The sequence below is a fragment of the Gossypium raimondii genome, chromosome 12, assembly GCF_025698545.1.
Source record: "Gossypium raimondii isolate GPD5lz chromosome 12, ASM2569854v1, whole genome shotgun sequence".
Classification (NCBI taxonomy): domain Eukaryota; kingdom Viridiplantae; phylum Streptophyta; class Magnoliopsida; order Malvales; family Malvaceae; genus Gossypium; species Gossypium raimondii.
In genome coordinates this window covers 35,360,365-35,504,543 of record NC_068576.1, presented here as the reverse complement: position 1 = coordinate 35,504,543, position 144,179 = coordinate 35,360,365, and the positions used below count along the sequence as shown (strand labels likewise).

Below are 144,179 nucleotides of genomic sequence, written 5' to 3'. Positions count from 1 at the left end.
ATGCCTCTTACCCTATTCCGGCTTTGAATACGGGTAAGGGGTGTTACAATGTGACATCGCCAGATTCGGCCATAACGTTTAGGCCGAGTTTGGGGTGTTACAAAGCAAGCAATAATAAATAGAGCACATATTCGGGTGACCACTAAGGTTCGGTATGGTTCTATCTAGGGTACGTTCTTAGGGCTCATTATATGCGGTTCGATTCTAAAGTAAGGGTACCTGAACCAACAGATTCCTCGATCCCCACCCATTATAGGCTCATACGGACCGAGTTCTGTTCAGGGGAATACATTTCCCTATGGCTATACGGAGATGAAGATCTCACGAAGACATAGGTACGGATGTATCTCGAAAGCGATCCACTATCCTATACGGAGGTGATGACCTCACGAAGGGATAGTTTCTTACTCCCACTTAAGAAGGGAAAAATTAAGCAGTTATGCAATGCAATATGTGGCAAACACACAAAAAGAAACTTTCGAACCAATAAATCAGATATACTAGATTGCTATAAAATCCGAGATATCAAAACATGAAGGATGAAATGCAATAAAGGGATCGTAAATTTAAACCAAATTTTCTATTTTCAACAAAAAGACCAAAAGTAATCAATTCGCGGCTTGACTCTCTTATTTTTTCCCCAGTGGAGTCGCCCAGTTGTCGAAACCAAATTCTTTGGAATCATCTTTTTATTTTAAAATGAAAATGGGAGTCGCCACCAATCTTTTTTATGAGGAGTGATTAGATCACCTCGTAATTTGATCACTTTAATAAAATGTTTGAATTATTAAAACAATGATTTTTTTTGGTCTACGAAATTCAGGAAATGAGTTCGGGAGTCAGTTAGGCACGAGGAAGGATTAGCACACTCGTTATGCCCAAAATTGGTAGCTAATTGATTACTTGATGTTTTAACGTCGAAAATTAAAAATTTGAAGAGAATTTGAAATAGATCCCTTTTTTCTACATAATGTTATTAAGATATGATTTAACTAAATTAAATTAAATGGAAAATGCCTTATTTCAAGTTAATCAAGAAGAAAGACCATGCCCCGTGAGTTAGGACACGATGCCTTCGATTCTCGAAAACCAAAATAATCGCCATTTAATCGCTATCTAAATCTTGCTTTTCGTTGTTTTAAATAGGATATTCGGTTATTTCGGTTGTAAAAGATGTCATACTCTGTAAGTTAGGAGCATAACGTCTCAAATTCCAAAAATAATGAATATTGCCTCGGTTTTGAGTATTTTCTATATGTTTGATAAAAAGACGATATTTCTTAAAATGATATATGAAAAAAAAGAAAAAAAAGAAAAATATCATATTAGTAAGTGGCAATGATATAATTATCATAATAAAACACCAAATCAATGGCAATAATCATATTATAATTACTAATTCTAATACTAATTAAATAATAAAGGAAATAATAATAATAATAAATGAACCAAATAAAGCATGTATACAATCCAATTCTTAAGTATGTATAAAAAGAAGTAATACATAAATATAAATAGATAATGTAACACCCCTTACCCGTATCCAACACCAGAATAGGGTACGAGGCATTACCAGAACACATACACTTGTAAACGTATTTAACCGAGTTATAAAATTACATCTAAATTAAAACTTTCAAAATTAATAACATGCTTTTATAATTCTTCACAATATATCCTCAAAATATTATAATCATAATAAATAGGGCCTACGAGTCCCGATACATACTCATGCAATTCAATGCATCATTTCCACTTCATTCAATTCACAATTTCTCATGCTCACAATTTAAATCATATCACTAGCAATTTTCATTTAATTCACGTACAATTCAATGTCAATAAGTTCAACACTAATACGTAATTACCATTTAACTCAACGTTTATCGATTATACCATTCATTAACACATTTATGAAATTCTCAATTTTGCAATGAAAATATCACTTTAGCTTAAATAACAACATCCTGGTATAAATACACTACCACTTATCCATTTACTTTAATTCTTTTGGGCCCATTTGTCACTTACCATCCTTAATCAAATTAGGGAACGGTTATGGAAAATTGAGTACTTCACTTCCACTTTGTCATAGTATAACTATGGTCTTGCGTATGATCATTTATCACTTGTCACTTGTCACTTGTCCCTGATCAGATAAGTGTAGCTAAGCTACCACTTATCACTTGCCATTTGTCACTGATTAGAAGTACTCAAATCCGACGTTCCACTCAATTTGATCATTTACTTAGTTTTTCGTATTGTTATTTTATTCTCAATCCATCAACAAATATATATATCATCATATACTATATAATTCATGAAATTAACATTTAATCATTAAATTTCAACCATATGAACTTACTATTTCATTACCTTTCCACACTCGTTTCCTATGCACATCACACAAGATATAAACATATCATTCAACCATAGTCGCAAGCTAGTGTATTTAAACATAACTCTTTTTGGAACTAACCACATGATAAACCATTTCACTAGAGATTACATAATTTAAACCTTACCACCCTTTTCATGATCACAAGCATATTTCCAATTAGTGAAGAGAAATAAGTGAAAGTGATGGGAAATATTATAGAGAAAGGGAATAAGGGAGTTATACACCTAGTAATCAACATTTTGCACTAAAACAGTTTTGGATATTTCCAATTAGGCACTTACCATTTAGTGCATAACTTATAAATTTAATGTGGCATAATCCAACCACTACTTGGCCAAAGTCTAAGCGTGTACACCAAATATGTTAGCCAAATACACATATAGCATAAACATTATAAGCATGGATGAGCACAACATTTATTCATGTATCACACTTACCAACATATGTTAATTCATAAACCATTCATGACATTACTTCATGCCGAATCATATACTGAATATACCATACACACATACTATGAAACTTTATTTTCACACATGAGCTTAGACCATGACCAATAACGCACAAATATAAGCATAACTTCTATTTCATCGTTTATCATTTATAATCAAGCATATGACCAATTATGCACAAACCATTCATATATTTCCCAATTTTCCTCCTCCTCCTCTCCATTCCACATCCTTAATGTGTATAACACACTTAAACAACATTAACTATAATTTCACTATTCACTCACATGTATATTCAAAGCTGTTTATCAGAGTCACAGTCACTAAATTATTTTTATCTGGAGATACAGAGCTCAAAATTAAGATCCGTTAATTTTCCCTGAACCTAGACTCACATATATTCTTACCATAAAATTTTCAAAATATTTGGTTCAGCCAAATAGTACATTTTAGTCTTTAAAGTTTCCTCTTTTTTGCTGTCTGACAGTTCTGACCACTCTTCACTAAAAATGAATTATCTAATTATAAAGAATTTGGATGATGTTTTAGTTTGTTTAAATTTAAAATAGACTCATTAAGGATTCTAATCATATAAATTATAACTCATAATTATTTTTCTTAAATTTTTTATGATTTTCCAAAGTCACAACAGGGGAACCCGAAATCATTCTGACATTGTCTCACAAAATTTATTATATCTCATAATTTACAATTCCATTACTTACACCATTTCTTCTTTGAGAAACTAGAATAATTAATATTTAATTTCATATTTTATTCACTCTCTAATTCAATTTCCACAATTTTTGGTGATTTTTCAAAGTTAACCTACTTCTGTTGTCCAAAACTGTTTTAGTGCAAAATGTTGATTACTAGGTGTATAACTCCCTTATTCCCTTTCTCTATAATATTTCCCATCACTTTCACTTATTTCTCTTCACTAATATATCAAGAAAATAAGATCTTATATAAGAAAACTCTACTATAACATTATTTCCATGCTTTTTCAATAATATCAAACTTAAAAATATATTGAAATCTTGATGTTCTTACCTTGTGCTATTGATTTCAATCTTTAACTTGATTTTCTCTCTCCTCCAGCTTCTATTTCTTGAATCTAACTTGATATTCTAGCTCCCCATTGTCTTCTTGTTATTCTTCTCTCTTGGAAGCTATAGAAATTCTTTTGATTTTTAGGTGAAAATGGTAAATTTTTGGTGGAAGGACCAAATTGTAAAGAAAGCAAAACTTTCTTTCTTCTCCTCTCTTCTCACGTTAGTTGCATGGAAATATGGTGCAATGGATGATTCTTCATCTTCCTTTTCTTACATATACTAAATAAAATACTAATAAAATAATAAAATATCATATAAAAATCAAATTAAAATATTAATAAACTAATATTTATTTATTTATTTAATATAAAATATCTCCAACATCATCATTATCTTCTAGATTTCTCTCTTCTAATTGACCATTTTCCCTTTATAATCTTTAAAATTTCATCCTTGAGTCATCACTTAATTTGGTAAAATTATGATTTAGTCCCTTGAAATTCTTTAGCTTTTCAATTTGGTCCTAATTCATCCATTTTCCTTAGTTTCTAGATTATTCCACCCTTAAAATATTTATACTATTGGTCCTTCAACTTTTCATATTTACACTTTAACCCCTCAAATTTTGAGTATTTACTCTTGGGTAACAAAACAGTTCTCACTTTTGCAATTTAATCCTTTCTTGAATTAATATGTCATAATATACTTCTTAATGTTGTCATAACTCAAAATTCTTCTTTTGTCACTTTATTTCCTTACTATATCAAAGATAATATCTTCTGTAAAAATTTTTGGGGTATTACAGATAATAATAAAAATAAAAAATAAAATAAAACAAATAAATAAATGCTCGATGAAAAGAAAATAAAAATAATAATAAACCAATTTTAAATAAAAAATGAAGGCATAATAAATAAGCAAATAAATAAATAAAAGAATTAAAATAAATAAAGGACTTAATCGTAACTTAAATTAAATTAAAAGGATAAATCGAGAAAAATAAATAAATAAAAGACTAAAATGAAAAGCATGAAAACAAATAAGGACCAAATGAGAAATTATCCCTATCCTTAGGACACGCGTCTGTTCTCCAAGGGATCAGCAAACCGAGGACCTAATTGAAAGTGGGGAAAAATTGAATGGCAAAATTTTTAAAAAGAATAAATAGTGAAATTAGGACTAAATTAAAACAACTCAAAAGGCGGAAGGACTAAAGGTGCAATTAGGCCATTTTGCGAAAACACACGGACCCTCTACACAAACTGGTCGGGTCGTCGAGCTCCGCTTCGAAATGATGTCGTTTTGGGGCATCTGAAGCCAGGCCAAAACGACGTCGTATTGATGGCCTATGTAAGTGAAAAAAATTTAAAAAAATCATTTAAGATAGTTAAAAAAAACATTTTTTCTCTTTTTTTTTTCTCATGGCTCCGGTGAGTCACCGCCGCGACAGTCACTGGCGACGGCTCTGCCGTCCATTGTGGCCGAAAAAAAAAGAAACCTCCTTTTTGGCTATTTCGGTTCCCTAAGCCCAAATCTAAGGTCGATTTTTTTAGAAATTGACCAAAAAAATTGCCAAAAAGGCAAAGAACCCTTCGACTCTGACAGTAGAAACGACCACCAGGTGAGTTTTCTTTTTTCTTTTTCTTTTATTTATATATATAATAATAGATTCAAAGAAAAATAAAAGAAAAATAAAAAAGGATCACCTTTGAATTTTTTCGGTCGCTTTGTTTTTTTTTTTATTTCGATTCTTATTTCAGAAGCAAAAAAACAGACCTTAGGATCGATTTTTCTAAGCTTTTTATAGCTGATTCCATACTATTATTTTTCTATTTTTCTACTGTTCTTGCCACTATTTCTTTTGCTTGTTTGTTCTTCTTTCTCTTATTTGCAGGTAGTGGTTGGCGGTGGTAGAGGAGTTGGTGCGGTGTTGACATGGGAAGGAGTGGCGGCGGCTAGGTAGGGTGCGGTGCAAAAGGCTAGGGTTAGGGTTTCTATACACTGAACAGTTTAGGTGTTTGGGCCATTTGGGCCATTAGAGTTTTTTAATTTTTGGGCTTTGTAATTTAGGTAATAGGTTTTAAATTTGGGCTTGTAATTTGAGACTGATGTTTTTTAAATGGACTGTTTTTTTTTATTTTGTTTGGTTTGGTTTGTTGGGGTCCGGACAGAATTGGGCCCTTACAGATATGCTCTCATACATCTAAGCATATATTTAGTTTCGGCTTGCTAACATAAAATATAAGTGAATATAAAGTAACTCCTTAAAAATAGCTATTACATAAATGACAATCAAAATAAAATCACTCAAAGGTATGCTCTCCAAAATTAGCAATACTATCTCGATCATATCTCCACATTTCAAGGACTTAATCAATTACACATCCAATCCAATATTCAAATGACAATGATTGGTTTTCATAGATGAACCAAAATATTTTGAATAAAACAACACATTGACAAATCTAAAGATTTTCTTCATTAAATTGTGAAACTAAAAAAGACAAGTTTTTTAACCACATTAGTGGCAATCTGCAGTTGCCATTGTCGAATGCCACTCAGAAACTTTGAGTCAACTTGCCTCAACATTTTTCATAATTTTTTTACTCATATTTCTAATTTCAGGTTTAAATTTATATGGACTATTCTTTATTTTATATCTAACTATTACAATACATGTGTACTAAATAAATTTTTTATATTATTACATTAATAACCAAACGTGGCATTTGAGCTTAACATACAAGGAAATAGGTATGTTAGCAAAAGCTGACGTGACCCATACTCAACATGTATACTTTTATCTTATCGATTTTGAATGTAATAATCACATGAACATTGTTAATATTACCCAAGATGGAGTTTAATGTTTCTTAAATAAGATTTTCGGTTCAAAGATGAAGCTAGAGGGTAGGTAGGGACTCTGCCCCAAAATAAAATAAAAAAATTCTTTTAGTCTCTTTAGTATTTACAAATTTGCAAAGTTTAAAGTTAATTTAATGATAAAATTATATTTCAGCCCCTATTAAATTTTAAAATTTAATTATGCTCTCTCTAAAGATTAAAAAATATAGTTTAATCCTTGAAGTTTGTAAAAGTTTATATTAGTATAATGATTAAATTACATTTTAGCTTTCTAAAAGATTTATAATTCAAATTCAGCCCTCCAAAAAAAAAAAAGATTCTAGCTTCGTCCTTGAAAAAAAACAATGTTGGATTTAGAATTTTAATTTGACTCAACTCTAGATTTAGTCGGAGCCAAATGTAACCACCGAATACTAAAGGATTAAAGAAAAAAAACCATGATCAGAGAAATGTTTCATTGCAAACTTGATTTATTACAAGAAGATCACTTCACTTATGATTGGTTTTTGCACTAACTAGAATTGTTACAATGCCATTTGACAAGGCCTTAGGCCCTAATTAGCCCCCCCTTTTTTTTTCAGCTATGTTCAAACCACACTATAACCTTTCTTGTGTTATATAAAAAGGCTTCATTTGGATAATCAATGGAAAAACTCTTACATCCCATTATCCATGTTTTTTTAAAGCAACTATACAAACTTTAATTAACTTAAAAACCTTTTTTTAATTATGATAACTTGATCCACTAAAAGTTGGAGGAACCACAACAGATGAAGAAACTTTAAACCTCTTGCTCCTCGAACCATGATTATCATCATCATAATCACCACTAATTAATCTCGAACTAATAGTATTATGATGATGATCTGGACTATCAACCCACCCCATCATTTCATCACTAAATCCATGATGATCACGAAAGCTAACTTCACCAATATCCGACCCATCCGAATCCAACCCATGTTGTCGAAACCCGATCCACTCATTACTACAATCCGAAACACTAGAACTATCCCAAGACAACCGTGGTTGTGGTGGCGGCGGCGGCGGCGGTTCGTTTCCTATACGTGGTACAACTATACTCGGTTGTACCACTTTGTGTATATTCTGGTCCTGGTTATTGTGGTACTGGTTGTTTCTAAAATGGAATATGCTAGCGAAAGTAAAATGATCACTCACCCTACTTTTCGTCGACTTGTTCTCACCATTCCTAGCCATGATGCTTTGTAAGTTCTTGCTCAACTTAGCTTTCAACGACGAAAACGCGCTTAGTCCGTTTTGTCGTCCGTTACAACCGGAAATAACCGGTTGTGTCGACGAATTGTTAACCGATGCAAAGTTGGTTCGAGCATTTTCACCACGGAGAGCACGAGCTGCTTCGTCGTAAGCTCGAGCAGCTTCTTCAGGAGTGTCGTAAGTGCCTAGCCATAATCTAACACGTTGAGATGAGTCTTTTATCTCCGCCACCCATCGTCCCGATGGCCTTTGCCTTACACCAACGAACCTTCGAGTTGGTTTGGTTAGTGGTTGAGCCATGGTGGTGGTGGTGTTGTTGGTGTTGGTGATGACAGTGGTTGTTTTGGTTGTTGATTCTGGTCCTGCCATGAACACGCACAAAAAGACCTTGAAACTAATTTTACAATTGTTTAAGAAATTTGGAACCCTTATGATTCAATCAAAGTCTACTTAAATAACTGCATGATATATATATATATATATATATATATATATATATATATAATGTGTATATATAAAAAGTGGCAACAAAATAGTGATGTAAGGGTAAAGTATATACCCATCTCCATTATTAGGTTTCTTTTGTTTTGCTATTGGATTTTTTAATCTCCCAATTGTGTTTGCCAATTACATATTTGGTACTTTTACTATACTAAATTTGAGGATTTAGTTTTTTTTTTTAGTCTGACATAATTTAATCATTCAGTTACTATAATGTTATGAGTTAGTTTAAATTGTTAATAATGTTAACTTTTCTCGTTAAGGTGTTGATGTAGAATTTTTAGAAAAAGAAAGAGAAAAACATAGTTAAGGGTTTGTTTAGAGTTGCTTTTGGCGTCAACAAATGCTTTTGGCATTGTTATAAGAACTAGGGCAGGAACAAATGGGAGTACCAATTGGTAATAAGAGGTTAGACCGATTGACTCGCGAATCGGTTGAATCGTGCGATTTGATTGATTGAACCGATTCTCTTTTTTTTTAAATATCTTTTTTTATTTTTTTAATTAATTATTCTATTAAACCAGCCACATTGGTTGGACTAAAAACAGGTGGTTTGACCAGTTCAACCACCAGTCTGATACCAAAAGCAATGCTAAAATAAAGGTTTTTTTGTGCATTTGGAATCAAACTAGGAAGCTGATTAATAGGTATTTTTCAAAAACACTTTTTGACCATACTTTTTAAGTACATTTTTTTGACAACAATAATACTAGATTAACTAAAAAATAAGCGAATTAAGAAAGAATTTGTGTATTCAAATCTTCAATTAATATTTTTAAAAAAATACCATTTTAGCGAGAATGGCCAACCAAAATAAACTAAGTAACAACATTATAAAAAAATCATACGAAATTAAAGTGTATGATTTAAACCCTAAATTGTAGCATCATAAGAAGGACCAAAACCATAATTCAACCAAATTATTTTTCAATACCTCCAAGGATCGAATTACTATAAAAAAATTCCCAAGTTTTAACGTTTTATAATTTATAAATAATGTAAAAATCAAACTAATATAAGCCGTAAATGAAGTGAAGTATAAAATGGTTTAAGAATAGAAAATTACATAGGGAATATGACAAGAAAATCGGGCGGTCCATTAATTTAAAAAAAAATATTCGTGGGGAAAGCTAAGTTTAATTAACAGTGACGTGGAGGTTAACTATTGGCATTTAGCACTTGGTAATAGAATGATTAGTGGGGCTAATGCCTGAGCTCCGTACCGTGTCCTTTGTGTTGGTTGTATTTATTTTTCCTAACCCCATTTTACATTTGCTTCTTCCTTAATTAATTTTATTAACCCCTTCTTCTTTAATTTCTTCAATTATATGACCCTTGGATTATTACTATAGTCATCCAAACCCGAGTTTGAGTTATCGATTAAATTTTTACTCAATTGGTATGAGTATTGTTTTTAATGCAAAAAGATGTGAATGTCAATGTGTTGAAGCGTATTATCTTCTTATTTATATGTTAAAGAGGGATTATGAATTGTTTTAAGCATTGTATTCAAATATATGATATTTAAATGTTTTTTTTTTAAATCCATAAATATCTAAGATTCCATTAAACTCAATTCCTCCAAGGAAGGAAGGAAGAGGATGTGTCTTTTAGCAGGTGGATTTTTGGCCATCATGACACATGTGGAATGACACGTGGCGTGTTCCACGTGTGCCTCCATGTCACTTTCTGCCAATGGGCTTTCGGGGTTTCTTTGATTTCAAAAATTAACTTTTCGATGAGACGTTGACAATTATTTTCGTTCAAAAATCCCTTTTCCATTAATAATGTTTTAATTATTTTGTTTTATTTTTAAAAAAAAATAAAGAGTAAGAGAAAAAGTTATTCAAAGATGGGATTTAAAATTGGTCTCATTTGAGATTTCTATGTTTGTTTAATATAACTTAATTCCTATACTTTTACAATGCAATAGTGAATTGGTGTTGATAACATTATGAACTATTTCCATTAATAATGGTAGGGGTAATGCATAGCATTATACACCACTAGTCACTAATCCGAAGTTCAGGTAAGATCCGGATTGTCTACTCATGACGCGACTTAGGCCCACCAGATGGATATGCATGAGGCGTACAGTGAGAGAACAACCAGGAAAGCTCGCGATATCAGCTCGCATGAGTTGAGGGGACCGGCTCACATATACCCAAGAGTTCGCACGCAGGGGACTGTGAGATCTAGCATGCGAGCTAGAACGGTACACGTGCTCAATATGTCTAAGGTTTGTTCAGAATGTCAGTCCTATGAATAGTGGGGTCAAGTCATTAATAATAGAATCAAATCATGAATAGTGATAACATGTATAAATACTCGAATGTTTCTTTCAATGATACACACAGAAAATTACTCAACACATAGGCTACTTCAAATCTCACGAGGATCATATTGAAACTACATGGATCAAAATTTAATCATACGTGTACTTACTGTATGGAGAGTTTGGATCTAACATGTTAAAAAAAAATCTTCTTAAATTTTATTGACACTGTATTTTTAACACATTATCCAAACTGTTCGTGTGTATATAAAAATATGTTTGCAGTTTAATCCATGTGTTTTAAACATATTCCACTTAGATCTAAACTGACATTTAACATCTCAATTGACAACTAAATTGACAAAATTATATGATTAATACAATTTTGATATTTTGAGAATTCAATTAAAATATTTCAAAATTTAAAGACCAATTTAGAATATAAATAATAATTTGACAAAGTTTAAAAATTAAATTAACGATTAAATCTCAAATTTTAACATAATAAATGAATCAAAATCATTTTTTAATTACCAATTTTTTAGCATAATTTCAATAACCCATGGAATCCAAAGTTAAAAATATTATAAAACATGTTGACATGATAATTAATTAATTAAAATTTTTTGTCTGTTTTTCACCGTTGGTTAGCAAAAACTTTGAACACCTTCCCGATGAAATCAATACAAGAATTCGTCCTCTATTAATAAAAAGAATAACAGAAAATATAGTTCTAATTCGGTTTTAGGTTGATTTGATAAAAATTAATTTTAATATTATTATATTGAGTTTTTACGATTTTATTAATCGGATAAAATTAATATTAATTATAAATTTGTTTAATTTTGTATTTAATTGTAAAATATAGTGTGATGATTGTATTGTTTGTTTGAGCTTTAGTGTTAATTTTATGAAAGTTAGTAAATTATATATTTTATCAAATCAACCCTAAAACCTGAATTAAATATTAAAATTTAACATCATTACTTTCTATATAACTTTTACTAAATAGGTCTATCATATTAGAAATAAAGCACAATGCCTTTCTAAAGTAAAAGCAAAAAGCAAAACCTTAAACTCTTTGCCCCCTTTGGTTTGGTATATTTGTTTGTTTTTATAAAATTTAGTTAATAAACGAGAAATTTCTATTTTGACCCTTTAAATTTTTAATTTCAACCTTCCACTATAAAATTCCTGCTTTCTAGTCGTCCCAGGCAAATATACCTGATTGACATATTCAATTTCTTCTCCCACTTGTTAATTAAATACAAGTTGACCAAATGCAAGTTTAAAAATGTATATAGTTTGTATATCTAAATGGGCCGAATAAAAATACTCAAATTCGGATTGGATTTAAACTTGAAGTTCACCCAAATATAAAATAATTAAAAATTTTAAAACTTCAATTAATTTGATTCAAAACCAATGAAATTGGCCCAATTGAGTTATCTACATTTTTCTCACAAGATTTATCAACTCGTTCAACATTTGGATTGAAGGAATGGAAATTTATACAAAAAAAGTTTACAAAATAAAAAATCCCACCAGCCACCCTTTGTGTAATGCCTTGATAAATTTATTCCTGTATTTGTGAATTTTGGCACAAATGTGCATATGCTTTTGTGGCTAAGTGTTTTTGGTGTGTGTATGAGGTATTGGGTTCAAGTCCCACTTTTAGCAAATTTTGTTATTTTTGATCTAAGCCTTACCCTTGTTGAGTGGACTTTTATAAAACTGTCTGTTAATGCATATTAAAATGAGTTTACTGGTTTGAGTGGTAAGGGGGTTAGTGTGTTGGAGGTCTTATGTTTGAATCACTGCATTAGCATGAGTGTTAATTTTTGCTCAGTTGACTGATAGGGTTTCGGTTGAGGTAAAAGTTTGATGAGGTTATGAGTTAGTGGGTTAGTGGGAGAAAATTAAGGGATCTGTGGAAGTCTTTTATTTTTTTATTTTTATTTCTTTTTGTTAAAATTTTCTCTCTCCTAAAAGAAAATCTAATGTCAGTTATTTCTCCTTTTCTCTATATCTTGTTCTTTTCTCCTTTTGTTATATCCTCCTATTCTGTTAAACTGCTGTCAAATCCTTGCGTGTTGGGAATTCCGTCTTCCTTCCTTCTTTTGGTATGTGAGATTTTGGGTATTCTGTAACTTTTGATTTCTAAAATGCTAGTTAATGCTTACCTTTTGTTTTGGCGAAAAGGTGAGTAGTTAAGGGACTGATTTCTGCATATTTGTGGTGTAGGACACGGTGGTGAGTGGTGAAGTTTCGTTCGGATAGCCTAAATTGCACTAAGGTTTGTTCGTGTCATCGGTAAGTCATGTGCGTTATTTCGGGTTATGTATCAATTTCGTGATTGACTGCTAATTGGGCATTTGGACGCTATATTTTAGGTTTCGAAGGCTTCAGGAGTGGTTTCGCACCAAAATCATACTAGGTGTGTACCCAAAACGCAGAAAATCGAGCTTCGGCGAAAGCTGAAAAACCACACTGTCGACGCCACACAGGCGTGTGCTTGGGTATGTGGTTGGCCATGTGAGAGACACGACCGTGTGGTCGACGAAGGCATGGCTGTACGCAAGACACGGCCGTGTGTTGGTGTGAGTGTGGCCGTGTGGTTTTGGGTCAAGCCGTGTGGGCCCACACGGGCATGTGGGCCCATAATTCTAAAATTCTCCCTAAGGTCGCACGGGTCATTTCGATCGACTGTGGGCCTACCATAGGGTCGGTAAGGGCTAATCAAACCCTAAAATTTAGTGATCTAATAATCTGATATTCTGCTCTGAGTAGGACTCTGTATGCATATTTGATTATTCTGTTAAGTATGTATATATGACATCTGTATATAAGCATGTTCTACATGATATTACTGTATCTGTTATTTCTGTATTTGTGACTGGGGTGGGCATTGTATATGTGGAGGAAGTGATCTGTATGACGACATTTCGCCTCTTTCTGGCAGCTTGACTGCAATTTATCTGTAACGTGTCGCATCGACACTATATGGTGTGTAGGGATGGTGTTTGGTGTGATGGGATGGTCGGGGATGGTGTGTAGAGGATAGGGGTAGGATTTTGCATATCTGATTCTATTATCTGTATCTGAAATGGACATGAGCTTGAATCTGTCTAATTGTATATAAGATTTATGTATGTATTGCATGCTTAATTTTGTTGGGTTACATACTGAGTTTACGAAAATTCACATCTGTTTGTCTGTTTTGTTCAGGTAATCCACAGACTTAGGCGGATCGGTGCGACGGAGCCTCACAGTGACCACGAGTTCGTACTGCTTAAGATTATGATATTTATCCATTTAATTTATGGTTTAATTCTGGGAGTTTTGTAATGATTGGACTCTCCGGACTGGTTGGTTTAATTTTGGGTTTTGGATTTTCGTTTAGCATTTTATTTGCAACGAATATTTTGAAACGTAGTTTTTACTAAATCAAGGTTTTCCAAAAATAATGTTTTCCTAGACTTTCGCTGTAATTTACCCTTTGGCAAATAAATTGATTAAATAACACTTTCGATAATAGTTATTAACGAGCATGAGTTATAAACTGGAATGATTTATCGTAACGACTCAGTTTTCAAAACCCCTTTATCATGACAGCTCTAGATTTGGCCATAACGTCTAGGTTGAGTTTGGGGTGTTACAATTTGTTGCGTACAAAGAAGAATCTAATGCAAAAAACCTTTGTTCTTTCAATAAAATTTCACGTATTCATGTCTGAATTTGTAGAAGATGATGAACATTGAGGACTTTGTAATGTAATCATTGTCCTAAATGTTGCAGCTCTCATTTGTTTTGTTTCACCAATGTCCTGCAACGGTAAACGACAGACAGGACAAGTGGATTGTTTTCTTAGCCATAGGTCAATGCAAGAGAGATGAAAGTTGTGGCCACATTTAGGCATGATTCTCAGCACTTGTTTCTCTTGGTAGTCGCCTAAACATATGGAGCATCTGTATAAACAAAACCAAATGCAGACAATCTTAATGGAATGTAATAAAATGAATGTTCCATTGTTGAAATGTAATGGAATGTAAAGGGTGGTTGTACTTACTGTGTATCTTCAATGTAAGTAAATGTCTCACTGTTGAACCTTAAGGCGGGAATTGCAGCTACTACAACTGGTTCAAGCCCTCTAGTCTGTTCTTCTACCTGAGAAAAAAAGAAAGTGAAAAACCCGAAGCCCAATCAGGTCTAGCGGCTATTTGTAGAAACCTTTTTCCCCTACCCATTAGAGGTGGCGATGTCTTAAGACGGTTCAACCGTACGATAGTTGGAGATGGGTAGAAAGTGGTTAGAGGAACGGTGGTGGTTCGATTATGCTGGAAAGTTGGGTATTTTTGGATTACCTAAGGTCTTTACTTGTCTCGAGGTATCATGTGACGTTATACAGTTGGGGCATTTGTAGGTAGGTGACCTATCCTAATTAGTCTAGATAGAGTAACACATAGATAGGAGGATCAATGAGTCGGATCTGCTTGATATGATGGCCTCCTAAAGAAGTTAAAATTTTGATTTAATCATTTTGAAAACTATTAAATTATAAATAATACGAAGATGAAAATACATTTTAACTCTTTTGTTAACATAATATAAAGAAAACTTAGGACTAATTCACTCTATATATATTGTTTTCTACATGAATTGGTTGTATGGCAACATCAAAAGCAATCAAGTGAACATTTGCATGGCACAAATTGACAAATTTGTTCTTTTTCAGACAAGAACAGAAAAAAGTTTCAGTTGAGAGAATGAAATGTACCTGTTGAAGATCAATCTCGGACTGTGTGTGAAACATTTGTCTAGATTGAGACCCTCGAATCCTCCCACAAATTATTCTTGAACAAATAAACACAATAAAAATAACACTGGTTGCAAAAGCAATAGCAGTTGTGATCAAGTTCATGCCTGAACTCATCATCTTTTTAACTGTCCTGTTTCTAAAGAAAAAAAGAGAAAACAGCTCCGGAAAACCAACCAATATACAGTGACAAATTCAAGACCAAACAAAAACCAGATTAACATACAAATAAAGAAAGACAGAAACTAACAACAAAGACCCAAATTAGGATCTTACCAGAAAAAGACATGTTTGAAGGCAAACTGGGGAAAAAGTCAGTTTTTGGCACCAAAATTCCAAGAGAATTGATTATAATAAAAAAGAAAAGTGGATATATATATATATATATATAACATTTATTCAGATTACTTTATAAGATTGTTTGTTTCAATTTCAAGGTATATAATCTCATGGTCTGCTGCTTTATTATCAATAGAATTTGTCTAGAAAATTTGGGTTATTCTTCTTTGTTCTAAAAAATTAATATATCATTTCTTACTTTACTTTAGTTTCAATATTCAATGTTTACTTTGATATCAAGACCAAACTACCATACTCTATCATATGAACTAATAAATATTTAATGCATGGGTGATAATTAAAAAACATATATAGCTACTTGATTGGAGAAAAAATTCAAGTATCAAATTAAACATTTCAAGTGTTTAAGTGAGATAAAAGAAAATATCAAATTGAAAAAAGCTTAGGTGCTGAAGTGTAACAGGTACAAAATTGAATTATACATCATTTGGTTCTTGATTTTCGCTTCAATGTTCGATTTGATACTTGTGTGTTCCAATTTGTTATCAGAGCTGGTTTTAATGACCAATTTGATATCTAGACCAAGCCACATCATCTGGCTCAATGAATATTTGACACATGTTCTCTAGTAAAAAATACATAGTTACTTAATTGTAATAAAAAATAACTTAAGTACCAAATTGAACATTAAAATTAAACTTAAATAATCAAATTAAAAAAAAAGTTCAAACCTAATCTAAATACTAAATCGAATATTAAACCAAATTCAGATATCAAATAATATATTAATTTTTCCATTTGTGAATGTTGCTTTGCTTACTAATGATAGTTTTCACTTTCTATATATTATTACAAATGCTTACCTTGCTCAACACGCCTCATTTTTCTTACAATATTCATTAATTTCCACCATACATCTCACTTTGCAATTATTTTAAATCTGTTTTTGCTTAAATCAAAGTATTAATCATTTGATTACTACATGCATGTTGTCATTAAATATATATATATATATATATATGATTAATAGTTGACTTTCCCTTTGCACCAAATTCTCTATGAACAAATTGAAAATTGATGGGTCTACCATAAACCATGATCTTCCATTGCTGAAAAGGTACTTTAACCATTAAGATTGTCTTGAACCAGACCATTGATATAACCATGTTGTTCTGCAACTGACGTTGTTTGTGTTGTGTCTGTAAAAAGATGAAACCCATTTCGTGGACTGAATTCAGACAAGGCATGATGCGATGCTGCTTGTGATTCAGTGGAGCTTATGGTGTTTAGAATTGCTTCTTGTTGGCGTTTCAATGAGAGACGATGTTTCTGCAAAATGAATATTAAAATAAATCTTATTGCCGATTAGATTGGTTGGGGTAAGAATTTAAAGAAAGGGATTAAACTATCGTGAATTCACTAATCAATTCGACTAGCCCAAATCCAAACTAATTTAATAAAAATATATAAAAAATGTCAGCCCTAAACTAACCAACCAACCACCCCAAATTCAACTTAAATCCGAAACAGGGAATTATATTTAAGGTTATTAAACTATTAGTAAATTTATGTTTTGATTACTAAACTTCAAAAAAATGGTCACTGAACTATTAAGAGTTTTCATTTAAGCTCCTAGCTATTAAAATCGTTGTCGTATGACTTTTTTGTTTACACCATATTGATTCTCGAATCATTACTAAGAGCTCACTTGTTGGACTTTTTTTAAATATAAAAAAATCAACATTCCAATGACTTAGATAAAAACTTTTAAATGGTTTAACGACTTAAATGAAAACTTTCGAATAGTTTAGTGACCGTTTTGCATCTTTTCAAATAATTTAGTGATCTAAGACGTAGTTTACCCAAAAAATAAAAAGTATTTTTTTTGACATTGGATTGGTCAAATCGATAGTCAAAACAATTAAATCGAGTAAACTAAAATCTAGTAACTTGACTAGTTTAACTACCGACTTAATTTTGAAGCATGTTATTGCTTGTAGCAATATAATTGAATGGAATTAAATGGACCAATTAAAGTAATTAAATTTAATAATACAAAGAAGGATTTACATTGTATTGATAAGAACAAATTACCTGCAAATGGCTTGAAACATTTTCTTTCCTCAATCCAGGGACATTCATAAGCTGAAGTATTTTCTTTGGATAAGCTAACAAAAAACAAAGAAGATGATAATTATAGAGACCAGCTGTCATCATAATCAATAGTTCAATATAGAAGTGTTAAAGCATTTGGAGTCAATGAATCATTCAATGGCTCGGAATTTGTCCTAAAGTCAGAGTCGGGTTTTCTATCCCACGAAAAGCTTAAATGTTTGACATAGCGGGTTCAACAACGTGAGAATGTCTCATTTAATTAAGTTGTGCGTGGTGCACAACTATCTACCAAGGGATAACAGCATCCACACTTGGTAAATTTTGAACTCTTGCCCTTTAGTGGTAGCATATGTGCCCTTGATTGCTTATTTAAGGGTTAAGGTGCTTATGGGCCAGTCGGGTTTAAGTATGAACTTAACACACTTTAAGCTTGTTCAAGTCTAGTCTAACTCAAAATATGAGCCTAAAATTTTACCTAAGCCCAACCATATTTGTAAATGGCCAATCTAAGCCTATTTTAGGTCGACCTATATTTTTTCTTTGAATTTTCTAAAAGTATTTATATTACTTTTACCTATGTGCACCACACACGACCCGATCTAATGAGACACTTTTGCCCTATTGAATTTATTGCCTTAGGTACTCGGGCTCGCAAAGTTGAGAGACAAAACCTCAACTTGACTTTGAGAAAATTCTAATTCATTGAGGGCATGTCAACTACAAATATACAACACTTTGAAACCATTTTCGAAAAGATTAGACCCCTAACAAGTGTAAAAATCAAATTTATAGAATTCTAGTCTAGAAACATACCTTCACTACCAAGCATGTCAATAGCTTGAAGGAACCTATTGTGTAGCTCATTAGTCCAAATTAGCTTTGGCTTCTTTAGAGTTGAAGAACCTTGATCCCAATTATCTCCCTCCTTATCATTCTCCACTTCGAGTGGTCGTTTCCTTTTCTCGTCCCGAAGATTCCGCCTCCCATCAACGACAACACCCAACGCACTCTCCATTGATGATACCTCCTTGATACAACTTTTAGCTTCAATAATCGGTACATTAATTTCCCGTCCCTTAATTAATGTAAATTGCCATAGGTTCTTAATGTCATCCATGGTGATTGGTTTCTCAAGGTGCAACGCTGCACCTTTGAAGAGGCTACCTAGCACGGCGTTCCGATCATAATCTGTCGACATGACTGCATAATAGATGCCATAAAAAAGTTCATATAGATTAATAAAAGGGTTAATATTTGATACATTGATAGAGTATATTTTTTTATTCCACAATCAACTTTAAAAAATTTCCATGTGTCTCTTCTTTTAAATACTTATTTTTTTTAATATTTTACTATACACACTTGTCAATCTTTTAACTTTACTTATAGAGTCTAAAAATTTCATTGACAGTGTATCAAATATTAATTCTTAATAAAAACAAGTAATTAAAACGCAAGTACTTACCAATAATAGGAAGGCTAGATATGTTCCTTATGGTCTCAAGTAGCTCATATTTATCCATATCATGGAGGCAAGCTTCCGTTAGGACAAGGTCAATTTTGTGTTGTTGATCACGTATGATGCAAAGTGCATCGGTTGCTCGTTTAGTTGTCACCACTGTAAAGGGACAACAAGGTTTTAGTACATAAGTGATTAATAAGTTGCATAGGGATGCCAAAGGGTCGGTTTTTTGCAATGTCTTTAGGACAATATTGTTGGTTGAATCGGTTAGGCTATCGGTTTACCGATTTGATCAAATTAATGGGTCCAATTGACCCAATTAAAAAACATTAAAAATTTATATAAAAAAAAAACTTTGTTCAACTAAATCGTATTGGTTTGAGGTACAACTGGTCAAATATCATTTTCCAAATAGATACCTCAACCGGTTCTTGGTCTAATCTGTTTGATTAAACATCATTGTTTTTTTTATTACCTCAACCCTAACTCGAATTTTTATCTAAGAATGTGTTTTAGTTAAATTTTAAAACACATTCTTAGATAAAAAATAATCTTGTTAATTTATTAAAAATAATTATATAGTTTTAAATAAATGTTAAATTATTTTGTTAGTACATGTACTTTAGCAAAAATTGAGATTTAGTCCTTGTACTTAAAAAGTTAAAAAAGTTGTACTACTTTTTATTTAAAAATCTCGATCCAATCAATAAAATCATAATTATTTTTTTCAAAATTTATCAACTTAGAAATTTGATGAGGCTATCCTTATATGACATGGAATATGATTGATAGAAAATAAACTTGTTAATAGGAACTACATCATGATGATGATGATTGGACTAGGATTTTAAATTGAAAAAGTAGGATTGAATTTTAACTTCTAAAGTACATGAACAAAATCTCAAATTCTATATTCAAGGACTAAAAGCACATTTTAACCTTAAATAGAACACATAATAAAATCTAATAATAGATTTTAATTATAAATAATTGAAATATATAAAAAAATAGTTAAAATGTTAAAAAGGGTATTTTAGTAAATTTATCCAGTAAGACAATGCATGTTTGATCTAAACCCGACCCAAACTAAAAAAAATTTTAGTTGAAAATCCATCGGCACTGTCCCCAAACCTTTTTTTTTGAAGTTCATATTAGGTTGGGACGAAACTCAGTGTATTCAGACTAATTTACCATCCTTAGGGGCAAATTTAAGGGCTAGGTAGCCGCCTTGGCCCCCTAAAAGGAAAATTGTAAATTCAGTCTTCTCATAAATAATGAACTCACAAAATAGTGAATGGTAAAACTGCACTTTAGCCCTAAAAATGAAAAAAAAATTGGTCCCTTAAATGATAAAATTATATTTTGACCACTAAATTAAATTTCAGCCACTCCTAAGAAACATTTCTAGATTTCCCCTCTTAAACTAGCGTGTCAAAACTTCTACCTAATTCAGGATCAAAGAAGAGATGTATGCTTGATCTAAACCCGATTCGACCTGAACTAAAAACTTTTGAACAAAATCCCACTCACCCAATCTCATCCCGAAACTCAATTTCAAAAGAAGAAAAAAAATCTCCCAATATAGTTAGGTAAGGTCAAAACTCGACGGATTCGTATTATTTTGCCATCCCTAACCTAATATATCAAATAATTTGAGGTGAGAGAGTGATGATAGAAAGCACCTTTATAGCCAAAGCTTCTAAGCATCTTTGATAGGATAATGACACATGTTGAATCACCATCTACAAGCAAAACAGTAACACCTGCATATACATTATTCATGTTAGATTCAACTGAGATAGCCATTTTTTAAGTTGAAGCACTCACATGTACTAGCTTGAGATGCTTATATATTACAAAATTTAAGTTTTTAGGGTTGTTTTTGGACATGTGATTTATAAACTTGCCATATATAGTGTATAATCAGTTTCCATATTAAGAGATTGAAAAAAATTATATCAAATGAAGAATTACTTTGACTCATTTTTTATTTTTAATTAAACTTAATTTGACTCATTAATGTGTTAAGAATATTTACATAAAAGTTCTTTTGACTAAGTTAAAAAGGAAAATTATACTCATTTCGGATTTTGAAATTTAATTTTTTGATTTTAATTTTAGGAATTTAGTATTGTAGTTATTTGAATAAAATCCCAATTGATAGGTTATTAAATCTGGGTTTTGAACATTAAAATGCAACATATTAAAATTTAATGGAAATATATTAATTTTGAACTTTAATTTTCAAATCAGATAAATAGGTGGACAAAATTCATGAAAAATAAAAAGTAGAACTTTAATTTATAGGGATCGAGAGCATAATTAAACTATTTATATTTTATATTTCAATTGTACCCAATAAGTGGTTAGAGGAAGTAATTTTGGACTTCTTTCTCGTGTATTTAGATTAATTTAGAATTTTAAAGTTATCGTTATTGGGAGAACTTTACCTAAATACTACCCTAGTCCAAACAAAATTAATCTCATATTGTAAAACAGAGGAACATATATGTGATTATAAAAAGAATTAGTTATCAAAATAATCTTAAATTGTTATTGAAATTTGAATAGTTTTGAATGAAAACTTTCGAATAGTTTGTTATTTTTAAAATTAAATGACCAAAATATAAATTTACTAATAGTTTAGTGACATTCGGTATAATTTACTCATAATAATACTGCATTGTTTTTTGTAAAAACATTAAATAATTATCAAGAAAAATTAGTTAATAACTAAGATTGATTAACAATTATTAGAAATTTGAATCTTTGGTAGGGATCACTCCTCCAAATATAAACCCCAATTGAAATCATATTCATCTTAATTTGGTCATAAGTAATACTAACATGTTCAATCCAAAATCAAATTGGCCTAAATCTAGATTGACTAATACTTGAAATGAACCGAATAAGTAACCAAAATGACTCAAACCTAAAACTCTAAACTCTAAAATCCTAAACCCTCAATCTATAAATAAACAACGTTTAAAAAGATCCAAACCTAAAATTATCATAATCCAAAGCGACATGAACTTGAAATATATCCAAACCTAAATGATCCAATCCTGAAACTAACATAACATAATCAAGCAAAAGTTTTAAAATTCAAATTAATCCAATCTAAAACCAATCATACCCATATATCATACTTTCACTTTATCTGTAATAACTAAATGTGCTATTAATTTGGACCTACTAATAACATTATAATTGTTGAGAAATCAAATTAAAGTAAATTGATTAAATTCCAAAATTTAGCTTAACTTTTAGCCTAACAATTGATTTTATAAGAGTAGAGAGATCAAATAATGTCAAATTAAAATACATGAGCTAAATTTCGAATTTAAGCATAATAGAAGGACTAAAATAATGATTGAACCCAAAAATAGAAAATTTAAAATTTCTGTTCCGACTCCTCCGAGAATGGGAATCTTGTAGTTTGATCTCTCGAGAAATTATAAATTTTTACATTAAAATAATAAAAAATTACATTTTAATTTTCTCAAAAATGTATAATTCAAAACCCAACTTAGAATGATTTTGGAGGAATGATCCTTAAACACACAATAAATTGACTGCCCATTGATGATGATTTTATCGGTAACTTGACATAATTTGAGAAAAGAGAGACAGCATGGAAAAATGGATGTCTTTGGAAGAAGATGAAGAAAGGGTTAGGATAGCAAAAGCATTAATCAATCGATTTTTCACCGGTTCCCCACCATCAATTGATTCAAATCCGATTTGATTTTGACAAGAAGAAGGGTTGGAGCTCTCCTATAATTCTGACACATTTTTCAGCTATTAATTTAGCTTGTGGAAGGTGGAAGTCACAAAGTCAGTGGTGCAGGGAGTTATTGATCCTGTCAAACTTAACTGGTTAAGTCATTGTGCCGTCGGATGGATTGAGGAGGATTTCTCTATCCTTAATTCCTTGTGGGAGGAACTTCTCTCTGAAGGGATCTCTGGTGTCGATGTTTTCAAACTCTCTGGTAGGACAGTGATTTTATCATTTAATGACATTGATACATTTCAATCTCTGAAGAAATGGTTCCTTAAGATCGAACAATGGAGTGAAGAGGTGAGTTGCGTTAGTCGTAGAGCCTGGCTCAATTGCTATGGCATTCCACCTCATGCTTGGAGTAGAGGGACCTCTGGGGTAAGCTTGTTCGATTTGATTACAAAACTGAAAATGGTGATTCACTTATAAGAGGTAGAATTCAGATCATTACGGACCAGGAGCATAGAATAGATGATATAATCGAACTCAATGTAGGAGGTAAAAGCTTTGAGATGCGAGTGGTTGAGATTGACTCCTATACTTGGTCTGTTGATAAGTGTTGCTGTAGTAACGGCAGTCAAGAAGAATCTTCATCAGAATCAATTGGGAAAATGCTATCTGAATCAGCAACCAAGGTGCAGACGGATCATAAGCTTGTTACAGAGGTAGTGGAATCGCATTTGGGGAGGAGGAGGGTGAGAAGGAAGATGGACAAAGGTGATGAAGCCTCAGGTGTTCTTGCTGTCGTAAATGACGAGGAGGCTCGATTGACCAATCCAGATGTGGTTCTTGGTGATACAAATACTCTAGAGGAGACAACTTGTGATCAAAGATTAAAGGGTAATCAGACATTGTCGGCTTTGGACTGTGTAATAATTACACAGATGATGATTTTATCGTTAATCTTATTTACTTAACCAGCTCACCGATTTGATTGGAAGAGCGAAATTGAGATCAGGTATTGATGATAAACTGATTTGGGAGACTGATCCGAAAGCAATTTTTTCAGCTAAGAAAGTTGCCTACTTGATCGGGAGGGATTGGATTTTTCAAATCCAAAAGTCCAGTGCTTTCTTTGGTTATTGATCAATATGGAGGAGGATGTTGATCACATTTTGCTTCATTGTTTCTTTGCTTGAGAAGTTTGGGGTTGTATTTTAAAATGGTTGGATCTTCTTAGGGTCATGCCTTCTTCCTGTGAGGAGTTTCTGTTAATGTGGGAAGGTTGTCAAATGAGTGGCGATGGGATTAAATGCTAGAGAGTTATTGGGGCAGCTTCACTTTGGCTTGCTCGCAACGAAACTGCTTTTAAAGGTAAAGCTTTGCCTGTTGATGAGATTGTTCTTCTGTGCAAATTGAGGTCTATGCATTGGACCAAAGTTCTTCCTAACATTGATGTACAGAGGAACAATGGTGAGGGCAGGTTCTATTTATGCTGGTGTATGTCATAGGTTGCGCATGGGAGCCCGCAACCATAGCACAATTGTGCGATTCATCATGGTTAAGGGAGGTCATTTGGTCCAATCAGACTAACCCGTTACTTGGAGATATTGAAGACCCATCTACAAAGCATGACAAATATGGAACATAATCTTTGAAGATATACAATCTCAGAGATAACTTGTAATTTTAGAATATATGATTTTGCAATCTTAGAGATTTGATTTATAAATAGCTTTTAATCCTAACTATTGATATACTTTAATCTGTATCGTCGATTTTGGGGTACTCAATTATAAATAGAGGTCTCTCTCCCTCATTGTATTTCATTCATTGAGTAATAGAATTCTTGATAGCATTCACTCAAACATTCTCTCTTGTGTTCTCGCTTTTCTGTGGCTTTGTTCATATTTTGAGTTATTTAAACTGTAGATGCCCAATTTAGCCTGGGGCAAAACATAAACCAAAAATAATAAAAATGAAAATTTACAAACCCAATTACAAAGTCCAAAATACAACAGTCCATTTACAGAAAACATCAAGCCCAAATGGCCCAAAAATAAAAAAACCTAATGGCCCAATGGCCCAAAAGCCTAAACTACTTTAGAAAAAACCTAGCTCAAGCATGCCGCCTCCACTTAAATCAGCGGATTTATCTCCGAGGTCGACACTTCAGATGCCGCCGTCAGTGGTCCAACCGCCACCTACAAAAAAGAAAACACAAAAAACGCAACACACAAAGAACAACAAACACTAACAAAACAGTGGAAGGGAACAGTAAAAAGCAACAGTTCAAGTGTATAATCGGCTATAAAAGCTATTGTAATGGCAAGTAATTTTTTTATGAAGAAAATGTACGCAAAGCAATAAAAAAAACACAGAATATAAATTTCAAAGGTGATTTTCAGCTTTTTTATTTTTAAAAAAAATAATAAAGAAAAAGATAGTATTCGTTTTTACTTGGGACGCTTCGTCTCCCTTCGTCGTCGGAGGTTTTCTCCGGCACCAAAAACCCAAAACCCATTAGGGTTTAGTTTGGGTTCAACGGAACGGTCGTGCGTAATAGTTATATAAGAGAACCGAATTTTTTTTTGAATTTTTTGCTAATAGAAGGCTTTACCTTCGAGATCAGGGCCAAAATGGGTTAAAAAAGGTATTTCTCGGCCACCAAAGGCGGCGGCCACCGTCTTCGATGACCTGTGGCCGCGGTGGCCCATGATGGCACCGATGGCTAGACATGGGAAGGCAAAGAAAAAAAAGAGGGTTTCAAAATGTTTTTTCTATGCGGTTTCTGAAATGAATTTTTGAGTTTTTTTTGCATATATAGGGAAATTAAACGGTGTCGTTTGGGGCAAGCCTCAGACGCCTAAAAAATGGCGTCGTTTTAACGCTCAACCCGATTGCTCGACCCGAGTACCTCAGATTCGATTGTTTTAGGGACTAGGGTATAATTGCAACCCTAGCCCTTTCGCTTTTTAGGCGGTTTTCAATACAATCCAGTTCTTTTTTATTTTACCACTTAATTTTAATTAATTTTCGATTTGGTCCTCAGACCGTAGACCCTTCAGGGAATGACGCATGCCTTGAGTTGGGAATAATTTCCCATTTGATCCCAGTTATTTTCGCGCGTTCAGTTTTTGGTCCTTTATTTCATTTTTTACAATTTAGGCCTCCTAATTTCCATTTAAATTTCGATTTACTCCTTTTTATATTTATTCATTTATTTTGTTATAATTTAGGCTCTCAATTTCATTTTAATTTCGATTTAATCATTTATTCATTTAATTTCAACCTTTTATAGATTTTTATATGTATATTATTCTATTATTTATTTATTTATTTTTTATGCATTCATTCATTCATTTATTTCTTTACTCTTTTGTATTTAAAATTTATATTTTCTTTATTCCTTTATTTGCACATTTTATTACTATTATTATTATTGTTGTTGTTATTTATTTTTCCTTATTTTTTATGTTAGTATTATAATAGCAAATATAACATCATTATCATCATTATTATGAATTGATTTTTATATTATATTTATATTATTGTCATTTACTAGCACGATATTTTATTTTTCATATATCATCATTCCATTTTATACTTCTATTTAATTTTATTATTGCTACAACCATGTCACGAACCATGTTCAAATACATTTACTCGTTTCTATACTATGCCCGAATAAGTTAAACGCATGTCACTTTAAATGTTACGTCCATTTTTACTCTATGCATAAAAAAAAGGAGATTTTAAAAATCAAGGCAATGTTCTGTATTTGGAGATTTGAGAAGTTGCGCCCTAACTTACGGGGTTCGACTTCCTCTTTGAACCTAGATAACTGAACATCCCCCATTCTTTAAAAAAAAAACTAAAACATGAAAGATTTAAAATAGAGATTAAATAATGAGCAAGCTTATTTTCTATGGTTTGAGATGTCATGTCCTAACTTACGAGACGCAATCTATTCGTTACCTCAAGGGAAATGACCCTTTTACATATTTGTTGATTCGCTTAAGTGATTTTAATTAAAAAAATATCATTATGCCAGGATTGTGTTTTAAGTTCTCTTTAAATTTTCAATTCTCGACACTAAGACATTAAGTAATCAACTAGGTACCAATTTTGGGCGTCACGAGTGTGCTAATCCTTCCTCGTGCGTAACCGACTCCCGAATCCATTTCTTGAATTTTGTAGACCAAAAATCATTGCTTTAGTAAATCAAACTTTTTATTAAAACGATCAAATTACGAGATGATCTGATCATTCCTCATAAAAAGGATTGGTGGCGACTCCCATTTTCGTTTTTCAAAATAAAAAGTCGATTTCAAAAAGGGTTTCGACAGCTTGGCGACTCCGCTAGGGATAATGATAAGAGAGTCAAGCCGCGAGTTGATTACTTTTGGTCATTTTGTCGAAAATTGATAATTTGGTTTAAATTTACGATCCCTTTATTGCATTTCATCCTTCATGTTTTGCCTTTGATATCTCGGGTTATATAGCAATCTAGCATATCTGTTTTATTGGTCTGAGAGTTTCTTTTTGTATGTTTTCCGCACATTGCATTGCATAATTGTTCAATTTTGCCCTTCTTAAGTGGGAGTGAGAAATTATTCCTTCGTGAGGTCTTCACCTCTGTATAGGATAGTGGATTGCTTTCGGGATACATCTGTACCTATGTCTTTGAGATCTTCATCTCCGTATAGCCATAGGTAAATGTATTCCCCTAAATCGAACTCGGTCTGTATGAGCCTATGATGGGTGAGAATCGAGGAATTTATTGGTTAAATTACCCTTACTTTAGAACCAAACCGCATATAATAAGCCCTAAGAACCTACCCTAGATAGAACCATAGCAAACCTCTAGTGGTCACCCGAATAGGTGTTCTATTTATTATTTCTTGCTTTGAATTCTAGCTTTGTATGAAACATACTGACTTGTTTCATTTTGTTTTGGTTGTGATTGCATTGCATTTTCATTATAGAAAAGGGTGTTGATTCACGTTCAGTGCTAAATGGAGAGCTTGTCATGGAAAAGGGATTTCTTGATAAAGTGAAAGACAATGCGACTGTCCGGATATGGTCCGAGAAGACACAATAAGAAAAGGGCGACAGCTTGACAGAGGGATATATGTCTGAATTATAGGATTTCACTCGCATCAGTGTGACTCATAATAATCTCCAAGAGTTGAAAGAGGTATGAGACCAATGGGATGACGAAACCAAGCAGTTATTCTACTGTAACTATGGTGATTTGCCTTATTTACTCGATGTCAAAGTGGATAAGTACTTATTCTGAGCTCTAGCCCAGTATTGGAATCCCGCCTATAGTTGCTTTACTTTTGGGAAGGTAGATTCGGTGCCCACCGTAGAAGAGTACACAACTTTGCTCCGTTGCTCGAAGATCCAAGCTGACAAAGCGTATTCAAGAGTCGCTAAGTCTCTACTTTCTTAAAGAGGCTAATGAGCATAATGGGGATGAGTGAGCAATGGGTCGCAACTTGGATTAAACAAAAGGGAGATAGTAAATGTATCCCTTGAAAAATTTTGAGGGATTTGATCTTGGCACATCCGGATACAAAAAAAAGGGTCGATGTCTTCGCTTTGAGTATTTACGGGTCGATTATTTTCCCTAAATCACTAGGACACATAGATGAGAAAGTTTCAAATTTATTTGATCGGTTTGACAAAAGGGTCATGCCCATCCCGACAATTTTGGTCAAAACTTTCAATTCTTTGAGTGCATGCCGGTGAGCGGGTGAAGGAAGATTTATCGGGTGTGCACAACTGTTGCTAGCCTAGTTTCACAGCCACTTTTAGAAGGTAGAAAAGGTCTCTTATTGAGTATTCTCTGAGAACTACTCTCCGCTGAAAGAGTTCGTGGCTACCCCAAGGCGAGACAACATTTTAGAAGAAAAATAGATGGCAATTCTCTAGGGTCTTCAAGACGAAAACATTGAATGGAGGGGCCCTTGGATGATCCCTGAAGAAATTTTGTATCGATGTGGAGACTTTGACTGAGTTTCTCTACTTGGGATATGGGGAGCTATTGGATATGCCCATTTACTTGTATAGAGGTAGTCTAGGTCGAGGCAGTTTATACTGGTAACGCAAGGGTTGGCTCAGTGTGAGTTTGCGTACAAAGGTGATAATTACAAGAAGAAGGTTCATGAAATATTGAACGCTTGGAATCAAACATACAAAATGAAAAGATTTGTCGCAAATCTCATGACGACCCCCAAATATGATTGGTGGTGAAGTAAAAGAGTAAATGACAATGTCCCTGTGTCAAGTCAAGAAAACACTTAGCCAATAGAAGAACACCTACAAGTGATCTTGTTTGAGCTAGAGATCGTAAAGTAAGATTTTAAATGAGGAGTTCAGAGCTGGGGAAAAGATAAAACAGTTGGAAGTGGAAAAGATGCAACTAGGATTAGACGTTGACGTCTACAAGTTAAAAGTCGAGAAAATGAGAAAAGGAAAGAACAATGCTGAGGAAGAATTGGACAGTCTAACACCAGATTATAAGAAGTTGCATTTGTTGATGAGGACTGTTGGGTTGGGTAAAACATCGTAACAATGGCAGCAAGAAATCAAAGAAGAAAATATTAGAGCTGATCAGTGGGAAAAGAAATTCCAAGATGCTGGGGTTCGAGAAAATGCTCTAGAAAGGGATTTGTTAGAAAGCCAAAATGAAAAGGTTGGATTGAGAGCTCGAGTAGCAGAATAAGAAAGGTCACTGCATCAGTATTGTAGTTGCAAATCCACAATTGAGTTGAAAGCAAGCCTAAATAAGATTGAAGAGTTTAAGGGAAAGATAGAAGAGCTTGAGACCGCACTACAAAATTGTGAACTTTGATTTGAGCTTTTTGAAACGAACAATGAACACTAGAAAGAGCAACTCCAACACTCTCAAGGTCAAATTAGGGATAGAGATCACATCATGGGCAAAGTTGTGACTTAAGTACATGAAGTAGCTGACCATTTGCAAAACCTAGTAGTTCAAGTCGAAATACTAAGATTAAAATACGAATCAGAATCAGATTGGGGTTGAGAATTAGCTTGGCTTTTTAGGAAAGTTAAGGCTTTGAGTATTAGGGTAAGGTCGTATATGTAAAATATTCGTTTTATGTAAAGAGATTTGCTTTCTAGTAAATTTATTCCAATAGAATTGAATCAGAATTAATGCCTCTTTTTGCATTCATTTCATTCATCAGCATTACATTTCATCATATGCATTAAATTTCATAAGAAGACCTTAATTAATCAAAATTATGGTAGTTACCCTGGAAACCAACAAGAATCTGCCAGCTGAATATCGTTACAGTACCTGCGGTAAAAAGTAAAGCAATGGATCAGAGATTAGAGAGATTAGAACAAATTAAAAAAGACATACAAGATCAATTGTAAGCGCAGTTGTAGGAACAATTAGCTAAAGTACAGCAAGGCATGAGGGATCAAATACAAGAATCCCAACGAAGCATGATAAGTTAGTTGACTCAGCTACTGGCCGGAGGGATCGAAAAAGGGAAAAATATTGTAGTTAACTCAGGGGATGATAGTGAAGACCCTACATACCCCAGGCTTTACCTCGGTAAATATCTAGGCCCAACCAGATACATATCCACGAAGGGTACCTGTCACCATAAGACCTCAACAATATCAAGTTAGTACCCCAGCACCAGTGAACTACCCAATAAGTTCAGTTCCAATCTTGGGGATAATTCGGCCAACCCAGTTGTTCCCGATTTGGATAACATGGCTGAAATGTATAGAGTAAGAGTAGAATTGTCGAAATAGCTGAAACATTAGTGCAAGTGGTTGGAGGAGAAATTCAGAGCTGTGGAGAATGCTAACTACCTTTGCGGGGTTGATGCTAAGGAGTTGAGCTTAGTCCCAGATCTAGTACTCTCACCAAAATTCAAAACTTCAAAATTTTAAAAAAATAATGGAACTAGTTGTCCTGAAGCCCTAGGATAGTCTAATTGGGTCAGCTACCAAGTGGTACAACTATTTAAGCGACGCCAAAGTCAACTCATGGAAAGACTTGGCACAAACTTTCATGAAACAATATAGCCAAGTGATTAACATGACGCCCGATAGAATTACACTGCAAAATATGGAGAATAAGTAAAGTGAAAGCTTTAGGCAATACGCTTGGAGATGGAGAGAGGTGGCAACACAAGTCCAACCACCTCTTTTGGAGAAGGAGACAACAATGCTTTTCATAAACACGTTGAAAGCCCCGTTCATTAACCATATGTTGGGAAGTGCTACCAAGAGCTTCTCAGATATAGTAATGTCCGGAGAAATAATTGATAAGGAGTGAGAAAATAGATGCGGGGGAAAACGCCAAAAGATCAGCCCCGAGAAAGAAGGAAAATGAAGTGAACACTGTGAGTGTGTATAATAAGAGCTATTCAAAATCGGTCACTGTGGGCCAACCAAGGATCGTGATAACTAGCCATCAAGGACCTTCGAGGCAAGAATCTAACTCAAGGCCAAACGCGAAAAAAACTCCAGTTCACACCCATCCCAATGACATATAGGGAGTTATATCAGAATTTGTTTGATGCACATGTGGTATTTACTTAAAACCCATGCAACCTCTGTTCTCAAAATGGTATGATACGAATGCTTAATACGATTATCACGTAGAAATAACGGGACACTCAATTGATAATTGCACTACATTTAAAAAATTGATTGAAAGGTTTATCAAGATAGGGATCGTAAGGTTCGATGATCCATCGGGGCCTAATGTAGCAGGAAATTTGTTACCCAGTCATTCAGATTAAGGGGTAAACGTGATAATTGAGAGTGGAGGAAAGATGACCAAAACTGATGTGACAGAAGTAAAAACCCCACTAAAATGGGTTTGGCAAAAGATGATAGACGTAGGATTAATCTTTCAAGATTCAGAGGAGGTGCCTAAAGGGATGAGGAGCTACTGTGAGTTCCACGCTGAAGAAGGTCATGAGATCAATGAGTACACTGAATTTAAAACTTTGGTGTAAATTTTGATGGATAATAAGGAGTTGGAATTCTTTGAGGATGTCAAAAGTTCGAAAGGAGAAGACATCTGCGCCTCAGAAGAAGGATCAATGAAGAAGGTTTACAAGGTCAATCACCCGGTGGTGATTATTTCACGGTAGAGAAATAATGAAGCAGAAACACAAGCTGCGCTAAGATTCATAATTCAAAAACCCGTGGCTTTTCCCTACAAGGACAGCAAAAGGGTTCTATAGAATTATAATTGCAACGTGATGATCCCAAGAGAAGAGAACTCGGTTAGCACTTCAGAAGAGGGCCAGGTTGTCAGTTTCTACACGTGTAGTGGGAGGCGTTATGACCTTGCAAATATAAGAACCGAACCCATTAAAGGAAAAACCTTGGCAGTTGAACACAAGAAATAAAAGATGGCTAGATTTGAATCATCTGTTAATGAGACGGTAATTGAGAATGAGGCTAAGGAATTCTAGAAATTCTTGAAACATAGCGAGTATAGTGTTGTAGAACAGTTACACAAACAACTAGCTTGCATATCAATATTAGCCTTACTCTTGAGTTCAGAGACATATTGTAGCGCATTGATGAATGTGTTAAATGAAACTTATGTCGTTGACGATATCTCTGTGAACAAGCTAGATCGTCTAGTTAACAATCTGAGTACCGATAATTTCATCTTTTTCAATAATGATGAAATACCTCTAGGGGGCATGGGATCCACAAAGGCCCTACATATCATTACTTGCTGCAAATGATATACATTGCCAATGGTGTTAATCGATAATGGATTTACGCTGAACGTCTTGTCTCTATCCACACTAAATAGATTGGCAGTGGATAACTCTCACATGAAAACGTACTAAAATATAGTGAGAGCATTCGATGGTACGAAAATGAGGGTGATGAGAAGGATTGAAGTGCCTCTCTTAATTGGTCTGAAAATATATGAGGTGGACTTTTCAGTGATGGATATAAAGCCCTCTTATAATTGCTTGTTGGGTAGATCTTGGATACACTAAAAACTAAAGTTGGTAACGGAGGGTCGACTGGTGACGATAAACACTGAAGAGGACATCATTGCATCCGTAACTAGTGACACACCATACATAGGAGCAGATGAAGATGCAATATAAAGTTCCTTTTGATTGTTGGAATTTGTGAATGCAACCTTTATTATTGAAGGGAACAAGATCCTAGTGCCCAAAATATCTAAAACTACGGGAATGGGCCTGTAGTTGATGGTTGGGAAAGAAGCCTTACATGGGAAAGGACTCAGAAAATACATACAAGGAAGGGTCGAGGCACCGACATTGATGGACAAACAAGACCGCTTTGGGTTAGGATACAAGCTAGATGCAAGGCAAAAGAAGAAAGAGCTGGAGAAGAAAGAAGAAAGAAGAAGAGCACGACTAAATTGAGGAGAGGTCAAATGAGAATTGATGACCTTTCCCCATATATCTAAAACATTCGTGTCAGAAGAAATCATTTATCCTGAACGAAAGATGTCAAGAAAAGAAACTGCAGAAGAAATGTTGGAAAATCTAAGCATGGGAAAACTTATCAGACATTTGTCCTTATATCCCCAGAAGTGTTCTGAACAATTGGACTACAGAAAAGATCCCTGTAATTTTTAGAACTAATTCAGAGTAATGTTCAAAACACACTTATTGCTCTAAGCCTGGGAGCAATAAGAATCTTTTTGTGAAAAAGGCATATGTCCATTATTTTTATTTCAATAAAATGCATATTTGTGTCTCATTTTGGCAAATATTCTTTTATTTTTTTCATTTCATTCATACTCATACCACACAGATAATTATTCTTAGATTTATTTTTTCTTTGGGTCTTCCTTTATTCATACAACAGGTCTCCAGATATCAATGACACGAGTGACGCTGTTGCTGACTCAGAGTCTCCTTTTAAGCAGCATATGTGTCAAGAGGAACCTCAGGACTTTGAAGATGATCAAGATTGTAACCTCTGTCTTGATTTGTTAAGGATGGTAGAACAAGATGAGAAACAAATCCTACTATACAAAGAGTCAGTAGAAATTTTTAGTTTGAGAGACACACAAGAAAAGAAAGAGGTGAAGATTAGAGCTTGCATCACTGCAGGGACAAAGCGAGACCTCATTAAGTTACTTCAAGAATTCAAAGATGTCTTCGCATGGTCGTATCAAGACATGCCTGGTCTAAGTATTGATATCGTGGTATACCAACTTCCCATAAGGGAAGGATGCAAGCCAATTCAATAGAAACTCTGAAAGATGAGGCCTGACGTCCTACTGGAAATAAAAGAAGAAGTCAAGAAAAAATTTGACGTTGGTTTCCTACAAGTGGTTAAATACTCGGAGTAGTTAGCTAATATAGTCCTCGTCCCTAAGAAAGATGGGAAAGTATGAATGTGTGTAGACTACAGGGATTTAAACAAAGCTAGCCCGAAGGATAATTTTTCGTTGCCTCACATTGACACCTTAGTGGACAACACGATAGGTTATTCATTATTCTCCTTCATGGATGGCTTCTCTGGTTACAACCAGATAAAGATGCATCTTGAAGACATAGAAAAAACCATATTCGTAACCATGTGAGGGACATTTTTCTATAAGGTGATACCATTCAGACTGAAAAATGTGAGAACGACGTATCAAAGAGCCATGGTTACTTTTTTTCATGATATGATGCACAAAGAAATCGAGGTTTATGTCGATGATATGATTGCAAAATCCCGAACAGAAAAAGAGCATATACAAGTCCTGAGGAAACTATTTTTGAGGTTTAGGAAATTCCAGCTAAAACTCAATCCAGCAAAATGTACCTTCGGGGCTATGTCGGGGAAATTGTTAGGATTTGTAGTCATTGAAAAGGGGATTGAGATCGACCCAGATAAAGCCAGTGCTATACAGGAGTTCCCTCCACCACGCACTAAAAAAGAGGTCTGGAGTTTTTTAGGGAGATTGAATTACATCGCCAGGTTCATTTCACAACTAACTAAGAAATGTGACCCCATATTCCATCTCCTTAAGAAACATAATCCAATTGTATAGGATGAGGAATTCCAGAAAACTTTCGATAAGGTCAAACATTACTTGTCCAATGCCCCAGTTGATGTGATCCGCCTCGGTTAAATGAGTCGAGTCGTCTTAGTTGCTTGATCGTCAACGAGAAAGTATCGTTCCAAACTTGTAAAAGGCATGTATTCAGATAAATAATAGGATAATAGGTGTAATTAGGGTCGAATTAGGTTAATGATGATTTGAGTAGGTTGGGCTAACAAAGAAATAAAGATAGATAATTTTGATAAGTAGGTGGAAATGGAATTCGAACTCAAGCGTCAAGAATGAACCAACACTATAGAGAGTGTGACCTGGGACTTATATTGCTTAAGGTGGTTTGGTGAAAGAAAGAAAAGGACCTTGACCCGTTAGCTAAAAAAGTAGGAACTAAAGGTATCAAAAGAGAATCAGATTGACGCCACTGACAAGCAGATAAGTCAAGTGAGACTCGAAAGAAATTTGGAGAGGAAGAAACCTAACAAATAACTCAAAGTTCATTCAGTTTGATAAATTTTTAACCAAAAGTTTACAAGTTGAATTTAGCTAAGTATTTATAGCTATGACATAGGCTAGCCGAATAGACAAATTACATAGCTTAATGACTAAGTATTTGGCTTTAAATGAGCTGAAACGTTCTGGAATGAATCCATAAGCCTTCATTGTTCATGTTCAGCCCTTGGGAACACCACAAGTCAGCTTAATGAGGAAGGAATTCAGCTGGATGAATTTCGAAGCATTGGGAGCTAATTGGGCATATCTAGGTTCGGCCATGAGCTTATATAAGCTCAATTAATTTTCCATGTTTAGCCGAATGTGAAAGGCATTAATGGGGCAGCTTTTATAGTCATTAGAAGTGTGAACAACTAGTTGAAGAGCCATTTGAATGTGAATGCTTAGAACTAAATGGACTTCATGTGTGAATGGGAAAATCAGTAAATGTGAACACCTTCAAGGCTGCTTTGGAGAGATGTTCGGCCATCTTAGAAATTTAATGGGTAGCTACTCTTTGGCCGAATGGGTGCTTGGAGAAACCAAACAATCAGCACACCATGCATTGTAGCCGGCCATGCATGAATCTCTCCATTCGTTGTAACCAGCCGTTCATGCACGTAGCATTAATCATCCTTCATGAATTTTGCTGCTCCAAAATACAATGAACACATTAATGGAGTTAAGGTAAGCTTAAATTTAGGTGGACGAAAAGAAATTCATACCTTAGACATATTAATAAAATATAATGAAGCTAAGACAAATTAAATATTGACTTATCAAGACACATTAATTCGGCTAGCTCAAATTATACTAAAAACATGTAATAAGCTGTAATGAGCTAATAACTAATCAATGAGCTGAAACAAAATAAACTAATTAAGGTAATCACTTAGTTTATTCTAGCAATAAAGTAAATGAGCTGGGAATAAATTAAAATGAGCTCAAACAAGCTGAAACGAGCTCAAACAAGCTTATTTGAGCTAAAGGGAGTTCGGAGAGCTGAAAGGGAACTAAGGCCGACTTGCACGAGATTGTAAGGAGTCCTTGTTGAGTTGGTCCTAGCTTCTTCAATGTGTTCGGAAAACGGTTCAGCCTATATTTGAACAACTAAGGTCGAATTAGCCTCTTTAAGGAGCTTAGCTCGAGCTCGCGTGAGAGGACCTTTGGGAAGGTCCATCAAATCCTTGCTCGAGCTAGGTGAGCTCGCATTACCAGTGCTGATGCCACTTAGTCCAGATAAGCCACTGATACTGTACTTGGCAATATTTGAGAATTCCATGGGATTCGTGCTTGGCCAACATATTGAGTCAGGGAGAAAAGAAAAAACGATATACTACCTCAGTAAGAAATTCACTGAATATGAGACTAGATACTCGCCGATTGAAAAGTTGTGTTGTGCTTTAATCTGAAAAACCCAAAAACTGAGACAGTACATGTTGTACCATACAACTTGGCTCATCTCAAAAATGGACCCTCTAAAGTACATGATGGAGTCGGGTGCTCTGAATGGAAGGATAACCCGATAGCATATTCTACTTTTTGAATTTGATAAAGTCTATGTGAACTGGAAGGCTGTAAAAGGGAGTGCAATAGTAGATTTTCTAGCCAGTAAAGCTCTAGAAGATTACGAGCGTTTGAACTTTGATTTCCCAAATGAATATTTGATGTATGTTGAAACCATTGAAGAAGATGCTCAAGAAGGATATCATTGGAAACTAAATTTTGACAGGGCTTCCAATGCTATGGGTGATGAAATCGGGGTAGTCATGGTATCCCCAAACGGTGATCATTATCCCTGTACAAGTAAATTGGATTTTCATTGCATGAACAATATGGCAGAATACGAAGCATGCATCGTGGGTATCCGTGCAGCCATAGAACGCAAGACCAGAGTACTAGAGGTATATAGGGATTCTGCATTAGTAATCTATCAACTCAAAAGAGAATGAGAGACAAGAGACCCCAAGTTGACCAATTATCGAAGGCAAGTCCTTGAATTAATTAAAGAGTTTGATGGCATCACCTTCTGGTACTTCCTGCGAGATAAAAATTAGATGGCTGACGACCTGGCTACTTTAGCTTCCATAGTTAAAGTGAATAGATGAGAGGATGTAAAACCTATCCAGATGAGCATTTATGAGGCTCTAGCTCATTGTTACAACATCGAGGAAAAGGAAAAGGTTGTTGAGGAGACTGGCTAATGACTATGTCTTAGATGGGGAAATCTTATATAAAAGAAGAAAATATCAGGTGCTACTAAGATGTGTGGACGCTGTTGGGGCCAAGAAGATTTTAGAAGAAGTCCATGAGGGTGTTTGCGGAACACATACTAATGGTTTTACAATGGCTAGACAAAAAATGAGATTTTGATATTATTGGTCCACCACGGAAGGAGATTGTATCAGTTATACCAAGAGATGTCATAAGTGCCAAATTTATGGAGACAAAATTCATATGCCTTATTCGCTTCTTCATGTCATGACTTCTTTATGACCTTTCTCTATGTGGGGCATGGATGTTATTGAGCCGATCTCGCCAAAAGCTTCCAATGGGCACTAATTCTTCTTTGTGGTCATCGATTACTTCACCAAATGGGTAGAGGCCACTTCTTACGCAAATGTCACAAAGTCGGCAATCAGCAAATTCTTGAAGAAAGAGATCATATGTTAGTATGGGATGCTAGAAAGGATTATATCTAACAATGCATTGAATTTGAACAGCAGTACGATAGTATAGGTCTGTAGTCAATTCAAGATCAAACATCACAATTCATCACCATATCACCCAAAAATGAACGGTGCAGTGGAGGCAGCCAATAAGAACATCAAGAAGATCGTGGGGAAAATGACTGAGGCTTATAAAGATTGGCATGGGAAGTTACCATTTACCCTCTATGTTTATCAAACGTCTATCAGAACCTCCACCAGGGCAATGCCTTTCTCATTGGTTTACGGAATGGAGGCAGTTTTGCCCATTGAAGTCAAGATTCTTTCTCTTTGAGTTTTATCAGAGCTGAAGTTAGATAAAGTAAAATGGATCTAATCCAGATATGATTAATTGAACTTGATTGAAGAGAATAGGTTGAAAGCTATCCGTCATGGTCAAATATACCAAAAACAAATTATACGAGCTTATGACAAAAATGTTCGCCCCAAAGAATTCTATGAATGGGACATGGTATTGAAAAAGATCATTCCCATACAAAAGGACTTCAGAGGAAAGTGAATGCCAAACTGTGAAGGTCCTTATGTGGTAAAGAAGGCATTTTCTAGAGGAGCACTGATCTTGACCGAGATGGATTGCAAAAACCTGCCTAACACTATGAATTCAGATTCAGTCAATAAATACTTCACCTAAAAAAATGAAGAGAGGCCAAGGCAAAAACTTGCAAAGGGCGCCTTAAGACTAAAGAGGTTTTGAGTTAAAAACCCAGGAAAGGGCAGCTCAGATTTAGATCGAAGATTGAACATTTGATAGTTGTGTCCTCTCAGAAGAAGAGACGTTGCATCTTGGGGCATCAGCAAAGTACTTTAGATCTCTTAAATAATATCAAGCTCAAAATGGTCATCGAGAAATTTGTGTAGAAAAGCTCATGCTGCGATATTTGGGCACCTATTTTCACCTTACTCCTTTTTGTATTTTAGCAATTTTGATTAATCTATTCATTTCGAGCTTTGTTCCTAATAAATTTTGATCTTATCCATTGTTACAACCTTTTTCAAGTATTTTTACATTGAAAGAACGATTAACGGACTAGCAATATCCAAGTAAAAGGATTTTTGCATATTACTCTGAAGGGTTTTCTAAATAGTATAAGGACCTGAAACAGGACCACTAGTTAGAACTAACCAAATATAAGGGTGGGAAATATCTGGGAACAAATAGTCTAAATTGTGATTACTTTTATGGGTTTCTTGTTAAAAATACCAGCTAAAAAAAAGGTAGGGTAATACGTCAGTGATAAAACCTTGATGAACAACGAGCAATGTCAACCTAAACACAAAAATGGGATTATTCTCAAAAATGACATTTTGCATTCATACAAATATCATTCATATACATCTAGATAGGAGCATTTGATTCATTTTGATCATAACGTCCTAAGCACTTGGCATAAATGTAGGCCTATAAAATGAATTCTACAGGTCATTTTCTCTAGAGAACGATGTAACAGATAAGTAAAACCACAATTCCTATACCCCTGAAGTTACAGTGGGTTGGATTGAATATAGCAAATCTTATCTCCCTGAAGATGCAGTGGAGCAAGATGAAGCTACAAATCTCATATCCCTAAAGTTACAGTGGATCGAATTAAAGCTACAAATGTTATCTCCCTGAAGTTGCAGTGGAGAATATTGGAGCTACAAATATTATTTCTCTGAAGTTGTAATGGATTAGATTGAAGCTACAAATCTTATTTCCCTGAAGTTGGAGTGGAGCAGATTGAAGATAGTAAACCTTATCCCCCTGAAGTTGCAGTGGAGCAGATTAAAGATAGCAAATCTTATCTCCCTAGAGTTGTAGATGAGTAGATTGAAGCTACAAATCTTATCTCCCTAAAGTTGCAGTGGAAAAAATTAAAGCTACAAGTCTTATTTTATTGAAATTGCAGTGGAGCAAATTAAGGCCACGAATCTTATCTCTTTAAAGTTGCAGTAGAGCAAATTAAAGCTACTAGTCTTATTTCCTTAAAATTACAGAGGGGCAAATTAAGACCGCAAATCTTATCTCTTTGAAGTTGTAGTAGAGCAGATTAAAACTACAAACTACAAATCTTATCTCCCTGAAGTTGCAGTAGAACATATTAAAGCTACAAGTCTTATCTCTCTAGAGTTGTAGTGGAGTAGATTGAAACTAAAATTCCTATACCTCTGAAGTTGCAGTAGGTTAGAATGATGCTACTTGAAAAAGAGAAACATCAAAGAAGTTAAGATTCGGCAAGAGCAGACAAAATTGGTCCTCCTTAAAGTCTTTGCTCCATTCCCTTACACGAAAATTAACAAAGAATGGAAGCTGTAGAGGCCCAATTTAGCCCGGGCCCAAACAGAAACCAAAAATAATAAAAATGAAAATTTACAAACCCCATTACAAAGTCCAAAATACAACAATCCATTTACAGAAAACATCAAACCCAAATGGCCCAAAAATAGAAAAACCTAATGGACCAATGCCCAAAAGCCTAAACTGTAACACCCCTTACCCGAGACCGTCGCCGGAATCGAGTAAGAGATGTTATCCAATTTAACTTACCGATTCGGAGCATAAAAATTTGCCTTTAAAATTAAATTTACTGTTCACAACAAAACTATCTACCTGCGTGACTTTCACTAATTTAATTATAACTCGAGTTACAGAACTCAAAATTTAAATCCGTAAATTTTCCCTGAAACTAGACTCATATTACTACTTACCATAAAATTTTCAGAATTTTTGACTTGGCCAATTAGTACAGTTTATTCATTAAAGTATCCCCTGTTTCACAGCTCGATAGATCTGACCTCTCGGCACTAAAAATCAATTTTCTCTTTGTACAGAATACATATAAGGTTATCGTTTGTTTATTTTGAAAATAGACTCACTAAGAAATCTACACATATAAATTATGACCCATAATTCTTTCTGTACAATTTATAATGATTTTTCAAAGTCAGAACAGGGAACTTCAAAAACCATTCTGACCCTGTCTCACTAAAATTAAAATATCTCAAAATACAGAATTCCTTTGCCTACACCGTTTCTTTCATATAAAAATAAACTTGATAAGATTTAATTACATATATAATTCACTCTCTAATTCCATTTCTACTATTTATGGTGATTTTTCACATTCACGTCACTGCTGCTGTCAAAGAAACTGCTTCTTTGAATTAGTTACCATTTTAACATACATAACACCAAAACATATTCTTTAATAGCTACTTCAATAGCTAATATTAGCTATATCATTTGAACATGCTCAAAATGATCAAGACTCCATACATGCCATAGTTTAAACATTTTGAAAAGCACATAATACCGAGATGATTATGATAGTGTGATACGAGCTCCGACGATCCCCACTTCGATCAAGTTCAAATCACTATATAACAAAGGAAAAGAAGAAATGTGTAAGCTATAAATAGCTTAGTAAGTTACATGTAAACAATAATTACTCATTTAATAATTAACACTTTTAACATATAACTAATCAAAACATTTCTTAGCAATTTCAATCACTTACACATGCACAATCTTACCAATTCACTTGCATATACATTTTCACACTTAACATTTCATATTCACTTTAATTCATTATTAATCCCGTTGAGCAGTTGGAATATACACGGATACGTAGAGATTTAGCACATAAGTGCCACAGCGATATGTAGCCGGGCTACCAGCGATATGTAGCGAAGCTACCACTGAAATGTAGCCAAGCTACCAGCGATCAATAACACTGGGAATGTCCACGGGCTGCTCACACAAGTCGTCGTGTCGCAACACATGCTAGATCACCCAAAGACCGGGACTCAACAGTAACACTGTAACACTGTAACATCGGTCTCTAGTGACATGTCACTTGTATCCAATTCTATTCCTAAGTTCAATCGAATTTACACTTAACACTTTATTACTTGAATAATTCATGAACAATTTTCCTTCCACATTCAATATTAATTCACATATCAAATATAATTCACAATTTATACAAATATAACTATTATTTACATATAACTTACCTCGGATGCAAAACGACTATTTTTGTAATTTAGTCGATAACTTTCTCTTTCCCGATCACTTCCACTATTTCTTCTTTCTTGATCTATATTAACACAATTTAATACATTTTATCAACATTTCATTCAAATACAATTCATACACAACATTTTGGCAAATTTACATTTTTCCCAAAACTTTTCAAAATTCCACTTTTGTCCCTAAGCTCGTAAAAATAAAATTCACTAAATTTTAAGTTTCAAACTTCACTAAATCATATTTCATGCTCATAACAGCCCTCAATTTCACAAAATCACAACTTTATGCACACTTTACCATCTTTCACAATTTAGCCCTTTTTCAACATTTTCATCAAAATTCATCTAGTAAAACTTGTAATTAACACTTCAAACATTCATTATCTAACATCACTAATCAATTTACAATTATATCATGAATGGGTCAATTTTAAACTTTAATTTCATTTAAATTAAATGGTAGAAACATGAAATTCAAGCTTCAATAAGCATAAAAATACGAAAATAATCAAAAGCGGGCAAGAAATCACTTACAATTGAGCTTAGGAAGTTCAAGAACCCTAGCTATGGTGACATGAATTTTTTGGCAGCAAACGTCTGATTTTAAGAAGATGAACACTTGTTTTCATCTTTATTTTGTCTTTATTCAATTTGGACAAAATGCCCTTGACCCATTACTTAGATATTTTTCTAGAAATACCCTTTTGTGTCCATAACACTAATTCATGGTCTAATTGCCACATAAACACTTCCAATTTCATGCAATAATTCAATTAAGTCATTTAATCACTAATTAGACACACTTTGCATTTTTCTCAATTTAGTCCTAAAAATTCAATTAAGCACTAAAGCATTAAAATTTTCTATCCATATTTTCACACAATATTTCAATCAATCAGTAACTAATAAAAATTTATAAAATTAAACTATTTCACTTCGGATTTGTGGTTACGAAACCACTATTCCGATTAGGCCCTATTTCGGGCTATCACAATTCTCCCCCCTTAGGGATTTTCGTCCCAAAATCTTACCGATGAATAAGTTGGGATCTTGTTTCCTCATAGCCTCCTCAGTTTCCCATGTTGCCTCTTCCATCCCATGCCGTTGCCATAACACTTTCACTAAAGCAATTACTTTGTTTCTCAACTGTTTCACTTCTCGTGCCAAGATTCGAATCGGCTCTTCTTCGTATGTCATATCCGATCAATTTCCACTTGATCGGTGAAATCACATGCGATGGGTCCGATCGATATCGCCTCAACATAGAAACATGAAACACATTATGAATTCTTTCCAATTCCGGTGGTAAAGACAATCGGTAAGCCACTGGACCAATTCTTTCTATCACTTCATACGGGCCAATAAATCTTGGACTTAATTTACCTTTACGGCCAAATCTCAAAATTTTCTTCCATGGAGACACTTTCAAAAATACTTTATCACCCACTTGAAACTCAATCTCTTTTCTTTTCAAATCCGCATCGACTTACATCGATCCGATGCGACTTTCAAACAATCACGGATTATCTTCACTTTTCTTGATTTCTTTTACCAAATCGACTCCATGTAACGATTTTCATTAAGTTCAGTCAATATAATGGAGTCCGACACTTTCGTCCATACAACGCTTCATAAGGTGCCATTTTTATGCTCGATTGATAACTATTATTATATGCAAACTCCACCAAAGGTAGATATCTTTCCCAATTACCTTCAAATTCCAATACACAACATCTCAACATATCTTCGAGCACTTGAATTACTCTTTCAGACTGTCCATCGGTTTGGGGATGAAATGCTGTACTAAAATTCAATTTAGTACCCAATGCCTCTTGTAATTTCTTCCAAAACCTTGAAGTAAACCGTGGATCTCTATCAGATATAATAGACACAGGCACACCATGTAATCGAACTATCTCAGCAATATACAATTCAGCTAACTTGTCAAGTGAAAAACTCATTCGCACAGGAATGAAATGAGCTGACTTAGTCAATCGATCAACTATTACCCAAATTGAGTCTTTCTTTTTCGGTGACAATGGCAATCCGGAAACAAAATCCATAGTAATTCTATCCCACTTCCACTCGGGCACCATAATAGGTTGAAGTAACCCTGAAGGTACTTGGTGTTCAGCTTTTACTTGTTGGCACACAAAACACTTTGTCACATACTCAGAGATATCCCGTTTCATACCCGGCCACCAATATAATTTCTTTAAATCATTGTACATTTTTACACTACCGGGGTGAACTGCCAAGCGACTATCATGTGCTTCCTGCAAAATTTTCTGAATTAAATCAACATTTTTCGGAACACATATTCTGTCATGAAACATTAAACATCCATCTGAATCAATCCGAAAATCGAATTATCGCCTTTATACCTGAGTCTTTTTCTTTGTAATTTATTATCCACTTTCGAGCCTCATAAATTTCTTGAAGAAACAATGGACTAGCTTTTAACTCTGCAAGCAATGATCCATCTTCAGTCAATGTTAATCTTGTATTCAAAGCTCTCAAAGCAAAGAGAGACTTTCTGCTCAAAGCATCAGCAACTATATTGGCTTTTCCCGGATGATAATCTATTACAAGTTCATAATCTTTCATCAATTCCAACCATCTTATTGCCAAATTCGGATCTTTTGTGTCATAACATATTTCAAACTTTTATGATCTGTAAAAACATGACATTTCTCACCATATAAATAATGACGCCAAATCTTCAAAGCAAAGACAATAGCGACCAACTCTAAATCATGGGTAGGATAATTTCGTTCATGCGGTTTCAATTGTCGAGAAGCATACGCTATCACTTTTCCTTCTTGCATCAATACACATCCAAGCCCATTTAACGACGCGTCACTATAAACAACAAATTCCTTTCGACTCAGTTGCACTAACACCGGTGCCTCGATTAAACACTTCTTTAATTTCTCAAAACTTTGTTGACACTCCTCATCCATTCGAACTTAACATCTTTTGCAACAATTTTGTCATCGGTGAAGCTATCATCGAAAAACCTTCTACTGAATCGACGGTAATATCCATTAAGCCCGAAAACTCCTAACTTCGGATACATTTCTTGGAGGCTTCCATTCAACTATTGCCGATATCTTATTCGGATCCACTCGAATGCCATCTCCGAGACAACATGTCCCAAAATCCAACTTCACCGAGCCAAAATTCACTTTTACTAAATTTAGCAAATAATTTCTTTTCTCGAATCAGTAGCACAATTCTTAAATGTTCAAGCGTGCTCAACTTCACTTGAGAATAAATAAGAATATCATCTATAAACACCACCACAAATTTATCCAAATAGGGCCGGAAAATCCGATTCATCAAATCCATAAAAATAGCTGGAGCATTAGTCAGACCAAAAGGCATTACAAGAAACTCATAGTGACCATACCGGGTTCTGAAAGCAGTCTTTGGCACATCTGACTCTTTAACCCTCAATTGGTAATATCCGGATCTCAAATCAATTTTGGAAAACATTGTGGCATCCTTTAACTGATCAAACAAGTCATCTATTCGGGGCAATGGATATTTATTCTTTACTGTCACTTTATTAAGTTGACGATAATCAATACACAATCTCAATGTCCCATCCTTTTTCTTCACAAATAGCACGGGAGCACCCCACGGAGAATAACTTGGTCTGACGAATCCTTTATCCATCAACTCTTGCAATTGCACTTTTAATTCTTTTAATTGATTGGTGCCATTCATGAGGAGCAATCGATATTGGGCGATACGGCATTACTTCAATACCAAACTCTACTTCTCTAACCGGAGGCAAACACAGCAACTCTTCCGGGAACACATCTAAATATTCACATACCATCGCATCGATTCGATCTTTGTTTGAGACACTTTTGTATTCAACACATAAGCAAGATATGCTTCACAACCATTTTCAAACATTTACGGCGGACATGGCAGAAATCACAATTGGCATCACATTTGACTTATCTGTTTCAACCCGAAGAACTGTACCACTACTACACTTCAACTCAAGAATTTTCTGACTACAATCTATCTTGGCCTTATGCAATGTCAACCAATCCATCCCCAAAATAACATCAAATTCATCAAATGGCAACAACATCAAGTTGGCAGGGAAACACTGACCTTGTATCATCAAAGGACAATTTTTGCATATTTTATCAACTATCACATGCTTGCCTAAAGGATTCGACACTTTAATCACATACTCAGTCAATTCAACACACAAATTCTTATCAGACACTAAATTCATACATACATACGAGTGAGTAGAACCAGGATCAATCAATGCAAGAACATTAGTGTCGTAAAGAGAAAATATACCAGTGATCACATCGGGGGAAGATGTTTCCTCTCTAGCTCGGATGGCATAAGCTCTTGTTGGAGCTCCCACTTGAGATCTTACAATCGTGTCTTTTGTTACACCTTTACCACTAGTTCCAGTCCCACATTTCTCGATGGTCTTCCTCTAGTAGTCACACTGCTTTCGATCTCACATTTTGAAACTTTTCTATCTCTTCTCTTTCGGACAATCTTTCACAAAATGATCTTGAGATCCACATTTAAAACATGCTCGGTGATTAAATAACATTCCCTAAATGTCGTTTTCCACAATGTTGACATTCCGGTCTAGTAGGTTTAACACTACCTACACTTGCCATAGAAGTCGCTTTGAGCTTTGGAACACGAATATTGTCTTCCTCGATCTCTTTGAAAATTCACACTAGAAACATTCGATCGAGTATTCATTTCTCTAGACTTCTTCGTTTGAAATTGAAATGACTTGCCCATTGATCTTTTCTTGCATCTCTTGCTTCACTTTCCACCTTTCTTTTCTCTTTGCTCAATTCTTCAGCCTTGATAGCTCTTTCAACTAGTACTACTAACTCTTTAATTTCAAGAATTGCCACTAGCAATCGGATATCCTCGTTTAATCCATCTTCAAACCTTTTGCACAATGTAGCTTCATTAGATACACACTCTTGGGCATACTTGCTTAATTTGACAAATTCTCGTTCATATTCGGCTACCGTCATGTGCCCTTGTTTCAATTCAAGAAACTCTTTTCTCTTTTGATCAATGAAACGCTGACTCACATACTTCTTTCGGAATTCTTCTTGAAAGAAATCCCATGTAACTTTCTCTTTAGGCACCACTGACACTAAAGTTTTCCACCAATTATAAGCTGAATCCCTCAACAATGAGATAGCACATTTGAGACTTTCTTCTGGAGTACAAGATAATTCATCCAACACTCTGATGGTATTATCAAGCCAGAACTCTGCTCTTTCAGGATCATCATTTACATTAGCTCGGAACTCTTCGGCTCCATACTTTCGAATTTTGTCCACTTGGAGGCTTTGACAATCTTAACACTTCAGTTTGTTGAGGAGCTATGGGAACAGCTTGAGGAATAGGAGGGGGCGGAGGAGGTTGAGCATTAGGATTAGTTCTAACAAACTCAGTGTACCAATTGTTCATCATTTGGAGAAAAGCTTCTCGAGCCTCATCTCCTTGACCCTGAGTCTCAAATCGACTTTCAACAGGCACATTACTTTGAGCATCATCAGCTGTATCTCGGTTAGAATCCATTACTATAAAAAACATTTTAAGATGTCGAGTCGTCACACTATCATTATTCAATTATGGCATGTATAGATAGTCTATTACACTCGCTTCGTTAGTCCGAGAATCGACTAAACCGTAGCTCTGATACCACTAAATGTAACACCCTTACCGAGACCGTCGCGGAATCGAGTAAGAGATGTTATCAATTTAACTTACCGATTCGAGCATAAAATTTGCCTTTAAAATTAAATTCACTGTTCACAACAAAACTGTCTACCTGCGTGACTTTCACTAATTTAATTATAACTCGAGTTACAGAACTCAAAATTTAAATCTGTAAATTTTCCCTGAAACTAGACTCATATTACTACTTACCATAAAATTTTCAGAATTTTTGACTTGGCCAATTAGTACAGTTTATTCATTAAAGTATCCCCTGTTTCACAGCTCGACAGATCTGACCTCTCGGCACTAAAAATCAATTATCTCTTTGTACAGAATACATATAAGGTTATCGTTTGTTTATTTTGAAAATAGACTCACTAAGAAATCTACACATATAAATTATGACCCATAATTCTTTCTGTACAATTTATAATGATTTTTCAAATTCAGAACAGGGGACTTCAAAAACCATTCTGACCCTGTCTCACTAAAATTAAAATATCTCAAAATACAGAATTCCTTTGCCTACACCGTTTCTTTCATATAAAATAGACTTGATAAGCTTTAATTACATATATAATTCACTCTCTAATTCCATTTCTACTATTTATGGTGATTTTCACATTCACGTCACTGCTGCTGTCAAAGAAACTGCTTCTTTGAATTAGTTACCATTTTAACATACATAACACCAAAACATATTCTTTAATAGCTACTTCAATAGCTAATATTAGCTATATCATTTGAACATGCTCAAAATGATCAAGACTCCATACATGCCATAGTTTAAACATTTTGAAAAGCACATAATACCGAGATGATTATGATAGTGTGATACTGAGCTCAACGATCCCCACTTGATCAAGTTCAAATCACTATATAACAAAGGAAAAGAAGAAATGTGTAAGCTATAAATAGCTTAGTAAGTTACATGTAAACAATAATTACTCATTTAATAATTAACACTTTTAACATATAACTAATCAAAACATTTCTTAGCAATTTCAATCACTTACACATGCACAATCTTACCAATTCACTTGCATATACATTTTCACACTTAACATTTCATATTCACTTTAATTCATTATTAATCCCGTTGAGCAGTTGGAATATACACGGATACGTAGAGATTTAGCACATAAGTGCCACAATCGATATGTAGCCGAAGCTACCAGCGATATGTAGCCGGCTACCATGAAATGTAGCCAAGCTACCAGCGATCAATAACACTGGAATGTCCACGGGCTGCTCACACAAGTCATCAATGTATGCAACACATGCTAGATCACCCACACCGGGACTCAACTGTAACAACTGTAACAACTCTTTAACACTGGTCTCTAGTGACATGTCACTTGTATCCAATTCTATTCCTAAGTTCAACAGGAATTTACACTTAACACTTTATTACTTGAATAATTCATGAACAATTTTCCTTCCACATTCAATATTAATTCACATATCAAATATAATTCACAATTTATACAAATATAACTATTATTTACATATAACTTACCTCGGATGCAAAACGACTATTTTTGTAATTTAGTCGATAACTTTCTCTTTTCCCGATCACTTCCACTATTTCTTCTTTCTTGATCTATATTAACACAATTTAATACATTTTATCAACATTTCATTCAAATACAATTCATACACAACATTTTGGCAAATTTACATTTTCCCTAAACTTTTCAAAATTCCACTTTTGTCCCTAAGCTCGTAAAAATAAAATTCACTAAATTTTTAAGTTTCAAACTTCACTAAATCATATTTCATGCTCATAACAGCCCTCAATTTCACAAAATCACAACTTTATGCACACTTTACCATCTTTCACAATTTAGCCCTTTTCAACATTTTCATCAAAATTCATCTAGTAAAACTTGTAATTAACACTTCAAACATTCATTATCTAACATCACTAATCAATTTACAATTATATCATGAATGGGTCAATTTTTAAACTTTAATTTCATTTAAATTAAATGGTAGAAACATGAAATTCAAGCTTCAATAAGCATAAAAATACGAAAATAATCAAAAACGGGGCAAGAAATCACTTACAATTGAGCTTAGGAAGTTCAAGAACCCTAGCTATGGTGACATGAATTTTTTTGGCAGCAAACGTCTGATTTTAAGAAGATGAACACTTGTTTTCATCTTTATTTTGTCTTTATTCAATTTGGACAAAATGCCCTTGACCCATTACTTAGATATTTTTCTAGAAATACCCTTTTGTGTCCATAACACTAATTCATGGTCTAATTGCCACATAAACACTTCCAATTTCATGCAATAATTCAATTAAGTCATTTAATCACTAATTAGACACACTTTGCATTTTTCTCAATTTAGTCCTAAAAATTCAATTAAGCACTAAAGCATTAAAATTTTCTATCCATATTTTCACACAATATTTCAATCAATCAGTAACTAATAAAAATTTATAAAATTAAACTATTTCACTTCGGATTTGTGGTTACGAAACCACTATTCCGATTAGGCCCTATTTCGGGCTATCACATAAACTACATCAGAAAAAAACCCTAGCTTGCGCACCGCCTCCTCCACTTCACCAGCGATTCATCACCCGAGGTCTGACGCCTCATCTACCCCCGTCGTCACCGTCAACCGCCACCTGCAAAAAAGAAAACACAAAAAACACAATACGTAAAGAACAAAAAATCGTAACAAAATAGTGGAAGGGAACAGTAAAAAACAACAATTTAAGTGGATAATCGGCTATAAAAGCTGTTGTAATGGCATGTAATTTTTTTACGAAAAAAATAAACGCAAAGCAATAAAAAAAAGACAGAATATAAATTGCAAAGGTGATTTTTGGCTTTTTTATTGTTTTATTTCAAAAAAATAATAAAGAAAAAGATAGTATTTGTTTTTACCTGGGATGCTTCGTCTCCCTCCGTCGTCGGAGGTTTTCTCCAACACCAAAAACCCAAAACTCATTAGGGTTCAATTTGGGTTCGATGGAGCGGTCGTGCGCGAAAGTTATATAAGAGAATCGAAAGTTCTTTTTTTTTTGAATTTTTTTGCTAATAAAAGGCTTTGCCTTCAAGATCAGGGCCAAAAGGAGTAAAAAATGCATTTTTCGGCCACCGGAGGTGACGACCGTTGTTGCCGGTGACCGGTGGCTGCAGTGGCCCACAACGACGCCGATGGGTTTCAAATTTTTTTCTATACGATTTCTGAAATGAATTTTTTGTTTTTTTGTCTTTTTTTGCATATATAGGGACATTAAATGGCATTGTTTGGGATAAGCCTTAGACGCCCAAAAAACGACGTCGTTTTGACGCTTAACCCGATTGCCCGACCCGAGTGCCTCAGATCCGCGTGTTTTTAGGACTAGGGTATCATTACAATCCTAGTCCTTCTACTTTTTAGGCAGTTTTCAATACAATCTAGTTTTTTTATTTTACCATTTAACTTTAATTTATTTTTGATTTGGTCCTCAGACCGCAGACCCATTTGATCCCTGCTGTTTTCGAGTGTTCGGTTTTTGGTCCTTTATTTCCTTTTTTACAATTTAGGCCCCCTAAATTCCATTTAAATTTTGATTTATTCCTTTTATATTTATTCATTTATTTTATTATAATTTAGGCTCTCAATTTCATTTTAATTTCGATTTAATCCTTTATTCATTTAATTCCAACCCTTTATAGATTTTTATATGTATATTATTCTATTTTATTTATTTATTTATTTATGCATTCTTTCATTTATTTATTTCTTTCTTGTTTTGTATTTAAAATTTATATTGTTCTTTATTCCTTTATTTGCACATTTTATTATTATTATTGTTGTTGTTATTTATTTTTCCTTGATTTTTTATGTTAGTATTATAATAGCAAATATAACATGATTATCGTCATTATTATGAATTGGTTTTATATTATATTTATATTATTGTCATTTACTAGCACGACATTTTATTTTCCATATATCATCATTCCATTTTATACTTCTATTTAATTTTATAATTGCTACAACCATGTCACAAACCATGTTCAAATATATTTACCCATTTCTATACCATGCTCAAATAAGTTAAACGCATGTTACTTTAAATGTTACGTCCATTTTTACTTGATGCATAAAAAAGGAAGATTTTAAAAATCAATGCACTATTCTGTATTTGGAGATTTGAGAAGTCACGCCTTAACTTACGGGGTTCGACTTCCTCTTTGAACCTAGATAACCGAACATCCTCCCTTTTTTTTAGAAAAAAAACTAAAACGCGAGAGATTTAAAATATAGATTAAATAATGAGCAAGCTTATTTTCGATGGTTCGAGATGACATGTCCTAACTTACGGGACGCGATCTTTTCGTTACCTCGAGGAAAAGGACCCTTTTACATATGTTTTGATTCGCTTAAGTGATTTTAATTAAAACTATCATTATGCCAGGACCGCGTTTTAAGTTCTCTTCAAATTTTCAATTCTTAACGCTAAGACATTAAGTAATCAACTAGGTACCAATTTTGGGCGTCATGAGGGTGCTAATCCTTCCTCATGCGTAACTGACTCTCGAACCCATTTCCTAAATTTTGTAGACCAAAAATCATTTTTTTAGTAAATCAAATATTTTATTAAAATGATTAAATTACTAGGTGGTTCGATCACACCTCATAAAAAGGATTGGTGGCGACTCCCATTTTCTTTTTACAAAATAAAAAGTCGATTTCAAAAAAGGGTTTCGACATCAAATTTTGTGTTACTTCCGCTTTGCTTTTCGTTGGTGTCTTGGAGGAATTTCGTTTGAATCTTGAATTGTTGGGAGTTAGGCTGACTTAGATGTTTTTGTAGCGAAAAAATTTCCTAAGTCAACGCGGATTGCGAGACTAAAATTCTAGCCTTGTGACAATTGGTATTAGAGTTAATGCTTTAAGGCACCGTTGAAAGATGTCAAAAGAAGTTGTTGATCAGAGTGCGCCCATGGAGAGCCGTGGGAGGGATAAGAAAGCTAGTCGTTCGAGGGACATACTATGCGGGACATGAAAGAGAGACTCAATGAAGTCGAGGGGGGACTCACCGATGGGTTGCAATCAATGAAGGAGCAACTCAGGGATTATGTGTGGGAGTCTCTCAGTTTCGTTGAGAACAAGCTGATGGGAAGGGATGATGCCTTCGAGACAATGGTGATAGCCTTGAAAGAAGAGATTGCGGAGCTCAAGGGTGAACTCACAATCTACAGTAAGAAAGGAAAGAAAAATAAGACTCGAAATTATAAATAAAAGGCTTAAGGATATAAAAAAGAAAAAAGACCTTGAGTAAAAAAATCAATTGAGCTTTTATGAAAAAAAATGCACTCAATTGAGTCATCAATGATTTAAAAAAAAAATTAATTAATCACTTTATTTAACAAAAATTGAAGTTGAAAGATTTAACCATTAACCTCACTAAGTAGTGGATGGAAACCACCAAAAATTATCATGTGACAGTATGCTGACGTGACATGCCACATTAGTAAATGAATAAAAAATATTTTTTAAATTTACTTGCTACAACCTTGAGCAACATCGTCTACAAAAGCTTGAAGGTTCATATCCAGAGAACCACCTTTGATGGCGGCCTCCCTCGCTAATCCTTTTCATTTCTCAACAATTTTCTTCACTTTCATCCCCTTTCTCCTCATCCTCCATCACCAAATCCAAGCACCTATCGATCTCATCACCTTAATTTATTGAAAGAATATTTTATAAAGTAACTTATTATTAAACATTAAAAAATATTTGAAAGAATAACATTTTAAAAAATTGTTTTAAGTCATCAAAATTTATATTGAGTTATGAATTTAATAAAATCAAATCAAATTTGGTGACATAATTCAATAAAATTTTAAATATAGTAGCAAAATTCAACCACATATGAATTAAATGGCAAATTTACTTATTCTCAAAGTGTAATGACAAGCATCAATTAAAATGGGCGTAAATCTCAAAATTATACATAAACTTTGATTTAATGTGCAATTGTATACATGAACTGTAATTTGGTGCAATTATACACATGAAACTCTAATTTTGGTTCAAATGTATACTTGAAACTTTAATTTTAATTTAGTCATACACATTTAAAGAAATAAATACATCAATTTATTTTTATATTGGATAAATATAATTATTTTGTGTATGCAATATATAAACATAAAATGATGTTATATCAACAATTGTGTTAATAATTTACAACAATTGGGTCAAATCAAAATTTCATGTATAAAATTGCACAAAATCAAAGTTCATGTATACAATTGCACATTAATTCATAGTTCATGTATAATTTTGATATTTATCTCGTTAAAATATAGTGATGACTTTGCATTTTAACCCCATAAATGTTGAAGTTCTTATTCCCCAATCACCCACAAATTGAGGAAGAGCTTGTCAATATTGAAAGTATAACCCTAAACACCTGTGTTAGAATTGAAATGTTTGTCTCATCCAAAAAGATATTGAATGCAATTTTGAGATTAGGAAATTTATGTCAAGTTGTGGGAAAACTGGTGAGTAGATTCTAATCCAATCGCAAATAATTCCTTGATCATTGCAAAATGTAAGAAAGATAATGAGTGAAAAAAAGGAAAGTAGAGAGTGTGAAGTCAAATGAGTGGACCAACGAATACGTATTAATTTTAAGACAATATATGTATTAACATGCATAGAGCCTACCTAGGACGTCACTTCGATGAATGACAACTATAACTTATAAATATCCGATTCTTCTCACCTTGAAGACATGTAACAAAATACTCAACAATATTAAAATTATTTTGTTTCCATTAACAAATGCAAATTCATATATATTGTAATCCATTAACGAGAATTCGAGATGGTCATATATCTTTTGAAATTTATTCAAAATTTTGAATTTTTATAATAAAAAAATTGACGGGTAATTAAATTTTAGACTCTTAATATGCAACAATTGCAGTTTATTGAATATACATAAAAGTGTTGAATGTAATAACAAAAAGGTTACCCTTTTAAAAAAAATCAACTTTAAACTGGTTGTGTATGTTCTTTTTATCAAAAAAAATGAAAGCCGACAAATTGTTTTGCTGTATACTTGACATGCGGAACGCTGATAGAGACAGACACAGTTGGGTAGATTTGGTTGTTCAGGTGTAACTTATTTTTTTCATTTATTTTTAAATACGAGGTGAGATATTGAGGGTGAGTTTGGATAGGTGGTGTGTTTATCTGGAGTTAATGTAAAATAACTATGGCGGTGAGATTAGATACTGTAGCAATACTATAGTGTGAGACAAAAAGTAGGCTAAACATACCGCACCGCATCGCACCCAATCGCCCATCCAAACCTATCCTGAATAGTAACGGTTAAACATCTATATTTTTTGAATTATTCGTATCCACATATTTGTCATAAAATCTAAATTCATTTATTATCTCCAAATTATTCAAGTATTAATGTCAAAATCTGAATTAAATGTTATTATCAATCAAATATCTAAATTTTTAATAAAAAATTAATTTCAAATTTTTAATAAATTTCTAATATCTAAATCCACAAAATCTGAATCCAAATCTATAAAAATCCTTTTTATATATATAAAATCAAAATTATAAAGTTTCTATAAGCAATAGACTCAAATATTCGGATTCACATCTATTATCCTAATAAACAATGTAGATTCGAATAATAAATATTAGGCCGATAGTTGATTGTTGATTGTAGTGGTTGGTTTGATCAATTGATTCTATTAATTGTTTATTTGAAAGTGTTTAGTAAAACTTACTTGATTATGTGTAAAATGAAAAATAAAGGTATGACACATTTTATTGTTAAGTATTTCTTTATTTATAATATTTTAGTCTTTATTGGGTGAAATTATTAAAATAAAACACTATTACCAAAGAATTAAAACATTCATTATGGAAATTAATTAGTCAATATTTTGAAAATTTAAATAAAAATTGGTTAAGTTCCTTATTTGTAAATATTAACCTTGTAGAAATTGATAAATATTAATAGTGTATCAATATAATTGTAAACTATATTCTTAGTGATAATTATGGCATGTTCTTAGTATGTAAATTAGTGATAATTATGTCACACTCTGAATAAATTTGTCATGTAGCATATTTCAATTAATATAAAGTTGTATAGGAAATCATTTTACACAATTTAAAATTAAGAATACATAAATATTCAAGGATGAATGGGCACGATTGAAAATTTCTCGTGGCAATGTTGACTTTTGTAGATTCATGGTGGAGTGTCTTTTTTTTTGTTTGAGATTTACTTTGGACTTTGGAGGTGAAAGTGAAAATGAAATATCGGAGGTTACTGATATTTTGACACTCCTATTAGTTTTGAGAGCATGTGGCAAATGGAATAATTTTTGAACAAGCATAGACGGATATGTCATTCCACATATCTCATTCTCAATCAATTGTTGAAAAAAGTTATTCATCTCAACGTTTTTAATTTTGGAGGTTTTAGCTCAACAAACTATTATAAATCTCAATTCACCAAACACTATAATTAAAGGGTTTGACTACCTAATCCTCTATTTGTACCTAAATCAATTAAAAAAAATCTCAAAACACTATTTGTCAAATACCCTTAAATTGGATATTTTTAAATATCCGAATTTGTAATCCGAATTAAAAAGTATGATGCACTGCCCTACACTACGTAAACTGCCGACACTACGAGCTAACATCAACAACCTTTGAAAACGTCCCTGACAGTTACTTTTTTAAGTCCATATTTCACTGCCTTTCGGGCAGATTGTGTGTTATTACTTATTACTGCCATAAAAAGGCAAAGACATACAAGTGTAATTGAATAACTAAAAAAAATGGTTGTTACACTGTATCTTGAAAAAAGCCGACAATGTCGTTTGAACATGACATATAAGATCATTTCTTTTGTATGAATATAGTTCCCACAAAATCAGTGTAAACTTTTTAAAACCGACGAACAAGCCCTAATCAAAACAACCGACAACCCTCTTAGCGGAGTATCCTCCACGCAAAGACAAAAAAGCCTTATCCGTCTTCATATATTCAATATTACAGACCATCCCAAAAGAGAGGAGATGCTGCCGTATGACAGCCTTGAAGGGGCGGAATTGGCATTAGGGAGGAACTTAACGGTGGCAGAGAGATTATGGTTTAGTTATTCAGCTCATAAATCCGATTACATATTGTATACACATAATTGTTTATTTGTGTTTTTGGTGTTTTCTTTGGTACCGTTGCCCTGGGCATTGGTGGAGTTGTATTGGTTCGACGCCGTCGATAGATTCAAGCTTCAACCGAGAGTGAAGAGATCGTTCCCGGAGTTGTTTAAATGTTATAAAGATGTTCTTCATCAGTTTATCTTTGTGGTTGCCCCTCTCATTGCTGTTTCTTTCCCTGTTCTAGAGGTACGTACAATGCATAGCTTCTTAGGGTTGAGGAAAAATTTATTAGTAATCATACATCGATTTAAACAAAAACTTTCGAACAATTTAATGACTTAAATAAAAATTTTAAAATAATTCAAAGATTAAAACGTAAATTTACTTATATTTATTTACTTAAAAAATATGTTTTTTAAGAAATATTTATGAAAAATAATTTAAAAACTTTATAAAATAATGCCGGAAAGCCATAAAAGAAAATTTGTTGGAATGAAGTTCAAAAACCCAAAATCGAAAATTGGTAAAAAGAAAATCGAAAACCAAACAAAATAAAACAAATGATCATGAACAGTTCAAAAATTTTAAAAAGAAATCAGATAGAATGGTGAGTGTTACCGATGGATTCACCATACTCTCCGTCTAATAATACTAGTAATGATTGTTTTAATCGAAACAAGTGTTACAAATTCCACATATACATGATTAGAATTCTGAACTCAATATTAACTAACTTAAAACCCAAGTCTTGTCACTGAAATCAATCTTGGCACTCATCCAAATACAACTTTTAATAACAAGAAACTTTAAACCTAATTTAATTTGCTCTTATTGAGAACACAACATATTTAAGTTTGATTTCAATCACTCCTAGGTAAAATTATTATGGAAGCGTTTGTACCAAGACTTGGATTGCATTTTGTCTCCTTTATTCAAAAAAATGAGCAAACTAATCCCTATATGTTAGATCAAATATTAATTTGGTCCTTCAGTTCTACTGTTAAAAATTAATCTCTATATGTTAGTATGAGGTACGCATGGCACATCACGTGTCACTATTCAATTATTTTATTAGCCGTACCAGTTTTCAACCGTAGAAATGACTAAATTTTTTTACAAAAAAAAATCAATTTACTTATTGATTTAATGTACAGAGATTAAATTACCTATTTTTTAATAGAGAAAGTAAAATGCAATCTGACACGAGGGATCCATAGTTCCAACATGTTGATTATTGAAAGGTTTTTTAATGTTGATGGGGCAGTGGGTTGGGATTCGTACGAGCTTGCCACTGCCAACAAAATGGGAGGTAATTAGCCAATTGATAGTGTATTTTCTAGTGGAGGACTACACCAACTATTGGATTCATCGGTTCCTACATAGTGAATGGGGCTACGAGAAAATTCATTACATGCACCATGAATATAATGCTCCAATAGGGTTTGCAGCACCTTATGCCCATTGGGCTGAAATCTTAATTTTGGGGATCCCAACATTCCTTGGTCCAGCTATGGTTCCATGCCATATGACCACATTGTGGCTATGGTCATCTCTACGCCAAGTTGAAGCCATCGAGACCCACAGCGGGTAACTAACTTTGCTCTTCTTTCTAATTCCACCCAACATCCTCAATTTGTAGTTTTGATTTTAAAGCGGTTTTCAAACTTTGAAACATTCGAATTGAATCCTAAAAATATCACTATTACATCAATTTAGGTGTTAAATATAAGTTGACCAGAGCTTAGATTTTAAATTTTGTCTTTGTTTCTATCCGGCCTTTTTGTCAATCCAACTACCAATTTAGGTGTTAATTTTAGCTTAAATCTGATGTAGATCATATGGATAAATTTGTAAATTGATTTGTACATAATGTATGTAGCAGTGCAACCAGGAATTTTATTTAGGGGGTCAAGATAAAACTTTATAATTTTTGGAGAGACTAATGTTAAACAAAGTGTTAAAATGCTTAAATTATATTATTAATATTTTTCTGAAAGGGCCAAAAATGTAAAATTTTCATTTATTCAAGAGCTAAAAGACTTAATTTGAATGATTTATATGTTGGGAGGAGTTAAACAGAAAATTTCCCATTTAACCAAAGGGGTCAAGGCTTTGCTTTACTAGTGACTGTTTGGATAGCTCAGATTCCATGCGATAGGTACACACTTATTTACAATTTGATCCATGAGTTTTGAATATGCCAGCGTCATATTCAAACGGGAATTTAACTCCTAAATTGATTACTAAGATGAATAAAGTGATTGGTATAATAATGATACTTTAAAGATTCAATTATAATATTTTGAAGTTTAGTCATGAATATCTTTTGATTTTATGTAGGTATAATTTTCCTTGGAGTCCCACCAAATTGATACCATATTATGGAGGACCAGAGTATCATGATTTTCATCATTTTGTTGGGAGACAATGCCAAAGCAATTTTGCATCTATATTTACATATTGTGATTATCTATATGGAACAGACAAGGTAAGATGAACTATTAAACTACCCAATAAGCATATGTCTGAAAAAATGTAAAAAGAAAAAGAAAAAGAAAAAGAAGAGAAGCAAATTCTTTAAACATTTAGATTTTATTTCTATTTTATTTTGATTTTTTATTTGTAATAATGTATTGCAGGGTTATCGTCGCCACAAACAAGCCGTTAAAAAGGTATTTTAATTAAGAAAAGTATTTTCTCTTTAAATATTAGTAAATAGTGCAAATTTTATATAAGTTTTCTTAAAAATACAATACTTTATTAAAATTTTAACTGATATAAAATTTTATCTATCCTCTAAAAAATAATAATCTAATTTAAGTCTTCTTTAACATAATTTTAATATCTCCAAAATTTATAATCTATGTTGATTATTTAAACAATTTTTTCTAAAATTTACTTTTTCTTTTTGTAGCTTAAGGAGCAAGTGAAGAAGCACTTGGAGTGATCTCCACTGAAGAATCTCAAAATAAATATATCTGTATTTGGTTATTGGACCCAAAAATAAAAATAAAATTGAGGGCTGTTAGATTTAAAATTATTAAAATTAAGTAATAAATTAAAAATCATGTATAAAATGAATGAACAGATAGAATATAAATTTATAAATCAATACAAAAGTTCCAAAAATTATAATTTAGTTTGATCTTCAAAAGTAAATTTCTAATTTTGTCCCTGTCTAGAAATTAAGACTTAGATGCAAGTCCTACGGTATGTTAGACACTAATGAAATAAAGGGAAAAAATTTAATGTGAATAAAAATCATATTTCTCCTTTAAAGATTAAAAATAAAACGTATAATAATAAATTTAATTTTTCGTTTAAATTTATTTTAGTTTAAATCAAGATAATTATTTGGTTCTTTATTCAATCGTATTTTATAATGGTTGATTTTGATTATAGATATTCGAATATGCATTTTTATAATTACCTTTGTAATTGTAATTATAATTAGCGTTTGTAATTTAAATATATATCAAATTAAAATTATAAGCATTTTATAATCAATGAATTTGGGTATTTGAATATAAATTTATTCTCTCAATAAATAATACAATTTAGATAATGAATATTTGGGATATATTATAAGTCCTTTGGTAATTGGACCCAAAAATAAAAATAAAAACCAAAACGATTAGATTTTGAATTATTAAAATTAATCAATAAATTAAAAATCATTATAAAATAAATAATAAAATAAAATATAAATTTATAAATTAATATAAAATTAAAATTTCTTTTGGTGATTCTAAAATTTTACTTTTTACGATTTAGAAATAAATATGTGTTATCAATTGGGAAATAAATTACAAATCAGATTTTTGAATATTAAGATGTAACATTTTTAAATTTACGAAAATTGATTAATAATGTTATAAATTGAGTTTTAATTTTCAAATTAAACAAGTAGAGAAATAATATGTAACCTCCCCAACCCAGTTTAGACGTTAGACCCGAATTTGAGAGATTACATCAGCCACCGAGATGGCCTAGCAGGATTATCGAAAATTTGTAAAACAATTATTTTAAAACATTTATTAAGTTTAGTAGAAAACTTAGTTTAAATGTCGATTCATTATTCCTTAACGTTCTATTTATCATCTAGTAGCGGAAAAGATGATATTTACTTTATGTTTTTAATAAAACCTGGGGTTCATGCATACTAAATAATAATCGAAACATAATATCCTAAGAATTCAAATAAAATGTCATGTAGAATAAAAACAAACCTAAGTCCTAAATCCCATGCCACAGTTTGAGATAAAATATTGTAGCCCTTAAATAATAAAATTAATCAAAAGATTAAGCCTTAATAAATTGGAAATAAAATAGGCTATGTCGAGACCCTCCGGATGCCGTGCCCGTGCCCTAAGCTGGCGGGTTATCTATAAGGATGAAAATTTAAGGGGGTGAGCTGTGACGCTCAATGCGAGTTTATTTACAATAAAATCAAAGGAAGAAGTTGTTAAGACACATTAAATAACATAGCATAAAATAATCATAGATAACATTGCAGTTCAGAGTATCGATTTTTCAATGCAACCATCATTAACATATCATAACTCACAATAACTGGTTTCAGAATAACCAAGTTCTCACATTTGCCCACAAAAACATAACTTCCAAATTTGTATGCACATGATCTCTAAGATGTCATACAATTTCGGGCTTAAACATAATATAATCTACCCCACCGTTACACACTATAATGGGAGTTCCCCAAAACTCTCTTCTCCAACACATCAGGATGTGGATAAACCACTCCTGGTTCGCAGATAATAACTGTCATTTGGCTATGGACACACAGTAAGATCTTATAGTTGGAATCTGCTTTCGTCTATTGGTTCACAACAATAAGTACTGCAAATCAAACCTGATTTTAGCTGTAGATTTTACAACATAATCATGCTGTTGGAATCGGTTGTGGATACATAGCAGTACCTACAGATGGAATCTACCTTTGTCTGTGGGTGCACAGCAAAATTGATTAATGCAGATAAACTGCCAAACTTCCTCCAATCAAATCGTCTCAACCCATAAAATGCAATGCGGCTTGTTGAATACAGATAGAATATGATAGTATTTAGTTTACTAATACATGACAAATCACTAGCAAAGTCATGCTTTTTCATGTATTCGGATTTCAATAACATAGGGCATGTCGTTCATACAATCGCAAGTATAAATACAATAGTAACATATACTATTCATAATTCATGCAATTATTTATAAATATAAATAGCTCAACCATTCGATCAATCATGAATTCTAGCATATTTTCTATCATCAAGGACCTAATCACATAATTTAATTCAATAAAAATAGTTTGAAACCTTTTAAAGGACTAATCTGATCAAAACATAAAATTTTAGGTCAAAACTATAAATTCTGAGTTACAGGGACACACGACCGTGTAACCAGACCATGTGGAGAGGTTACACGACCTTGTGAGAAATTGTAGTCGTGTGTCATTCGAAACTACAACCTACAGAGGTACACGACCGTGTGGAAGGCAGTGTAAGAAGTAAAAACCTAGGGTTTCAAGAGGGACATGACCATGTATGGTGGTCGTGTGGTCCACACAGGCGGCCTACACGCCCATGTGGCTAACCATGTGGTCTGACCTAGGCTCGATTTTGCCTTGATTTTCTTATAAAATAACATACACCTGACTTCCGGGATCTTAAACATCATTCCTTGTGCCTAGATCTGATCTAGGGTAGTTAGAATGGGTCCTTCAAATGGAATTTACACACGAATTGTTTTCAAGATTTCTCAAAATTATCAAGATTTTTGAGAAAAACTCGTTAAAGATTCGTAATAGAGTTGAAAGATTAACAAGAATGATGAAATATCAGAATTTACGGGTTCTACAAATTAGAACGAGAGTAGTTACCGAGCTTTTGATGAGAGTTTGAGGATTATCAATGCTAGATTTAACAATTCGGAGAAAGAACGGTTTAATTGGGACTTGACTTTGATTTGAGATTCAAGAGGTTAATTTCTAGCAAAGAATGTAAAATTTCTTTATGGAAAGAAAATAGGGAATTAAGGAAAAAGAAGAATTTAAAGAGATGAAGGAAATATTCATTTTAGAGTTTAAAGAGGAAATAAAATCCTTGTATGAATCGGAATAAGGATTAAATAATTAAGGTTTAGAATTTTGAGGTGCTGAAGGGTAAAATACCCTTTTTGCCGAAAAATGAAAGAAAATGAAAATGGATTTGGTGTAACTTGAACCTAGGGGGTGAGAAAAAAATGCTAAAGTCTTACCATTTGAGTTCTTACCCATTCTTAGCCTATTTATACCACATTTAATATATATATATTAGATTGAATTTGTTCATTAGTTGCTAAAAGGAAAATAGAACAAAATAGGAAGAGTATGATTTGAGCATTAGTTCTCTAAAGAATATCTTAAGCTCTTAGTCATCAGGACTAAGACTCATTTCTTAGTGTTTTTATTAATTCTAACTCTGTGGATTTTGGGGTGTTACATAATATGTGAGTTTTTCGTTCATATTTTATTACGATTTAAGTTTTATTATGTCTGAATTCTATCTAAATTTATCCATAGCCTCTATGAATATAGAAGATCCATGACACTTCGAATCCATAACCTTTATTAATATTAAGGGTTCATGATAAACCATAAAGGTAACATGTTTTTAATCCCATTCTTGACGCGTTTTTAGATGATTCATTATGTAAATTAGTGAATTTAATGCTCCTAATCCTTTAAATCCATATTTCTATACTTAGATAAGCATAGAGAAGTGAAAGGAGTGAACAACAGGCCAAAATTGGACAAAAAAGAATTATTTTCAGGATCCATATGGCTTGGGCACACGCCCATGTACCAGCCCGTGTCGATTTCGCACTCTATTTCTCTTTTATGCGAAAAAACCCAATTTTTAGGGTTTCTGAGAATTCTAAAGTTTATAAATACATATTAGAAGAGGACCTAATGGGGCACTTAAAGAAGAACGAAGAAAATACTCAAAGAAAGCCACTGGATTCAACTCAAAAGCGGATCTCCTTCAAGATTGAAGATCTCCATTCAATTTCCTTAGAAGTTTTATTTGGTTTCTTTATGTCTTGTTGTTATCCTAACTTTGAGATGGTTTTATTCCAAATTATGAAATAAATTCCCTAGATACCTAGGGAAGATGAAACCTCTGATAGATCTTATCATTTGATTTCTGAATTACATGATAAATACTTGATTCTTGTTCTCAATTATGTATGCTTATTTCTTGTTTTAATATTTCTGAGATATTGATTCAAGTTTAATGTGTTTATTTCAGTGGAGCAAAAGTCCCTATTTAAGAGTAGATTTAGAATAATTAGTGGAGTTGCATGCAATCCTAGAAATAGGACAACATAAATCCACCAGATTAGAGTCAAATCTAATAGGGGGAATCCATAGATAGAGTTAATGCGACAATAGGAGTTTTAATTAGAAAGAGATTTCAATTAATCAACTTAGAGTCAATTGTTCTTACTTTCGAAAGAGATATTAACATAATTTAGGGATTTCTACGGATCAAGGCGCAAGTGAATAAATCGTTTAATTCAGATTCAGATTAATAAGTGAAGTCTAAGAGGATTATTTCCTGGGTATTGTCTATCTCATTGTTATCTTTTTTTTATTTTCCCAATTCACTCTCTGTTGTGTTCTTAGTAATTAGTTTAGTTAATTTTAGATTAAAACCAATTCCTTCAATTTATCAGCTAAATAATAGAAAAATAGTAATTACTAGTACTTTTAGTCTTTGTGGATACAATATTCCCTTCTCACCATAACTATACTATTGTTTGATAGGTGCGTTTGCCTTTTTCGTAATTTTAGTTAGTTTAGTGACCATCAAGTTTTTGGCGCCATTGCTGGGGAGTAAAATATTAGGAACACTCAATTTTTATTAATTTAGCCTTTTTTATTTTTATTGCATTTTATTTTTGATTTTTTGTTTTCTAATTTCATTTTTATTTGCTTCTGATAGGTTCCTTTAGTTTATGACTAGAAGAAACTCGTCAGGACCACTAAAATTTGACAGAGAAATTGAAAGTACAGCTCGCTGAAACTGTAGAAAAGCAAGGCATAGTCGATAGAATATAGTGGAAGAGCAAGAGGATGTTATTATTACTGAGGAGATAGCTGATAATCAGAATAATCCGCTACCTCCTATGGTTGATGCGAATCCAGCAAATCTGAATCCTACTCCTCATACTATGTACGATTATGCCAAGCCCACTCTAACTGGGGCTGAATCGAGTATTGTGAGACCTACCATTGCTGCAAATAACTTTAAACTGAAGCCGAACACTATTCAAATGATCCAACAGTTTGTTCAGTTCGATGGTTTGCAAGACGAAGATCCAAATACTCATTTGGCTAATTTCCTAGAAGTCTGCGATACTTTCAAGATAAATGGCATTTTTGACGATGCCATTCGCTTACGGTTGTTCCCTATCTCATTGAGAAACAAAACTAAACAGTGTTTGAATTCCTTACCACGAGGTTCTAGCACTATATAGGACCAAATGACCGAGACATTTTTATTAAAGTATTTCCCACCGGCTAAAACAGCTAAGCTGAAGAATGATATCTCTTCCTTCGTGCAGATTGACTTAGAGACTTTATATGATGCATGGGAGAGGCATAAGGATTTATTGAGAAGGTGCCCTCACCATGGTTTACCTCTATGGCTACAGGTTCAAACGTTCTACAATGGTTTGAACCCTTCAAGTAGGCAATTGATGGATGCAGCCACCGTTGGTACTTGAATAATAAAAAACTTAAAGCGACTTATGAATTTATAGAGCAGATGACACTGAATAATTATCAGTGGCAAGTCATAAGGACAAAGCCTAATAGAGCAGCCAATGTTTTCAACATAGATACAATCACCATGTTATCAAATCAAGTAAAACAATTAAATAAGAAAAATGATTGTTTATGTGTTTCTACGTAGGTACATCCGGTGATTCAATGCGATGCAAATGGAGGAGGAATGAACAATCCAGAATATTTACCCTACGGTCTTAGCACAGAAAATGAGAAAATCAACTATATGGTCAACAATTCTAGACCTTAGAATAATCCTTATAGTAACACTTATAATGCAGGTTAGAGGAACCATCTCAATTTCTCTTGGGGTGGTCAGGGAAACCAAAGACCACAAATCCTTCTAGGCTTCCAACCACATTACCAACAAGAGAAAAAGCTGAATCTTGAGGAGATGTTAATGAAGTTTATTTTGGTGTCAGAAACCCGCTTCTAAAACACCAAAACAACACTTAAAAATTAACAAGCGTCGATTCAAGGGCTTGAGAACCAAATCGGTCAACTTGCGAAGTTGATTTCAAAATAACCACAAGGTAGCTTACCTAGTAATACCAAAACTAACCTAAGGGAGCAGCTTCATGCAATTACTATGTGAGATGAAGAAAGGTTAGTTGAATCTGAACCAGAGCCGAGGCAAGAAAGTGTGGTAAGTAAATGTAAGGTTGAGGTAAGCCAAAATGAACAAAAATCAGTCGATAAGGAATATAAACCTCATGTGCCATATCCCAACGCGACAAAGGAAGACAACACAAATGAACAATTTGATAAATTTCTTAAACTTTTCAAAAAGTTACATATTAACTTGCCGTTTATTGAAGCTCTTTCGTATATGCCCAATTCCATTAAATTTTTAAAGGAGATTTTGGAAAACAAACGCAAGTTAGATGATTCGTCGCACATAGAGATAAATGCAGTTTGCTCAGCTATTTTGCAAAATAAACTACCCAACAAATTGAAAGATCTAGGGAGTTTTTACTATTCCTTGTTTAATTGGTAGTTTAAATGTTAATAATGTTTTGGCTGATTTGGGGGCTAGTATTAATGTCATACCCTATAAAATGTTTAAGCAATTAGGTCTTGGGAAACCCAAATAAACTAGTATGAGTATTCAATTAGTAGATAGAACCATTGGATTTCCTAGGGGTGTTATTGAAGATGTTATTGTCAAAATTGATAAATTCATATTCTAAGTTGGTTTTGTTGTTTTAGACATGGATGAGGATAGTGACATACCTTTGATTCTAGGTCGGCCTTTTTTAGCAACTACTAGAACTATTATTGATGTTGGTACATGTGAATTAATACTTCGTGTAGGTGATGATACGATTACACTCCAAGCTCGTAATTTTGTTAAGACATCTAGTGATCGAGATGATTATACAAGTTCTGTCAATATGAATAACATTGTGTCTCAAACTTCTTTGCGGAAAGCCCCTCGAAAAAATGTGATGGAGCCACATTCCATTCCATGTGACAGAAACAAAAAGACTCATAAATAACAAATGTTACAGATCGATGAACTAGACGAATGGAGGACACATATCAACGAGAAATCGAGGATACACGATGCAGAGCCAAAGCGATGCCATGACGAGCATAAGGATGTAATGAATCAATTTAAGGCTGGGGACCAGGTACTGTTAGATAAAACAAACCCTCGAATTGCCCCCTCAGAGCTTAATGTAAACGGAGTAACTCCTTTTACGGTATTGAATGTCTTCCCATACGGTACAGTTGAGGTAACTTATTCTGAATTTGACACTTTTAAGGTAAATATTATTCGACTTAAACCTTATTTTAATAATAGAATTGACAGCGAGAAGGAGGAGTTTTGACTCTACGAACCACCGTGATCGTGTAAACACGAGGTAAGTCGAGTCTTAGACTTTAAATAAGCACTTCTCGGGAGGCAACCTGAGTGTTAACACATCTAATTTTCTTAATTTTATATGATATTTTTAAAATTAATTAATTTCAAAAAAAAAATTTTTGACCCACACGACTTGGACAAACGGGCGTATCCTAGGTTGTGTGCACTAAAAGGGGTTCGATAGTGAGTTACACGGCCTGGCGACATGGCCATGTGACCCACATGGCCTGGAAACACGGTCGTGTCCTTCACCGTGTGGATCGTGGGACTTATTTTTTACAAAAATTGATAGAGAAATGGCCTAAAATAGTCCACACGAGCGTGTGACACAGCTGTGTAGACCACACGGCCTAGACACACAAGAGTGTCCTAGGGAGTGTGGAACCTAGATCTAAAATTTTCTTTTTTAAAACAAGTCAGAGAGTTACATGGGCAAGGTATACGGCCATGTGCGACACACGACTGAGCCACATGGGCATGTAGGAGGTCATACGGGCGTGAGAGAAGCGAAGGAGGTTGCACATGGCCATGCGACACGGCCATGTAGAACACAAAGGTGTGTCCAAGGCCATGTGAAGACTAGGTTAAAAATTTTATCACCCGCGGGTTGGGAAGAGCCACACGGGCGTGTGACACGATCGTGTGGCCTAACACGGGCTTTTACACAACCGTGTCATCATTAAAAAAAACCTAATTCCCATTTTCATTTTTTCTATTTTATCTTCTTTCTCCTAATTCCCCAAGCACCAAAACCCTAGCCGCCACCTCTCCCTCTCCTTTCTCGCCGTCCGGCCACCAGTCGACCCCCATGCCGCTCCACTGTCGTCCGCACTAACCGACCCCCTCTCTCGGCCTTTCTCTTCCTATACCACCACTCACGCCCTTCTTCTCTTCCTTTTTTTCCTTCCTTTCACACCGTCTCCTCCCTTCTCTTCTTCCCCCATGACCCACCGCCATACCCATCCTTACCCCTCTCGGCCTTCTCCTTCCTTCATCCATCTCGCTAGCCCTCTTGCACCTCAAATCCTCACCCCATTTTCCCTTCCTCCTCACCCCAACCACCACAAAAGACCTCCGCGTTCTTTTTCTCTCTCCTCACGCCAGTCACTGCCATTCACAACTCCGGCCATACGAACCGCCGTTTGTCATTCTTTTCCCCTTTTTGCCCATTTTCCTATATTATTATTTCTTTATTAATATTATTTTATTTTATTATTTTTACTGTTTTTACTTATTTTTATTCTTTGATTATTTAGTCTCTTTAATGTTAATTTTGTTTATTCTTAATGTAGGTCTAGACATGTTTATATTTTATTTTATTTTCCTTTATTTTCTTCTATTTTATTTTCTTCCCTTCTTTCAGCAGTATTATGCATTTAGTTTGTTTTAAGTTAATTTTCTTTTTTATTTTATTCATACTATGCTTGTTTATTCATTTTATATTGATCATTATTAGTTTTATCTTGTGTTTTTATTTGGTAGTAGCATTTTGCTTATTAGTCAATTTTCTATTTAGTCCAATTGTTGAGCTAAACTTGGATGTTTATTTCTTATTAGCTTGTGCCTATTATGTTGGTTTGTCAATTTGATTTATTTGATCACTTTATTGCAGATACACCATGACAAACACTTGTAAGTAAGTCTAAGGTTGTTGTCCTCACTTCGAAAAAGTGGAAGACCCCTAATGCGACCTCTTTCTCAAGCACCTTCGCCGAGGTCCCCCATCCCTATCTTCGATTTTCAGCGGGTCCCCAAGAGGAATTATTTCAGTTACTGAGATTGCGACCACTCGACCTAGGCCGCTGTATTGATTGGGACACTTTAGAGTGGGTTCACCTAGCTGATCACATGCGTGCCTTTATTGCTACAGCATAGTGGGACCGTTTCTTCTCCATCATTGAGCCCACATACATAGATCTTACTTTGGAGTTTTGTTCTACATTTATTCTACAGCAGGTTGTGACGACTTATGATGAGCCAGGCACCTTTACTTTCAGACTCGATGGCCTGGTGCGTCAGATGAGTGTCCTCGAGTTCGATGCTACTATGGGACTCTACACTGAGAAGTTTATGAGTGCTGAGAACTTTCTCCATCTATAATGGCATATCCATTACACCTCATCTCATTGTTGGGCAAAGCTTACAACGAGTCAAACAGTTTATGACGCGAGTCGCTCGAAGGCGACTTCCCTCTCTCCAGCTTTACGGTATCTTCATGCACTTTTAGCTTACACTTTGACCAGTAGGAGAGAGAGCACCGGAGTCGTTAGTACTCACTATGCTTATTTTCTATGGAGCATGGCCACCGGGAATATATTTGATTTGGCATACTTCATCGCTTTAGCCTTCCGCCATAAAATTGACCGCCACAGGAAGGGCCCCATATATTTAGGCCTTTATGTGACTCGCCTTGCTCAACACTTTGGTCTCTTCGACACACTGGAGCAGTCCTCTTCACTTACACTCGTCGGCCAGATGTCCCCACAGGGAATCTCGAGCATGATTCATATAAGGATGATCGAGCGGTGTCATGGAGTGGATCCTCATCAGTATCGATTATTTCATTTTGACACTCAAAATGAACCCGAGGACTTCACTGATGATGTCCCTCTCCATCACGAGGACCCACGACAGCCTTCACCTTTGAGTCACCACCTTATTTCTTCTACTGCTACTTTAGCGGACCTCCCCGAGCGGTTCGCTCACTTTGAGCAATATGGCATTCAAAGGTTCGACAAATTTGACGTGACATTGCAGTACATCTATCTGCATCTCCATATCTCCTCTTCAGCACTGACGACTCGCGACCCCGATGTGTTTGATGATGAGGACGATTGAGTTCATTTGTTTTATTTTTTTATTTTATGTTTATTATTATTTTCTTACACTTATTTTGTTTTTATATTTTGAACTATATTTTTATTTTTATGGTTGTTCTAATCAAGTTTTAATCTCATAATCTTCTTCACTATTTGTGTTTATTTTCTTATTAGTTTGCTCAGAATCGTGCTCTACATTTAGATTTTTCTACAATTCCACTTTTCACTATTCTGGGGATTTCATCCAATATTCAGGCTAGTTTCACTTTTCTCCCTCTCTTATAATATTTTTTTTATATTATGATTATCTATGTTTTTACATTGAGGACAATGTACATCTTAAGTTTGGGGAGGTTATTTATATAATTATTAGAAAATCCTTGAATTATGTCTTGTGGTTAAGTAATTTTCTCATACTACTATTAGAATGAAATTTTATCGATTTGTGATTTTTATTGATGTGTTTTAGATTAAATTTATAAATATTTGTGCATTAGTTGTTTTAAACTTTGAGACATGAGAGAATCAAGCATGATAAGTCTATTTTCAGAATTAAAATTTTTTAGATTGTTTCCCTGAATTGAGGTATTACCTTGAAGTTTGAGATTTGCAGGATTGACATCAAAAACCATAATTTTTTTGTGAGATTTTAAGCCTTTAGAGTATACATTTTTCTTGCTCATTTTTATTTTTGGTTATGAGTGTGTCATTATTGATTTGTTTTTCTAGAACTTGCTTTGATTATTCTTGTCGAGACCACACCTTTGATTTGATATACTGAGATGATAAAGGCACTTAGGTTTTAACCCACTTATCCCATAAAAAGTCTAACTACATAATTAACCCTTAGTGAACCCCTTTTGAGCGTGACACACCGTTTCTTGATTTACCCATTAATGTTAACCCATAACTCATTTTTTGTTCATTGATAATTTTTCTCGTTTCATTGACTCTATTTTTATTGAGATTTGATTTGGTTAATTGTTTGATTAAGCCTTTTGTTTAAGTTGTTGAATTATTTCTTATTATTTGAAAAAAAAAGAAAATTCAAAAAATATATATACATATTTGTTGATTATTATTTAATTCTATGTTAATTGAGCTTGAACAGTTAAATTCATATTTTGATAAGAAGGTCGTGTTATTCTTGAATAGTTTCTATTGATGTAATTGCTTTTAATTCAACATTTGTTTTTTTTAGTTTGGTAATTTATCAATTCGATCTCGATTATAACATATTTTTCAGCCTTTCTCCTCACATTTAATCTAAGCCCCATTACAACCGCTTAAAGAACTTTTGATTTGTGTATTATCTCATTTTATAGTGGTGGAGATTTGATTTTCATGCAAGCCTATGGTAATGACTTTTCATGTTTGACTATTGAGTGCATATTTTTGAACCTTAAACACTTTGAGTGATTTGAGTGAATCTTTAGTGAGGATGTCGATTCTTGTCAATTTTGAATTAAAGGTAATTAATTAGATAAGGGGAAATACCTATGTTTTCATGCTTTAAAAATGTTCGACTTGGATTGTTTGAATCTTTAGTGCTCTTTTAGTTGAATTATCAATGTATGATTATTTGTGAATTATGACAAAATATTATTGCTGAGAATTATAAGTTGACAAAAATTAATTTTTAATTGTGAGTTGAGGATTTTGCTTGAGGACAAGCAAACACTTAAGTGTGGGGATATTTGTTAAACCATAAAAGTAACATTTTTTTAATCTCATTCTTGACGCATTTTTGGATGATTTATTATGTAAATAAGGGAATTTGATGCTCCTAATCCTTTAAATCCATGTTTCTATACTTAGGTGAGCATAGGGAAGTGAAAGGAGCAAAAAAGGGGCCAAAATCGAAAAAAAAGAGTTATTTTCAAGATCCACATGACATGGGCATTTCCACATGGGCTGGGTACACGTCTATGTGAGCCACACGCTCATGTGCTAGCCCATGTCGATTTTGCACCCTGCTTCTCTTTTACGCGGGAAAACTAATTTTTAGGGTTTATAAGCATTCTAAAGTTTATAAATACGTATTAGAAGAGGACCTAAGGGGACACACAGAGAAGAAAGAAGAAAAGACTCGAAGAAATCCACCGGATTCAACTCAGAAGCAGATCTCTTTCAAGATTGAAGATCTTTGTTCAATTTCCTTAGAAGTTTTATTGCGTTTCTTTATGTCTTGTTATTATCCTAACTTTGAGATGGTTTTATTCCAAATTATGAACTAAATTCCCTAGATACCTAGGACAGATGAAACCTATGATAGATCATATCATTTGATTTTTGAATTACATGATAAATACTTGATTCTTGTTCTCAATTATGTATGCTTATTTCTTGTTTTAATATTTCTGAGATATTGATTCAAGTTTAATGTGCTTATTTCAGTGGAGCAAAAGTCCCTGTTTAAGAGTAGATCTAGCATAATTGATTGGAGTTGCATGCAATCCTAAAAATAGGACAACATAAATCTACCGGATTAGGGTCAAATCTAATAGGGGAATCCATAGAGCGAGTTAATGCGACAATAGGAGTTTTAATTAGAAAGCGATTTCAATTAATCCATCTAGAGTCAGTTGTTCTTACTCTCAAAAGAGATATTAACATAATTTAGGGATTTCTACGGATCAAGGCGCAAGTGAATAAATCATTTAATTCAGATTTAGATTAATAAGTGAAGTCTAGGTGGATTCTTTCCTGGGTATTGTCTATCTCATTGGTTATCTTCGTTTATTTTCCCAATTCACTCTCTGTTGTGTTCTTAGTAATTACTTTAGTTAATTTTAGATTAAAAACAATTTCTTCAATTTATTGGCTAAATAATAGAAAAACAGTAATTACTAGTACTTTTAGTCCTCGTGGATACGATATTCCCTTCTCACAATAGCTATACTATTGTTCGATAGGTGCGCTTTCCTTTGTCGTAATTATAATTAGTTTAGTGACCATCAGCTCATGCGATTCTCTTAGAATTAATTATGTAATGATATTTTCTTCTTAGCTCTCTTCAAAATGAAGGACAAAATCTCGAAGATACATTATTCTTTAACAGTATTCAAAAGGGATTGAAGCATAGCCAAGGCATAGGTAAAGGCATTGCCCCTAGCGAAACATAAAATTCTTTTCTAAACTCCTCTCGATGAAATGAAAAAAAAAAGATTTTGAGCCCTCTAGAAAATAATATTCCTATTTAACCCTTTTTTTGTCCCTCAAAAAGTTGCTTTTTTTTCTTGTGTAGCTTGAGCAGCAAGTGAAGAAGCACCAAGAGAGATCTCCAAGGAAGTATCTCAAAAATAAATAATCTATCTTGATTTATGTTGTTAGTCCTTTTGGTTATTGGGCCCAAAAACTTACAAAGAAATGGGTTGTTAGAAATAGAATTACTGAGGTGCTATTAGTAAACTTAAAAATTAAGTGTTGAAAAAATAAATGTTTCATACTTAAGTATTGTAAACTTAATTTAAGTTATAATATATGTTTGATATATTGCTTAAAATTAAGTATGTAATATAATTAGATTATTTAATAAATATAATTTTTGAATTATAGAAAAAATCTATTAAGTTGTTTTCATTTTGAATTATCAACCTTACGTAGAAAATTAATCATTGAAAATATTAATTTTAATTGATTTAATTTCTTTTTGAATAGCTTATCAAACAAAGCTTAAAATTAAGTAATAATTTTAAAATCATGTATACAAATAAATAAACAAATAATTTATTAATTAATATAATATTAAATTTTATTTTAATCCTTCCAAAAGTTTATAATTTCAATTCTGATCTTTAAAAAAAAAATTCTAATTTCACCCCTGTTTAGAAATTAAGATATAGATGCAAGTTGAAATAACCTTTTGTTTGCAGTTATTCTAAGTTAATGTTTTGCCTTCAGTTAACGAACAAGGCGCAGACTACCTCTGTAATATACCTTTCGAACAGTGGACACAAGTATTTACGATATGGTCATATGACCTCAAACCTGACTGAATGCATAAATTCTGTTCTAAAAGGAACGCGCCATTTGCCGATAACCTTGGTTGTGTGAGAGACATATTTTCATTTAACGGCACTATTTTCAAAGCGAGCAGCGAGTTTTAAAGGCCAAATGCAGGGAGGCCATGTATGGTGCCGGAAGGTATTGTAAGAAATTAACAAGGCGAAGGCGCGAGCCAACACCATGCACATAGTGTGTCACGATTGCGACAACCTATGGTTTCGTGTGACGGAGTTTGATAGACTGAACCAAGGTATTACAGGCGGGCAATATCGTGTACACCTGAGAAATAGGACTTGCGATTGTGGGACGTTTGATGCACTTCGTTATCCATGCGGTCATGTAATTGCAGCTTGTCAGAAACTCCGTTTGGATCCTATGAGATATGTCGACGAAGTGTACAAAATAGAATACATGTACAATGTGTGGAGACACGTATTCCCACCGGTCCCAGATGAACGTAAGTGGTCGTCTCTATCTCTTGCTCTGTTTAAGTTGTTACTGGATAGATAATTGCGTCGCAAACCAAAAGGTCGAGTTTGTTCAAGAAGAGTATGTAACAATATGGATATCCGGGAAAGAAGGAACCAACAGAAGTTGTGCGGATGGTGTAGGAACCCAGGTCAGACAATTCGATCATGTCCAAGTCGAAATAGTTTATAGTTGTTGTAATAAAACTATGTTGCATTATTTCTATTTTATTAAAAATATAAAAATATTAAAAATATTGTCTTATTAAAAGAACTCCTATTTTATTAAAAATATAAAATATAAATTACTATTAAAATATTAAAAAGAACTTTTATTTTATTAAATGAAATAATATAAAAATAGTGTGTACAAATAAATTAAAAATATAAAAAATAAATTACTATTAAAATATTAAAAACAACTTTTATTTTATTAAATTAAACAATATAAAAACATTTTGTACAAATATATTAAAAAATATCAATGTTGGTGCCGGTCAAAATCAATGCCACATGGGGGTTGTCGACGGTTACGCACTGGATTTCTCCTTGGTTTAGCTTCCGGCGGGGGTTGTGGTTGCTTTAGCAGGGGTTGTGGTTGTGGGTGTTGGGAGGATGACCTGCCTTGATAGAATAAAGAATGCGGAGGTGTTTGAATCACCCACGACAGAGGTGTTTGAATCCCATAAGGCGATGGTGATTGGTAATGAGAAGAGCTCCCCGATAGAGCCTCGTGCGATCCCTCCTGCGACGACGGCCTATATACCGTTGGTTGAGTCGGAGTCATCAGGAAAATATATGCACTGGGCCATGCATTCCAACCTAGCATAGGACTGGGAAAAGGATACATATAAGGGTTAGGATACATATAAGGGCAAGGATACGCACCTGGCATAATTTGAAGAGGTTGTGATGTGGGTGTTATCGATTACGGCTTTGGGCTCGATGATTGTGTGGGCACTGTTGATGGACTCGTGTCGTCATCCCTTCTCTTTGGATTTAAAAGGCCTCGTCACTCTCTTTCAACATGAATTTGTCGACGCCTCTGCTCTTCTGACAGTAAATATGGCTTGCCATGTATCCTAAACCGTGGCATGTAATCCGGCACGCACGCTAACTCTAGAATGATGATCAGTTCCCGAGTAGGTATATGACCATACCTATTTTCCCACATTTTGATATATTTCGACCAGTATACTGGCCAATTCGTATTCGATTGCCGTAAGTCAATTTTGTGCTCATCATCGAGCACCTCAGGTGCCACGAAAATCGATTGTCGAAAGCCAAATGGCCGCAACACTCTATCCATCTGGTGTAGCTCCACGGTAGCATTGTTGACCAATGAGACCTTCATATGCCACATGTTCAGATTTTGAAAGAATTCATCCGGAATTACTACCCAAATTTTCGGATCCTCGTATGGTGTCCACTGAAACTATATGAGCATGATAAAAATATTAGTTATATACATAATACTAAATAATATGAAACGACTATTTTATGTATATATATTATTTAATACTTACTTGCGCTTCCGACTGTTGGTCTAATAGAAGTCGTTATCTTTAAGAGCGGTAGGTATTCCAACATAACTCGCCGAATGGTTCCACCTAATTAAATAAATTTTTAGCATACAATTATATTTTAAATCTATGTAATAATTGTAAAATCTAATATTATGTTTACATCGTTATGAAGGGAAATGTATATGGGTGGTCCACTCGAGGACGTAAAATGGAAAGCAAAATCGAGCCCATGATTGTAGTTGTAATAGGCAACCTCCCATTTTGGCTTTAGTTGGTGGCGTCGCCCACACATCTCCCGGTATAATGTTGCCAACACGGTAGACCCCCAACCAAATTTGCTAGCTGCTCTAAAATCAACGAGTTTTAGCAGCCACCTCAAATGTACGAGGTTTCGTGATAACTCTAGCATCAGATAACCTCCAATCATCTTAAGAATGTATGCACGAGCATATCGTATTCTTTCTAATTCAATCGAATCATTCCCCAACTCCAGGAATGTATCTTGTAACCAGCCTATCTCGATCCAACCTCCGTAAATATTATCTGAAATCTCACCCAAAAGATCATGACATATGGCTCCCCAATCAGTAGATTGAACGAACCTGGTGAGTGTGGACCCGCCCACCGGCAATCCCAGTTGTAAATGTACATCCTCAAAAGTGATGGTACACTTTCCGCATGGAAGATGGAATGTGTGCGTCTCGGGTCTCCACCTCTCTATCAATGCGCTGATGAGTTTTGGGTCCAACTTGCACCCTCGGCCTATAGTGGCCACGTACCAAGAACCTGCTTCCCGCAAGTAATTCTTTATCAACAGTGATAGTGGACCAAACATATTACGAATATAGCATTGTAACACCCAATCTACAGTCTGTTATAAAAAATTATAAAATAAAATTTAATTAAATTTACATAAATGAAAAAATATTAAATAAGATTTAAAAATTAAAATTAATCCTTACCATTTTCATTTGTTCGACGGAGATATGTTTATGATCGAGACGAATTAATTCCCTGGCCATTGCTAACTCGATCAAATATTTTTGAAATTATAAAAAAATTTCTAATTCAGAAAAAAATTAAAGAGAGCTTTTTTGCCAAAATTAAAGAGAGCTTTGAGAAATTTAGAGAGAAATTTGAGGGAAAATTGAAGAAATAATGTGTGATAAAATAGGATCGGGGTTTTATAGGGTTTTTTTTTGTTCTTTTTACCGTTGGACACCCCAACGGTCAAAAAATCAAATAGCCGTTGGGAAAAAAATGGGCTAAAACGCGTTCCTGGGGGAGCAATTTTGCCACGTCAGCAAAACGCGTCAACATTCGCGCGTTTTGTGCTGACATGAGAATATCGCTCTCCCAGGGACGCGTTTTACTAAAAATTCCCCCAAAAACTCTCCTACGTGGACGCGTTTTGCTAAAATCAGCCTTTTTAGTAAATAATAAAAAATTGGCCCATTTCCGTAAATAAAGTTGGAAATGAGCCTTTAATGGTAAAATGATCCTTATTATCCTTTAAAATAGCAAGATAGAGTCCAAGCCCAAAAAGAATTCTCCTAATTCCTTCAAGATTATTGCCCCACTAAGAACTTAAAGCTCTTTTAATTCAGTTCCTTATACATAAATACATGTCCAACATGTCCTACATTTGCTACTTAATAAAAATATAAATAACCAATATTATTTTTATATATATCAAAATTGTCAATAAAACAAAATTATTCAATTTTTATAGATCGTTTTTGCTTTGAACCTTTAAGTTTTAGTTAAATTATTTTTCTACAAAAAAGTTTATTAAACTATTATAATTTTAACGTAACCGACGTAACAGTTTATGCGGCAATCCACTTGTACTCTATAAAAAATTCATAAAAGTTTCTAAAAAGTCCACATCAGTACTGAAGTACGTCTAAATTGCAACACAGGTTGCCATAATTTTGTACGTCTAAATTTCTACAATAATTAAAGAAATTAATTTTCAAATCAAATAAAATTGAGAGCATAAATAAATTTAAATTAAAAGAGTTTAATTTATCAATTATTATTTTAGCTTTTTACTTATATAATTTTAATATAAAATAATTTAATATTAAATATAATACGGTGTCTTACTTTATGTTAGATAATAATGATGAAAATGAGATAATGTGTAAGTTCTCATTTTAATTTAAGTAAAATATGTGATATAGTTAGGCATCAAATTTAACACCTTACACCCTATCATATGATTAATAAATTAGGCCAAAATTAAATGATCAAGATTTACTTCAATTTATTAAGTTATTAATCGATACAAGAGTATCCTCCACGCAAAGAAAAAAAACCCTTATTCAATATTACAAACCATCCAAGTTATCCAAAAGAGAGGAGATGATGCCATATGATAGCCTTGAAGGGGCAAAATTGGCTTTAGGGAGTGATAAGCCATAAAAGTAACATATTTTAATCCAATTCTTAATGCTTCTTAATTCTTAACAATTTTTGGATGATTTATTATGTAAATTAGTGAATTTGATGCTTCTAATCCTTTAGATTCATGTTTCTATACTTATGTGAGCATAAAGGAGCAGAAGGAGAGAAAAACAAGCCAAAATCGAGCAAAGAAAGCTATTTTCAGCATCCACATGGCCTGAGCATTCCCATACGGGCTGGCCACACACCTATGTGCCAGCCCGTGTCGATTTCACAACCTACTTCCCTAACACACGAAAAAAAACCCAATTTTAAGGCTTTTTAAGCATTCTACAGTCTATAAATAACAATTAGAAGAAGACCTAAGGGAGCACCCAGAGAAGATTGAAGAAATTACTCGAAGAACACCATCGAAGCCAACACATAAGCAGATTTCCTTCAAGATTGAAGATCTCATTTTAACTTCTTTCAAAGTTTTAGTGAATTTCTTTATGTCTTATGGTTTTTCTGACTTTAGATGTTTTCATTTCAGATTATGAACTAAATTCCCTAGATACCTAGGGAAGATGAAACCTATGATGAATCTTATTATTTGATTTCTGAATTACATGATAAAAACTTGATTCTTGTTCCCAATTATGTATGCTTATTTTGTGTTTTAATATTTTTGGGATATTAATTCATGTTTAATGTGCTTATTTCAGTAGAGCAAAAGTCCTTGTTTAAGAGTAGATCTAGCATAATTGAGTGGAGTTGCATGCAATCCTAGAAATAAGACAACATAAATCTACTGGATTAGAGTCAAATCTAATAGGGGAATCCATAGGTAGAGTTAATGCGACAATAGGGGTTTTAATTAGAAAGAGATTTCAATTAATCAACCTAGAGTCAGTAGTTCTTACTCTCGAAAGAGATATTAACATAAATTAAGGATTTCTACGGATCAAGACACAAGTGAATAAATCGTTTAATTCAGCTTCAGAATAATAAGTGAAGTCTAGGTGGATTTTTTCTTGGGTATTGTCTTTCTCTTTGGTATTATTCGATTATTTCCTATTTCATTTTTTTTGCGTTCTTAGTTAATTTAGATTAGTAAATTTAGATTAAAAACAATCACACCAACTTATCGGCTAAATAATAGAAAAATGGTTATTACTAGTACTTTAGTCCTCGTGGATACGATACTCTACTCACCATAGCTATACTATTGTTTGATAGGTGCGCTTGTCTTTGTCGTAATTATAGTTAGTTTAGTTACCATCAAATTTTTGGCGCCGTTGCCGGGGACTTAAATATTAGGAACACTTGATTTTTATTAATTTAGCCATTTATCTTTATTGCATTTTATTTTTTGTTTTTAGTTTAATTTTTGTTTTCTAATTTTTTTCTTTTATTTGCTTATGGCAGGTTCCTTTAGTTTATGACTAGAAGAAACCTGTCAGGACCATTAGTATTTGATAGTGAAATTGAAAGTATAGCTCGCAAAAACCGTAGAGAATCAAGGTAGAATTGACAAAGTATAGTGGAAGAACAAGAGGATGTTATTATTGTTATTGAGGAGATGGCTGATAATCAGAATAATCAGCTACTTCCTGTGGTTGCTGCGAATCATGAAAATCTGAATCCTGCACCTTGTACTATGTATGATTATGCCAAGTCCACTCTAACTAAGGTTGAATTGAGTATTGTGAGACCCACCATTCTTTCAAATAATTTCGAACTGAAGCCGAACACTATTCAGATGATACAACAGTTTGTTTAGTTCGATGGTTTTCAAGACGAAGATCCAAATACTCATTTGGCTAATTTTTTGGAAGTTTGTGACACTTTCAAGATAAATGGCATTTCTGACGATGCTATTCACCTACGGTTGTTTCCTTTCTCGTTGAGGAACAAAGCTAAACAGTGGTTGAATTCCTTCCCACGAGGTTCCATTACCACATGGGATCAAATAACTAAAAAATTTCTACTAAGGAATGATATCTAAGACAGCTAAGCTAAGGAATGATATCTCTTTCTTCGAGTAGGTTGACCTAGAAACCCTATATGATGCATGGGAGAGGTATAAGGATTTATTAAGAAGGTGCCCTCACCATGGGTTACCTTTATGGCTACAGGTTCAAGCCTTCTACAATAGTTTAAATCCCTCAACTAGGCAACTGATCGATGCAGTGACTAGTGGTACTCTGAATAATAAAACAACCGACGCTGCTTATGAGTTTATAAAAGAGATGTCACTGAATAATTATTAGTGGCAAGTCATGAGGATGAAGCCTAATAGAGCAGCCGGTGTTTTCAATCTAGATGCAGTCACCATGTTATCAAATCAGGTAGAACAATTAAATAAGAAAATTGATGGTTTATGTGTTTCTACGCAGGTACCTTCGGTGATGCAATGCGATGCAAATTAAGGAGGAATGAGCAATCTAGAATATTTACCCTACGATCCTAGCACAGAGAATGAACAAATAAACTATTTGGGTAATAATTCTAGACCTCAGAGTAATCCTTACAATAACACTTATAATGCAGGTTGGTGGAACCATTCCAATTTCTCTTAGGGTGGTCAAGGAAACCAAAGTCCACAACCCCCTCCAGGCTTTCAACCACCTTACCAATAAGAGAAAAAACCAAACCTTGAGGAGATGCTGACGAAGTTTATCTCAGTGTCAGAAACCCACTTCCAAAACAACGAAACAACACTTAAATCAAAAACCGCCAATTCAAGGGCTCGAGAACCAAATCGGACAACTTATGAAGTTCATTTTAGAATGACCACAAGGTAGCTTGCCTAGTAATACCGAAACTAACCCAAAGGGGCAACTTCATGCAATTACTGTGAGAGATGAAGAAGGGTTAGTTGAATCTGAACCAGAATCGAGGCAATAAAGTGTGGTAGGTAAAGGTAAGGTAGAGGTAAGCCAGAATGAACAAAAATCAGTTGGTAAGGAATATAAACCTCTGGTTCTATATCTGAATGTAACGAAGAAAGATCACACTAGCAAACAATTTGGTAAATTTCTTAAACTTTTGAAAAAGTTACATATTAACTTACCGTTTATTGAAGCAGTTTCTCAAATGCCCAATTTCGTAAAATTTTTAAAGGAGCTTTGGGCAAACAAAAACGTAGTTTGATCGGCTATTTTGCAAAATAAACTACCCAACAAATTGAAAGATCTAGGGAGTTTTACTATTCTTTGTTTATTTGGTAGTTTAAATGTTAATAATGCTTTAGCTGATTTAGGGGATAATATTAATGTCATGCCTAATAAAATGTTTAAACAATTAGGTCTTGGGAAACCCCCAAACAAACTAGGATGAGTATTCAATTAGAAGAAAGAACTATTAGATTTCCTAGGGGTGTTATTGAAGACGTACTTGTGAAAATTGATAAATTCATATTCCCAGTTGATTTTGTTGTTTTAGACATGGATGAGGATAGTGACGTACCTTTAATTTTAGGACAACCCTTTTTAGCAACTGCCAGAACTATTATTGATGTTTGTACATGTGAACTAATACTTCATGTAGGTGATGACACGATTACTCTCCAAACTCGTGATTCTGCTAAGATATCTAGTGATTGAGATAATTATACGAGTTTTGTTAAGATAAATAACATTGTGGCTCAAACCTCTTTGTAGGAAACCCCTCGAAAAAACGTGATAGAGCCATGTTCCAGTCAATACAACAAAAACAGAACAACTCATGAAGAATGAAGACTACAGATCAATGAACTAGACGTATGGCGGACACGTGTCAAGGAGAAGCCGAGAATACACGATGTGGAACTAAAGCTACACTATGATGAGCATGTGGATGAAACAGGCCAAATTAAAGTTGGGGACAAGGTACTACTAGATAAAACAGATCCTCGAATTGCCACTTCAGAGTTTAATGCAAACGAAGCAACTCCTTTTACAGTACTGAATGTCTTCCAAATATGGTACAATTGATATAACTCATTTTGAATTCGGCACTTTTAAGGTAAATATTACTCGACTCAAACCTTATTTCGATAATAGAATTGACAGCGAGAAAGAGGAGTTTCAACTCTGCGAACCACCGTGACCGTGCAAATACAAGGTAAGTCGAGCTTAGACTTTAAATAAACGCTTCTCGGGACGCAATCGTAGTGTTAAACTACTAATTTTCTTAATTATATTCCATGATGTTTTCAAAAATTAATTAATTTTTAAAATATATAAAAATAAAAAATGTGTTTTTAACCTACATGACCTGGACACACGGACGTGTCCTTCGCCGTGTGGATCCTAAGACTCAGTTTTAAAATTTTAAGAAAATTGACAGTGAGTTACATGGCCTGGCGACAAGGCCATGTGGCATGGGCGTGTCCTTGGCCGTATGGATCATGGGACTTAACTTTTTTTAAAATCAATAAAGACAAGGCCCAAAATAGTCTACAAGGGTGTGTCGTAGGTCGTGTGAAACCTGGAGCTAAAATTTTCCTTTTTAAAATAAGTCAGAGAGTTACACGGGCAAGACACACGGCCGTGTACGAGACACTGGCTAGCCACAGAGGCGAATGGGAGTTCACACAGGTTTGGGAGAAGCGAAGGAGGTTGCATACGACCATGCGACATGGCCGTATGTTTCACACAGCTTGGACACACGGGCGTGTCCGAGGTCGTGTAAGGATTAGGTTAAAAATTTTATCGCATGTGGCACAACACGGGCCTTACACGACTGTGAAACCCTTTTAAAACCCTAATCCATTTTATTTTTTTATTTTTTGTATTCTTTTTTATCTTCTTTTTCATCCATTGTCGTTGCTCCCCAAACACCAAAACCCTTGTCGTCGCTCACCATTCCGACCACCATCGTCGTTCCCTTCTTTGGCCTTCTCATTCCCTTACCGAATGCAATCCCCCTTCTTCTTTCTTCATCCCTTTCCAACCTCCAACCATCACACCACCCTTATCCCCTTACTTCTCCCTTCCCCAACCGCCAACCCCACTCTTCCCCACACCCCATTGCATAGCAGCCTCCCTTCGAACCACCCACACAGCAACCCACCTCGTCGGCCCTCTCATTTCACCGAGCCGCAACCTTTCTCCGAACCAAGCATTTTGACCCTCAACAGCCCTTTCAACAAAAACTCGACCCCTCATTTCTTCTTTTCTTCCCTCTTTATCCTTTCCGTCGACCTATACCACCACACCCACCACCCCCTCGGTCTTCACCCATCACTGCCACTCACACCGGCCACCATGCACACCACCTCCATCACAGTCTATTTCCCTTTTTTTCCCAATTTTCATTGTTTATTTTATTTATTTATTTATTCATTATTATTTTTATTAGCATTCTCGTTATTTTCTATTTTATTATTGTTATTATTATTATTTTTATTCTTTTTATTAAAATGTTTCTGCTTCTGTTTATCACTATCCTTTTACCATTATTAAGCACTGTTTAGATTTTTGTTGATTAATTATCTTTTTATGTTGGTTTCTATCATTCATCGGCCCTTTTGGTATTTTTGTGGATTTGATTAGTCGTTGATTCTATTAAGGTTTTCTTTATTAATTATTTATTTCTTTATTATTTGCATATTAGTTTTTAAGCATCAAAGTTAAGTTAATGGATTTTGTCTGCATTGGTATTAGTCCTTTATTGTTTTAAAAGTAAATTCCCCATTTAGGAAACTTTAATTTTTATAGAAGGCTTGCTAGTCCAATATTCCATCCTGCTTTATCAGCCCCTTATTTCTTTACTTGTTGTTTTGTTATTTTGTTGATTTTTTTTTATCTTGGATTCTTTTTTCTTGCAGGGCCACTATGACAGACACAAGTAGCAAGCCCAAGGTCGTCGTTCCTGCTTTGAAAAAACGGAAGACACCTGGCGCGACCTCCTCCTTATCTCCAATTTTCTACGGGTCCCTAGGAGAAATTATTTCAGTTACTTCGACAACGCCCACTCTGCTTAGGCCGATGCATTCATTAGGTCGCGTTGGAGCAGGTTTACCTAGCTGATCACGTGCGCGCCTTAATTGCTACAGTACCGTGGAACCGTTTCTTCTCGATCATCGAGCCCATATACATAGAGTTGACGTTGGAGTTTTGCTTGACATTTACTCTCCAGGACGCAATGATGACTCATGACGAGCTAGGCACCATCACGTTCCGACTCAGATGCTTGGTGTGCCATATGAGTGTCCCTGAGTTTGGCACTGCTTCGGGTCTATATACTAAGGAGTTTATGAGTGCCGAGAACTTCTTCCGCCTACATCAGTATATCCACCACTCGCCAGCTAGTTGTTGGACAGATCTTACGGTAAGTTTGACCCCCTATGACGCGAATCACTTGAAGATGACTTCTCTCTCTATGACCTTACGGTACATTCATGCCCTTTTAGCCCATACTTTGACCAATAGGAGAAAGAGCATCGGAGCCGTTAGTACTATTGATGATTATTTTCTATGAAGCATGGCCACCGGGCACATATTTGATTTGGCATACCTCATCGCCTTAGCCTTCCGCCATCAGATTGGCCGCCACATGAAAGGTCCCATATATTTAGGCCCTTATGTGACTCGACTTGCTCGACATTTCGGTCTCTTTGACACACCGGAGCAGTCCTCTACACTTACACTCGTCGGCCAGATGTCCCCATAAGAAATCTCGAGCAGGATCCATATGAGGATGATCGAGCGGCGTCATGTAGTGGATCCTCCTTAGTACCAATTATTTCGTTCTAACACTTAGAATAAACCTGAGGACTTCACTGATGATGTTCCTCCCTATCACGAGGACCCACCTCAGCCTCCACCTTTGAGTCACCATCCTGTTTCTTCTACTACTACTTTAGCGGACCTCTCCGAACGGTTCACTCGTTTCGAGCAGCATTGCTTTTAGAGGTTCGACAGTGCTCCATATCTCCTCCTCAGCGCCGATGACTCACGGCACTGACGCATCTGATGATGAGGACAATTGAGTCCATTTATTTTATTTTATTTTATTTATGTTTATTGTTATTTTCTTAGACTTATTTAGTTTTTATATTTTGAACTATATTTTTATTTTTATGGTTGTTTCTATCGAGTTTTAATCCCTTAATCTTCTTCACTATTTGTGTTTATTTTCTTATTAGTTTGCTCAAAATCATGCTCTATACTTAGACTTGACTACAATTCTGCTTTTCACTATTCTGGGGATTTCATCCAATATTCAGGGCAGTTTCAGTTTTCTCCCTCTCTTATGATATTCTGTTTATATATGATTATATATGTTTGTACATTGGGGGCAATGTACATCTTAAGTGTGGGGAGGTTATTTTGATAATTATTATTAGAAAATACTTGAAGTATTTCTTGTGTTTAAGTAATTTTCTCATAATTTCTATTAGAATAAATTTTTATTAATTTGTGACTTTTGTTGATGTGTTTTAGATTAATCTGCGATAATTATGTATTGGTTGATTTAAACTTTAAGGTATGAGAGAATCAAGCATGATAAGTCTATTTTCAGAATTAAAAGAAAAAAATTAGGTTGTTTCTCTGAATTGAGGTATTACCTTAAAGTTTGAAATTTGCAAGATTGACATCAAAAACCATAATTTTTGTGAGATTTTTAGCCTTTAGAGCATACATTTTTCTTGCTCATCTTTATTATTGGTTATGAGTGTGTTAATATTGATTTGTTATTCTAGAACTTGCTTTGATTATGCATGTTGAGGCCACACCTTTGATTTGATATACTGAGATGATAAAGACACTTAGGTTTTAACCCATTTATCCCTTAAAAGTCTACCTACATAATTAACCCTTAGTGAACCCCTTTGAGCCTAACACACTGTTTCTTCATTCACCCATTAAATTTAACCTATAACTCATTTTTTGTCCATTGAGAAATTTTCCCGTTTTATTGACTCCCTTTTTATCGAGATTTGTTTTGGTTAATTGTATGATTAAGCCTTTTGTTTAAGTTGCTGAATTATTTCTTATTGTTCTAAACTGCATGATAAAAAAACATATATATTGATTATTATTTATTTTTATGTAAATTGAGCTTGAACAGTTAAATTCATATTTTGATAAGAAGCTCATGTTATTCTTGAATAGTTTCTATTGATATAATTGTTTTTAATTCAGCATTTGTTTATTTTTTTAGTTTGGTAATTTATCAATCTGATCTTGATTTTAACCATATTTTTCAGCCTTTCTCCGCACCTTTAACCTAATCCCCATTACAACCGCTTAAAGACCTTTTGATTTGTGCATCATCTTATTTTATAGTGGTGGAGATTTGATTTTTATGCAAGTCTACGGTAATGACTTTTCTTATTTGACTATTGAGTGTTTATTTTTGAATCTTAAACACTTTGAGTGAATTGAGTGAATCTTTAGTGAGGATGTCAATTCTTGTTGATTTTGAATTAAAGGTAACTACTTAGATAAGGGGGAAATACCTATGTTTTCATGCTTTAAAAAGATCGATTTGGATTGCTTGAATCTTTAGTGCTCTTTTAGTTGAATTATAAATGTATGATTAATTGTGAATTATGACTAAACATTATTGATGAGATTTTTAAGTTGAGAAAGATTAATTTTAATTATGAGTTGAGGATTTTACTTGAGGACAAAAGTAACATGTTTTTAATCCCTTCCTTGATGAGTTTTTGGATGATTTATTATCTAAATTAGTGAATTTGATGCTCTTAATCCTTTCGATTCATGTTTCTATACTTAAGTGAGCATAAGGGAGCGAAAGGAGCGAAAAACAAGCCAAAATCGAGCAAAAGGAGTTGTTTTGAGCATCCACACAGCTTGAGCATTTCCACACGGGCTGGCCACACGCTTATATGCTAGCCTGTGTCGATTTCGCAACCTGCTTCCCTAACATGCAAAAAAAACCCAATTTTTAGGCTTTCTGAGCATTCTAAAGTCTATAAATAACAATTAGAAGAAGACCTAAAGGAGCACTCAAAGAAGATTGAAGAAATTACTCGAAGAACACCATCGAGGCCAACTCAGAAGGGGATCTCCTTCAAGATTGAATATCTCCTTTTAAATTCTTTCGAAGTTTTAGTAAATTTCTTTATGTCTTGTGGTTTTTCTGACTTTGAGATGATTTCATTTCAATTATAAACTAAATTCCCTAGATACCTAGAGAAAGGAAACCTATGATGAATCTTATTATTTTATTTTTGAATTACATGATAAATACTTGATTCCTGTTCTCAATTATGTATTCTTATTTTGTGTTTTAATATTTTTGGGATATTAATTCATGTTTAATGTGCTTATTTCAGTGGAGCAAAAGTCCATGTTTAAGAGTAGATCTAGCATAATTGAGTGGAGTTGCACTCAATTTTATAAATAAGACGACATAAATCTACCGGATTAGAGTCAAATCTAATAGGGGAATCCATAGATCGAGTTAATGCAAAAAATAGTGGTTTTAATTAGAAAGAGATTGTAATTAATCAACCTAAAGTCAGTTGTTCTTACTCTCGAAAGAGATATTAACATAAATTAGGGGTTTCTACGAATCAAGAGACAAGTGAATAAATCATTTAATTCAGATTTAGAATAATAAGTGAAGTCTAGGTGGATTTTTTCCTGGGTATTGTCTTTCTCTTTGGTATTTTTTGATTATTTCCTATGTTGGGTTCTTAGTTCATTTATATTAGTAAATTTAGATTAAAAAGAATCACCCCTACTTATCGGCTAAATAATAGGACAATGGTTATTAGTAATACTTTTAGTCCTCGTGGATATGATACTCTCTACTCATTATAGGTATACTATTGCTCGATAGGTGCGCTTGCCTTTGTCGTAATTATTGTTAGTTTAGTGACCATCGGGGAGGAACTTAACGATGGAAGAAAAATTATGGTTTAGTTATTCGGCTCATAAATCCGATTACATATTGTACACAGATAATTGTTTATTTTTGTTTTTGGTGTTTTCTTTGGTTCTGTTGCCCTGCGCATTGGTGGAGTTGTATTGGTTCGACACCGTCTATAGATTCAAACTTCAACCGAGAGTGAAGAAATCCTTCCAGGAGTTGTTTAAATGTTATAAAGATGTTCTTCATCAATTTATCTTTGTGGTTGTCCCTCTCATCGTTGTTTATTTTTCCCTACTTTAGAGGTACGTACAGTTAATAGCTTCTTACGGTTGAGGAAAATTTTACATTAGTAACCGTCCCATGAATTGAACAAAAACTTTTGAACAATTTAATTATTTAAATGAAAATTTTGAAATAATTTAAATAAAAAAACATAAACTTACTTATATTTATTTACTTAAAAGATTGTGTTTTTAAGAAATATTTATGAAAAATAATTTTAAAACTTTATAAAATAATGTCGGAAATCCATAAAAGAAAATTTGTTGGAATGAAGTTCAAAAAACCAATATAGGAAATTGGTAAAAAGAAAATCGAAAACCTAACAAAATAGAAACAAATTATCATGAACAGTTCAAAAATTTTAAAAGGAAATGGAATAGAATGGTGAGTGTTACTGATGGATTCACCATATACTCTCCATTTAATAATACTAGTAATGATTGTTTTAATCAAAACAAGTGTTACAAATTCCACATATACATGGTTAGAATTCTGGACTCAATATTAACTGACTTAAAACCCAAGTCTTGTCATTGAAATCAATCTTGACGCTCATCCAAATAGAACTTTTAATAACAAGAAAATTTAAACCTAATTTAATTAGTTCGTATTGAGAACACAACATATTTAAGTTTGATTTCAATCACTCCGAGGTATAATTATTATGGAAGCATATCTACTAAGAGTTAGACTGCATTTTGTCTCCATCATTCAAAAAAATGAGCAAACTAATCCCTATACGTTAGATTAAAACTTAAATTTGTCCTTCAGTTCTACTGTTAAAAATTAATCCATATATGTTAGTATGAGGTACAGATGGCACATCACATGTCACTATTCAATTATTTTGTTAGCCATACCAGTTTTCAACAGAAGAAATTACTACTTTTTTTTTACAAAAAGATCAGTTTGTTCATTGATTTAATGTAGAGGGATTAAGTTACCTATTTTTTAATAGAGAAAGTAAAATGCAATCCGACACTTAACAAAGAGGGATTCATAGTTCCAACATGTTGATTATTGAAAGGTTTTTTAATGTTGATGGGGCAGTGGGTTGGGATTCGTACGAGCTTGCCACTGCCAACAAAATGAGAGGTAGTTAGCCAATTGATAGTGTATTTTCTAGTGGATGACTACACCAACTATTGGATTCATCAGTTCCTACATAGTGAATGGGGCTACGAGAAAATTCATTACATGCACCATGAAATAATGCCCCAATAGGGTTTGCAGCACCTTGTGCCCATTGGGCTGAAATCTTAATTTTGGGGATCCAAACATTCCTTGGTCCAGCCATGGTTCCATGCCATATGACCACATTGTGGCTATGGTTATCTTTACGCCAAGTTGTAGCCATCGAGACCCACAGCGGGTAACTAACTTTGCTCTTCTTTCTAATTCCACCCAACATCCTCAATTTGTAGTTTTGATTTTAAAGCGATTTTCAAACTTTGAAACATTCGAATTGAATCCTAAAAATATCACTATTGCATCAATTTAGGTGTTAAATATAAGTTGACCAGAGCTTAGATTTTAAATTTTGTCTTTGTTTCTATCCGGTCTTTTTGCCAATCCAACTACCAATCCTGGTGTTAATGTTAGCTTAAATATGTTGTAGATCATATGGATAAATTTGTAAACACATTTGTACCTACTATATGTGATGGTGCAGCCAGGAATTTTATTTAGGGGCTCAAGATAAAACTTTATAATTTTTGGAGGGACCAAGGTTAAACAAAGTGTTAAAATGCTTAAATTATATTATTAATATTTTTTGAAAGGACCAAAATGTAAATTCTCTATTTATTCAAGAGCTAAAAGACTTAATTTGAATGATTTATATGTTGGGAGGAGTGAAAGAGAAAATTTCCCATTTAACAAAGCGGGTCAGGGCTTTGCTTTGCCCATAATTGTTTGGATAGCTTAGATTTCATGCTATAGGTATACACTTGTTTACAATTTGATCCATGTGTTTTGAATATGCTCAGCGTTATATTCAAATGGGCATTTAACTCCTAAATTGATTACTAAGATGAGTGAAGTGATTGGTATAATAATGATACTTTGAAGATTCAATTATAATATTTTGAATTTTAGTCATTGATAGCTTTTGATTTTATGTAGTTATAATTTTCCTTGGAGTTCCACCAAATTGATACCATTTTATGGAGGACCAAACTATCATGATTTTATCAGACAATGCCAAAGCAATTTTGCATCATTTTAATTAAGTAAAATTATTTTCCTCTTTGAATATTAGATTTTTGAATATTAAGATGTAACATTTTTAAATTTACGAAAATTGATTAATAATGTTATAAATTGAGTTTTATTTTTCAAATTAAACAAGTAGAGAAATAATATGTAACCTCCCCAACCCAGTTTAGGCGTTAAACCCAAATTCGGGAGATTACATCAGCCACCGAGATGGCCTAGCAGGATTATTGAAATTTTTTAAAACAATTATTTTAAAACATTTATTTAGTTTAGTAGAAAATTTAGTTTAAATGTCGATTCATTATTCCTCAACGTTTTAGTTATCATCTAGCAGCGGAAAAATGATATTTACTTTATGTATTTAATAAAACCCAGGGTTCATGCATACTAAATAATAATCGAAACATAATATCCTAAGAATTCAAATAAAATGTCATGCATCATAAAAACAAACCTAAGTCCTAAATCCCATGCCACAATTTGAGATAACATATTATAATCCTTAAATAATAAAATAAATCAAAAGATTAAGCCTTCATAAATTGGAAATAAAATAGGCCATGTCGAGACCCTCCGGATGTCGTACCCGTGTCTTAACCTGGTGGGTTATCTATAAGGATGAAAATTTATGGGGGTGAGCTGTGACACTCAATGTGAGTTTATTTACAATAAAATCAAAGGAAAAAGTTGTAAAGACACATTAAATAACATAGCATAAAATAATCATTGATAAAATTACAGTTCAGAGTATCTATTTTTCAATGCAACCATCATTAACATATCAGAACTCACAATAACAGGTTTCAGAATAACCAAGTTCTCACATTTTCCCAAAAAAATCATAATCATATGCACATGTATATTTTCACACATATGAATATGTATATGTCTCATAAAATAACTTCTAGATTTGTATGCACATGATCTATAAGATGTCATACAATTTTAGGATTAAACAGAATATAATCTACCCCACCGTTACACACCATAATAGGAGTTCCCCAAAACTCTCTTTTCCAAAACATCGGGATGTGGATAAACCACTACTGGTTCGCGGATAATCACTGTCATTTGGCTGTGGACACACATCAAGATCCTACAGTTGGAATCTACTTTCGTCTATGGGTTCACAACAATAAGTATTGTTAATGAAACTAGCTTTTGGCTGTATATTTTATAACATAATCATGCTGTTGTAATTGGCCTTCGGTTGTCGATACATAGTAGTACCTGCAGATTGAATCTGCCTTCGTTTGTGGATGCACAAAAAAATTGATTAATGCATATAAACTGCCAAACTTCCTTCAATCAAATTGTCTCAACCCATACAATGCAATGCGGCTTGTTGAATACAAATAGAATATGATAGTATTTAATTTACTAATACATGACAAATCACTAGCAAAGTCATGCTTTTTCATGTATTCGGATTTCAATATCATAGGGCATGTCGTTCATACAATCGCAAGTATAAATACAATAGTAACATATACTAGTCATAATTCATGCAATTATTCATAAATATAAATAACACAATCATTCGATCAATCATGAATTCTAGCATATTTCCTATCATCAGGGACCTAATCACATAATTTAATTCAATAAAAATAGTTTGAAACCTTTTAAGGGACTAATCTGATCAAAACATAAAATTTTAGGTCAAAACTATAAATTCTGAGTTACAAGGACACATGGCCGTGTAACCTTGTGAGAAATTGTAGTCATGTGGCATTCGAAACTACAACCTATAGAGGTGACACGGCCGTGTGGCAGGCAGTGTGAGAAGAAAAAACCTAGAGTTTATGGAGGGACATGACCGTGTATGGTAGTCGTGTTGTCCACACGGGTGGCCCACACACTCGTGTGGCTAACCGTGTGGTCTGACCTAGGCTCAATTTTGCCTCGATTTTCTCATAAAATAACACACACCTGACTTCTGGGATCCTGAACATCGTTCCTTGTGCCTAGATCTGATATGGGGTAGTTGGAATGGTTCCTTCAAATAATAATTTTCAAGATTTCTCAAAATTATCAAGATTTTTGAGAAAAACCCGTTAAAGATTCGCAATAGAGTTGAAAGATTAACAAGTATGATGAAATATCAGAATTTATGGGTTTGGAACGAAAGCACTTACCAAGCATTTGATGAGAGTTTGAGGATTATCAATGCTAGATTTAACAATTCGGAGAAAGAATAGTTTAATTGGGACTTGACTTTGATTTGAGATTCAAGAGGTTAATTTCCAGCAAAGAATGTAATATTTCTTTATGGAAAGAAAAGAAGGAATTAAGGAAAAAGAAGAATTTAAAGAGATGAAGGACAAATTATTTTTAGATTTTGAAGAGGAAATAAAATCCTTGTATGAATAGGAATAAGGATTAAATACTTAAGGTTCAGAATTTTGAGGTGCTGAAGGGTAAAATACCCTTTTTGCCGAAAATAAAAGAAAATGAAAATGGATTTGGTGTGACTTGAACCTAAGGGGTGAGAAAAAAATGGTAAAGTCTTACCATTTGAGTTCTTACCCATTCTTAGCTTATTTCTACCACATTTAATATATATATTAGATTGAGTTTGTTCCTTAGTTGCTAAAAGGAAAATAGAACAAAATAGGAATAGTAGGATTTAAGCATTAGTTCTCTAAATAATATCTTAAGCTCTTAGTTATCAAGACTAAATAATTCTAACTCTGTGGATTTTGGTGTGTTACATAATATGTAGGTTTTTCGTTCATATTTTATTTCGACTTAAGCTTTATTATGTCTAAATTCTATCTAAATTTATCCATAGCCTCTATGAATATAGAATATTCATGACACTCCGAATCCATAATCGTTATTAATATTAAGGGTTCATGATAAACCATAAAAGTAACATATTTTTAATCCCTTTCTTGACGCATTTTTGGATGATTTATTATATAAATTAGTGAATTTGATGCTCCTAATCCTTTAAATCCCTATTTCTATACTTAGGTGAGCGTAGAGAAGTGAAAGGAGTGAAAAACGGGCCAAAATCAGACAAAAATGTTGTTTTTAGGATCCACATGGCCTGGGCACACGTCCGTGTGAGCCACACGCCCTTGTGCCAGCCCGCGTCTATTTCGCACCCTGCTTCTCTTTTATGTGGAAAAACCCAATTTTTAGGGTTTCTGAACATTCTAAAGTTTATCAATACCTATTAGAAGAGGACCTAAGGGGGCACACAGAGAAGAACGAAGAAAAGACTCAAAGAAAGCCACCGAATTCAACTCAGAAGAGTATCTCCTTCAAGATTGAAGATCTCTATTCAATTTCCTTAGAAGTTTTATTGGATTTCTTTAAGTCTTGTTATTATCCGAACTTTGATATGGTTTTATTCCAAATTATGAACTAAATTCCCTATATACCTAGGGAAGATGAAACCTATGATGGATCTTATTATTTGATTTCTGAATTACATGATAAATACTTGATTCTTTGTTCTCAATTATGTATGCTTATTTCTTGTTTTAATATTTCTAAGATATTGATTCAAGTTTAATGTGCTTATTTCAGTGGAGCAAAAGTCCATGTTTAAGATTAGATTTAGCATAATTGACTAGAGTTGCATGCAATCCTAGAAATAGGACGACATAAATCTAACGGTTTAGAGTCAAATCTAATAGGGGAATCCATAGATCAAGTTAATGCGACAATAGGAGTTTTAATTAGAAAGAGATTTCAATTAATCAACCTAGAGTAAGTTGTTCTTACTCTCGAAAGAGATATTAACATAATTTAGGGATTTCTACGGATCAAGGCGCAAGTGAATAAATCGTTTAATTCAGATTCAGATTAATAAGAGAAGTCAAGGTGGATTCTTTCCTAAGTATTGTCTATCTCATTGGTTATCTTTGTTTATTTTCCCAATTCACTCTCTATTGTGTTCTTAGTAATTAGTGTAGTCAATTTTAGATTAAAACCAATTCCCTCAATTTATCGGCTAAATAATAGAAAAATAGTAATTACTAGTACTTTTAGTCCTCGTAGATACGATATTCCCTTCTCACTATAGTTATACAATTGGTCGATAGGTGGGCTTTCCGTTGTCATAATTTTAGTTAGTTTATTGACCATAAAGGTTTTGGCGCCATTGCCGGGGACTAAAATATTAGGAAGACTCGATTTTTATTAATTTAGCCATTTTTATTTTTATTGTATTTTATTTTTTTGTTTTCAAATTTCTTTTTTATTTGCTTCTGAGAGGTTCCTTTAGTTTATGACTAAAAGACACCCTTCAGGACCACTAGTATTTGACAGAGAAATTGAAAGTGCAGCTCGCTAAAACTGTAGAGAATAAATGCATAGTTGATAGAATATAGTGGAAGAGCAAGAGGATGTCATTATTACTGAGGAGATGGCTAATAATCAGAATAATTCGCTGCCTCCTATGATTGCTACGAATCTAGCAAATCTGAATCCTGCTCCTATACTATGTACGATTATGGCAAGCCCACTCTAACTGGGGCTGAATCAACCGTTGTAAGACCTACCATTGCTGCGAATAACTTCAAACTGAATCCAAGCACTATTCAGATGATCCAATAGTTTGTTCAGTTTGATGGTTTGCAAGATGAAGATCTAAATACTCATTTGGCTATTTTCCTGACAGTTTGCCATACTTTCAAGATAAATGGCATTTCTGACGATGTCATTCACTTACGGTTGTTCCCTTTCTCATTGAGGAACAAACTTAAACAGTAGTTGAATTCGTTACCATGAGGTTCTATCACTACATAGGACCAAATGACCGAAAGATTTTTATTGAAGTTTTTTTCACCGGCTAAAACAACTAAGCTGAAGAATGATATCTCTTCCTACGTATAGATTGACTTAGAGACTCTATATGATGCATGGAAGAGGTATAATGATTTATTGAGAAGGTGCCCTCACCATGGGTTACCTCTATGACTACAGGTTCAAACCGTCTACAATGGTTTGAACCCCTCAACTAGGCAATTGATTGATGCAGCCGTCAGTGGTACTTTGAATAATAAAACACCAGACGTGGCTTATGAATTTATAAAGGAGATGGCACTAAATAATTATCAGTGGCAAGTAATGATGACAAAGCCTAATAGAGCAGCCGCTGTTTTCAATACAGATGTAATCACCATGTTATCAAATTAGCTAGAACAATTATATAAGAAAATTGATTGTTTATGTGTTTCTACGCAGGTACAGTCGGTGATGCAATGCGATGCAAATGGAGGAGGAACAAATAAATCCAGAATATTTACCCTACGGTCCTAGCACAGAGAATAAGAAAATCAACTATATGGGTAAAAATTCTAGACCTCAGAATAATCCTTATAGTAACACTTATAATGCAGGTTGGAGGAACCATCTCAATTTCTCTTGGGGTGGTCAGGGAAACCAAAGACCACAAACCCTTCCAGGCTTCCAACCACCATACCAACAAGAGAAAAAGCCGAACCTTGAGAAGATGTTGATGAAGTTTATTTCAGTTTCAGAAACCCGCTTTTAAAACACCGAAACAACACTTAAAAATTAACAAGCGTCGATTCAAGGGATTGAGAACCAAATCGGTCAACTTGCGAAGTTGATTTTAGAGCGACTACAAGGTAGCTTGCCTAGTAATACCAAAACTAACCCAAGGGAGCAACTTTATGCAATTATTGTGCGAGATGAAGAAAGGTTAGTTGAATCTGAACCAGAACTGAGGCAAGAAAGTGCGGTAAGTAAAGGTAAGGTTGAGGTAAGCCAAAATGAACAAAAATCGGTCGGTAAGGAATATAAACCTCGTGTGCCATATCCCAACGCAACAAAAAAAGACCACACGAATGAACAATTTGGTAAATTTCTTAAAATTTTGAAAAAGTTACATATTAACTTGGCCATTTATTGAAGCTCTTTCGCAGATGCCCAATTTCGTTCAATTTTTAAAGGAGCTTTTAGCAAACAAACGGAAGTTAGATGATTCATCGCACATAGAGCTAAATGCAATTTGATCAGCTATCTTGCAAAATAAACTAAGATCCAGGGAGTTTTACTATTCCTTATTTAATTGGTAGTTTAAATGTTAATAATGCTTTTGCTGATTTAGGGGCTAGTATTAATGTCATGCCCTATAAAATTTTTAAGCAATTAGGTCTTGAGAAACCCAAACAAACTAGGATGAGTATTCAATTAGAAGATAGAACCATTAAATTTCCTAGGGGTATTGTTGAAGATGTTCTTGTCAAAATTGATAACTTCATACTCCCAGTTGATTTTGTTGTTTTAGACATGGATGAGGATCGTGACGTACCTTTCATTTTAGGTCGGCCTTTTTTAGAAACTACTAGAACTACTATTGATGTTGGTACAGGTGAATTAATACTTCTTGTAGGTGATCATACGATTACACTCCAAGCTCATTATTTTGTTAACACATCTAGTGATCGAGATGATTATACGAGTTCTATCAATATGAATAACATTGTGGCTCAAACTTCTTTGAAGGAAACCCCTCGGAAAAATGTGATAGAGCCACGTTCCATTCAATGTGACAAAAACAAAACAACTCGTGAAGAACAAATGTTACAGATCGATGAACTAGACGAATGGCGGGCACATGTCAAGGAGAAATCGAGAATACACGATACAGAACCAAAGCGACACCATGACGAGCATAAGGATAGAACAAATCAATTTAAGGTTGGGGACCAGGTACTGTTAGATAAAATAGACCCTCGAATTGTAACTTCAGAGCTTAATGCAAACGGAGTAACTCCTTTTACGGTATTGAATGTCTTTCCATACGGTACAGTCGAGGTAACTCATTCTAAATTCGGCACTTTTAAGGTAAATATTACTTGACTCAAACCTTATTTTGATAACAGAATTTACAGCGAGAAAAAGGATTTTTGACTCTGCGAACCACCGTGATCATGCGAACACGAGGTAAGTCGAGCTTAGACTTTAAATAAGCGCTTCTCGGGAGGCAACCCGAGTGTTAACACTGCTAATTTTCTTAATTTAATTTTATGATATTTTTTAAAATAATTAATTTTCAAAATAAGAAATGTTTTTGACCCACATGGCCTGGACAAACAGGTGTGTCCCAGGCTGTGTGCACTAAAAGGGGTTCGATCGTGAGTTACATGGCCTAGGGACATGGCCATGTGACCTACAAGGCCTGGAAACACGGGCGTGTCCTTGGCCGTGTGGATTTTGGGACTTAATTTTTACAAAAATCGACAGAAACGGCCTAAAATAGTCCACACGAGCGTTTGACACAGTCATTTGGATTACACGGGCGTGTCCTAGGCCGTATGGAACCTGAAGCTAATTTTTTCCTTTTTAAAACAAGTCAGAGAGTTACATGGGCAAGGTACACAGCCATGTACGAGACACGACTGAGCCACACGGGCATGGGAGAAGCGAAGGAGGTTGCACACGGCCATGCGACACAACCGTGTTTTCCACACTGCCTAGACACACAGGTGTGTCCAAGGCCATGTGAAGACTGGGTTAAAAATTTTATGCTTATTTTCTATATAGCATGGCCACCAAGCATATCTTTGATTTGGCATACTTCATCGCCTTAGCCTTCCCCCATCTATTTAGGCCCTTATGTGACTCGCCTTGCTTGACACTTTGGTCTCCTCGACACATTGAAGCAGTCCTCTACACTTACACTCGTCGGCCAGATGTCCCCATAGAGATTCTCGAGCATGATTCATATGAGGATGATTGAGCGGCGTCGTGGAGTGGATCCTTCTCAATATTGAATATTTCATTCTGACACTCAGAATGAACTCGAGGACTTCACTGATGATGTTCCTCTCCATCACGAAGACCCACGACGGCTTTCGAGTCACCACCCTTTTTCTTCTGCTGCTACTTTACGGACCTTCCCGAGCGGTTCACTCGTTTCGAGTAGTATTGTATTCAAAGGTTCAATAGTTTCGACGCAACATTGCAGCACATCTGTATGCATCTCCATATCTCCTCTTCAGCACCGACGACTCACGACACCGACGCATCTGATGATGAGGACGATTGAGTCCATTTGTTTTATTTTTATTTTTATTTTTATTTTCATGTTTATTATTATTTTCTTAGACTTATTTTTTTTGTATTTTGAACTATATTTTTATTTTTATGGTTTTTTCTAATCTAGTTTTAATCCCATAATCTTCTTCACTATTTGTGTTTATTTTCTTATTAGTTTGTTCAAAATTGTACTCTACATTTAGATTTGCCTACAATTCTAGTTTTCACTATTCTGGGGATTTCATCCAATATTCAGGGCAGTTTCACTTTTCTCTTTCTCTCTTGTAATATTCTGTTTATATTGTGATTATCTATGTTTGTACATTAAGGACAATGTACATCTTAAGTGTGGAGAGGTTTTTTTTTGTGAGATTTTGAGCCATTAGAACATACATTTTTCTTGCTTATTTTTATTTTTGGTTATGAGTGTGTCATTATTGATTTTTTATTCTAGAACTTGCTTCAATTATGCTTGTCGAGACCACACCTTTGATTTGATATACTGAGATGATAAAGGCACTTAGGTTTTAACCCACTTATCCCATAAAAAGCATGCCTACATAATTAACCCTTAGTGAACCTTTTTTGAGCCTAACACATTGTTTCTTGATTTACCCATTAATGTTAACCCATTACTCATTTTTTGTTCATTGATAATTTTTCCTATTTCATTGGCTCCATTTTTATTGAGATTTGATTTGGTTAATTGCCTAATTAAGCCTTTTGTTTAAGTTGCTTAATTATTTCTTATTATTTGAAAAAAGAAAATTCAAAAATATATATACATATTTGTTGATTATTATTTAATTCTATGTTAATTGAGCTTGAACAGTTAAATTCATATTTTGGGAAGAAGCTCATGTTATTCTTGAATAGTTTCTATTGATGTAATTGTTTTTATTTCATAATTTGTTTATTTTTCTAGTTTGGTAATTTATCAATCCGATCTCGATTTTAACCATCTTTTTCAACCTTTCTCCACACCTTTAACCTAAGCCCCATTACAACCGCTTAAAGACCTTTTGATTCATGTATCATCTTATTTTATAGTAGTGGAGATTTGATTTTCATGCAAGCCTATGGTAATGACTTTTCATGTTTGACTATTGAGTGCTTATTATTTAACCTTAAACACTTTGTGTGATTTGAATGAATCTTTAGTGAGGATGTCTATTCTTTTCGATTTTGAATTAAAGGTAATTACTTAGATAAGGGGAAATACCTATGTTTTCATGCTTTAAAAATGTTTGACTTCGATTGTTTGAATCTTTAGTGCTCTTTTAGTTGAATTATCAATGTATGATTATTTTTGAATTATGACAAAACATTATTGATGAGAATTATAAGTTGACAATAATTAATTTGTAATTGTGAGTTAAGGATTTTGCTTAAGGGCAAGCAAACACTTAGGTTTGGGGATATTTGATAAACCATAAAAGTAACATGTTTTTAATCCCATTCTTGACGCGTTTTTGGATGATTTATTATGTAAATAAGTGAATTTGATGCTCCTAACCCTTTAAATCCATGTTTATATACTTAGGTGAGCATAAGGAAGTGAAAGGAGCAAAAAAAGGGCCAAAATCAGACAAAATAGTTGCTTTCAGAATCCACATGGCCTGGGCATTTCCGCACGGGCTGGGCACATGCCCATGTGCCATCCCGTGTCAATTTTGCACCCAGCTTCTCTTTTACACGAAAAAACCTAATTTTTAAGGTTTTTGAGCATTCTAAAGTTTAAAAATACGTATTAAAAGAATACCTAAGGGGGCACACAGAGAAGAGCGAAGAAAAGACTCAAAGAAATCCACTGAATTCAACTCAGAAGTGAATCTCCTTCAAGATTGAAGATCTCCATTCAATTTCCTTACAAGTTTTATTTGGTTTCTTTATGTCTTGTTGATATCCTAACTCTGAGATGGTTTTATTCCAAATTATGAACTAAATTCCCTAGATAACTAGGGAAGATGAAACCATGATGGATCTTATTATTTGATTTCTAAATTACATGATAAATACTTGATTCCTATTCTCAATTATGTATGCGTATTTCTTTTTTTAATATTTCTAAGATATTGATTCAAGCTTAATGTACTTATTTCAGTGGAGAAAAGTCTCTGTTTAAGAGTAGATCTAGCATAATTGATTGGAGTTGCACGTAATCCTAGAAATAGGACAACATAAATCTACCGAATTTGTGTCAAATCTAATAGAGGAATCCATAGATCGAGTTAATGCGACAATAGGAGTTTTAATTAGAAAGAGATTTCAATTAATCAACCTAGAGTAAGTTGTTCTTACTCTCAAAAGAGATGCTAACATAATTTAAGGATTTCTACTGATCAAGGTGTAAGTGAACAAATCGTTTAATTCAGATTCAGATTAATAAGTGAACTCTAGGTGGATTCTTTCCTAGGTATTGTCTATCTCATTGGTTATCTTTGTTTATTTTCCCAATTCACTCTCTGTTGTGTTCTTAGTAATTAGTTTAGTTAATTTTAGATTAAAAACAATTCCTTCAATTTATCGGCTGAATAATAGAAAAACAGTAATTACTATTACTTTTAGTCCTTGTGGATACGATATTCCCTTCTCACAATAGCTATACAATTGTTCGATAGGTGGGCTTTCCTTTGTCGTAATTATAGTTTGTTTAGTGACCATCAGTTCAAGCTATTCTCGTGGAATGAATGATGTAAATATATTTTATTCTTAGCTCTCTTCAAAGTGAAGGACAAAATCTCGAAGATACATTATTCTTTAACAATAGTCAAAAGGGACTGAAGCATAGCCAAGCCATAGGTAAAGGCCCTGCCCCTAGCTAAACATAAAATTCTTTTCTAAACTCCTCTCGATAAAATGAAAAGAAAAAAATTTTGACCCCTTTAGAAAATAATATTCCAATTTAACCCTTTTTTAGTCCCTCTAAAAGTTACTTTTTTTCTTGTGTAGCTTGAGTGGCAAGTAAAGAAGTACCAAGAGATATTTCCAAGGAATTATCTCAAAAATAAATAATCTATCTTGATTTATGTTGTTAGTCCTTTGGTTATTGGGCCCAAAAACTTAAAAAGAAATGGGCTGTTAGAAATAGAATTTGTAACACCTCAAACTCGGCTTGGACTTTATGGCTAAATCTGGCGATGTCATATGGAAGTGCGTTTGAAAACCATATCATTGCTAATACTATTTTCCATTTAGAACTTATCATTATCTTTCATTAATTCTCAAATCGTGATTCATTTCCAAAACGCTATACTTTGCGAATGTTTTTAAAATAGTTTGCATATTTGTGCGTATTTGTTAAAACGTTTGTTTCATTTTGAAAACTCGATTATCCCTACTACTAGCAATTGCAAATAAAACAATAGAAACCCCAAATTAAAAGTAAAAATCCAAAGAGGCCATAATTACAATAAAATACCCCAAAATAGAATCAAAATTTTAATTAAGTACTAAGTCAAATTAAATAGATCGTGTGGCCACCGCTGAGTCCTCCGTCGTATCAATCCGCCTATGTCTGGGGATTACTTGTATAGTCAAATCAGAAGGGTGAGTTTACGAAAACTCAATGTGTAATCCCATATAAAGCAAGCAGACATAAAGCAATCACAGTCTGGGCCTAAGCCCTTTTTAGTATCAATGAGAATATTAGTTTGAGCTTTAGCCCATCTCAGCACAGAAGTAATCATGTGTTTGGTCTTGGCCCATTACAATGACAATAATCGATATAGTAACAGATTATACAGTATATAGGTCCTACCCAGCCAGCCTCTACACTCCGTCTCTGTCCAACCCTACACTCCATATGGGGATATAATCAACCCACCCATCCCTACACTCTAAATAGTACCGAATGCGGCACTAGACAATAGTTGTAGCTGTACTACCAGTAAGTTAGGCTTGAAGCCTTTTAGTACACTTCCTCCAATCAATATCAGTACCCAACCCAATGCAATGCATCATACAGACATGTCATGGTATCATGTATAAACAGTATGGTGTATATAGCATGTTCAACATACAGATATACATATCCATCTCATATAGGTATATAATAGCCTTTCAATCATTTCAATCAATTAGGGGTCTAGGTAAATTTACCAACCCTTCAGTAGGTTCACAATTGATCTAGGCGACCCGTGCAACCTTAGCAGTCCAACAGTGAAAATAGGCCCACAGGCCCATGTTTCATGCCCATGTAGGCCCACACACTCGTGTTACCCACACGGCCCAAAATGGCCTTGGCCCAATAAATTTCAAATGCATGTGTGGTTCACCCGTGTGGGCCCATGCACCCATGAAGCCCACACAGCCCAACTTTGCCCAGCCCATGAATTGCATATGGCCAACCTTATCTATCACACGCCCGTGTTCGATTACATGGCCTACCACATGAGCGGTCCCACGCTCGTCTGGCGTAGATAGTCCCATTATTTGACTTTTCATCAACTAGCGTTTTCAGTGATATGGTTACACACCTGAAATGTTTTTGATGCTAATGCCACCACGATCACTCTAGCACCCTAAAATGTCAACTAGAGTTTAGAACGGATTTAATCACAACCGAAAAACGGTAGTCAAATGGATAACATCAACGATTATACAAAAACTCACTTACCTGCAACACTTCAATGATCCAACTACAAATCAATGCTATAACAGCCTCAGTCCACCCAATTTCTTGCTGTCAAAACAGAAAGTAACCCTCCAATCAGTTACTTTTAATCGATAATTAATCAAAATTTGGTGAGGTATACCAAACTATAATCATAAAAAACCCTTACCTTTGGTTAATCGACAGAGATCCTAAACACTTAAATCATTGAAGACCACTGTTCAGCCTCTCGATTAACACCTAAAACCAACTGAAACCCCTCTTAATCAATTAATAAGCAAAAGAATCGATAGTCTACCAACAGTTCCAAGCTTACCAACCACGCACAACACAGCGATATGTAATCCTGAACAATAGAATAGAAAAACGCAAGTGAAAGAGGAAGAAAGAATACCAATTGAAATTTCAGCAGCAACAATGGGGAGTTAAGGGAGGAAAAACGAAAAAGAATGGGGAAGAAAAGGAAAAGAAAATGGTGGAGCAAAAAGAAAAGAGGAAAAAAAAACTATGCCAAATGACTGAAATTGGGAGAAAGAGAAGTGAGAGCCGAAATTATCAGTCCACCAAATCGGGATAACTCCACAATCCCATATTTTCCTTCTAAAATCACTCCAACACTCCAATCTCATATTTTTTTTCCTCCTAAAATCACTCCTATCTCATATTTTCCTCCTAAAATCACTCCAACACTCCCCCACCACACTACTACTACTCAGAAACCCAGTCAAAACAACCTCTTACTGAAACAAAGAGCAAAAATTATCCCCTTCGCCCATACAGAGACTCGTACTCCAAACCTCTGGCAACATTAGCACTCCACTTAACCATTAGACCATCAAGCTCATTCTAACATATTTCACCAATATTTATTTATAAGCCTACTGGTTAGTGATAGAGGTTTATTCAATTAAAACAAAAAATTTTGCCCAAGTGAAGCAGACATATATTTATGTCACAAACATACAAAAATAAATATATAAAAGATTTTTTGGGCGTTACAGAATTACTAAGGTGCTATTAGTAAACTTAAAAATTAAGTGTTGAAAAATAAATGTTTAATACTTAAGTATTGTAAACTTAATTTAAGTTATAATATATGTTTGATATATTGCTTAAAATTAAGTACGTAATATAATTAGATTATTTAATAAATATAATTTTTGAATTGTAGAAAAATTATATTAAGTTGTTTTCATTTTGGATTATCAACCGTACATAGAAAATTAATCATTGAAAATATTAATTTTAATTGATTTAATTTCTTTTAGAATAGTTCATCAAACAAAGCTTAAAATTAAGTAATAATTTTAAAAATCATGTATAAAAATAAATAAACAAATAATTTATAAATTAATATAATATTAAATTTTATTTTGATCCTTCCAAAAGTTTATAATTTCAATTCTGATCTAAAAAAGAAAATTCTAATTTCACCCCTGTTTAGAAATTAAGATATAGATGCAAGTTGAAATTACCTTTTGTTTGCAGTTATTCTAAGTTATTTTTTTGCGTTTAGTTAACGAAAAAGGCTCAGACTACCTCTGTAAAATACCTTTAGAACAGTGGACACAAGTATACGACGGTGACCTACGATATGGTCATATGACCTCAAACCTGTCTGAATGCATAAATTCTGTTCTAAAAGGAATGCATCATTTGCCAATAACCTTGGTTGTGTGAGAGACATATTTTCGTTTAACAGCACTATTTCTAAAGTGAGCAACGAGTTTTAAAGGCTAAATGTAGGGAGGCCATGTTTGGTGCCGGAAGGTATTGCAAGAAATTAACAAGGAGAAGGCACAGGCCAACACCATGCACACAGTGTGTCACGATTGCAACAACCTACGGTTTCATGTGACGGAGTTTGATAGACCGAATCAAGGTATTACAGGCGGGCAAGATCGTGTACACCTGAGAAATAGGACTTGTGACTGTGGGACGTTTGACGCACTTCGTTATCCATGCGCTCATGCAATTGCAGCTTATTAGAATCTTCATTTTCATCCTATGAGATATGTCTTCAAAGTGTACAAAATAGAATACATGTACAATGTGTGGAGACACATATTCCCACCGGTCCCAGATGAACGTAAGTGGCCGTCTCTATCGCTTGCTTCGTTTAAGTTGGTACCGGATATAGAATTGCGTCGCAAACCAAAAGGTCCAGCTTGCTCGAGTAGAATACGTAACAGTATGGATATCCGGGAAAGAACGAACCAACAGAAGTTGTGCGGATGGTGTAGGAACCCAGGTCAGACAATTCGATTATGTCCAAATCAAAATAGTTGATAGTTGCTATAATAAAACTATGTTGCATTATTTCTATTTTATTAAAAATATAAAAATATTATTAAAAGAACTTCTATTTTATTAAAAATATAAAATATAAATTACTATTAAAATATTAAACACAACTTTTATTTTATTAAATGAAATAATATAAAAACAGTGTGTACAAATATATTAAAAATATATAAAATAAATTACTATTAAAATATTAAAAACAACTTTTATTTTGTTAAATGAAATAATATAAAAACATTTTGTAAAAATATATTAAAAAAATCAATGTTGGTGCCTGTCAGAATTAGTGCCACATGGGGGTCGTCGACGGTTATGCGCTGGATTCCTCCTTGGTTCAGCTTTCGGCGGTGGTTGTGGTTGTGGGTGTTGGGAGGATGACCCACCTTGATAGAATAAAGGATGCGGAGGTGTTTGCATCACCTACGGCGGAGGTGTTTGAATCCCATAAGGCGGTGGTGATTGGTAATGAGAAGAGCTCCCCGACGGCACCTCGTGCAATCCCTCCTGCGATGGCGGCCTATATATCGTCGGTTGAGTCGGAGTCATCGGGAAAGGATATGCACCAGGCCGTGCATTCCAACCAAGCATAAGACTGGGAAAAGGAAACATATAAGGGTTAGGATACATATAAGAGCAAGGATATGCACCTGGCATAATTTGAAGAGGATGTAATGTGAGTGTCGTTGGTTGAGGCATTGGGCTCGGTGATTGTGTGGGCACTGTTGATGGGCCCATGTCATCATCTCTTCTCTTTGGATTTAAAGGGCCCCGTTGCTCCCTTTCAACACACAATTTCCAACGCATCTGCTCTTCCAACAATAAATATGGCTTGCCATGGATCTTAAACCATGGTATATAATTCGGCGCGCACGCTAACTCTGGAACGATGATCGGTTCCCTAGTAGGTATATGATCATACCAATTTTCCCACATTTTGATATATTCTGACCAGAATATCGGCCAATTCGTATTCGATTGTCGTAAGTCAATTTTGTGCTCATCATCGAACATCTCAGGTGCCACGAGAATTAGTTGTCGAAATCCAAATTGCCGCAACACTCTATTCATCTGGTGTATTTCCACGGTAGCATTGACCAATAAGACCTTCACATGCCAAATGTTTGGATTCTGAACGAATTCATCCGGAATTACTGCTCGAATTTCTGGATCCTCGTATGGTATCCATTGAAACTATATGAACATGATAAAAATATTAGTTATATACATAATACTAAGTACTAAATATGAAACGATTATTTTATGTATATATATATTATTTAATACTTACTTGCGCTTCCGACCGTTGGTCTAATAGAAGCCGTATATCTTCAAGAGCGGTAGGTATTCCAACATAACTCGCCGAATGGTTCCAGCTAATTAAATAAATTTTTAGCATACAATTATATTTTAAATCTATGTAATAATTGTAAAATCTAATATAAATTTTACCTTATTATGAGTGAGAATGTATATGGGTGGTCCACTCGATGACATAAAAATGGAAAGCAAAACCGAGCCCATGATTGTAGTAGTGATAGGCAACCTCCGATTTTAGTTTTAGTTGGTGGCGTCGCCCCGCACATCTCTTGGTAAGATTTTGCCAACACGACAAACCCCCAACAAAATTTGCCACCTGCTCTAAAATCAACGAGTTTCAGTAGCCACCTCAGATGTACGAGGTTTTGTGATAAGTCTGGCATCAAATAATCTCTAATCATCTTAAGAATGTATGCCCGAGCATATCGTATTCTTTCTACTTCAGTCGAATCATTCCCCAGCTCTGGGAATGTGTCTCGTAACCAGCTCATCTCAATCCAACCTCCGTAAATATTATCCGAAATCGCACCCAAAAGATCGTAACATACGGCTCCCTAATCAGTAGATTAAAAGAACTCGGTGAGTGTGGACCCATCCACCGGCAATTCCAATTGTAACTGTACATCCTCCAAAGCGATGGTACACTCTCCGCATTGAAGATGGAATTTGTGTGTCTGGGGTCTCCATGTAACGCCCCAAAATTTCTAATTTCGTTATTTAAAAGTATGAAACAAATATTTGTTAGCTTTAGTGGTTATGTGTTCTGGAAGTGTTTGGGAGGTCCCAAGTTCAAGCCTTCACTTGGGCAAATTCTGGTATTTTGAATGAATTAGGCCTTACTCTTGTTCAGTAGGATTTTATCTGATTGTTGGTAAAAATTTATTAGAATGGGCTGCTGGTCTGGTGGTTAAGTAGAGTGGTAGTGTGTAGGAGGTCCTGGGTTCGAGTCCCTGCGCAAGCAGGGGAATTAATTTTTGTTTGAGGCGTGTGGCATGGTGGAGTTCAAATTAAACTGGACTGCTGAGTAGTTGTGTTTTAGTGGGTTAATAGGGAGTGTTTTTAGGAGATAATTCGGGAGAAATTATCAAAATAAGATTTTCTTCTTATCAGTTTTCTATTTTCTTTTTTCCCAACAAATTTTTTGACGTTAGACTTTTGTTTCTCTGCCGTGTATTCTCCCTTCTTGTTCACTTTTGGTTTTTTGTTCCCCTTTGGTCGAATCTTGTTTCTTCTCTTTTCGTTTCTGTATTTTTTTATGATTCATCTCTTTGGGTGCAACTTTCGACTTCATCTGTTTTAGTAAGTGGACTTTTTCCCTTAGTTATCGTATTTTGATTAGGCAATTAACAAAGGGTTCATTTTACTCTCGTTTAGGTGTTGTTCAAAGGTTTTCAGCAGATATTCCAGTGTGCGGAGACGACTGGTTATCGAATTCATCACGATAAGTTTTTGAATCATTGTTGGTTTAGTTTCTCGAGTTTTATGTTGGGGATATTTGGTTTGATTGACGAATCAAGTGATTAATTAAGGGATATATTAGTTAAATATAGGTTTTTGAAGGCTCGGGTTACTTTGCATAGCGAATCGATACCAGGTGTGCACCCGAAACGTAGAAAACGTGATTCAGTGAAAAGCTAAAATTTCTTGCTGTCGAGTAATAAGAGAAAATGATGCGAAAAAAATTGTAGATAAAGGAAATAAGGGTGTTATAAACTTGGAAATCAACATTTTGCACTAAATAGTTTTGGACAGCAGCAGTAGTCTAAATTTGAAAAATCATCAAAAATAGTGGAAGTTGAGTTAGAGGTTGAATAAAATATGAAATTAAATTTTATTGAGTCTAGTTTCTCATGGAAGAAACAGTGTAAGCAATGGAATTGTAAATTATGAGATATAATAAAGTTTGTGAGATAAGGTCAAAATGATTTTGGGTTCCTGTTCTGACTTTGGAAAACAATCAAAAACTGTAAAAAATAATTAGGGGCTTAAATTTATACGTTTAAATCTTTAATGAGTCTATTTTCAAATGGAGACATCATTCAAATTTCATACTAAGAGAAAAATATTTTTTAGTAAGGAAAGGTTGAAGCTGTCAAACAGTTGAATAGGGATAACTTTGAAGATTTTACTGTACTTATTTGATAAGCTATAAATTCTAAAAATTTTATGGTAGAAAGGTATTTGAGTCTAGTTTCGGAAACATCCCAGAGGGCCCTTAAATTACAACTCAAATAATCAATAATAATCAAATCGTAAATCGTAAATTGAAAACCTCATAGTCCAAAAATTACTGTGGTCGTTGCTGAGTCCTCCGTCGCACCGATTCGTCTAAGTCTGGGGATTACCTGTGCACATTAAAAAAAAGGGGCGAGTTTACGTAAACTCAGTGTGTAATCCCGCAGAAACAAACAAAATATCAGTATTCACAGTGCACAGTTGAACAGTCTTGGGCCTAAGCCCTTTTTAGTATCAGTGACAGTTTGGGCATTAGCCCATCACAGTATCAATAGCAGTAACAGTTATGCAGTAGCAAAATCCTACCCAACCAGCCTCTACACACTATCTCCGTCCAACCCTACACTCCATGTGGGGATATAATCAACCCACCCATCCCTACACTCCAAGTAGTATCGAATGCGGCACAAAACAGTAGTTTGCAGCTGAGCTGCCAGTAAATTAGGCTTAAAGCCTTTCAGTACACTTCCTCCGAATAACAACCCTCAACCCAATGCAATGCAACATACCATGGATGCTATGCTATTATGCAATTTCAGTACATATATTCAGTTAAGATATTAACATGCTCAGTACAGATATCATTCAGTCAATTTCACATATTTAAGAGTCTAAGCTTACCAACCTTACAGTAGGTTCACAGTCGACTTGGGCGACCCGTGCAACCTTAGAAACATTTCGGTAAAAATAGGCCTACACATTCGTCTGTGTCTGTGTGGGCCCACACGCCCGTGTATGCCCGTGTGGGCCCGCATGCTCGTGTGGCCCACTCAGCCCAAATTGGCTTTGGCCGTGTGATCCATTTTTAATGTAACCCATGCTAGCTAAATATTCATATATTTTTTCACTATTTACTTATATGTTCATTCAAAGTTGTCTACTTGAGTCATTATCACTAAATTATTTATATCTTGAGCTACAGAATTCCAAATTAAGATCTGTTTGATGTTTCCGAAACTAGAACTTCTGTTTTAAATTTGGGTTTTTATTTATTTATTTTACTTTATGGATTTATACCTACTGATCGTAGAAAATTCAGTTTTCAAAAAGTTAAAGTATTTTTTAAACACATGATCACTTAGACTGTTTTATTAAAGTTTCTGCAAAGAGGGATGTTTCAAAACAAATGTTTTAAATTAATAAAGACGACTTCCTAAGTTCTAACAAAGGTTTACTAAAGATAATAACATGGAATGTTTTCATCGTAACAACGAGGTTTCTAAAACACCATCGTGTGACATTGCCAGATACGACCATAACGTCTAGGCTGGGTTTGGGGTGTTACACTCCACCTCTCTATCAACGCGCTGATGAGTTTCGGGTCCAACTTACACCCCGGCCTATAGTGGCCACGTGCTAAGAACTCGCTTCCCGCAAGTAATTCTCTATCAACGGTGATGGAGGACCAGACATATTACGAATATAGCATTGTAACACCCGATCTACAGACTAATATAAAAAATTATAAAATAAAAATTAATTAAAATTACATAAATATTGAAAAATTAAAATTAATCCATACCATTTTCATTTGTTCGACGGAGATATGTTTATGATCGAGACGAATTAATTCCCCGGCCATTGCTAACTCGATCAAATATTTTTGAAATTATAAAAAAATACTAATTCAGAAAAAAATTAAAAAGAGCTTTTTTGCCAAAATTAAAGAGAGCTTTGAGAAATTTAGAGAGAAATTTGACAGAAAATTGAGAGAAACTTGAGAAATAATGTGTGAAAAAATAGGATGGCGGTTTTATAGGGTTTTTTTTTTTACCATTGGACACCCCAACGGTCAAAAAAATAAGTAGTCGTTGGGGAAAAAAACATGGGCTAAAACACGTCCCTAGGGAAGCGATTTTTTCACGTTAGCAAAGTGAGTCAATGTTAGAGCGTTTTGTGCTGACATGGCAAAATCACTCCCTCATGGATGCGTTTTGTTGAAATTTCCCCGCAAAATACTCCTATTTGGACGCATTTTGCTAAAATCGGCCATTTTCGGTATATAATAAAAAATTAACTCATTTTCATAAATAAAGTTGGAAATGAACCTTTAATGGTAAAATGGTCCTTATCATCCTTTAAAATAAAAAGATAGTGTCCAAGCCTAATAAGAAATCTCCTAATTCCTTCAAAATTATTGCCCCACTAAGAATTTAAAGCTCTTTTAATTCAGTTCCTAATACATAAATACATTTCCAACACGTCCTACATTTTCTACTTAATAAAAATATAAATAACCAATATTATTTTTATGTAAATAAAAGTTTTCAATAAAACAAAATTATTGCATAGATCGTTTTCCTTTCAACCTTTAAATTTTAGTTAAATTATTTTTCTACAAAAAGTTTATTAAACTATTATAATTTTAACGTAACCGACTTAACAATTTATGTGGCAATCCACTTGTACTCTATAAAAATTCATAAAAGTTTCTAAAAATCCACATCAAGATCAAGTATGTCTAAATTGCAACACAAGTTGCCACAATTTTGTACGTCTAAATTTCTACAATAATTAAAGAAATTAATTTTCAAATCAACTAAAATTGAGGGCATAAATAAATTTAAATTAAAATATTTTAATTTATCAATTATTATTTTAACTTTTACTTATTTAATTTTAATGTAAAATAATTTAATATTAAATATAATACGGTGTCTTACTTTATGTTAGACAATAATGATGAAAATGAGATAATGTGCAAGTTCTCCTTTTAATTTAAGTCAAAATGGGGTACTCTTAGGCATCAAATTTAACACCTTACACCCTATCATATAATTAATAAATTCGGCCAAAATTAAATGATCAAGATTTACTTCACTTTTATTACGTTATTAACCAATACAAGAGTATCCTCCACGCAAAGAAAAAAAAACTTATTCAATATTACAAACCTTGTTCTCAATTATGTATGCTTATTTCGGGTTTTAATATTTTTTTTAGATATTAATTCATGTTTAATGTGCTTATTTCAGTGGAGTAAAAGTTCCTATTTAAGAGTAGATCTAGCATAATTGAGTGGAGTTGTACGCAATCCTAGAAATAAGACGACATAAATCTACCAGATTAGAGTCTAATCTAATAGGGGAATCCATAGATCGAGTTAATGCGACAATAGGGGTTTTAATTAGAAAGATATTGCAATTAATCAACCTAGAGTCAGTTGTTCTTACTCTCGAAAGAGATATTAACATAAATCAGGGATTTCTACATATCAAGACACAAGTAAATAAATCGTTTAATTCAGATTCAGAATAATAAGGGAAGTCTAGGTGGATTTTTTTCCTAGGTATTGTCTTTCTCTTTGGTATTATTCGATTATTTCCTATTTCATTTTCTGTTGCGTTCTTAGTTAATTTAGATTAGTAAATTTAGATTAAAAACAATCACCCCAACTTATCGGCTAAATAATAGAAAAATGGTTATTACTAGTACTTTTAGTCCTTGTGGATATGATACTCTCTACTCACCATAGCTATACTACTGTTCGATAGGTGCACTTGTCTGTGTCGTAATTATACTTTGTTTAGTTACCATCAAGTTTTTAGTGCCGTTGCCGATGACTTAAATATTAGGAATACTTGATTTTTATTAATTTAGCCATTTATTTTTATTGCATTTTATTTTTTGTTTTTAGTTTAATTTCTATTTTCTAATTTTTTTCTTTTATTTTCTTCTGACAAATTCCTTTAGTTTGTGACTAAAAGAAACCCATCGGGACCATTAGTATTTGATAGTGAAATTGAAAGTACTGCTTGCAAAAACCGTAGAGAAGCAAGGTAGAATTGACAAAGTATAGTGGAAGAACAAGAGGACATTATTATTGTTATGGAGGAGATGGCTGATAATCAGAAAAATCAGCTACTTCTTGTGGCTGTTGCCAATCCTGCAAATCCAAATCCTACTCCTCGAACTATGTACGATTATGCCAAGTCCACTCTAACTGAGGCTGAATTGAGTATTATGAGACCCATCATTGCTGCAAATAATTTCAAACTGAAGCCGAACACTATTCAGATGATACAACATTTTGTTTAGTTCGATGCTTTGCAAGACGAAGATCCAAATACTCATTTGGCTAATTTTTTGGAAGTTTGTGACACTTTCAAGATAAATGGCATTTTTGACGATGCTATTTGCCTACGGTTGTTCCCTTTCTCATTGAGGAACAAAGCTAAACAGTGGTTGAATTCCTTACCACAAGTTTCCATTGGCACATGGGATCAAATGAACGAAAAATTTCTACTAAATACTTCCCACCGGCTAAGACAGCTAAGCTGAGGAATGATATATCTTCCTTCATGCAGATTGACTTAGAGACCCTATCTGATGCATGGGAGAGGTATAAGGATTTATTAAGAAGGTGCCCTCACCATGGGTTACCTTCATGGCTACAGGTTCAAACCTTCTACAACGGTTTGAATCCTTCAACTAGGCAACTGATCGATGCAGTGGCCAGTGATACTCTGAATAATAAAACAACCAAAACTGCTTATGAGTTTATAGATGAGATGTCATTGAATAATTATCAGTGGCAAGCCATAAGGATGAAGCCTAATAGAGCAGTCGGTGTTTTCAATCTAGATGCAATCACCATGTTATCAAATCAAGTAGAACAATTAAATAGGAAAATTGGTGGTTTATGTGTTTCTACGTATGTACATTCGGTGATGCAATGCTAGGCAAATGGAGGAGGAATGAACAATCCGGAATATTTACCCTACGGTCCTAGCAGAGAGAATGAACAATCAACTATATGGGTAATAATTCTAGACCTTAGAAGAATCCTTACAATAACACTTATAATGGAGGTTGGAGGAACCATTCCAATTTCTCGTGGGGTGGTTAAGGAAACCAAAGACCACAATCCCCTCCAGGTTTTCAACCACCTTACCAACAAGAGAAAAAGCTGAACCTTGAGGAGATGCTGACGAAGTTTATCTCGGTGTCAAAAACTCGCTTCCAAAATAGCAAAATAGCACTTAAAAATCAACAACTGTCGATTCAAGGGCTCGAGAACCAAATCGATCAACTTGCGAAGTTGATTTTAGAAAGACCACAAGGTAGCTTGCCTAGTAATACAGAAACTAACCGAAGGGAGCAACTTCATTCAACTACTGTGCTAGATGAAGAAGGGTTAGTTAAATCTAATCCAGAATTGAGACAAGAAAGTATGGTAAGTAAATGTATGGTAGAAGCCAGAATGAACAGAAATTAGTTAGTAAGGAATATAAACCTCGAGTTCCATATCCGAATGCAACGAAGAAAGACCACACTAGCGAACAATTTGGTAAATTTCTTAAACTTCTAAAAAAGTTGTATAGTAACTTACCGTTTATTAAAGCACTTTCGCAGATGCCCAATTTAGTAAAATTTTTAAAGGATCTTTTGGCAAACAAACGAAAGTTAGATGATTTGTTGCATGTGGAGCTAAACACAGTTTGCTCAGCTATTTTGCAAAATAAACTACCGAAGAAATTGAAAGATCCAAGGAGTTTTACTATTCTTTATTTAATTGGTAGTTTAAATGTTAATAATGCTTTAGCTGATTTAGAGGCTAGTATTAATGGCATGCCCTATAAAATGTTTAAACAATTAGGTCTTGGGAAACCCAAACAAACTAGGATGAGTATTCAATTAGCAAAAAGAATTATTAGATTTCCTAGGGGTGTTATTGAAGATGTACTTGTGAAAATTGATAAATTCATATTCCTAGTTGATTTTGTTGTTTTAGACATGGATGAGGATACTAACGTACCTTTAATTTTAGGACGACCCTTTTTAGCAATTGCCAGAACTATTATTGATGTTTGTACAGGTGAACTAATACTTCATGTAGGTGATGACACGATTATTCTCCAAGCTCGTGATTCTGCTAAGATATCTAGTGATGGAGCCACCTTAAGATGAATAACATTGTGGCTCAAACCTCTTTGCAGGTAACCCCTCGAAAGAACGTGATGGAGCCATGTTCTAGTCTATACAACAAAAATAGAACAACTCATGAAGAATGAAGATTACAGATTAATGAACTAGACGAATGGAGGACACATGTCAAGGAGAAGCCGAGAATACACGATGCAGAACTAAAGCTACAATATGATGAGCATGTGGATGAAACAACCCAAATTAAGGTTGGGGACGAGGTACTACTAGATAAAACAGATACTCAAATTGCCACTTCAGAGTTTAATGCAAACGGAGCAACTCCTTTTACGGTACTGAATGTCTTCCCATACAGTACAGTCGAGATAACTCATTTTGAATTCGGCACTTTTAAGGTAAATATTACTCGACTCAAACCTTATTTTGATAATAGAATTGAAAGCGAGAAAGAGGAGTTTCGACTCCGTGAATCATTGTGACTGTGCGAGTACAGGGTAAGTCGAGCTTAGACTTTAAATAAGCGCTTCTCAAGAGGTAACCCGAATGTTAACACTACTAATTTTCTTAATTTTATTCCATGACTTTTTTTAAAAATTAATTAATTTTTAGAATATATAAAAATAAAAAATGTGTTTTTAACCTACAAGGTCTGGACACACGGACGTGTCCTTGGCCGTGTGGATCCTAAGACTTAGTTTTAAATTTTTAAGAAAATTGACAGTAAGTTTCATGGCTTGGCGACACACGGCTGTGTGACCCATACGGCCTGGACACATGGGCGTGTCTTTGGCCGTGTGGATCATGGGACTTAACTTTTTCAAAAATCGACAGAGACATGGCATAAAATAGTCTACACGGGCGTGTGGCATGGCCATGTGCACCACACAGCCTGGACACATGGGCATGTCGTAGGCCGTGTGAAACCTGGAGCTAATTTTTTCTTTTTTAAAACAAGTCAAAGAGTTACACGGGCAAGGCACACGGTTGTGTGCGAGGCACTATCTAGCCACACAAGCGTGTGGGAGTTCACACGGGTGTGGGAGAAACGAAGGAGGTTGCACACGGCCATACGACACGCCTGTGTGTTTCACACGACTTGGACACACGGGCGTGTCTGAGGTCGTGTGAAGACTGGGTTAAAAATTTTATTGCACACGGGCTGAACAGGAACCACACGGGCATGTCACACGGCGTATGAGAGAATTATTATTATTATTAGAAAATACCTGAATTATTTCTTGTGTTTAAATAATTTTCTCATAATTTCTATTAGAATAAATTTTTATTGATTTGTGATTTCTGTTGATGTGTTTTAGATTAATTTACTGATAATTGTGTATTGGTTGATTTAAACTTTAAGGTATGAGAGAATCAAGCATGATAAGTGTATTTTCAAAATTAAAAAAAATTTAGGTTGTTTCTCTGAATTGAGGTATTGCCTTAAAGTTTGAAATTTGCAAGATTGACATCAAAAACCATAATTTTTGTGAGATTTTGAGCCTTTAGACCATACATTTTTCTTGCTCATTTTTATTATTAGTTATGAGTGTGTCAATATTGATTTGTTATTCTATAACTTGCTTCGATTATGCATGTCGATACCACACCTTTGATTTGATATACTAAGATGATAAAGGCACTTAGGTTTTAACCCACTTATCCCATAAAAGCCTACCTACATAATTAATCCTTAGTGAACCCCTTTGAGCGATCACACTGTTTCTTGATTCACCCATTATATTTAACCCATAACTCATTTTTTTCCATTGAGAATTTTTCCCGTTTTATTGACTCCCTTTTTATCGAGATTTGATTTGGTTAACTATTTGATTAAGCCTTTTGTTTAAGTTGCTGAATTATTTCTTATTGTTCTGAATTATATGATAAAAAACATATATATATATATATTAATTATTATTTAGTTTTATGTTAATTGAGCTTGAACAGTTAAATTCATTTTTTGAGAAGAACCTCGTGTTCTTGAATAGTTTTCGACTGATGTAATTATTTTTAATTCAGCATTTTTTTATTTTTCTAGTTTGGTAATTTATCAATTCAATCTCGATTTTAACCATATTTTTCAACCTTTTGGTAAAAAAAACCTTTTGATTTGTGTATCATCTCATTTTATAGTAGTGGAGATTTGATTTTCATGCAAGCCTATAGTAATGACTTTTCTTGTTTGACTATTGAGTGTTTATTTTTGAACCTTAAACACTTTGAGTGATTTGAGTGAATCTTTAGTGAGGATGTCAATTCTTATCGATTTTGAGTTAAAGGTAATTACTTAGATAAGGGGAAATACCTATGTTTTCATGCTTTAAAAAGTTTGACTTGGATTGTTTGAATCTTTAGTGCTCTTTTAGTTGAATTATCAATGTATGATTATTTTTGAATTATGACAAAACATTATTGATGAGAATTATAAGTTGAGAAAGATTAATTTTAATTATGAGTTGAGGATTTTGCTTGAAGATAAGCAACCGCTTAAGTGTGGGGAAATTTGATAAGCCATAAAAGTAACATGTTTTTAATCCTATCCTTTATGCGTTTTTGGATGATTTATTATGTAAATTAGTGAATTTGATGCTCCTAATCCTTTAGATTCATGTTTCTATACTTAGGTGAGCATAAGGGAGCGAAAGGAGTGAAAAATAAGCCAAAATCGAGCAAAAAGAGTTATGAACTAAATTTCAGCATCCACACAGCCTGAGCATTTCCACACGGGCTAGCCACACCCCCGTGTGAGCCACACGCCCATTTGCCAGCCCGTGCAGATTTCACAACCTGCTTCCCTAACTTGCAAAAAAATCCAATTTTTAAGCTTTATGAGCATTCTAAAGTCTATAAATAACAATTAGAAGAAGACCTAAGGGAGCACTCAGGGAAGATTGAAGAAATTACTCGAAGAACACCATCGAAGCCAACTCAGAAGCAAATCTCCTTCAAGATTGAATATCTCCTTTTAACTTCTTTCAAAGTTTTAGTGAATTTCTTTATGTCTTGTGGTTTTTTTGACTTTGAGATATTTTTTTTTTCTGATTATGAACTAAATTCCCTAGCTACCGAGGGAAGATGAAACCTATGATGGATCTTATTATTTGATTTCTGAATTATATGATAAATACTTAATTCTTGTTCTCAATTATGTATGCTTATTTTGTGTTTTAATTTTTTTTAGATATTAATTCATGTTTAATATGCTTATTTCAGTGGAGTAAAATTCCCTATTTAAGAGTAGATCTAGCATAATTGAGTGGAGTTGCATGCAATCCTAGAAATAAGACGACATAAATCTACCGGTTTAGAGTCAAATCTAATAGGGAATCCATATATCGAGTTAATGCGACAATAGGGGTTGTAATTAGAAAGAGATTGCAATTAATCAACCTAAAGTCAGTTGTTCTTACTCTCGAAAGAGATATTAACATAAATTAGGGATTTCTACAAATCAAGACACAAGTGAATAAATCATTTAATTCAGAATCAGAATGATAAGTAAAGTCTAGGTGGATTTTTTTCCTAGGTATTGTTTTTCTCTTTGGTATTATTCGAGTATTTCCTATTTCATTTTCTGTTGCATTCTTAGTTAATTTAGATTAGTAAATTTAGATTAAAAACAATCACCCTAACTTATCAGCTAAATAATAGGAAAATGGTTATTACTGGTACTTTTAGTCCTCGTTGATATAATACTCTCTACTCACCATAGCTATACTATTGTTCAATACGTGCACTTGCCTTTGTTGTAATTATAGTTAGTTTAATGACCGTCGAGGAGGAACTTAACGGTGGAAGAGAGGTTATGGTTTAGTTATTCGGCTCAAAAATCCGATTACATATTGTACACACATAATTGTTTATTTTTGTTTTTGGTGTTTTCTTTGGTTCTGTTGCCATGGGCATTGGTGGAGTTTTACTGGTTCGACGCTGTCGATAGATTCAAACTTCAACCGAAGTGAAGATATCCTTCCTGGAGTTGTTTAAATGTTATAAAGATGTTCTTCATCAGTTTATCTTTGTGGTTGTCCCTCTCACCGTTGTTTATTTCCCTGTTTTAGACGTACGTACAGTGCATAGCTTCTTAAGGTTGAGGAAAATTTTACATTAGTAACCGTCCCATGACTTGAACAAAAACTTTCGACCAATTTAATTATTTAAATAAAAATTTTAAATAATTTAAAGGAAAAAACATAAACTTATATTTATTTACTTAAAAGATTGTGTTTTTTAAGAAATACTTATAAAAAATAATTTTAAAACTTTATAAAATAATGTCGGAAAGCCATAAAAGAAAATTTTTCGGAATGAAGTTCAAAAATCCAAAATAGAAAATCAGTAAAAAGAAAATCAAAAACCAAACAAAATAGAAACAAATTATCATGAACAGTTCAAAAATTATCATCGTAAAATGAACCTTTAATGATAAATACACGTCCAACACGTCCAACACGTCCTACATTTTTCCTTAATAAAAATATAAATAACCAATATTATTTTTATATAAATCAAAATTGTCAATAAAACAAAATTATTGCATTTTTATAAATCGTTTTTGCCTTCAACTTTTAAATTTCAGTTAAATTATTTTTCTACAAAAAATTTATTAAACTATTATAATTTTAACGTAACCGACATAACAGTTTATGTGACAATCCACTTGTACTCTATAAAAATACATAAAATTTCTAAAAATCCACATCAAGATCAAGTATGTCTAAATTGCAACACAGGTTGCCACAATTTTGTACGTCTAATTTTCTACAATAATTAAAGAAATTAATTTTAAATCAAATAAAATTGAGAGCATAAATAAATTTAAATTAAAAGATTTTAATTTATCAATTATTATTTTAGCTTTTTACTTATATAATTTTAATATAAAATAATTTAATATTAAATATAATACGGTGTCTTACTTTATGTTAGACAATAATGATGAAAATGAGATAATGTGTAAGTTCTCCTTTTAATTTAAGTCAAAAATGTGGTATAGTTAGGGATCAAATTTAACACCTTACACCCTATCATATAATTAATAAATTAGGCCAAAATTAAATGATCAAGATTTACTTCAATTTATAAAATTATTAACCGATACAAGAGTATCCTCCACGCAAAGAAAAAAAAACCCTTATTCAATATTACAAACCATCCAAGTTATCCAAAAGAGAGGAGATGCTGCCGTATGACAGCCTTGAAGGGGCGGAATTGGCTTTAGGGAGGAACTTAACGGTGGCAGAGAGGTTATGGTTTAATTATTCGGCTCATAAATCCGATTACATATTGTACACACATAATTGGTTATTTTTGTTTTTGGTGTTTTCTTTGGTTCCATTGCCCTGGGCATTGGTGGAGTTGTATTGGTTCGACGCCGTCAATAGATTCAAGCTTCAACCAAGAGTGAAGAGATCCTTCCGGGACTTGTTTAAATGTTATAAGGATGTTCTTCATCAACTGATCTTTGAGGTTCTCCCTCTCATCGTTGTTTCTTTCCCTGCTTTAGAGGTATACAGTGCATAGCTTCTTAAGGTTGAGGAAAATTTTATATTAGTAACCGTCCCATGACTTGAACGAAAACTTTCGAACAATTTAATTATTTAAATGAAAATTTTTAAATAATTTAAAGAAAAAACATAAACTTACTTATATTTATTTACTTAAAAGATTGTGTTTTTAAGAAATATTTATGAATGAATAATTTAAAAACTTTACAAAATAATGCCAGAAAGCCATAAAAGAAAATTTGTTGGAATGAAGTTCAAAAACCCAAAATCAAAAATTGGTAAAAAGAAAATCGAAAACCAAACAAAATAGAAACAAATTACCATGAACAGTTCAAAAATTTTAAAAAGAAATGGGATAGAATGGGGAGTGTTACCGATGGATTCACCATATACTCTCCATTTAATAATACTAGTAAAGTTTGTTTTAATCAAAACAAGTGTTACAAATTCCACGTATACATGGTTAGAATTCCGGACTCAAACCTAAGCCTTGTCATTGAAACCAATCTTGATGCTCATCCAAATAGAACTTTTAATAACAAGAAACTTTAAACCTAATTTAATTAGTTCGTATCAAGAACACAACATATTTAAGTTTGATTTCAATCACTACGAGGTAAATTTATTATGGAAGTGTTTGTACTAAGAGTTGAATTGCATTTTGTCTCCTTTATTCAAAAAAAAATGAGCAAACTAATCCCTATACGTTAGATCAAAAATTAAATTGGTCCTTCAATTCTACTGTTAAAAATTAATCCCTATATGTTAGCATGAGGTACACATAGCACATCACGTGTCACTATTCAATTATTTTGTTAGCCATACCAGTTTTCAACAGTAGGAATGACTAAATTTTTTTTACTAAAAAGATCAGTTTGCTCATTGATTTAATATACAAGGATTAAGATACCTATTTTTTAATAGAGGAAGTAAAATGCAATCCGACACTTAATAGAGAGAGCGCCATACTTCCAACATGTTGATTATTGAAAGGTTTTTTAATGTTGATGGGGCAGTGGGTTGGGATTCGTACGAGCTTGCCACTGCCAACAAAATGGGAGGTAATTAGCCAATTGATAGTGTATTTTCTAGTGGAGGACTACACCAACTATTGGATTCATCGGTTCCTACATAGTGAATGGGGCTACGAGAAAATTCATTACATGCACCATGAATATAATTCCCCAATAGGGTTTGCAGCACCTTATGCCCATTGGGCTGAAATCTTACTTTTAGGGATCCCAACATTCCTTGGTCCAGCCATGGTTCCATGCCATATGACCACATTGTGGCTATGGTCATCTCTACGCCAAGTTGAAGCGATCGAGACCCACAGCGGGTAACTAACTTTGCTCTTCTTTCTAATTCCACCCAACATCCTCAATTTGTAGTTTTGATTTTAAAAAGGTTTTCAAACTTTGAAACATTCTAATTGAATCCTAAAAATATCACTATTGCATTAATTTAGGTGTTAAATATAAGTTTACCAGAGCTTAGATTTTAAATTTTGTCTTTGTTTTTATCCGGTCTTTTTGTCAATCTAGCTACCAATTGAGGTGTTAATGTTAGCTTAAATCTGATGTAGATCATATGAATAAATTTGTAAACACATTTGTACATACTGTATGTAACGGTGCAGCCAGGAATTTTATTTAGGGGGTCAAGATGAAACTTTTTAATTTTTGGAGGGACCAAGGTTAAACAATGTGTTAAAATGCTTAAATTATATTATTAATATTTTTTTGAAAGGGCCAAAAATGTAAATTCTGTATTTATTCAAGAGCTAAAAGACTTAATTTGAATGATTTATATGTTGGGAGGAGTTAAAGAGAAAATTTCCCATTTAACCAAGGGGGTCAAGGCTTTGCTTTGCCAGTGACTGTTTGGATAGCTCAGATTCCATACGATAGGTACACACGTATTTACAATTTGATTCATGTATTTTAAATATGCTCAGCATCATATTCAAACGGACATTTAACGCCTATATTGATTACTAGGATGAGTGAAGTGATTAGTATAATAATGATACTTTAAAGATTCAATTATAATATTTTGAAGTTTAATCATGGATATCTTTTGATTTTATGTAGGTATAATTTTCCTTGGAGTCCCACCAAATTGATACCATTTTATGGAGGACCAGACTATCATGATTTTCATCATTTTGTTGGGGGACAATGCCAAAGCAATTTTGCATCTATATTTACATATTGTGATTATCTATATGGAACAAACAAAGTAAGATGAACAATTAAACTACCCAATAAGCAACATTAGATGTGGGAAAAAATGTAAAAAGGAAAAAAAGAAAAAAGAAGAGAAGCAATTTCTTTAAGCATTTAGATTTTATTTCTATTTTATTTTGATTTTTTTATTTGTAATAATGTATTGCAGGGTTATTGTCGCCACAAACAAGCAGTTAAAAAGGTATTTTAATTAAATAAAAGTATTTTCCTCTTTTAATATTAGTGAATAGTGCGAATTTTATATAAGTTTTCTTAATAATACTATATTTTATTAAAATTTTAACTGATATAAAAATTTTAACGATCCTCTAAAAATAATAATCTAATTTAAGTCTTCTTTAACATAATTTTAATATCTCCAAAATTTATAATTTATCTTGATTCTTTAAACATTTTTTTCTAAAATTTACTTTTTCTTTTTGCAGCTTAAGGAGCAAGTGAAGAAGCACTTGGAGTAATCTCCACTGAAGAATCTCAAAATAAATATTTCTGTATTTGGTTATTGGACCCAAAAATAAAAATAAAAATTGAGGGCTGTTAGATTTAAAATTATTAAAATTAAGTAATAAATTAAAAATCATGTATAAAATGAATGAACAGATAGAATATAAATTTATAAATCAATACAAAAGTTCAAAAATTTACAATTTAGTTTGATCTTGAAAAGTAAATTTCTAATTTTGTCCCTATCTAGAAATTAATACTTAGATGCAAGTCTTACGGTATGTTAGACACTAATGAAATAAAGGGAAAAAATTTAATGTGAATAAAAATCATATTTCTCCTTTAAAGATTAAAAAATAAATGTATAATAATAAATTTAATTTTAGTTTAAATTTATTTTAGTTTAAATCAAGATAATTATTTGATTCTTTGTTCAATCGTACTTTATAATGGTTGGTTTTGATTATAGATATTCGAATATGCATTTTTATATTGACCTTTGTAATTGTAATTATAATTGTGTTTGTAATTTAAATATATATATCAAATTAAAATTATAAGCATTTTATAATCAGTGAATTTGAGTATTTGAATATAACTTTGTTCTCTCAATAAATAATATGAATTTAGATAATGAATATTTGGGATATATTATAAGTCCTTTGTTAATTGGACCCAAAAATAAAAATAAAAAACCAAAATGATTAGATTTTGAATTATTAAAATTAATCAATATGTAACACCCCAAACCCGGCCTAGACGTTACGGTCGAATCTGATGTGTCACATTGAAGTGTCTTTCGAAGATTTAACTCGTTGGAAAAATTTTGTTTCTAAGCTTAAAATAAACCCCTTCATTAATTAATTAACAAATCAATTAGACAAAACGTTTGTCTTGTTACTCGAAATTGTTTTATTAAGTTAGTCTAAAATCGCGGAAGCTTTTTAAATTCTAATGTTTGAAAACTTGTGTCGTTGAAAACGGTAACTATTTTTAAAAATTCATCTTCTCCTATCTAGCAGTTTGAAATATGTAAGTAAAAGCCCAATTTAAAATTTAAACCAACTTAAAGGCCTTATTACAAAAACAAAACCCAACTTATAATTTAAATTAAAATAAAAGCAAATGTGAATAGCAACAGTCGTGTGGCCACCTCCGAGTCCCTCGCAACACCAAATCGCCTAAGGCTGAGGATTACCTGCACAGTTAAAAGGAGAGGGTGAGTTTACGAAACTCAATGTGTAATTCCCTTTCAGTCAACAGTATGCAACATGCAGTATTAGTCTGGGCCTGAGCCCTCTATACAGTAAAAGTACCATGTGGACCTTAGCCCAATACAGTATCAGTACAATGCAGTAATGCAACCCATCCCAATCCAACTAACACACCACTTCGTACCACCAACACACCAATATCGCAGCAAAGCTGCCAGTAATAATGACGCAGTAAAGCTGCCAGTAACAGTAACGTAGCAAGGCTACCAGTAACAGTATATGTGGCAAAGCCACCAGTACAGTATACTTCCCCTATATCAGAATCCCAACCCCATGCAGTATGTCATGTCATAAATCATACGTGTATGCAATATGTCATACTCAGTAACAGTCATATATATATCATAGAGCAAGTCGGTCATACACACGTTTTAACCTCTAAGGGTATAACAGTAATTTTACCTTATAGGGGTATTTCGGTCATTTTACCCTTCGGGAGTATTTCGGTCATTTTACCCTTCGAGGGCATTTCTCTCATTATACCCTTCAAGGGAATTTTAGTCATTTTACCCTTCGGAGGTATTTCGACCATTTTACCCTTTGAGGGTATTTCGGTCATTTTACCCTTCGAGGGCATTTCAATCATTTTACCCTTTGAGGGTATTTCGGTCATTTTTCCCACGAATCGCAAGTTAGGCTTACCACTCGAGCGTTCTCATGCCCGTGTGGTCTCAAACGCCATGTTTACAGTTTTTCAGGTTTTCGCCGATCTACGATTGTAGTGGAGTGATTACACACCTGATGTGATTTGCGAATTCCGTTCATTCCGAATACTCTTATTCCAAAAATTAATGATCATCGCACCCTTGGTTCCCAGGCAATGTACCAATCGACCTCGATCACCACCAGTTAAGAATGGAAGCAATGCAGGTTGGAGAAAGCAACGAAAACCTTGAAGACCTCGCCGATCTCCCATCGAGAACAATGAACAAATAATATGGATATATATATATATATCTCCACAACAACCTCCCCAAATCCCAATATTCTCCTCAAATCTCTCCAAATATCCCTCATCAATTCTCTTTATGACCAGTTCAAACTCCATTTAGCAGTATTTCAATTCAACTCTACCACCCACACGAATTAGGCAGCAAAATAAATACTCCCTTTTTGATGCACCACCACTCAAACATTAGACCCCATGTACACTCCACACGCCCCTTACCACTAGACCAACAACTCATTTGTATCATTTTTTAACCACAATAATTTAAGAACCTATTATCCAAATCCAGGGATTTTATTCACTCAAAATAAAAATTTGCATAAGCTAATGCTTGAACCCTTTACTTCTCAAACACTTCCAAACACTCCTAAATCACTTAACCACTGAAGCAGACATTCATTTATGTCACTTCCTTGCACAAATAAATATTTATGTGCAGTCTCCTAACTATTCCCTTGTTCAAAACCTATTTCTTCTAAGCCCAAAATTCGAGGTGTTACACAATAAATTAAAAAATCATTATAAAAATAAATAATAAAATATAAATTTATAATTAATATAAAATTAAAATTTCTTTTGGTGCTTCTAAAAATTTTACTTTTTACGATTTAGAAATAAAGATGTGTTATCAATTGGAAAATAAATTACAAATCAGATTTTTGAATATTAAGATGTAAAATTTTTAAATTTATGAAAATTGATTAATAATGTTATAAATTAAGTTTTAATTTTCCAATTAAACAAGTAGAGAAATAATATGTAACCTCCCCAACCTAGTTTAGACGTTAGACCACGAATTCGAGAGATTACATCAGCCACCGAGATGGCCTAGCAGGGTTATCGAAATTTTTTAAAACATTTATTTTAAAACATTTATTTAGTTTAGTATAAAACTTAGTTTAAATGTCGATTCATTATTCCTCAACGACTCCAATGAGAGTTTCGTCTATTAAGTATCGATTTTGTGCTTCGGTTGATCTCGTGACATATGATTCATTTGATATCAAAGGTGGTTGTGGCTTGGAGGCGATGGTGCAGACTCATCTCGCTAGTAGATCACCCTATCTTGAGTTATATATACAATTTTCATCGCCAAATGAATCATTTGCGACTTCAACATCTATTGCTGTTCGAGAGGAATACACTATCCCTGCCTAACACTCCATTAGTGGGAGGTAGAACACAAAAGCGCCCTTGTTTGGTAGTAGTATGGAATACACAACCCCTGCACGACACTCGGTTAGTGGATGGGACATGTACCTTGGTTGGTCAATGTTCGAGGCTGGAAATACGTACTGAGGAATGACATCAACTTATAGTGGTTGGACATCAAGATCTGATTGGAGAAGTTATGAAACGTCCACAAGAAGTGGTGATGTACTCCCTATGACGTCTACCAGTGAGGGGACCTTGTACATTGTAGATGATAGTGGGTTGGATGATGAGTCTGATATGGATCCACCTCAAGTGCCCAACCCCGATAGTGCAGAAGTTGCATTATTTTCTGAACCGGAGCCTATTCTAACCAAACCTGAAGACATTGAAGGGGGTCCAGATGAAGAAGAAGAAGATCCACGATTCAGGGCATACTCGCCTCCAGCCCACATGCATAATGTCGATATATTGGTAAATGATGCATTGGAGTTTCTAGATCTACCACACAGAATGCATGACTGTACAAGTTCGTCATTGGATTCGGGTGAATTGGAAGTTGGTAAGGAGTTTTCCAGTAAGGATAGTTTTCTTGGTGTATTGAAACAACATAGCATCATAAACAGAGTTAACTACAATATGGTTAAATCCAAATCCAAGAATTTCGAGGCCAAGTGTGCAGTGCAAGACGGTACATGTTCATGAAAAATCATGGCTTAGGTTAAGAAAAAGATAGGCTTGTGGGAGATAAAAAAGTACAAAGGTCCACATACATGTGTTGTCGATACAGTATCACTGGGTGTTTAGGGTTTTTGAATAATATTGTTATTACGTAATATTGCATTATTTAATGTACTTCGTTGACAGATGTTTCACAAGATCATCCCAAGATGGATTCATATATGTTAGCTAGCTTAATGCTACCGACGGTGAAGGCGGATCCCAGGACTTTAGTGTCATTCTTAATTACCAATATTCATAGCCAATTGAGGTACACGCCCTCTTACCGCAAGGCTTGGATAGTTAAGTAGAAGGCGTTGGAAAAGATGCATAGTGGGTGGAACACTTCATATAATGAGGTGTGGTAGTGATGTCAGGTGCTGGAGAGGTACATTTCTGGTTGTATAACAGACCTTGAAACGGTACCTGCGTACTACAACAACTGATTGCTCCGTGGATGCCAAGTGTTCAAGCTTCTGTTCTGGAGCTTTAAGCAATGCCGGGACGCATTTGTGTACTGCAAGCCATTGGTACAAATTGACAATACCTTTATGTATGGTAAATATACCCATAGACTATTGATAGCTATGGCACAGGATGGCGATGAGAGAATCTTTACAATTGTCTTTGCAATAACACTGGGGGAGTTAGGTGATGACTGGGATTTCTTTCTTTCTAGGTTAAGGAGGCATGTCTGCCCCCAACCTGATATCTACGTTATATCAGATCAGGGCACTGGAATACTAGCCGCAATTGAGTGACAGGAAAGCTTATGGGATCGCACACACCATCAGTATTGTCTAAGGCACGTTGCATCCAACTACTAAGGGCAATACCGGTCTACCACTGAACAACGGCAAGTGACCAACATGGGTATTTAATCTCTATTAATACAATTTCATTTGTAATATTCAATTTACTCTAAATGAAAGAGTGGCATGTAACTTTCGCTATCAACTTATATTGGCAGGGTACGAGATCAATAAGGATCATTTTCATGAGATGTTGGCGATTTTGCATTCAATTAACGAACAAGCCACGGACTACCTCTATAACATACCTTTCAAACAGTGGACACAAGTCTATGACGGCGGCCTATGATATGGTCATATGACCTCAAACCTAGTTGAATGCATAAATTCTATTCTAAAAGAAACGCGTCGTTTGTCGATAACCTCGATTGTGCGAGAGACATATTTTCATTTAGCGGTACTATTTCCAAAGCGAGTAGCGAGTTTTAAAGGTCAAATACAAGGAGGCCATGTATGGTGCCAGAAGGTATCGCAAGAAATTAACGAGGTGAAGGCGCGAGCCAACACCATGGGCACAATGTATCACGATCGCGATAACCTATGGTTTTCTGTGACGAAGTTTAACGGGCCAAACCATGGTATTACGGGCAGGCAATATCATGTACACCTGAGAAATAAGACCTGCGACTGTGGGACGTTTGATGCACTTCGTTATCCATGTGCTCATGTAATTGCACCTTGTTAGAATCTCCATTTGGATCCCATGAGATATGTCAATGAAGTGTACAAAATGGAATACATGTACAATGTGTGGAGACAAGTATCCCACCGGTCCCAAATGAACGTAAGTGGTCGTCTGTATCGCTTACTCCGTTTAAGTTGTTACCGGATAGAGAATTGCATCGCAAACCCTTACCATTTTTATTTGTTCGATGGAGATATGTTTATGATTAAGACGAATTAATTCCCCGGCCATTGCTAACACGATCAAATATTTTTGAAATTATAAAAAAATAATTCAGAAAAAATTAAAGAGAGTTTTTTTCCAAAATTAAAGAGAGTTTTGAGAAATTTAGAGAGAAATTTGAGGGATAATTGAAGAAGTAATGTGTGAAAAAATAGGATAGGGGTTTTATAGGGTTTTTTGTTTACTGTTGGACACCCCAAAGGTCAAAAAATCAAATAGCCATTGGGGAAAAAACACGGGCTAAAATGCGTCCCTAGGGGAACAATTTTTCCATGTCAGCAAAGTGCGTCAACGTTGATGCATTTTGTGCTGACATGACAAAATCACTCCCCCAGGGATGCGTTTTACTTAAATTTCCACCAAAAATGCTCCTACGTAGACGCGTTTTGTTAAAATCAACCCTTTCCGATAAATAATGAAAAAATTGGCTCATTTTCGTAAATAAAGTTGGAAATGGGCCTTTAATGGTAAACTGGTCATTATCATCCTTTAAAATAGCAACATAGAGTCCAAGCCCAATAAGAAATCTCCTAATTCCTTCAAGATTATTGCCCCACTAAGAACTTAAAGCTCTTTTAATTTAGTTCCTTATACATAAATACACATCCAACACGTCCTACATTTGCTACGTAATAAAAATATAAATAACCAATAATATTTTATATAAATCAAAATTGTCAATAAAACAAAATTATTGCATTTTTATAGGTCGTTTTTGCTTTCAACCTTTAAATTTTAGTTAAATTATTTTCTTCAAAAAAAGTTTATTAAACTATTATAATTTTAACGTAATCGATGTAACAATTTATGTGGCAGCCTACTTGTACTCTATAAAAAATTAATAAAAGTTTCTAAAAAATCCACGTCAGTATTGAAGTACGTCTAAATTTCAACACAGGTTGCCACAATTTTGTACGTCTAAATTTCTACAATAATTAAAGAAATTAATTCTCAAATCAAATAAAATTGAGAGCATAAATAAATTTAAATTAAAATATTTTAATTTATCAATTATTATTTCACTTTTTACTTATATAATTTTAATATAAAATAATTTAATATTAAATATAATACGGTGTCTTACTTTATGTTAGACAATAATGATGAAAATGAGATAATGTGTAAGTTCTCCTTTTAATTTAAGTAAAAATGTGGTACAATTAGGCATCAAATTTAACACCTTACACCCTATCATATAATTAATAAATTAGGCCAAAATTAAATTATCAAGATTTACTTCAATTTATTAAATTATTAACCGATACAAGAGTATCCTCCACGCAAAGAAAGAAAACCCTTATTCAATATTACCAACCATCCAAGTTATCCAAAAGAGAGGAGATGATGTCATATGACAACCTTGAAGGGGCGGAATTGGCTTTAAGGAGTGATAAGCCATAAAAGTAACATGTTTTTAATCCAATTCTTGATGAGTTTTTGGATGATTTATTCTATAAATTAGTGAATTTGATGCTCCTAATCCTTTAGATTCATGTTTCTATACTTAAGTGAGCATAAGGGAGTGAAAGGAGAGAAAAACAAGCCAAAATCAAGCAAAAAGAGTTGTTTTCAGCATCCACAAGGCCTCAGCATTCCCACACGGGCTAGCCACACTCCCATGTGCCAGCCCGTGTCGATTTCGCAACCTACTTCCCTAACACGCGAAAAACCCTAATTTTTAGGTTTTCTAAGCATTCTAAAGTCTATAAATAGCGATTATAAGAATACCTAAGGGAGCACCCAGAGAAGATTGAAGAAATTACTAGAAGAACACCATCGAAGCCAACTCAGAAGTGGATTTCCTTGAAGATTGAAGATCTCCTTTTAACTTCTTTCAAAGTTTTAGTGAATTTCTTTATGTCTTGTGGTTTTTCTGACTTTGAGATGTTTTCATTTCAGATTATGAACTATATTCCCTAGATACCTAGGGAAGATGAAACCTATGATGAATCTTATTATTTGATTTCTAAATTACATGATAAATACTTGATTTTTGTTCTCAATTATGTATGTTTATTTTGTGTTTTAATATTTTTGGGATATTAATTCATGTTTAATGTGCTTATTTCAGTAGAGCAAAAGTTCCTGTTTAAGAGTAGATGTAGCATAATTGAGTGGAGTTGCACGTAATCCTAGAAATAGGACGACGTAAATCTACCGGATTAGAGTCAAATCTAATAGGGGAATACATAGATCGAGTTAATGTGACAATAGGGGTTTTAATTAGAAAGATATTTCAATTAATCAACCTTGAGTCAGTAGTTCTTACTCTCGAAAGAGATATTAACATAAATTAGGGATTTCTACAGATCAAGCCATAAGTGAATAAATCATTTAATTCAGATTCAGAATAATAAGTGAAGTCTAGGTGGATTTTTTCCTGGGTATTGTCTTTCTCTTTGGTATTATTCGATTATTTCCTATTCATTTTCTATTGCGTTCTTAGTTAATTTAGATTAGTAAATTTAGATTAAAAACAATCACCCCAGCTTATCGGCTAAATAATAGAAAAATAGTTATTACTAATACTTTTAGACCTCTTGGATACGATACTCTCTATTCACTATTGTAACGTCCCAAAATTCAAGTCTCTATTTTTTGCATGTTTTGACACAAATTGCCAGTTTGCTTTAATGGCTAAGTGATTGGGTGTGTATGGGAGTGTTTGAAAAGCCTGGGTTCAAGTATTGACCTTGGCACAATTTTTAGTTTTTCTCTTAAAATGAATTTAGACACTGGCACTTAGGCCTTTTATATATTAATACTGGTTTTATGACACAATGAGACTATTGGTCCAGTGGTAGGTGGTGTGTAAGGTATCCTTGAGGTCTGAGGTTCAAGTCCTGCGATGTGTAAGGAAGTAATTATTTTGTTACTTGAGCTGTGTAGGTAGTAGTGTTGGAATGAAACATAGTAGGGGAGAGTTTGAACTGGTCATAGAGAGGGAGTTAAGGAAGAATTGGTGGAGAAAATCAAGGAGGGATAAGGGGAGGATTTTTAGGAGAAAATCAATGAATTTGATTAGAAGGGGGAAGTTATGCCGTTTAGGGAGTTTTGAGCGTGGGAAATTTAGCTAGGGGGAGTTTTGGGGTCATTTTCGGCTTTTGAGGGCTATTGGTTTTTATTTTATATTATTTTTTTCTCTCTGTCTGCTTTAGTGTGGGTGAGATTTTTGTTTTCTCCTTTTTCTTTTGGTGCCAAACCTTGCAAAGACTTCAAAGTATCTCTCGGGTTTGTTCGTTTTGTTTTTCTACCTTTCCCTTTATTCCCTTTTTTGTTTTAACTGAATAGTCTTTGGTTCTTTCCTCTTTCCCTTGTGGCCGAATATTGCCTTTCTTTCTTCTTCTCTCTTGGCCAAATACTATTTTTCTCTCATTCTTCATCTATTCAATTTCGTTATGACTTGACAATTGTATTTTGACGGTTTGATTTCCATGAAGAGTGAAGGAGTATCAAGTGATATTACAGTCGTCGAGACCTCTCTCTCATCACTCGATTGAGGTAAGTAGGTGGGCTAGTTTTTTATTCTAGGTGTAGGTCGTACGTTCTATGGTTCTGAAAATTATCATGTGTGGATTTCAACAACGTGATTAAGCAATCTTGTTTAATGCATCCGTTTGCAATGCAGATATCCGTCAAGAAGAGTACAGTCAACTTTAATCAGCGGATTAGGTGGGCTAAGTCACTATTGCCAGTCAAGGCAAGTATTAGTTCAATTTTTGGTTAAGGTTGCAAAGGAAGAAGAATACCTCTTTTTTGTTTAGCGACTAATGGAAAATGTGTTTGAATGCAGAGTTTGGGTGTTCGTGGATCGTTGTGCATTTTTATAAACAGATGTGTAATCACCCACTGCAACTATAGTTCGGCGAAAAGCTGAAAGGCCATCAACACGCATTTGAGACCACACGGGCGTGCAACCGCTTAAGTGGTAAGCCCAACATGCGAATCATGGTAAAATGATTGAATTACCCCCGAAGGGTAAAATGATCGAATTACCCCCGAATTACAAAATGACAGAATTACCCTCGAAGGGTAAAATAACTGTTATACCCCGGGGAGTTGAAATATGTGTATGACCGATTTGCTCTATGATACATATATATGACTATTATTGAATATGACATACTGCATACACATATATTATATGACATGACATACTGCATGGGGTGGGATTCTGATATAGGAGAAGTATACTCTACTGGTGGCTTTGCCACATATACTGTTACTGGAAGCTTTGCTACATTACTATTACTAGCAGCATTGCTGCATCACTATTACTGGCAGTTTGCTGCGATATTGGTGTGTTGGCTGGGTGGGTCGATTTTATCCCCACATGGTGTGTTGGTGTTACGGAGTGGTGTGTTGGTTGGATTGGGATGGGTTGCATTACTGCATTGTACTGCTACTGTATTGAACTAAGGCCCATACACTGTTACTGTAATAGGCTATGGCCCACACTGTACTCTACTGAATAGGGCTTAGGCCCAGACTATTACTACATATTGTATGTTGACTTTTTGGTAGAAAATTACACACTGAGTTTTCGTAAACTCACCCTCTCCTTTTAACTGTGAAAGTAATCCTCAGCCATAGATGATTCGGTGCTGCGAGGGACTCGGAGGTGGCCACACTACTGCTACTATTACATTTGGTTTTATTTTAACTTAGTTTATATACTGGGTTTTGTTTTTGTAATAAGGCATTTAAGTTGGTTTAAATTTTTAATTGGGTTTTTCCTTGAATATTTTAAGCTGCTAGATTAGGAGATGACGAATTTTAAAATAATCATCATTTTCAAAAACACGAGTTTTAAACGTTAGATATTTCAAATGCTTCCGTGTTTTAAATCAACTTAATATAATAATAGCAGTTAGTAAGGCAAACATTTGGTTAAATGTTCCGTTAAACATTACTAAAGAGGTTTCCAAACTTAAGAAACGAGTTTTATCAACAAGTCTAAATCTTGAGAGACACTTCAATGTGACACACCAGATATAGCCATAACGTCTAGGCCAGATTTGGGGTGTTACAACTATAGCTATACAATTGTTGGATAGGTGCGCTTGCCTTTGTCGTAATTATAGTTAGTTTAGTTACCATCAAGTTTTTGGCGCCATTGCTAGGGACTTAAATATTAGGAACACTTTATTTGTATTAATTTAGCCATTTGTTTTTATTGTATTTTATTTTTTTGTTTTTAGTTTAATTTTTGTTTTCTAATTTTTTTCTTTTATTTGCTTCTGGCAGGTTGCTTTAGTTTATGATTAGAAGAAACCCGTCGGGACCATTAGTCTTTGATAGTGAAATTGAAAGTACAACTTGCAAAAACTGTAGAGAAGCAAGGTAGAATTGACAGAGTATAGTGGAAGAACAAGAGGACATTATTATTGTTACTGAGGAGATGACTGATAATCAGAATAATCAGCTACTTCCTATGGTTGCTACGAATCCTACAAATCAAAATCCTGCTCCTCGTACTATGTACGATTATGCCAAGTCCACTCTAACTGAGGCTGAATTGAGTATTGTGAGACCCACCATTCCTGCAAATAATTTTGAACTGAAGCCAAACACAATTCAGATGATACAACAATTTGTTTAGTTCGATGGTTTGCAAGACGAAGATCCAAATACTCATTTGGCTAATTTTCTGGAAGTTTGTGCTATTTTCAAGATAAATGGCGTTTATGACGACGTTATTCGCCTACAGTTGTTCCCTTTCTCGTTAAGGAACAAAGCTAAACAGTGGTTGAATTCCTTACCACGAGGTTCCATTAGCACATGGGATCAAATGACTGAAAATTTTCTACTAAAGCACTTCCCACCGGCTAAGACAACTAAGCTGAGGAATGATATCTCTTCATTCGTGCAGATTGACTTAGAGACCCTATATGATGCATGGAGGAGGTATAAGGATTTATTCAGAAGGTCCCCTCACCATGGGTTACCTTTATGGCTACAGGTTTAAACCTTCTAAAACGGTTTGAATCCCTCAACTACGTAGCTGATCGATGCAGCGGCCGATGGTACTCTGAATAGTAAAACACCCGAAGCTGCTTATGTGTTTATAGAAGAGATGTCACTAAATAATTATCAGTGGCAAGTCATGAGGACGAAGCCTAATTGAGCAGCTGGTGTTTTCAATCTAGATGCAGTCACCATGTTATCAAATCAGGTAGAACAATTAAATAAGAAAATTGATAGTTTATGTGTTTCTATGCAGGTACATTCGGTGATGCAATGTGATGCAAATGGAGCAGGAATAAGGAATACAGAATATTTACCCTACGGTCCTAACACAAAGAACGAACAAATCAACTCTATGGGTAATAATTCTAGACCTCAGAATAATCCTTACAAAAACACTTATAATGCAGGTTGGAGGAACTATTCTAATTTCTTTTGGGGAAGGAAACCAAAGACCACAACCCCCTCCTTTCAACCACTTTACCAACAAGAGAAAAAGATGAACCTCGAGGAGATGCTGACGAAGTTTATCTCGATGTCAGAAACCCGCTTCCAGAACACCAAAATAGTACTTAAAAACCAACAACAGTCAATTCAAGGGCTCTAGAACCAAATCAATCAACTTATGAAGTTCATTTTAGAATGATCGTAAGGTAGCTTGCCTAGTAATATCAAAACTAACCCAAGAAAGCAACTTAATGCAATTGTTGTGAGAGATGAAGAAGGGTTAGTTGAATCTGAGCCACAACCGAGGCAAGAAAGTGTGGTACGTAATGGTAAGGTAGAGGTAAGCCAGAATTAACAGAAATCAATTGGTAAGGAATATAAATCTCGAGTTCCATATCTGAATGCAACGAAGAAAGACCACACTAGCAAACAATTTGGTAAATTTCTTAAACTTCTGAAAAAGTTGCATATTAACTTACTATTTATTGAAACTCTTTCGCAGATGCCCAATTTCGTAAAATTTTTAAAGGAGCTTCTGGAAAACAAATGGAAGTTAGATGATTTGTTTCACGTGGAGCTAAACGCAGTTTGCTCAACTATTTTTCAAAATAAACTACCCAACAAATTCAAAGATCCAGGGAGTTTTACTATTCTTTGTTTAATTGGTAATTTAAATGTTAATAATGCTTGAGCTAATGTAGGGGCTAGTATTAATGTCAAGCCCTATAAAATTTTTAAACAATTAGGTCTTGGGAAACCCAAACAAACTAAGATGAGTATTCAATTAGCAGAAAGAACCATTAGATTTCCTAGGGGTGTTATTGAAGAGGTGCTTGTGAAAATTGATAAATTCATATTCCCAGTTGATTTTGTTGTTTTAGACATGGATGGGGATAGTGACGTACCTTTAATTATAGGACGACCCTTTTTAGCAATTGCCAGAACTATTATTGATGTTTGTATAGGTGAACTAATACTTCGTGTAGGTGATGACACGATTACTCTCCAAGCTCATGATTCTGCTAAGATATCTAGTGATTGAGATGATTATACGAGTTCTGTTAAGATGAATAACATTGTGGCTCAAAGCTCTTTGTAGGAAACCCCTCGAAAGAATGTGATGGAGCCACGTTCTAGTCCATGCAACAAAAATAGAACAACGCATGAATAACAAAGACTACAGATCGATGAACTAGACGAATGGAGGACACATGTCAAAGAGAAGCCGAGAATACACGATGCAGAACTAAAGCTACACTATGATGAGTATGTGGATTAAACAACCCAAATTAAGGTTGGGGACAAGGTACCACTAGATAAAACAGATCCTGGAATTGCCACTTTAGAGTTTATTGCAAACGGAGCAACTCTTTTTACGGTACTGAATGTCTTCCCATACGGTATAGTCGAGATAACTCATTATGAATTCAGCACTTTTAAGGTAAATATTACTCGACTCAAACCTTATTTTGATAATAGAATTGACAACGAGAAAGAGGTGTTTCGACTTCGCGAACCACCGTGACCATGCGAATACAAGGTAAGTCAAGCTTAGACTTTAAATAAACGCTTCTCAGAGGCAACCCGAATGTTAACACTACTAATTTTCTTAATTTTATTCCATGATGTTTTTTAAAAATTAACTAATTTTAAGAATATATAAAAATAAAAAAATGTGTTTTTAAACCACAAGGCCTGGACACACGGGTGTGTCCTTGGCCGTTTTGATCCAAAGACTTAGTTTTAAAATTTTAAGAAAATCGACCCACAACGGGTAACTAACTTTGTTCTTGTTTCTAATTCCACCCAACATCCTCAATTTGTAGTTTTGATTTTAAAACGGTTTTAAAACTTTGAAACATTCGAATTGAATCCTAAAAATATCACTATTGCGTCAATTTAGGTGTTAAATATAAGTTGACTGGAGCTTAGATTTTAAATTTTGTCTTTGTTTCTATCCGGTCCTTTTGTCAATCTAGCTACCAATTTAGGTGTTAATGTTAGCTTAAATCTGATGTAGATCATATGAATAAATTTGTAAACACATTTGTACTACTGTATGTAGCAATGCAGCCAGGAATTTTATTTAGGGGGTCAAGATAAAACTTTATAATTTTTGGAGGGACCAAGGTTAAACAAAGTGTTAGAATTCTTAAATTATATTATTAATATTTTTCTGAAAGTGAAAAAATGTAAATTCTCCATGTATTCAAGAGTTAAAAGACTTAATTTGAATTATTTATATGTTGGGAGGAGTTAAAGAGAAAATTTCCTATTTAACCAAGGGGTCAAGGCTTTGCTTTGCCAGTGACTATTTGGATAGCTTAAATTTCATGCGATAGGTACACACATGTTTACAATTTGATCTATGTGTTTTAAATATTCTCAGCATCATATTCAAATAGGCATTTAACGCCTAAATTGATGAGTAGGATGAGTGAAGTGTTGGTATAATAATGATACTTTAAAGATTCAATTATAATATTTTGAAGTTTAGTCATGGATATCTTTTGATTTTATGTAGGTATAATTTTTCTTGGAGTCCCACCAAATTGATACCATTTTATGGAGGACCAGAGTATCATGATTTTCATCATTTTATTGGGAGACAATGCCAAAGCAATTTTGCATCTAATTTTACATATTGTGATTATCTATATGGAACAGACGAAGTAAGATAAACTATTAAACTACCCACTAAACAACATTAGATGTCTGAAAAAATGTAAAAAAAGAAGCAATTTCTTTAAACATTTAGATTTTATTTCTATTTTATTTTGATTTTTAAAATTTGTAATAATGTATTGCAGGGTTATCGTCGCCACAAACAAGCCGTTAAAATGTATTTTAATTAAGTAAAAGTATTGTCCTATTTGATTTTTAGTGAACAGTGCGAATTTTATATCAGTTTTCTTAAAAGTACAGTACTTTATTAAAATTTTAACTGATATAAAAATTTTAATGGTCCTCTAAAAAGAATAATCTAATTTAAGTCTTCTTTAATATAATTTTAATATCTCCAAAATTTTATAATTTATCTTGATTCTTTAAACAGTTTTTTCTAAAATTTACTTTTTCTTTTTGTAGCTTAAGGAGCAAGTGAAGAAGCACTTGGAGTGATCTCCACTAAATAATCTCAAAAATAAATATATATGTATTTTGTTATTGGACCCAAAAATATATATATCGTCACCGGAATAGGGTTACAGAGTATTACCGGAGTTTACGATTCAAAACAATCAAATATTTTAAACATTTAACATCACATCATCAATCATAGCAAAACCAAACAAAAACATACATATTGTCTTTTATACGAGCCCTTGAGGCCCCAAGAACACGTTAGAAACAAGTCGGGACTAAATCAGAAACATATAGAATTTTTCAGAAAAAGATGAAAATTTTCAAACTGCAGGGGACACACAGCCATGTGACTCACACAGCCGAGAGACACGTCCGTGTCTCAAGCCGCGTGGATATTCGAAGTGGGGACACACGGCCGTGTCCCAGCCCGTGCCCATCTCAATGACAATGTAACTCATTAGGATTCAATACGGCGCCGTTTTGGGTTTAAGCAAAAATAGCCAAAACAACGTCGTTTTGCATAAGACCCGCGACCCGACCCAATAAGCGTTGAGGATCACCGTGTTTTGTTGGGAGGGGCTAATTGCATGTTCAGCCCCTCCACTTTTGCAGTACAGTGCAATCTGATCGCCACAGTTTTTATATTTTGACCACGTAAATTTTGCACCTGTTTCAATTTGGTCCCGCACGAAGTGACGCGCTTTAAGGGTTGGGGATTAATTTCCCATTTGGCCCCTGTGTCTTTGCACGTGTTTCAATCGACCCCAGATTGCTCTTTTTCATTTCAAATTTTGCCCACTGATTTTATTTTAATTCCAATTTGGTCCTTAACATGTTTCATTTTAATCTCTTAATTTGTTATTTATTATTTCATTTCAATTTTTACACGTATTATTCTTCATTAACAGCTTGCACTTTATTTTATTTTTATTATTTATATTAATTTTTTTATTACCTATTCTAATTTGGTTTCACATGTTATTTATTTTAGATTTTTTTACATACCATTTCTTTTAAATTATTTTATGTAATGCTTATTTTGAATTGCTTAAAATGTTTATTTCAAACTATTGTATGTTTTACTTATGTTAATTTTTATATTGTTAATTTTGAGCATTTCATATTATTCATTTTAAATCTTTATTATTTACTTTAAATTGTTATTATGTGATTTTATTTCATTTGCTTTTGATTATTAGTTAGCATTAAAGTAATGTACATTGTGCGATTTTTGTCATCATGTGTGTTATGAATAGTTTATTCATATTTTCACATTGTTACCATCCTTTAATGTACCCCTTCATTCATATATCGTTTTAAATGTTATATTAATTTTTATCCAAACATGCAAAAAAATGAAAATTTCAACATATGGCCATATTTTACGTTTTGGCAATTCGAGAAAACCGTACCCTAACTTATGGGGATTCAATTTTCTCGTTAAACCTAAATAGCAAAGTACCCTTTTAAACTTTAAAAAATGAAAGAAATCTCATTATAAGGTAACATTTCGCATTTTGGTGATTAAAGAAATCGTACCCCAACTTACAGGGTTTCGATTTTCTCGTTAAACCTAAATGGTAAAATGTCCTTTTAAATTTCAAAATACGAAATTCCAATGAATTAAAGGCAAGTTTATTCTCTAAGGCTCCAAATATCGTACCATAACTGACGGGGTTTCGATTTTCTTGATAAATCCAAATAAACGAACGTTAAAGCAAAATTTTTAATAATCTCGGGAATTAAGAAAAGATCGTGTTCTAACTTACGGAATATGATTACTTTTCTAAAATTGAGATAATCAAATATCTTTTAAAGTAATAAAACTTTTGGTGTTTATTCTCGTTTTAGGGATTTAAGATATTGTATCCTAACTTACGGGATATAATTTTTTTCTCGATTAACGTAAAATACACCCATTTCTAAATTTTTTTCAATTAAGCAATATTTTAACAAAGGATCGTATTTTCAAACTCTTCAAGGTTTTCAATTTTCGACAGTAAGACACTAATTAATCAACTAGGTACGAATTTTGGGCTTTATGAGGGTGTTAATCCTTCTTCTTACGTAACCGACTCCCGAACCTATTTTTCTGAATTTTGCAGACCAAAAGCATTATTTTAATAAATCCGAATTGTTTATTAAAAACAACCGTTTTACGAGGTGACCCAATCACACCTTATCAAAAAAGATTGGTGGCAACTCTCATTTTTGTTTTCGTTTTTTTTCAAATTAAAGTCGACCTGTTTACGAAAAATGGTTTCGACACTTAGCATAGCCCCGGACAATGCATCGTCCCCAGCCATGTGATCTTGAGACCCAGTCTCAGTAGCAAGCGACACTGGCGCCTCACTCGTATCCAAATTTGCCTGGCTGCCTAATGACGAGGACTCAGCTTGAGCCCCTCTACAGCTTTTACCTTGGCCTCTCATACCCCGTCCATGGATACCTCGTGTGCTCATATCTAATCAGATTTATCTGGTATTATAAGTTTTATGAATCAATTACAGTTTCGATATCTATTAGTAGATATTTTATGCAAAACAGTATCAGAAGTTTAGAGTTTGTTATCACAAATTGCAATCTTATTACAGTTTTCAGTTTCGCTACTGTTTTCAGTATACACTATCTATAGTGTTCTCAGTATAGTGTACTACCTATAGTAGTTTCAGAATATGCTACTCATATTTTCAAAAACTTATCAAAGTTTTTAAAATACTTACAGAATCAGTGCTGGAGACTCGGTGTACCACATACTCAGTCAAAAATATTTCAAACCATTTAAAAATCATCTCTTTAAAACCAAGTTTTAAAACCCAAATCCACAGCCGAGTTTTGCAACATGACTCTGATACCACTAAATGTAACACCTCAAACCCGGCCTAGACATTATGGCCGAATCTGGCGATGTCACATGGAAAGGGATTTGAAGACAAGATTGTCGAGTTTAAAAACTGTTCTAGTAAGTTAGCTTTTATTTAATTCGAAAAAAAACTAGTTCATTTGCTTTAAAAATTGTCTCTTAGAGGAAGCTTTTGTAACCAATTAATTTAGGGAAAATCGTTTCTATTTACAAAAAACCTTAGTTTTTAAAAAAACTGTGTTTTGTGGAGTTGCAGTTTCAAAAAAAATCCATAAAAGACAGTATAAAGTACCAAATTTAAAGCCAACCAGTCCATAGTCTAGAAGATACATCAAAATCCCCAGATAAGTAATAAATTCTAGGTATTAACGGAAAATAGTCTAAAATTTAGGTGTGGCCACCATTGAGTCCTCCGCTACACCGACCCGTCAAGTCTGGGGATTACCTGTACAGATTAAACAGAGAAAGGGTGAGTTTTCACAAACTCAGTGTGTAATCCCCACAGAAAACATGTATATAGATAATCAACAGAATTCAGTTAGATACAGTTTGGGGCCTGTGCCCATCACAAAATCAGTTTGGGCCTTAGCCCATTCAGATCAGTCTCAGAAATACATTAGGGCCTTGGCTCATACCAGATACAGAATACAGATACAGTAAATCAGAATCCTACCCACCAAACTCTACACACCATCTCTGTTTAACCCTATACACCATGTAGGGATTAAATCAACTCACTCATCTCTACACACCATGCTGTATCGAAATGTGACACATAATCAGAAGGTTACAGTTGAGCTACTAGATAACAGGCTTAATAGCCTTTCAGACACTTCCTCCAAATATCATTAACCCACCCTGATGCAATACAACATATAGAATATGTCATGCCATTATGCAATTAATAATACATATATTCAGATATCATAAGTCATTCTCGATATAGAAATCAGATAGACAGATCACACATATAGGGGTCTAAGTAAAGCTTACCAACCCTACAGTAGTTCTACAGTCGACTTGGGCGACCCGTGCAACCTTACAGAACTTTTTAGAAAAATGGGCTCACACGCCCATGTAGCCCACTCGGCCTAAATTGGTCTTGGCCACGTGATCCATTTTTAATGTAACCCGTGCTAATTAATTATTCATATATGCTTTCACTATTTACTTATATGTTCCTTCAAAGTTATCTACTTGAGTCACTGTTACTAAATTATTTATATCTTAAGATACAAAATTCTGAATTAAGATCCACTTGATGTCATTGAAACTAGACTCAAATACCTTTCTACCATAAAATTTTCAGAATTTTTGGTTTAGCCAATAAGTACAGTAAAATCTTCAAACTTGCCCCTATTATGCTATCTGACAGCTTCGTCTCTTCTTTGCTAAAAATTAATTATCTCTTAGTACAAAATTTGGATGATGTTTCCATTTGTTTTTATTGAAAATAGACTCATTAATATTTTAAACATGTAAATTTTAACCCCTAATTATTTTTCTCCAATTTTCGATGATTTTCCAAATTCAGAATAGGGGAACCCGAATTCATTCTGACCTTGTCTCACAAATTTATTATACCTCACAATTTACAATTCCATTACTTACACGATTTCTTCTATGAGAAACTAGACTCAATAAGTGTTAATTCTATATTTTTTCACCCTCTAATTAGATTTCCACAATTTATAGCAATTTTTCAAAGTTAGCCTACTACTGCTATCCAAACAGCAAGCAATTTCAGTTTTTTGCC

The 144,179-nt window shown here is 33.9% G+C and overlaps 4 protein-coding genes, 5 non-coding genes and 1 pseudogene across 11 annotated transcripts; 3 read left to right on the top strand and 7 right to left on the bottom strand.

Annotated features, from left to right (window-relative positions):
• Window positions 1–14,469: 14,469 nt before the first annotated feature.
• On the bottom strand, window positions 14,470–15,925 carry LOC105762427 (RING-H2 finger protein ATL2). Its single transcript, XM_012580232.2, has 3 exons — window positions 15,563–15,925; window positions 14,855–14,952; window positions 14,470–14,753 (listed from the first exon to the last, which is right to left on the bottom strand). Exons 1-3 carry the CDS (start codon window positions 15,719–15,721, stop codon window positions 14,504–14,506), a joined length of 507 nt encoding a protein of 168 aa, XP_012435686.1. The 5' UTR covers window positions 15,722–15,925; the 3' UTR covers window positions 14,470–14,503.
• Window positions 15,926–17,023: 1,098 nt separating this feature from the next.
• Window positions 17,024–21,284, bottom strand: LOC105762426 (two-component response regulator ARR1). The gene is made up of 5 exons (XM_012580231.2): window positions 21,161–21,284; window positions 19,482–19,634; window positions 18,830–19,216; window positions 17,996–18,069; window positions 17,024–17,230 (listed from the first exon to the last, which is right to left on the bottom strand). Exons 1-5 carry the CDS (start codon window positions 21,282–21,284, stop codon window positions 17,024–17,026), a joined length of 945 nt encoding a protein of 314 aa, XP_012435685.1.
• Window positions 21,285–57,320: 36,036 nt separating this feature from the next.
• LOC105763825 (methylsterol monooxygenase 1-1) lies at window positions 57,321–60,351 on the top strand. The gene is made up of 5 exons (XM_012582199.2): window positions 57,321–57,650; window positions 58,669–58,991; window positions 59,745–59,892; window positions 60,044–60,076; window positions 60,319–60,351. Exons 1-5 carry the CDS (start codon window positions 57,321–57,323, stop codon window positions 60,349–60,351), a joined length of 867 nt encoding a protein of 288 aa, XP_012437653.2.
• A 5,645-nt stretch (window positions 60,352–65,996) lies between these two features.
• Window positions 65,997–66,103, bottom strand: LOC128035826 (small nucleolar RNA R71). Its single transcript, XR_008192373.1, has one exon. It is a non-coding gene; the product is annotated as a small nucleolar RNA R71 (small nucleolar RNA).
• Window positions 66,104–81,345: 15,242 nt separating this feature from the next.
• Window positions 81,346–81,452, bottom strand: LOC128035816 (small nucleolar RNA R71). The gene has a single exon (XR_008192363.1). It is a non-coding gene; the product is annotated as a small nucleolar RNA R71 (small nucleolar RNA).
• A 7,742-nt stretch (window positions 81,453–89,194) lies between these two features.
• Window positions 89,195–91,676, top strand: LOC105762141 (methylsterol monooxygenase 1-2-like; annotated as a pseudogene).
• Window positions 91,677–96,484: 4,808 nt separating this feature from the next.
• On the bottom strand, window positions 96,485–96,591 carry LOC128035723 (small nucleolar RNA R71). The gene has a single exon (XR_008192274.1). It is a non-coding gene; the product is annotated as a small nucleolar RNA R71 (small nucleolar RNA).
• Window positions 96,592–114,436: 17,845 nt separating this feature from the next.
• Window positions 114,437–114,543, bottom strand: LOC128035806 (small nucleolar RNA R71). The gene has a single exon (XR_008192353.1). It is a non-coding gene; the product is annotated as a small nucleolar RNA R71 (small nucleolar RNA).
• A 6,621-nt stretch (window positions 114,544–121,164) lies between these two features.
• LOC105763824 (methylsterol monooxygenase 1-1) lies at window positions 121,165–139,620 on the top strand. Of its 3 annotated transcripts, none has more exons than XM_052624902.1 (5): window positions 121,165–121,556; window positions 122,572–122,894; window positions 123,649–123,796; window positions 123,953–123,984; window positions 139,562–139,620. In XM_052624902.1, the coding sequence occupies exons 1-5, from the start codon at window positions 121,227–121,229 to the stop codon at window positions 139,566–139,568; spliced, it is 840 nt and encodes a 279-aa protein (XP_052480862.1). In that variant the 5' UTR covers window positions 121,165–121,226; the 3' UTR covers window positions 139,569–139,620. The 3 variants fall into 3 exon arrangements, with proteins under 3 accessions (XP_052480862.1, XP_052480863.1, XP_052480861.1); XM_052624903.1 differs by lacking the exon at window positions 139,562–139,620 and adding an exon at window positions 124,228–124,393 and having other exon boundaries at window positions 121,165–121,517; XM_052624901.1 differs by lacking the exon at window positions 139,562–139,620 and adding an exon at window positions 124,228–124,393.
• LOC128035665 (small nucleolar RNA R71) lies at window positions 135,902–136,008 on the bottom strand. The gene has a single exon (XR_008192217.1). It is a non-coding gene; the product is annotated as a small nucleolar RNA R71 (small nucleolar RNA).
• Window positions 139,621–144,179: the final 4,559 nt, after the last annotated feature.

Coding starts and splice junctions, on each gene's coding strand:
- LOC105762427 (XM_012580232.2), bottom strand. CDS start 15,721: ATGATGAGTTCAGGCATGAACTTGATCACAACTGCTATTGCTTTTGCA. Junction 14,953..15,562: donor CCGAGATTGATCTTCAACAG/GTACATTTCATT, acceptor TTTTTTTCTCAG/GTAGAAGAACAGACTAGAGG. Junction 14,754..14,854: donor ACTTACATTGAAGATACACA/GTAAGTACAACC, acceptor TTGTTTATACAG/ATGCTCCATATGTTTAGGCG.
- LOC105762426 (XM_012580231.2), bottom strand. CDS start 21,284: ATGGCTATCTCAGTTGAATCTAACATGAATAATGTATATGCAGGTGTT. Junction 19,217..19,481: donor ATCTAGCCTTCCTATTATTG/GTAAGTACTTGC, acceptor TCTATTATGCAG/TCATGTCGACAGATTATGAT. Junction 17,231..17,995: donor ATGTTTCAAGCCATTTGCAG/GTAATTTGTTCT, acceptor TTCATTTTGCAG/AAACATCGTCTCTCATTGAA.
- LOC105763825 (XM_012582199.2), top strand. CDS start 57,321: ATGCTGCCGTATGACAGCCTTGAAGGGGCGGAATTGGCATTAGGGAGG. Junction 58,992..59,744: donor GCCATCGAGACCCACAGCGG/GTAACTAACTTT, acceptor GATTTTATGTAG/GTATAATTTTCCTTGGAGTC. Junction 59,893..60,043: donor ATCTATATGGAACAGACAAG/GTAAGATGAACT, acceptor AATGTATTGCAG/GGTTATCGTCGCCACAAACA.
- LOC105763824 (XM_052624902.1), top strand. CDS start 121,227: ATGCTGCCGTATGACAGCCTTGAAGGGGCGGAATTGGCTTTAGGGAGG. Junction 122,895..123,648: donor GCGATCGAGACCCACAGCGG/GTAACTAACTTT, acceptor GATTTTATGTAG/GTATAATTTTCCTTGGAGTC. Junction 123,797..123,952: donor ATCTATATGGAACAAACAAA/GTAAGATGAACA, acceptor AATGTATTGCAG/GGTTATTGTCGCCACAAACA.